Source organism: Eleutherodactylus coqui, chromosome 1, assembly GCF_035609145.1.
Source record: "Eleutherodactylus coqui strain aEleCoq1 chromosome 1, aEleCoq1.hap1, whole genome shotgun sequence".
Taxonomy (NCBI): Eukaryota; Metazoa; Chordata; class Amphibia; order Anura; family Eleutherodactylidae; genus Eleutherodactylus; species Eleutherodactylus coqui.
The window spans coordinates 477716882-477856299 of NC_089837.1; the positions used below are offsets into that span (position 1 = coordinate 477716882).

A 139418-nucleotide genomic window follows, 5' to 3' on the forward strand; every position below is an offset into this window, starting at 1 on the left:
GTACCAACAGTACTAATGTACCTCAGTAAAAATTGGCCATGCCCAACCAAGATGGCAGGTGAAACCCATTAATCGCTTTGGTTAATGTGGCTTAAGTGGTAACTAGGCCTGGAGGCAGCCCAGTTTAACGAAAAATTGGTTCAAGTTAAAGTTTCAACGCTTTTAAGAGCATTGAAACATATAAAAATTGTTTCGAAAAATTAGATGAGTGAGCCTTGTGGCCCTAAGAAAAATTGCCCGTTCAGCGTGATTACGTGAGGTTTCAGGAGGAGGAGCCGGAGGAGGAGGAGGAATATTAGACACAGATTGATGAAGCAGAAATGTCCCCGTTTTGGATGGTGAGAGAGAACGTAGCTTCCATCCGCGGGTGCAGCCTACGTATTGCTTACGTATCGCTGCTGTCCGCTGGTGGAGAAGAGAAGTCTGGGGAAATCCAGGCTTTGTTCATCTTGATGAGTGTAAGCCTGTCGGCACTGTCGGTTGACAGGCGGGTACGCTTATCTGTGATGATTCCCCCAGCCGCACTAAACACCCTCTCCGACAAGACGCTAGCCGCAGGACAAGCAAGCACCTCCAGGGCATACAGCGCTAGTTCAGGCCACGTGTCCAGCTTCGATACCCAGTAGTTGTAGGGGGCAGAGGCGTCACCGAGGATGGTCGTGCGATCGGCTACGTACTCCCTCACCATCCTTTTACAGTGCTCCCGCCGACTCAGCCTTGACTGGGGAGTGGTGACACAGTCTTGCTGGGGAGCCATAAAGCTGGCCAGGCCCTTAAAGACTGTTGCACTGCCTGGGCTGTACATGCTGCTCGATCTACGCACCTCCCCTGCTACCTGGCCCTCGGAACTGCGCCTTCTGCCACTACCGCTGTCGGATGGGAATTTTACCATCAGCTTGTCCGCCAGGGTCCTGTGGTATAGCAACACTCTCGAACCCCTTTCCTCTTCGGGAATGAGAGTGGGAAGGTTCTCCTTATAGCGTGGGTCGAGCAGTGTGTACACCCAGTAATCCGTAGTGGCCAGAATGCGTTGAATGCGAGGGTCACGAGAAAGGCATCCTAACATGAAGTCAGCCATGTGTGCCAGGGTACCTGTACGCAACACATGGCTGTCTTCACTAGGAAGATCACTTTCAGGATCCTCCTCCTCCTCCTCCTCAGGCCATACACGCTGAAATGATGACAGGCAAGCAGCATGGGTACCGTCAGCAGTGGGCCAAGCTGTCTCTTCCCCCTCCTCCTCATCCTCCTCATGCTCCTCCTCCTCCTCCTGAACGCGCTGAGATATAGACAGGAGGGTGCTCTGACTATCCAGCGACATACTGTCTTCCCCCGGCTCGGTTTCCGAGCGCAAAGCGGCTGCATTTATGGTTTGCAGGGAAGTTCTCAAGATGCATAGCAGAGGAATGGTGACGCTAATGATTGCAGCATCGCCGCTCACCACCTGGGTAGACTGCTCAAAGTTTCGAAGGACCTGGCAGATGTCTGCCAACCAGGCCCACTCTTCTGAAAAGAATTGAGGAGGCTGACTCCCACTGCGCCGCCCATGTTGGAGTTGGTATTCCACTATAGCTCTACGCTGCTCATAGAGCCTAGCCAACATGTGGAGCGTAGAGTTCCACCGTGTGGGCACGTCGCAAAGCAGTCGGTGCACTGGCAGATTAAAGCGATGTTGCAGGGTGCGCAGGGTGGCAGCGTCCGTGTGGGACTTGCGGAAATGTGCGCAGAGCCGGCGCACCTTTCCGAGCAGGTCTGACAAGCGTGGGTAGCTTTTCAGAAAGCGCTGAACCACCAAATTAAAGACGTGGGCCAGGCATGGCACGTGCGTGAGGCTGCCGAGCTGCAGAGCCGCCACCAGGTTACGGCCGTTGTCACACACGACCATGCCCGGTTGGAGGCTCAGCGGCGCAAGCCAACGGTCGGTCTGCTCTGTCAGACCCTGCAGCAGTTCGTGGGCCGTGTGCCTCCTATCTCCTAAGCTGAGTAGTTTCAGCACGGCCTGCTGACGCTTGCCCACTACTGTGCTGCCACGGCGCGCGACACCGACTGCTGGCGACGTCCTGCTGCTGCTGACACATCTAGATTGCGAGACAGAGGTTGAGGAGGAGGAGGAGGAGGGTGCTTTAGTGGAAGAAGCATACACCGCCGAACATACCACCACCGAGCTGGGGCCCGCAATTCTGGGGGTGGGTAGGACGTGAGCGGTCCCAGGCTCTGACTCTGTCCCAGCCTCCACTAAATTCACCCAATGTGCCGTCAGGGAGATGTAGTGGCCCTGCCCGCCTGTGCTTGTCCACATGTCCGTAGTTAAGTGGACCTTGCCACTAACCGCATTGGTGAGGGCGCGTACAATGTTGCGGGAGATGTGGTCGTGCAGGGCTGGGACGGCACATCGGGAAAAGTAGTGGCGACTGGGAACTGAGTAGCGCGGGGCCGCCGCCGCCATCATAGCTTTGAAGGACTCCGTTTCCACAACCCTATACGGCAGCATCTCAAGGCTGATAAATTTGGCTATGTGGACGGTTAACAATTGAGCGTGCGGGTGCGTGGCGGCGTACTTGCGCTTGCACTCCAACAGTTGCGCTAGCGACGGCTGGACGGTGCGGTGCGAGGCATTGCTGGATTGGGCCGAGGACAGCGGAGGTGAGGGTGTGGGTGCAGGCCATGAGACGGTCGTGCCTGTGTCCTGAGAGGGGGGTTGGATCTCAGTGGCAGGTTGGGGCACAGGGGGAGAGGCAGCGGTGCAAACCGGAGGCGCTGAACGGCCTTCGTCCCACCTTGTGGGGTGCTTGGCCATCATATGTCTGCGCATGCTGGTGGTGGTGAGGCTGTTGGTGGTGGCTCCCCGGCTGATCTTGGCGCGACAAAGGTTGCACACCACTGTTCGTCGGTCGTCAGGCGTCTCTGTGAAAAACTGCCAGACCTTAGAGCACCTCGGCCTCTGCAGGGTGGCATGGCGCGAGGGGGCGCTTTGGGAAACACTTGGTGGATTATTCGGTCTGGCCCTGCCTCTACCCCTGGCCACCGCACTGCCTCTTGCAACCTGCCCTGCTGCTGCCCGTGCCTCCCCCTCTGAAGACCTGTCCTGTGTAGGCGTTGCACACCAGGTGGGGTCAGTCACCTCATCGTCCTGCTGCTCTTCCTCCGAATCCTCTGTGCGCTGCTCCCTCGGACTTACTGCCCTTACTACTACCTCACTGCAAGACAACTGTGTCTCATCGTCATCGTCCTCCTCACCCACTGAAAGGTCTTGAGACAGTTGCCGGAAGTCCCCAGCCTCATCCCCCGGACCCCGGGAACTTTCCAATGGTTGGGCATCAGTGACGATAAACTCCTCTGGTGGTAGAGGAACCACTGCTGCCCAATCTGAGCAGGGGCCCGAGAAAAGTTCCTGGGAGTGTTCCCGCTCCTGAGCATGTGTCATTGTAGTGGAGTGAGGAGGCTGGGAGGAAGGAGGAGCAGCAGACAGAGGATTCGGATTTGCAGCACTGGACGGCGCAGAACTCTGGGTGGATGATAGCTTGCTCGAAGCACTTTCTGCCATCCACGACAGGACCTGCTCACACTGCTCATTTTCTAATAAAGGTCTACCGCGTGGACCCATTAATTGGGCGATGAATGTGGGGACGCCAGAAACGTGCCTCTCTCCTAATCGCGCAGCAGTCGGCTGCGACACACCTGGATCAGGAGCTCGGCCTGTGCCCACACCCTCACTTGGCCCTCCGCGTCCTCGGCCGCGTCCACGTCCTCTAAGCCTACCCCTACCCCTCAGCATGCTGTATTACCAGTGATTTGATTTCCCAGGCAGGAAATAAATTGGCGCAAGCCTGCAGGCCAAATATAATTTTTTCGCTTTTTTGCAAAGGGAGGTCCCTACTGCGTATATTCAATGAACAATAACTTTTATAACTGTGGTGTGGCCCTGAAAAAGTGTCACACAACTTTAGTGTAGCAGAGTTATTAACTCTGGCAGAGCAGGTATTTGCCAGTCAGGAAAGACAATGGCGCAAGCCTGCAGTAAACCGTAGCTGGTTGCGTTTGATTTTTGTACGTTCTCCACGCAGCACACACGTACACGGAGACCTTAGGACTGACACAGGCAGGCCAAATATAATTTTTTCCCTGCTTTTTTGCAAAGGGAGGTCCCTACTGCGTATATTCAATGAACAATAACTTTTATAACTGTGGTGTGGCCCTGAAAAAGTGTCACACAACTTTAGTGTAGCAGAGTTATTAACTCTGGCAGAGCAGGTATTTGCCAGTCAGGAAAGACAATGGCGCAAGCCTGCAGTAAACCGTAGCTGGTTGCGTTTGATTTTTGTACGTTCTCCACGCAGCACACATGTACACGGAGACCTTAGGACTGACACAGGCAGGCCAAATATAATTTTTTCCCTGCTTTTTTGCAAAGGGAGGGCCCCACTGCGTATATTCAATGAACAATAACTGTGTTGTGGCCCTGCCTACACAATTCTGTCCCTGTTGTATCAATGGAATGTGCAATGCTCTGCACAGACGATTTTTAGAAAAAAAAAAAATGCAACACTGCTAACAGCAGCCAGCACAGTACTGCACACGGTTAAATTTGGCCCTAGAAAGGACCGTTGAGGTTCTTGAAGGCTACACTCACTCCTAACACTCTCCCTGCCTAAGCACCACTTCTGTCCCTAATGCCGGGTGCAATGCTCTGCACTGCCGATTTTGAGGGGAAAAAAAAAAAACCACTGCTAGCAGCAGCCTGCACACAGGTAGATGTGGCCCTAAGAAGGACCTTTGGGGTTCTTGAAGCCTACACTCACTACTAACACTCTCCCTACAGCAGCTCAGGCACCAGCAGCACTGTCCCTCAGCTAACTCACAAGGCATGTGTGGCGAGCCGCGGGAGGGGCCGACTTTTATACTCGGGTGACATCTGATCTTCCCAGCCACTCACAGCAGGGGGGTGGTATAGGGCTTGAACGTCACAGGGGGAAGTTGTAATGCCTTCCCTGTCTTTCAATTGGTCAGAAAAGCGCGCTAACGTCTCAGAGAGGAAACTGAAAGTAACCAGAACATCGCTTGGTACTCGTTACGAGTAACGAGCATCCCGAACACCCTAATATTCGCACGAATATCAAGCTCGGACGAGTACGTTCGCTCATCTCTAATCCTCACCCTGGTACCATCTGCAAAAAGCTCAACATATGCATTATCAACAGAGGTTCCGGTAACTGTTTGCATACCTGCAGTTTCTTACTGTATTAGTACTAAATAATCGTGCTGATGTTCTATTTCACATGGCTCGGAATCTTGTAGCACAAAATCATTTATTTCCTTTTTATCTTATTTCATTTATTTATTTATTTTAATTTTTTTTTAAACCCAATAGCTGATCTACAACACCTAGATCATCTATGACCCAGATCACCTATGCCTCCCCCCTTTTGAACCAGAATACTCAATAAAAAAAGAGTAATCGCATTCAAAACTAGTACAACGTTGAAAAAGGAAACCAAGAGGCACAAAAACAAGCACTTTGTAAGTCAAGGTGACATTGTATGCAGCGAAGTCTGAGCGAAAATATCCTTGAGATTTTTTTTTTCCCTCTTCAGGTCGCAGTTAGCCTTTTTTAACACAAGGGGACGCAACACAAGTAAAATTTTACGTCACCCAGTGTAATAGTATTTCAGGGAATGTCCAGCGTTTAACTTTTACTCTCCTGTCGGAATATAATTATAGCTTCAGTGTAGACTGACACTAGAATATACAAAAGACTTAAGGAAAAACTAAAGAATACGGATGAATTAACATCCTACTCTGGGCAATTCAGTCCCTCTTTCTTCACATAAAAAGTAAAATTACTTCATCAAATTGCGTGAAAAAGTTTGCTGGGTGACTATAGGGAAATTATTCCATCTGTAGGAGCCTTCCATAACATCATCTGTCTGAGCATCCATTGGAGAAGCGGGCAGTGGAAAACAGAGCCCCTGGGAACATGAGAGAGCGTCCCCTGTCATGTATTCCTGGCCTCTGTCCCCCATGCATCAACTCCAATCTTCCATACACTATAAACCAGCTTAGTCATCTACTATGTCCCAAGCTGCATCTTCACAAAGGTTTGTTTCCCTGAACTTATCACACATCCAAAGTGGCCACATCTTGGAGTGCAACAAAGTCCGGTCAAACAAAACCTTACTTCAGACAATCATGATGTTAGCACTGGATACAGTGGCATTGGGGAATATAGGCCTCCCAAGTAACATAGTAACATAGTAACATAGTATGTAAGGCCAAATGAAGACAATGTCCATCTAGTCTAGCCTGTCTATCCTACTGTGTTGATCCAGAGGAAGGCAAAAAACCCCAAGGCCAGAAGCCAATTAGCCCTTTTGGGGGAAAAATTCCTTCCCGACTCCCTAATGGCAATCAGACTGTTCCCTGGATCAACCCCTAATAGTTCCTACCTGCCTATATACCAGGATTGACACTTAACCTAATATTTATATCCTGTAATATCCTTCTTCTCCAGAAAGACATCAAGTCCCCTTTTAAACTCCTCTATGGATTTTGCCATCACCACTTCCTCCGGTAGAGAGTTCCACAGTCTAACTGCTCTTACAGTAAAGAATCCCCTTCTATGTTGGTGATGAAACCTACTTTCCTCTAATCGTAGCGGATGTCCTCTTGTTACCGTCATGGTCCTGGGTGTAAACAGATCGCGGGAGAGATCCATGTGTTGTCCCCTCATGTACTTATACATGGTTATTTGGTCGCCTCTTAACCTTCTTTTTTCTAGAGTAAATAGTCCCAATTTGGATAGCCTCTCTGGGTATTCCAGTCCCGTCATTCCATGTATTAGTTTAGTTGCACTTCTTTGAACCCCTTCAAGCACTGTGACATCTTTCCTGAGCACCGGTGTCCAGAATTGTACGCAGTATTCCATGTGAGGCCTGACAAGTGCCTTATATAATGGAAGGATAACGTTCTCGTCCTTCGCCCCTATACCTCTTTTAATGCACCCCAAGACTTTATTTGCCTTTGCAGCAGCTGACTGGCATTGGTTACTCCAGTTTAGTCTATTATCCACTAATACCCCCAGATCCTTTTCCATATCACTTTTCCCTAGTGGTACCCCATTAAGTGAATATTTGTGACATCCGTTTCTCCTGCCCATGTGCATAGTCTTACATTTTTCATCATTGAACTTCATTTGCCATTTTTCTGCCCAAGCCCCCAGCTTATCCAGGTCTGTTTGTAGCCGCACACTGTCCTCCGTTGCATTAATTATATTGTATAATTTTGTGTCATCTGCAAATATTGATATTTTGCTGTGCAGCCCCTCTATCAGGTCATTGATAAATATGTTGAACAGAGTGGGGCCTAGTACTGAACCCTGTGGCACCCCGCTAGCGACTGTGGTCCAATCAGAGTATGAGCCATTTATTACCACCCTCTGCTTTCTATCATTGAGCCAATTTTTTACCCACTTACACACGTTTTCGCCCAGTCCGAGCTGCCTCATTTTGTATATTAGCCTATTATGTGGCACGGTGTCAAAGGCTTTAGAGAAGTCCAGATATACGAGATCAATAGATTCTCCCTGGTCCAGCTTAGAGCTTACTTCATCGTATAAACTGATCAGATTTGTTTGACATGAGCGACCCTTCATGAATCCATGCTGGTGAGGAGTTATTCCCTTAATCTCCTTGAGGTACTCATCGATGGCGTCTCTCAGAATCCCCTCGAAAATGTTTCCCGTTACTGGAGTGAGACTTACTGGCCTGTAGTTACCAGGCTCACTTTTGCTCCCTTTTTTGTAAATTGGAACCACGTTGGCAATGTGCCAGTCCAATGGTACTACTCCGGTCTTGATAGTGTCTAGAAATATTAGGTATAGCGGCCTAGCTATCTCGTCACTTAGTTCCTTTAGTATCCTTGGGTGTAATCCATCTGGGCCCGGCGATTTATCAATTTTAGTTTTCTTTAGACGCTTCCGCACCTCCTCCTGCGTTAGGTATGAGATATTTTGTGAGGGGTTCGTTTTATTCCCCTGCATCTCGTGTGGCATTTCCTTTTCTTTGGTGAATACACTTGAGAAGAAACTGTTTAGTAGATTTGCTTTCCCTTCGTCATCATCAATGATTTCTCCTGCATTGTTTTTTAAAGGGCCAGAGCTCTCCCTGCAAATCCTTTTGCTATTAATGTAGTTGAAAAATAGCTTCGGGTTGTTTCTGCTCTCTTTAGCGATCCGTCTTTCTGCTTCCTCCTTGGCAGTTTTGATCGTATCTTTGCATATTTTGTTTTTTTCCCTGTATGATTTTAGCGCTTCTTCGCTGCCTTGTTGCTTTAGTAGTTTGAACGCTTTCTTCTTTTCGTTTATTGCCCCTTGTACCGTCTTGTCGAGCCACATTGGTTTCCTTTTAGCTGAGTTTCTTTTATTTTTAAAGGGAATGAACTACTCACATGAGGCGATTAGGATCCTTTTGAACTTTTCCCATTTTTCCTCCGTACTGATATTTTTGAGGATGTTGTCCCAATTAATGTTACCGATAGTAGTTCTAAGCTCATCAAATTTTGCTGTACTAAAGTTTAGTTTCTTTGCCACTCCCTGATAAGGCTTCCTATTGATTGACAGCTGGAAGTTGATTATATTGTGGTCGCTGTTCCCCAAGTGCCCCTCAACCTGCACCCCCTTTATACGTTCCGGTTTGTTGGTTAGTACTAGGTCCAGAATGGCCCTCCCTCTTGTTGGTTCCAGCACAAGTTGGTTCAGGTAATTGTCTTTAATTACTCTCAAGAACTTATCACCCCTGTGAGATTTGCAGGTTTCGTTCTCCCATGTTATATCTGGGTAATTAAAGTCCCCCATGATAATTACTTCGTTTCGCTTTGACACCTCTTCTATCTGCCTTAGTAGTAAGTTTTCAGTTTCTTCTGTTGCTTTTGGTGGTCGATAGAAGACCCCTATCAGGATTTTGTTATTTTTTCCTCCCTGTATTTCTACCCACAGAGATTCCACCTGTTCATCTCCTACCCCTATATCCTCCCGTAGCCTCGGCTTCAAGTTCGATTTAATGTACAGACATACCCCTCCCCCTTTCTGGTTCCTTCGGTCTCTTCTGAAGAGATTGTACCCCTGCAAATTCACCGCCCAATCGCACTTATCATCAAGCCATGTTTCAGGAATTCCGACTATATCATAGTTTTCATCAGTCATTCTCGCTTCAAGCTCAGCTACTTTACCGATCAGACTTCGTGCATTCGTGGTCATACAATTTATATCATTTTTTTTGTTTTTTAAATTTGTTTTGTTGCAGCAAAATGGCCGCCAGAGGCAGAAAGGGGCGGGGCCACGAATCCCCCAGGTGAGGCAAGATGGCTGCCAGAGGAAGGGGCGGGGCCAGGTCCTGTCCAGGATGGGGAGGGACCGGAAGTAACATCACACACCCTGAAAGTGAGCACATGGGGGTAAGTAACTTCAGGGTGGGGGCAGGGCTCACCACATTTGCTGCAGAGTCACACTATGTGGGGTTTTAAACATTGCAAGTGCGGCCGCCATTACAGGGAGGGGCTGTAGTCAACACAAAGGCATTACATTGTTCATAAGCAATACACATCTCCCACTATACTTTCTCATCTTGAATCGCTTTCCTACATTATACCTCCTCCTAGCAATCTAAAAACACCTTTCTTTCTACTTATCTGTCCATAACCCGACATTTCTTTCTGCAACTTTTCCTGATCCTTTTCTTTGTAAGACGTTTCTACATGTTTTACATATTCCAAAACATCCTGTACTGATTCCTCATTCTATTCTGCCTGCTTATTCTATCCTATTTGAACTTTCTAGACACAGTAAAACTCCTTTACTAAATTCCTCCTCTTATATCCCTCGTATATCACAATGCACATTAACGCTACAAAACACAAGACAAAGGGAACAGAAGGGTTAATTGGGAAATGCTTTCAGTGGCTTAACTTCAGTCCACTCTCTTATCAGCAACCCTCCCCCAATAATAAACACTGCACGTTCTTTAAACGTCTGAAACACACAAAGACTGATGATTATTTTCAATGATCAAGAGCTTCTGGAGGCTTCAGCCGTCACACCACGGCTATAATTCCCGCGTATATACCTTTTCACATATGAGAACATAACACGCTCAATCATACAGGTAAATATGCGTATCATAAATTTTCCTAACCTCACACTAGTTACCTAGGAGTAAGTGTCTCTCTCTGGCGTGTTCCCTCAGACTTAAACAGCCAAGTCCGCCCTTCTGACACATTAACCCTCACAGAATTTATCTCAGACATAATATACACAGCATACAAAATACCCCTTAGGCAGGTTAAAACGGTGTTTTTTTCCGAGTAGAAAGAACTATATTACCTGCCTTTCATTGATTTATCACTCTGGATCAGAAACAGGCAGATTAGCAGTTAGAAATCAGATCACATCGGTAGATTTTCATAAAGCAATCTTACCGTGTTCTGTAGATTTTTGGGCCCCTGAGTTCTGCGTGCTATCTGCCGATCTCTGTATTTTTCCAGAATGAAAGAAATCAAAATCTCTACTCGGCTCACCCAGAGACGCCACTGAGCTGGATTATGGTTTTCTCCAGCAGGTTTCGGGGTATTTTGTAGCTTCCAAATTGTATAGTGTGCACACATCATCGACCAGATCAGACACAAATGCTGGTCTAAACCGGGAGAGTCTCTACAATGTGTAGAGGCTCAGGCTTTTTATTATAACACATGACACCTGCCCTTTAATGGGCGTGCAACAGATTACATCAGTAACATATAAGATTCTCATTTGTCAGATCATATACAATCTCCCGCCTCTCTGCCCACCCTTCCTCAAGTCTTGATGTAGCTTGGACTTTGTCCTAGCTAAGGCCTCCTTCCCACGAGCGTGACGGGCTCCGCCGAGTAATATTACGCTGTGAAGCCCGTCACGGCGCCCCCCAGAGCCCCTATACTTACCTGCGGGAGATAGCGTGAAATCGCTTCCCCGCCCACCGCCGCCGCGTCACCGCCCGTCACCGCCCACCGCCGCCGCGTCACGTGCCGCGGCCGGCCGTGTCACCTGCCGCGGCCAGCCGCGTCATATGGCGTCATATGACGCGCGGCGGTGGGCGGGAAAGCGTTTTTTCACGCTATCTCCTGCTGGTTACAGCGGGAGATAGCGTGAACGGACGGCTTCCATTGACTGCAATGGAAGCCGTCAGTGCGTACAGCCCGTCTTTACCCGCAGAAAATAGAGCATGCTGCGGGTGAGGACGGGAGAAATCGCGGTGCGTAATTCCGCGGTGGAATTACGCATCATGAGCATTGTGCTATTAGGTTCAATAGAACCTAATAGCTGCGGGCAACGCAGCGGATTTTCGCCGCGAATTACGCGGCGGAAATCCGTTCGTGGGAAGGAGGCCTAAAGGAATTTCTGTGTACGTGTCAACTCATTGTTTAAGTAACTTCAGTATGGGGGGTGGAGAAGGGCTAGGAAAACACTCAGTATTGAATACAGGTATTACATATAATACTATGACCTTTAACTCTTAGAGGCTGTTTGTGCAACTTATGTACCAAGCTAACATTACACCACACATCTTTCACCATGCCATTGTCTAGCAAATACCATGATGAGATTGTGTGGCCATTAACCTCCACAAAGTCAAAAGTCATTACAATAGCATAATACATTTGGTTTATACAAATCAATAGACATTTTATACTAACTAATCATCATGTCTATCACATTGGTTCTCCTCCTACCTCTCTGACTGCTCTTTCAGCATCTCCTTCGCTGGCTCTACCTCGTCTCCTCTTTCTCTCGCTGTTGGGGTACCCCAGGGCTCGGTCCTTGGTCACCTTCTCTTCTGTATCTACACAGCCCCAATTGGACAAACTATCCTCAAATTTAGCCTCCCATACCATCTCTATGCTCACGACACCTTACTATACACCTCTTCCCATGAGATCTCTGAACCATTCCTCCAAAATATCACTAACTGTCTGTCCGCTGTCTCTAATACGGTACTGGTGTATGCTGTTTCCACCACAACAATGGGTGGAGATGTGCACAGTGACAGGTAATGCCTTGTTACTGCCCATTTAACGCCCCTCAGCTTCCACCTTCTTAGGCGCTCTTGCTCTGGCTGCGGCCGCTGCAACCGTCTACCGTGTCCCTGTCCTCCTCAGTCCGCTAACACCTCCACTCCCGTACTGCTTTGACTCCGCCGCTGGCGACACTCTCCTCCCCGCTGTACCGCAGCTCACCACAGCTTCATGGGATGCGGCAGTTGAGTGCTACTCCGCTCCACCTTGTGTGTCTCTCGAGCTCTCGGCAGCGGCGGCCATAACAGTTGGGGAAAGGAGCACAGGGGGATACGGCCACTGAGGGCTACTCCGCTCCCTTGTGTGTGGCTCTCGGCAGCAGCGCCCGTGACAGCTGGGGAAGGGAGCGCAGGCTGTGAGAGCAGTTCAGAGCAAAGGGGCTGATACAGAGTGGGTCCGGCTTTTGGGGCCTAGGGACGGCATTACATATTGTAGGCACGCCGGCAGTAACGCTCACAGTGGGGGACATTGCTGGGAGGCCGGCAGTGGACAGTCACAGCAGGGGTAGGGAGCACCCCTGCTGTCTTATGGAGCTAAACGGGGAGCTTACATAACTGAAGGATGACAGCGGAGAGAGAGGGGGCCAATCAGCAGCTGTGGGTGTAATGTATACCTCCCCCAGGATAATCCCATGTCTCCACCCATTCTTGTGGTGGAGACAACATACACCAGTACCCTCTAATACTATGTCCTCCCTTTTTCTCAAATTTAACTTCTCTAATACTGACCTTCTTATCTTTCCGCCTTTCAACCGACCTCCCCTCAACATCTCCATTCCAGTGTCTGGCACCATCATAACCCCCATACAGCACGCCCGCTGCTTTGGGGTCACACTGGACTCACACCTCTCCTTTACCTCTCCTTTACCCCCCACATCCAATCTCTGGCACAGACATGCCACCTGCTCCTCTGCACTATGCCAGTCGCTGCATTGGCTGCTCATCCACTGCAGAACGAAATTTAATCTCATCACCCACTAAACTCTCCATGGCGCCATGTCACCATACATTGCCTCCCTCTTGTCCGTACACCACCCAGCCCGCACACTCCAATCCACTAACACACTCAGACTAAACACCCCTCTAATACGAACCTCACATGCTTGCCTCCAGGACTTTACCAGAGCAGCACCCATCCTCTGGTACACTGAACCCAGGGGTGTACCTAAGGGCTCAGGGGCCCGGGTGCAAAAGTTCAGCTCAGGGTCCCACCCTGGGCCTCCACCCCACACTCCCCCGTACCCATACCTAGATCGTGCTGCATACATGATCTGCCGCTTGGCGTAATCTTTCCAAACATGACGCATTTCCTGCACATGAAAATTTGTTTGTAGCCCCGCAGGCCGCTCTCACACACATACACCGCTTTTTACTGCTATTAGCACAGCGCCCCCAGTACCGTACTAACCGTGGTACAACACTCCCATAGATTTTAATGAGCTTACTCAAATCTGCGCTGCAATGCGGTGCCCCTATCGCTGTGATTTTTGAGAGCTGTCTGTTCTATTTTTGCGTTTTCGTGGTTTTTAACACACCTCCTCACCCATCACAATGATGGGGTGCATTAAAAAGCGCTGTCACATGCTGTAACCTGTGTTCGAAAACGCTGCTCAAAATTCCCGTAAAAATGCCACAATTTCAAGCTGCGTTTTCTGAACACGTGTGAGAGCAGCCTTAGGGGGGACTTCGGGTTTTTGTTGTACTTTATAAAGAAAAACACATAAAAAACCTGCATACAGTATTTAAAGACCGTGTACGGTATTAAGAAGCTGCGGACACTATTAAAAACTGCACGTGGTTGAGATGCGTTTTTTTATTGTGTGTAAAGTGTGAATACAGTAAATCCAGGGAGATGTGTAACATATACCAGAGAAAGAGAGAGATAGATGGATAGTTGATAGATAGATAGATAGATAGATAGATAGATAGATAGATAGATAGATAGATAGATAGATAGATAGATAGATTTGAGATAGATGGATAGATAGATATGAGATAGATAGATAGATAGATAGATAGATAGATAGATAGATAGATAGATAGATAGATAGATAGATAGATAGATATGAGATAGATGGATAGATGGATAGATATGAGATAGATGGATAGATGGATAGATAGATAGATAGATAGATAGGAGATAGATAGATAAATAGATAGATAGATATGAGATAGATAGATATGAGATAGATAGATAGATAGATAGATTTGAGATAGATGGATAGATAGATATGAGATAGATAGATAGATAGATAGATAGATAGATAGATAGATAGATAGATAGATAGATAGATAGATATGAGATAGATGGATAGATATGAGATAGATGGATAGATGGATAGATAGATAGATAGATATATAGATAGATAGATAGATAGATAGATAGATAGATAGATAGATAGATAGATAGATAGATAGATAGATAGATAGATAGATAGATATGAGATAGATAGATAGATAGATAGATAGATATGAGATAGATAGATAGATAGATATGAGATAGATAGATGTGAGATAGATAGATAGATATGAGATAGATAGATATGAGATAGATATGAGATAGATAGATAGATAGATATGAGAGATAGATAGATAGATATGAGATAGATAGATATATATGAGAGATAGATGGATAGATAGATATGAGATAGATAGATGTGAGATAGATAGATAGAAGATAGATAGATATGGGATAGATAGATAGATAGATAGATATGTGAAAGATAGATAGATGTGAGATAGATAGATAGAAGATAGATAGATATGGGATAGATAGATAGATAGATAGATATGAGATAGATAGATAGATATGAGATAGATAGATAGATATGAGATAGATAGATAGATAGATAGATAGATAGATAGATATGAGATAGATAGATATGAGATAGATAGATGTGAGATAGATAGATACATATGAGATAGATAGATAGATAGATAGATAGATAGATAGATAGATAGATAGAAAGATAGATAGATAGATAGATAGATATGAGATAGATAGATAGATAGATAGATAGATAGATAGATAGATAGATAGATAGATAGATGTGTAACAGCTGTGTAAAAACGGCCGATAAAAAGTGAAAACAAAACCCATTCAAGTGAACTATGGGAATCTTTGGCGCAGAAGTGTAGAGCACACTGCATTTTGTATTCACAGAAATGTGAACTAACCTATTGAAGCCAATGGGTTCTAGTTTCTGCGTTTTCAGCGCCAGTTTCCTGCTGTGAATACAACCTAACCTTAACTAAATAGAAATAACGTCATTTTCTCAGACTGAATACCAATACACGTCACGCAGTGACGTCACCGGCGCTCAGCTGACAGAACACAAGCCACACCCACGTCGTGATGTAAAACCTGGGAAACGAGAGAGAAAACCTAGCACTGTGTCGGCCTTTTCTCAAGCATCCAATCACAAGCCGTTATGTCCTAGAGGGGCGGAGTTTACTATAACTGACGCTTGGAACCACCAATAGCAGCTGGTGGCCGGTGTAGTGACACGTGGGGAGGACCTCAGCTGGATGTGTGTGTGGGTCTGTTGTGGTCACGTGTCTCACCGGGTGCAGGAGCGCTGTCCGCGTCCAGGTAATGGCTTGTAATAGGGGCTCGTTAGTAAGTGCCGTGAGGTTTGTGTGCGACTTTACCTTCTATAATGTTTGTGTGAGAGGTCACATCAGAATGCCCAGCAGGTCATATAACATGGGCAGCTCTAAGTGTCAGGAGTGACAGCCAAAGTGGCTTCTCTTCCTCTTGTCACTTATGCCTTCACACTGGCCAGAAAATCGTGCGAGCAGACGCCGACTTAGGAAACGCATGCTTTTTCGCTGATTTCCCATCTGTGATGTTGCGAGATTTAAAAATCCCAGCCTGCGCTATTTTTCTGCATTTCGCTTTTTTTTATCGCCCATGTTTCCCTATGGAGCCTCCGGTTTTTTTGCAACGCATGAACGTGCGATGCGGTTTTAATAATTAGAAAGTCCTATTGTCTAACGTCCGAGAAAACGGGGGCAGCAGCGATGCAAGATTACGAAAATGCATCGCTGACGCTAGAACATCGCCAGAACACGTGGGATTTTATTTTATTTATTAATTTTTTTTTATAGATTTTTTTTTTTTCTATTTTTTTTTTTGTGAACAGCATTATCGCGATCACCAGCGCTCCTTTTAGACAAGCCGATTAATCGCTTGAACGAGCGAATGGCGTCATCGCTAGCTTGTCCGCTCCCGCGCAGTCTATTTAAACAGGTAGATGCATCATTCGTGCGTTCCAACAAGGAATCGTTCCGTCTTACGCAGCGAATGCGAAGGACTGAAGGAGCGCAGTTTAATCCAAACGAGCCAACGACGGCTCTTATGCCTGCGTATAACGAATGGCGAGCAAAAAGCGAACAGTTATCGTTCGGTCCTGTTTAGACTGAACGCTTGTTGTTCACTTTCGCTCGTTTTGAATGATTTTTTTTGAACAATAACCGTTTATCTAAATGCGCCTTAAATGAACGCGGTGGAGCGCACGGATTCGCTTCATAATGTAATTGGGACGCGCCATACTTGCCAAATTGTTGCAAATGGAAATCAGGAGGTTCTGAAAAATATTTGAAGCAGCACGTTCCTCCCGCCGCCACACTTTTGTCGCACCTCCAACCCAAGCATCAGACTCACTCAGGGCCCGGGAATCTATACGGAGTAAATAGAACCCAATGGGTTAATTCATGTACGGATTTATCACGCAATATTTGGTAATGTGACACCCCCCCAAAAAAACGGAACCTGTCCTGTTATAGGCCATTACGGTCAGTTAGCTCGCCCTCATGATACATGTGTATTCACTGCATATTTAGGCCCTTTCACATGAGCTTGTGTGATTTGCGCGCACCTCAGTGCAACGTTTTTGCGCACTGCACAAGGCTTCTTTGTGCAATTATTGGCAAATTTTGCTGTGCTTTTTGCGCCTGCAAAACGTATTCAATTGCGCGTTGAAGGCAAAGACGCAACGATTTTAATTAGTTTAACGTTTCCAGAACTGTTCTTTTTCCAGTGGAATTACGCAGCTGGTTACGCATCATAGCGCCCATATTTGCGCCCTCCCTTCCCCCTCACCCCATCCCATTGACTTCTATGGGGACTTTTGATGCACAATTGGAGAGGAAAATAGAGCTTTCTGCCGTTTTTTTTCTGAATGACCAAAATGTGCAGGAAATACGGGAATAAACCCTCTGTGATTAAAGGGCTCTGTTCTCTGCGTATTACACGCATATTTTGTATGCGCAAATACGGGTGCAAATACACCCGTTTGAAGGGGCCTTACGCTGGAAATCAATGGGGCCTATTGCTTTTTTCCCCCATGTTTATAAAAAAAAAACCAAAAACACTATATTCACGTGCGCAAAAAAACCCAAAAAAAGTCATGCATGGGATATATAGTGTTGTGTTCTGTGAATACGCTACGTTTTCACGGACCACAATCTGCACACGCCGGGGTGAATGAGCCCTTCGGGTGAGTTCATACGCTGCGGAATGTGAGCTGTAATTCTGTGGTAATGTACATTCGGTACCCCCGTAATTAGACCCACTGAATAGTTACCGTGCCATCTTTGTCGCAGTGTGTACGCCGTAAGAAACACTCCCCAAAAAGGCACAATTTGTCGTTTTTTTTTTTTTTTCAGTCTCGCCCCACTTAGATATTGTAAACATTTTTCCGTGCATTAACCCCTTGAGTGGCACGCTCGGAAATTTTCCGGGACGAGCTCCACAGCTCATAGCAACATAGCCCGGAAGATTTCCGGGCTATGTATCACTATGGGAGCTGCAGAGCACAATGCCACAAGCTGTGACATTGTGCTCTGCCTGCACAGACCCACAGAGAACAAAGCAAGGGCTTTGAAAAACCAGCAGAAGATATTGCCGATATGCCGGCAATCTCCTGCTTTGTTTACAGGTTGCCATAGAGACCATCGGCTTGTCAGAAGCAAGCCGATGGTCTCTGTTGTAGGGAGAGCTGGTTGTTAGCTGTCAGAGGACAGCTAGGTACCAGCTCTTACAGCAGAGAACAGAGAAAACCTCCGATCTCTGCTGTGTTAACCCTTTACATGCTGCAGTCTATGTGACTGCAGCATGTAAAGGGCTGTCACAGCAGCATGTAAAGGGCTGTCACCATCGGACCCCCAGAATGTGATCAGGGGGTCCTGATGGGTCCCTGTGGAAGTCCCCTAAAGGGACAAAAAAAAAAAAAAAAAGTAAAAAAATAATAAAAACACTTGTCTCCCTTACTTTGTAAAAAATCAAAAATACAATCACACATGTGGTATCAATGCGTCGTAATGACCCAGAGAAGGAAGTTAATACATTATTTAACCCCTTAATGACATGGCCCCTTTTTTTCTTTTTTCCCCATTTCTTTTTTTCCTCCCCCCTGTTTAAAAAATCACAACTTGTCCCGCAAAAAACAAGCCCTCATATGGCCATGTCAATGGAAAAATGAAAAAGTTATGGCTCTTGAGACGCAACTGCAAAATTAGTTGAAATTCAATGATTGGACCATTTTAAAAAACCTGCCCTGGTGGGTCTGACAGGGTGGTAGGAAACCCGCCACTCAAGGGGTTAATCGGTACATTGAAAAATCCAACTCATCCTGCAACAAAACAAACTGCCATATGATTGTCAAGGACAGAATTACGTTATGAGGTTTAACCCCTTAAGGACTCGGCCTTCTTTTTCCCCCATTTTCGGTATTCCCTGCACCTTCTTAAACATCTTAAGTTAACCCTTTTATTTATCCCTCGCTGTATGAGGGCTTGTTTTTTGCAGAACAAGTTGTGTTTTTCAGTGGTGCTTTTTAATGGGCAGAAAAACTTTTAAAAATGTGGGAAAAAAATGAAATTCCGCCATTGTTCGGTGCGTCTTGTTTCTACGGCGCACAAATTGCAACAAAAATGACCTGATAGCTTTATTCTCCGGGTCGGTACGATTACTACAATACCAAATTTATATTATTATGTTTTTTTTTTTGTGGTACTACTTTTATATTGTTTCAGCAATATTTTATTTTTTTAAATTATTTTTGGCCGCCATCTTCTGACCGCCGTAACGTTTTTATTTTTTTTATCGACATAGTTGTGCGCGGGCTCATTTTTTTGTGGGACGTCCTTAGTTTCTATTGGAGTACAGTTTTGATCTCTTTTTAATACATTTTTTTTTTCTTGGAGACGGGATGACCAAAAAAGCGCAATTTTTGTTTTTTGTTGTGACGACATTCACTGTGCGGGGTAAATAATGCATTTCTTTGATGGGTCAGACTTTTGCGCTCACAGCGATACCAAATAGGGTTAACGGCCTCGATGAGAAGCGCGGGTTATCACAGCTGCTGTGGGTTGGTTTCGGCTGTAAGAGACAGCCGGCACCCGCATTGTATGCAGTGGGATTGACCCGTGATCCCACTCCATACATACCCCGAAGCTGCAGGACGTAACTGTACGTCCCGTCATTAAGGGGTTAAAGTAGGGAAACAAAACAAGCAAAAACAACAAAAATAGCTGCGTCTTTAAACGTAGGGAACGTTGGGCACTACATATCTGTTCACAGCAGTAGGGATGATGCGCACCGATACAATGTTGCTTCTTATATATATATCTATGTCTTGATAACTAGGTTACGACTTGCCCTTTGACCTCTCGCTCTGCAGACGCCTTATTTTGTTACATTAATTACAAGTATAATGTATTTTGTTAGCTACCCTGTTTCCCTGAAAATAAGACATAGCATGATTTTCCAGAATTTTTGAGGATGCAAAATGATTTTTCAGGCTTTTTGAGGATGCTTGAAATATAAGCCCTACTCCAAAATTAAGCCCTGCTAACAGTTAATTAAAAAAGTCAATTTAAATAGTGTGCAGGCAGCTATACATGTAAAAAAGTTAAACTTTTTTGAACAAAAATTAATATAAGACACTGTCTTATTTTCGGGGAAACACAGCTTTCGTTCTCCACCCTCCTAGTGTCGACTGCTGACATGAGCCAGTGGGAAGCGATCTTGAGACTGCCTGATGTATTCCAAGAGCACGTCCATGCGCTCTACAACCAAGACCTTCTCCCAGTGGAGGTGCGGCAGTTCCTTGCTCCATGGATTGAATCACAGGACTGGTGAGAACAATGATTAATGGATGTGTAAACATTTTGTACCACATATACTTCCCCCCCCCCCCCCCACTATTTATTTAGTGCCAACATATTGCACAGGTCTAAAAATCGCAGTGCATGTCCATTATCTGTGGCACAACACTCCAATGTCAGGAAAGGATAATTCACTTGATTTTAGCAAAAAGGCCCACGAACCAAATGTAGGAATCCTGGTGGATGCTGGGAAGGTAAAACGGGCAGAAGTCAGGTGCAAAAACGACTCTCCATAAGCTCAGGCGATATTGTTGTATCTTGTCTCCACCGGAAGAATGCGTGGAGACAAGATGCATGCCCACAAGCAGCGCCCCCAATTTGATTGGCTGTGCAGGAGAATGGCTGGCTATGATCTCCTCTCCTTCCTCATTTTACTCACCCCGCGGGCGCTTGGCCTTGGCATCTTCCCTGCTCTCTGGCATGGCGACCCCACTTAACTGCGCTGCTGTGAGTCTCTCCCGCTGGCATCTCCCCTGTCAGTCTGCTACTGTGGCCCTGCACCTGCCTGTAATCCTCACCTGCTAGCCGTGCTCCATGGTCCTGTGGCTGTGCTTCCTGAGCTGCTGTCGGCTGTGCCCTGGCAGCCCCACTGTCAGTGTGTCCCTCTGCGCCATCCCATGTAATGTATGTGCACTCCCTCATGGTTGGCCGCCGCTGTCCTGGCCTCTGTCCTTCTGCCATTCCTCGCCTGCTGTCAGTATATACTGCAGGTGCCGGCGCTCCATTACTGTTCCCCCTGCGCTCTGTGCTCCCGGTTGGCAGGCGCTGGCAGACACTGGGGCCACCTTCTGTGGCACAAGGACGGCATTGCCCATTGCAGGGAGGCTGCCAGCAACAGATTTATGGCCGTGGACGTTGCAGGGAGGCCAGCAAGGAAGCCGCTTGGAACTGAGGGATATGGTGGGGGTATGCCACGGCCCCAGCCAATGAGCAGCTGTGGGTGTACGCTATTTCTCCCACACCACAATCCTTAGCCAATCACAGTCATTCAATGATTTTTTCCCCCCACTGTTTATTTAATGCCAATGAGCAGTTGTGGGTGTACGCTATTACTTCCACACCACAATCCTTAGCCAATCACAGCCATTCAATGATGTCATTGAATGGCTGTGATTGGCTGACGCCGCCTGAGTTAGCCAATTGGAGCATTAGCTTTCTGGAGGTGGGGATTTCAAGCCCCGCCTCCAGAAAGCAATGCTCTGTAGGCAAGGAGTAGGGAGCGACAGCCTGCAGCAGCGCCACAGAATGCCGCCGGAGGTGAGTACTGGTTTTTTTTTTCTACAGCTTATACTCGGCTTATAAGACAATCCCCCACTTAGGAAAAGATTCTGCGGGGTTAAAAGGTCCTCTTATATGCCGGTATTTACGGTAATTTTTAAAAAATATTTTCTGCTGCCATCTTCTGAGCACAATAACTTTTATTTTGCCATCGACATAGTTGTGCGAGGAGTCATTTTTTTGCGGGATGTCCTGTAGTTTGCATTGGTACTGTTTTGGACTATACGACTTTTTGATTGTATTTTATTGCATTTTTCCTTGGAGACAGTGTCCAAAAAAGCACATTTTTGACCTTCCTTATTTTTTTCCGATGACGTTCATCGTGCGGGGTAAATATTACGCTACTTTGACAGATAGGACTTTTACATACGCAACGATTCCAAATATGTAATTTTTTTTTATTTTGCTTCTTTTATTATATGTATGGCAAAAAGTTTTTGTTTTTTTAAACTTGTATTACTTTTTTTTTGTTTTTAATAATTAGTAAAACTTTATTGCGCTTATTTTTACTTTTTTTTTTTAGGTCCCACTAGGGGACAACAACTTGGAATGCTTTAGTTGCATTGATGGCTTGATAGGCATTCTACCATAAAAGCCCTGGGGCCTTTTGGAAGGCCCTTGGCTGCCATGACACCTGCGATCTCTTCGAGGGAGGTGGGGTGCACATTTGGGGGATTTAAATGCCGCTGTTGGAAGTGACAGCGGCATTTAAAGGGTTAATAGTTCCGATCAGCTGCACAGCTAATTGGAGCTGTAGCTGCTGGGTGTTGGCTGTAAGAAACAGCCGCCGCCCGCAATGCATACAGGGAGATTACTATGGATTGCACAATTAAATCACAAAAAGGTTAGGCCCTACCACTAAATGAAGCCCTAACTGCATTCCCTTAAAAAAAAAAAAAGGAATACTTAGCAGACTCGGTCCATGTTGTCCTGCTGCTGTCTGAAGCTCTGCCATGCGTCCTGCAGTCTTCATACGGCCACTGATCACTTCCTGGTTGCTGGATTCATAAATTTTGCCTCCAGGAAGTGATGGCTCTGATTGGTTCATCCAGTGCTACTCAGCCAATCAATGCAGCATTGGATGAACTAATACAATTGCTCCGATTGGCTGAGTAGAACTGCATGAACCAATCAATGCAGCGCTGGAGGAACAAATGCGAAGGCTCTGATTGGTTCATATGGCGTTGCATTGATTGGTTCATCCAGCGCTACTCAGCCAATCAGAGCCATCGCTTCCTGGAGGTGAGATTTATGAAGTCCGCAACCAGTAAGTGATCTCTTGTGGCCGAAGGAAGACTGCAAGATGCATGGCGGAACTCGGGATAGCAGCAGGAGGGAGTGCAGCTAGGGCTTAGTTTAGGATTAGGGAATGTAAAAATGTATCACATCGCACAAAAATTGCTAGTTCGTGCGATAAACAAGAAGGCTCCATAAGGAAACATTGGCTACAAAAAAATCGCTAATCGCTCAAATATAGAGCAAGCCGCGATTTTTTTTTCTCTCTTCCATCAGTGAAAGCATCGCTAATGTGAAGGAACCTGTAGGAAAGCATAGGCTTCACATACATGCATTTGTAGCACTGTCACATCCCCATTACCTACACCGCTGTGGCATATGTTTATCCCTACATTCTTCTATGTCTCCTATATGAATCCAGTAGTGAAATTCCTGTTAAGTTTTACTGACATAGGAAAGTGGGAGAGATACAAAGATATAGCACCCCTGCTTCTTCTGTCCAGCAATGAGCCCTGTCTGACCGAGGCCATCTAGTGGCTGCGTAAATATGGGACCCCACCTACCAAGAAGTGTGCTCTAACAAGAGACCAAAACTTTTTATGCATATGTGTTGCTTTTGATCACTTATGTTTTTTCCCATGACCTCTTATTGAGCACAGTTTTTCCATCTCCGCCCATGTATGCTCTGATCTATCGTGTTGCTGCCTATCACACAGCTATACGACTACATAGTGGGCATTAGATTTATGGCAGTGGGTACTTACCTTGTCCATTCTTTGTCCTCCATCTCACAGGAAGCTGGCAGCCAGGGATCACTCGTTGGCCTGCGTTCTGTTCCAGAATCTCTTTGAACATCTAGACACCCAGTACAGCCGCTTTACGGAGGCTCACGAGGTCGTACAGGCATTTACCATACGCAATTTCAAGTTGAAAATACAGGTAGTTGACTTTTTTCCCTATTTTGGTTTTGTTCTGGGGTTGCCGTAAAAATATTAGTACCACTACAAACTTATAAGCAGAACTTCATAGAATTTATGTTATTTCTTTTCATATCTAACAGCAATAGCATAATGAAGATGTGTGTAGAAAATGCCCAAAAGGTGCGAGATAACATTCTTACCATTCACTTTTACAGAATATTGCTGAGTTTAAAGGGTTGTGTCATCAGGCATCTCCTTTCATCCAGTGCCGTTGCAGTGATCAGTCAGTTATTATGGGTCTGGGGCCTAACACCGCTGGCGTGTAGCTGAGGGGAAGTTGCTGCTGTCTACTCATTTCAGTTGCACTGCCCCCCGCTGGGTAAATGGAGCGCTACTTGTGTCCATCCATGTTTTATATACAGTTAGGTCCAATGTCCACTGATACGCACGGATTCCACTGCTGAATCCCGCAGCTGTATCTGTGCATGCCCACGGACATAGAGAGGAAAAGACATTTGCTTACCTCTCTGGATCCAGCGCAGGTCTTCTCCATCGCGGCCGAATCTTCTTTCTTCAGCATGGCGGATGCGTCCAGGCGCGTTGGACGACGCACATGTGCAGTCCTTTTTCAAATTCCCATGCTGATCCCTGGCCCGTCCACAATGACAGCTGCGGGCGGTCCACCGATCAGACGGTTTCCATTGACTTAAATGGAAGCCGTCTGTACGGGATCCACAGGAAAATGGAGCTGCGATTTCTTGCACCGCGTGTGATCCGCACGCCGGGAAAAAAAAAATCACATCCACATGCTTTTTACTGTCCTGCGCACGCTAATGCATCCCTATGGGCGGCTTGATTTGCAGATCTCCCGCGCGGGTATCGCAAATCAAATCCGCCTGTGGACATTGGGCCTTACAGTACAAATTGTTCAACCCGCATTGTAGATTGGGGTTACTTGCAAAATTTACAAACTTCCAGCTGTTTGCATAAAAAAAATTGCTTAATACAACTAATATAGCAAGTGACTGAATAGGGGGTACATAGAGCTGAATAAAAAGTATCAAACTTTATTTATACATATGAAAATAGAAAAAAAGACAATCCTAGCCAGCACTCGATGAACCAATCACAGCCATTCATCGAGTGCTGTCACGTTTTTTTGCTTCAGCCAGCATAAAAATCTTCGCCGGCTTGGGCAATTATTGGGCAGTTTAACCCCTTAATGACATGGCCTATTTTGGGCATTAAGGTCGCAACGATTTTTGGCGGATTTTCATCTCCATTTTTAAAAAAGCCATAACTTTTTTAATTTTTCTGTCGACACAGACGTATAAGGGCTTGTTTTTTGCGTGATGAACTGTAGTTTTTATTGGTGCCATTTTTGGGTACATAGATTATATCGTAAAACTTTTATAATTTTTTTTTATGAACGCAGGGAGAGAAAATGCATCAATTCTGCCATAGACTTTTTTTCTTTTAAAGCATTAATTATGGAGCATAAATGATCATAGGCAATGGTAATACAGGACTCCTGTAGGTGGCGTCCTGTTACCATGACAACCTGCCGGGCTCGCGAGAGCCTGATAACCACACAGAGTGGGCGCGTTCCCTCTGTGAACCCTTACCATGCTGCGATCTACATAGATCGCGGCAGGAAAGGGGTTAACAGCGGGGGGGGGGGCGCATCTCCGATGCCCCCCAATGTTGCAGCGGGAGGCCGGCTATCGGTGACAGCCGTCTCCTGCCGCTGGATAGTGCTATCCCTATGACGTGAGGGTAAGTCCAGTCGCGGGAAGTACCCCGCAGTGATGACGTACTCTTACGCCATATGGAGGGAAGGGGTTAAGGACACAGCCCCCCTTCCCCCCCCCCCCCATTTTTGTTCCCCCCCCCCCCCCCGCCCCACACCTTTTAAAAAATCATAACTCTTCTTTTCTGGCTGCATGAGGGCTTGTTTTTTGCGTGACGAGTTGTATGTTTCAATAGTACTATTCAATGTACCATATAATGTACTAAAAAAACTACGTGGAGCGATATTTAAAAAAAATGAAATTCTACCATCTTTAGGTGCTTCTTGTTTCTATGGCGTACATACAGCAATAAAAATGACATAACTTTATTCTATGGGTCAGTACGATTACTACGATACAAAATTTATATAGTTATTGTTTTTGTTGTACTGTTATTTTTTTCAAAGATATTTTATTTTTTAAGGCGTTCACATTGCACTTAAAATGACACGCGGCCCCAGTAGTAATGGAGTCCCCCGTAGCGGCCCCTCAGGAGTAATGGCGTCCCCCGTAGTGGCCCCTCAGGAGTAATGGCATCCCCCCGTAGCGGCCCCTCAGGAGTAATGGTGTCCCCCGTAGCGGCCCCTCAGGAGTAATGGCGTCCCCCCGTAGCGGCCCCTCAGGAGTAATGGCGTCCCCCCGTAGCGGCCCCTCAGGAGTAATGGCGCCCCCCCGTAGCGGCCCCTCAGGAGTAATGGCGTCCCCCCGTAGCGGCCCCTCAGGAGTAATGGCGCCCCCCCGTAGCGGCCCCTCAGGAGTAATGGCGCCCCCCCCGTAGCGGCCCCTCAGGAGTAATGGCGTCCCCCCGTAGCGGGCCCTCAGGAGTAATGGCGTCCCCCCGTAGCGGGCCCTCAGGAGTAATGGCGTCCCCCCGTAGCAGGCCATCAGGAGTAATAGCGTCCCCCGTAGGGGGCCCTCAGGAGTAATGGCGTCCCCCGTAGCGGGCCTGATAGGACCCGGCAGCGCGTGCAGCATAACCTCGCTACTCCGCCCCTCGGCTCTAGCGTTCTCTTTCCTCTAAGTGACAGAGCCAGAGGAAGGAGGAGTGAAGAGCTTATGCTGCAAGGCTAGTTTCACACGGGCAAGCAAGATATGGAGATATGAATCCTGACCCATATTGCACTCCCACCATGTGAATTCCCCCGAGGATGGAGGCGTTTTCATGTCCAAGCAGCCCTGCATCACTTCGGGGATGAAGGGAACCTCAGCTGTGGCTGACAGTGGAGTTTCTCCCATTGTTTTCAATGGGAGACATTCAAATCGCATCATGTGCACCTAGAATGTGGCACAATGCCGCCACCGGCCTCATTGAGAACAATGGATGCTGCGATGCGAGAGCTCGCAGCAAGATAGAAGAATTAATACAAAAAGTATATGAGAAGATTGAATGGCTTTTCACTATACAATGAACTGGCTCAGAACATGATAACGTCGCTCTTCTGTTTTATTGAGTCCAATGTGATTGGTAACTTGACTACTTACTAATTGCAGCATGAGTACCAGGAAAATCCACAGCTCTTAGCGGAAATGATCCTTGACCTTCTGCAAAAGGAGAAGCAAATTCTTTTAGAATCCCTAGAAACACAGGTATGTTTTTTTAACCCCTTAAGGACACAGACCTTTAAAAAAAAAAAAGTTTTTGGTTTCTTCTCCTTCTCACTCATTTATTTTTATAATGGCATAGTTGTCTAAAGGTTTGGTGTTTTTTTGTGGGACGAGTTGTATTTTTCAATGGTACTATTTTATTTACCGCATTATATACTGAAAAATGTTAGTATAGTGAAATGAAAATAGAGTCCAATCCCATCCTCTCAGCAAAAATGGCCAGATAACTTTATTCCATGGGTCACTATGATTAGGACTAGAGATGAGCGAGCGTACTCGGAAAAGCACTACTCGCTCGAGTAATTTGCTTTATCCGAGTATCGCTGTGCTCGTCCCTGAAGATTCGGGTGCCGGCACGGAGCGGGGAGCTGCAGGGGAGAGCGGGGAGGAACGGAGGGCAGATCTCTCTCTCCCTCTCTCCCGCCCGCTCTCCCCTGCTCCCCGCTGTGACTCACCTGTCAGCCGCAGCGGCACCCGAATCTTCAGGGACGAGCACAGCGATACTCGGATAAAGCAAATTACTCGAGCGAGTAGTGCTTTTCCGAGTACGCTCGCTCATCTCTAATTAGGACAATACAAAATTTATTTTGTGTGATTTTTTTTTTTTTTCTTTTTTTGGGGGGGGGGGGGGGGGGGGGGTTGTACTACAGTGATTCCCACTTAAGACGGTTTTCAGGGGACCAAGCAAAAAAAACTTGTTAAGAAGGAAAACGTATTACGCAGAATCCCTCATAGAGCTCGTTCTGAACAGCGCTGTGGCTGTGGCTTTTCTATAAAAAGGTTCACATGAACGAATGTTAGGTGCGCAAATTTAGCACGTCTAACAAAGATAGGACAAGTTTTTTAAAATTATAAATACGGGAAAAGTTTTTTTTGATATTTTGTTTTTCTTATTTTTAGAATAAACCTAATAATAAAAAATGTACATTGTAAGTAGTTGAGGGAAACTAAGGTAAAAATTACTTGATCTCAAAAATGTTCTTAATCTAGTGTGTGATTCTAACGATGAATACAAATGATCTTCCCGTTCTGAAGCGCTCATGACTCGCGTTTAATGACACTCTGATACATAAATGTGATACCAATGGAAACGAAGAGTAAAAAAAAAGTTTACTTTAGCAAAACTAATAGTAAAACTGTCCTTGTTGCCCATGGCAACCAGTCACAGCTCTGCCTTCATTTCTCAAGAAGTGAACCTATTCCTTGGCCTCCACGTTCCTCAGATCTTAGGCCTTGTGATTTTTTTTTCTTCTGTACTGCAAAGCATTATCACTTACAATAGCGATCAATCACATGTTGAACCATCGGCCTCCCGCGATTGCTTAGCAAAGGGCCGATACTGTCACAGAAGAAGTGTGCTCCCTCTGTGAACCCTTTACATCTCGTAATCTACATTGATCAGGGCATGTAAGGGCTTGACAGCAGGGATCGGGTATTTTCACTGATCATCGCTGTTGCAGCAGGAGACCAGCTGTCAGTCACAGCCGATCCCACTGTGGGATGGCGCGTTCTCAATTCTGAGCCCGCGACATCCAAAGGATTTAAGTTTGCGTCCTGTTGCGTTAAGTACCATGTGCCAAGGGCGTAAACGTACAACCTGTGTCGGTAAGAGGTGAAGAATCTTCTCATCAGAAGTGCCCTCTTATCAGAGACTGAAACGTCCACCTGTAAGAGAAAAGACCGGTACCTACGTCCTACCAACTGGCACCGTTAACATACCCAATACACAACAGGACTATAAAATCACTGACCGTCTCTTCTGTACCTCCTCTGATGTGGTGAACATGATGCAGTATACAAGGTATCCTGATGGAAGCTATATTGGACTGGATCACAGATTAATGGACTAAAAAGGTTGATACTCAAAGTACTTTTTTTTTAAAAATGATAGAAAAATATGGGGGTTTTCTGGGCACAAAATGAACATTTTGAAAATGCTGAAAACTAAGAGGTACAGCTAAGTCTTATTTTAAAAAAGTGTACAAATGAGTTTAAAATTTTTTTTTATTAATTATTTGAAAAAAATAGGTAGTAAAAGTTTAACCCGCCCCACCCTCTTTTCCCATATTTATAATCTAAAAAATAAAAAGTCGGAAAACCTATTTAGTATCGCTGATCTATCAATGTAACGCATTATCTATTCTGCGCAGGGAACATTGCCAGAAAAAAAATGAACAACAGCAGAATTGTGTTTTTGTTTTATTTTTTTGGCCAACCTATCAGCAAGAAAAATATTAAGAAAAAATTGAATATAAAATGCAACTCGTCCCCCAAAAATATGCGCTCAGACAGCGACACTAATGTATAAGTAAAAGTTATGAAGGACTTAAAAGTGTGTTTGGATGCTCAGTCTAACTAGGTTGGGTTGCAGTGTTGTCTCAGTCTTAGGCCTCGGTCAGACGGGCGTTTTTTCGCGCGATTTGTGCATGCGATCTGCGATCTTTTAGAACCATTGCTTTGCAATTGTATCGGACACATGGGCGCTTTTTATACGCTTGTCTGATAAATTATAGGACACAAGAAATTGCAGATCGCGCCTATCTGCGATCTGCGATTCCTTGTGTTCTATTATATGCGCTCAATGGGGCCGGCGGCAGCAGCGCCGACCCCATTGAGAACATATACTACAGAAATCATTCTCCTCTGCCACAGCTGTAACGGCTGTGGCAGAGAAGAATGATGTTCGCCCATTGAATTCAATGGAGCTGCCAATACAGCCGGCTCCATTGAAAGCAATGGGCTGTGGGCGAGCGCAGGATGAATTTTCGGGAAGGGCTTAAAAATATAAGTCCTTCCCTGAAAAGCATCCAAAAATGTTTAAAAATAAAATATACTCACCTTGTCCATACAGCCGGAGTTCAGCCGCAGCCCGCCGGCAGTTCTCCTGAACTGCTCTGGGTAGTATTCAGCAGCCGGGGATTTAAAATCCCCGCCTGCTGAATGGGCTGCCTCTGATTGGTCACAGCCCTCACCAATCAGAGGCAGCTCTCACTCACACCCATTCAGTAGCTGAGAGCTGCCCCTGATTGGTCCCTGCGCTGAGCCAATCAGAGGCAGCACTCACTCACCCATTCATGAATGGGTGTGAGTGAGAGCTGCCTCTGATTGGTGAAGGCTGTGACCAATCAGAGGCATTGAATTCAATGGGCTGGACAGCGCTCCTGCGATCTGGCCCGTTTCAAGGAAACGCGGCTAGGAGCAGATTTTTCCGGCGATTTTTCTGCCTCGGTCACGCGATTTGCGGATGCGCATCCGTCATGCGATCCGCAAATCGCGGCAAAAAAACGCCCATCTGACCGGGGCCTCATAGCTGATAGCAATCACTCCAAATCTTTAACGACGTATTTGTCTTCATGAATCATTTCCATTTTGTAGTAAACGTACGTTCCCAAATATAGACCTGCCTCTCCCGACCTTTACAGTGTATAGAGCGTATATAGTACTACTTTTGGCTTGGCATAAAATTAAATTTACCAAACACGTTTTATGTTAAAGTACAATATCTGGAGTCTAATAGTAATTATGTAAATGTCTAATGATGGATCACATGAGGAGCTACTTCTATTTACTTTCAATTATCTCTTCAGTCGCAGAGCGGACAGCAAGTGCAACTACCAATGGAGACAGAGCAGCAGTACAAAGTAGAGATGCGTGTGAATGAAGCAAAAGAGAAAGCTGCAGTAAGAAGATGTTGGATATTCCCAATTTTCTTTTTAGTCCTTATTCAGATGTAACAGATTTGCTCATTTTTGCTAAATCCTGCACCAAAAATCTACAACCTAGTACAATAGAATATTCAACACCCGATTCACATGTGAATGAAAAGAAATGCAACAGTCGTTGTTACAAGGCTTGTACAAAAAGTTTAACATTGACTGGCAGGAAGCTGCCTTCCAATAGATGGCGCTGCAGAGGTGTTGTTCCATCTCCCCTATTTGCATATTACCCAGAAGAGCATAGATGGCCCTAAAAGTCTCCTCACTGACCTTCTAGGTGCTCTCTCTAAGGAGACAAGATAGGGTTCCTGAAAGAAATCTGGGCAGATTTGAGGGCACTTGCAGGAAAATCAGTGTTTGTATGTGTAAGGCCTAATGTCCACGGCACACGCTGATTCTGAGTGCGGAATCCCACATAAAATCCGTGCGTGCCCGCAGCCATGGGACATTTTCTGATCTCTCCGGATCCAGCGCAGGTCTCCTCTGTCTCTGCTGGATCTTCTTTCTTTAGCACGGCAGATGTGTCCAGGCACACTGGCCGTCGTGCCCAGCACATGAGAAGTGTTTTTTTTTTCACCTTTTTTTTTTTAACCTCCTGCTTTCCTGCGGGATCGCATGCTGCGACTTACTCCTGCACGCTGGGGAAAAATTGACATCCGCATGCATTGCCAGACTCCAATGCATCCCTATGGGCGGATTGATTTGCGGACCCATGCGTGTTCTGCAAATCGAATCCCCCTGTGGACACTGGGCCTAACATATATTTTGCACAGGCAATACACGGTGCAGTACATGTCATTGCGTACTTCCTGTGTGCCACGTAACTGTCACATGCGGGGGAAGACGCCCTAAACTAGATGAGATTTTCCATTTTTTTTAAAATTCCATTATGTTGGGGGTCACAACACTGGCGCTTGGATCTGCGTATTCCTTCTGTTTGTCAGTAAACGTTGAGGGATATTTATTACCCGCCTGAGCCAGAATTGTTTTTTAAGCTTCTACACTGGCTCTGCCGAATTTTTTTCTAAATGAGTGGAGCTCAGTGGGACGGGGCGGCCTGCGGCCCATCTACTGTAACTTACACCAGCCCCTAAGTTGCATAGATTTCTTGGGCGCATGGTGACGAGAGATGCAATTAATTTAGAAATTGGTTGCTTTGCTCCGGCACAGATAGTATCAAGCGAGGCATAGAAAACTCCTGCCATGATATATATGATGGATTCGGTTTTCTTGTTCCATCATGGGAGCAGGAAAATGGAATCCCTGGCTGAAATGGATCTTCCCTGTGCGGTGCCAAATGGACTGTAGTGACTTTAATGGTGTCTGTCTGAGATTTTGCACATCGTTTTCGACTGCGTTTGACAGCGTTTTGTAACCCACCCCATCATTGTGATGGATGATGAGGTGCGTTTAAAAGCTCTAAAATCGTGATGTTAAAAACGCCACATTCGAGTGCCAGTCTGCAAAGCAACATTAAAATCAATGGTCATTGTACCACTTTTAGCACTGGGTTTGAAACACCTCGCTAATCGCTGTAAAAAGCGGGCCGTAGGAGAGTGGCCTTAGACTTTATGGATTTGTAGAATGTCCGAAAGCTGGCTATATGCATTACATTGTCTGCGGATATTGTAAAAAAAAAAAAAAATCATTGTTTTTAGAGGTCAAAACTAAAATAACTCAATTTTACTGTTTGTCCATTTTATCTCTGATCTGCCCTTTATTTTGTTAACCCTGACAACAGATTTCCTCTGTATTTTTCAGTCTCTTGATCAAGAAGTTAAGTTTTTGGAAGAACAACAGGAAATCTTGAACTTCAGATATCAGGCTTACACTGTGCAATGTAAGGAGTTTTCAGAATTTTTTTTTCCAGATCTTGTAAATAAAGAAATGGAATAGAAATCTTGCTATAAGGTTAAGGCTAAGGCGTAGCTGAATGAGGGCGAATATTTTGTTTCTCTGCACTGGACTACTTCTTAATGAGCAGCTTAGAGGCCGATCCGGAGCTGCCTTAACGTTGATTGCCTGAATACTTCCATCCCTGTGAATTGGTGTTACCTCTACTGCCAAAATATTTCCATTGAGAAACTGACCAGCCCGGTGCCAAATAGGAACTTCTTTATGTTTCGTAATGTAAATCTAAGTATCTGCTGTCTTAATAGTTGTGTGTTATCATTTATAGTGACTGCCCATCCTACAGATCCACGACTCCAGAAGAAGAAACTCGAGCTTCAGACCCACATGAATGAGCTGGACAGAAAACGCAGGGTGAGAACAGGGTGCATGACTGCAACTTTCTTTTTCAACTCCTGCAGGGCATTAGAAATGGTGTTTGTATCTAAAAGGTCTAGAAACGCATAGAACACTCGGCCGCGGCTCTTTATTTTTATTATATTCGCAGTATAAATTACCGATTCGTTTGGATTTTAGCTCTCCTAAAAACTCTGCAACTAGTCATTCCACTACGAATGACTGATAGTTTAATCTGGCATGGAGACTTGCTGCCGCAAGAGATCTCCAGTGTTCTCTGCCTCCATTCCATTAGCGATCATCACTCTGGTGTGAAAGCACAGAAGCAATAATCATTGGGATAGCTGCTGGGCCCTTAAGCGCCTCACAGTGGTCATGTGTAGAGCCACCGTTAGGCCGGTCTCACATGGACAAGTCAGATTTCGCATACCTTTAAATATCTGTATTGCAGATGGCTGTGTTGAGCCGCCGTCGGACATTGCGCAGTACGGATTTTTTCTTTCTTTTCAAAATTCTGTTTTTCATGTGCAGGGCATCGCAGGGGAATGAAGCGGATACCCTCGACCTATCCGCAAATGTCAATTGTAGATGGGCCCACTGGTAAGATGGCTTTCATTGACTTCAATGGAAGCCGTCTCTGCGGAATCCGAATGAAAATAGAAAATGCTGCGACTTAATTTCATGTGAGCGCACATGCAAATGTTCTATTGTCTGAATGTGTGCGGAATGCCGCGGATCGTTCATGCGGGTGACTATCGCGGATTCTGCAATTCAAAACTGGTCGTGTGAGACCGGCCTTAGACAGTTGACTTGGGGATTTGCACATGTGGTAGATTTATTTTGGTAGAGACTAAAAATCTGTTTCATATATCTGAATAGGGATGTTTCTGCAGGCCTCATTCAGAGGTATGGAACAAATCCATCGTGTGTAAACCAAGTTTCATTGTATGCAGCTTCCCAAAGCAATTTCCCCCTCGCCAGATCCTAACAATATTAGAATTTTGTATGTTGGGTTGAAATGAATTCATATTTGTTGCTATAATACTTTTTTTTTTTTTTCTTAACGAAAGGATGTACTTGATCAGGTAAAAGAACTCCTCGGGCTGTGCGAGACCCTTCTTAATTTTCTGCAACAAGAATTGTCTGACTGGCTTCAGAGGCAAAGATTGTCATGCATTGGAGCTAGCACAAACTGCTGTCTCAATAAGCTCGCAAGTTGGCAAGTACAAATATTATAAGGCATTTGTCATTCTTTGAAAATTGCTTGTGAAATTAACATAGTATATAAGGCCGAAAAAAGACATGTCCATCCAGCTCAGCCTATTACCCCCCCCCAATGTTGATCCAGAGGAAGGCAAAAAAAACAGTGAAGTAAAAGCCAATTTCCCCCATTTAAGGGAAAAAATTCCTTCATAACTCCAATCTGGCAATCGGAATAATCCCCAAATCACCGACCCTTTTGAAGTTATGAATGCATATAACCTATAATATTGTATCGCTCAAGAAAGATGTCAGGTCCCTCTTGTACCCTTTTATCGAATTTGGCATCACCACGCCCTCAGGCAGAGAGTTCCACAGTCTCAATGCTCTTACAGTAAAGAACCCCCTTCTATGTCCGTGTAGACACCTTCTTTCCTCTAGACGTAGAGGGCGCCCCCTTGTTCTGGGTATAAATAGATGATGGGAAAGATCTCTGTATTGACTGGCTTAAACCATGATATATTTATACAGTTTCAGTAATAAAATTCTTATTGGTTTTTGTATTGCATTTCTCCATTTTTGGTAGATGTGGTTGATTATGAAAGTCTATCTAGATTGTTAAATTCATGAAGTTCTATGTAAGATGGTTGTTTCAGTAAAGTTTGCCTTTTGTTGGGAAAAAAAGGCAGAATCCCTATTTAGACAGCTGGAAATGTGTATTTATTGTAGGGCAGCCAAAATGTTGTCTAACCTGCATATTCTGGGTTTTTCTCCTCTATTGCTATCTGTAAATGTGCCTTTTCTTCCTGTATATGCGGGGTGAAGTCAGCCATGATGTATGCTCTGAATTACCCAGCTGCTTCCCACTGCTGCTCCCCCTCCCCTCTCACAGCACGACACTTATACACAGACCAAGGCAGAGAGACTATAGGCCCATTTAGACACAACGATTATTATTTGAGCGATAATCGCGTGCATTTACACGACAAGATGAACGCTCAAAATTCGCTCAAACGGCAGTTTGAGTGACAGTTTTGAGCTTCCACTTTGCATAAGTGTGATAGATATCTCATTTTTATTATTTAACCATTTTCTTGACCACTAACTACTTCAGTCTATAATAAATCTGCCCCGCATACCACTGTCCATATAGTATGTGTGCATTTCTTGGTGCCTCTTTACAAATTATTTTAGAATTTTGTAAAATTCTAAAATAAGTTAAAACCGTGTTAGTAAATCTCTCCCTAATGATATTTCAGGGTGACAAGGACAGTGGAGGTTTTTTTCCAGTTGAGGCGTATTCTGCATGAACTTAGTGAGCTTTCCGTGCAATTATCATATGAGGGTGACCCCCTGAAAACTGACCCTCCAGAACTACAAGCAAGATTACTGGAAATGCTGCAGTGTCTTCTACAGAGGTAACTCTAAGCCATCATTGAAGGAATACAGTTTTTTATTATTTTTGGCAATCTCCAACCAATAAGAGTTGAGGGGTCCTTATTAGAGATGAGCGAGCATACTCTCTAAGGCAAACTACTCGAGCGAGTAGTGCCTTATTCGAGTACCTGCCCGCTCGTCTCTAAAGATTCGGCTGCCAGCGCGGGTGAGAGGTGAGTTGCGGCGGTGAGCAGGGGGGAGCGGGGGGGGGGGGAGAGGAAGAGAGAGATCTCCCCTCCGTTCCTCCCCGCTCTCCCCCGCCGCTCCCTGCATCTTTAGAGACGAGCGGGCAGGTACTCGAATAAGGCACTACTCGCTCGAGTAGTTTGCCTTAGTGAGTATGCTCCCTCATCTCTAGTCCTTATATGTGATTTATATGACTGTCCCACACTTTGATCTGCTCCTCTAGGGCAGGGCTTAGCTTTGGTCAGAGACTCACATCTGCATTGTCAAAAGGTAGTGTCAAGTCACGGCAAACAAAGGCAATGCTTATCGGTACAATGGCAGGTCAAGTACTTGTCTAGTCTCTTTACATGAGATGCTTGAATAATATTATAGATATTATTATGAAATACACTGTAGAAATGCAACATGACGTGTCTCATGTAAGGACACTCGAAAAGTGAATTCCTACCTTTTTGCCAACCAGTCCTTTTTGTCCTAAATTCAGTGGCAATTAATTTTTTAACATTTTGTTACAAAAGTCCGAATCTCCTGCACAGACACAGATTAAGGGTGCGTTGACACGTTACGGAAATGCAACAAAAACAACAGTTTGACTTAGGCCTGGCTCACAGGGGTGGGTTTGATTTGCGGAACCCTCGCGGGAGATCCACAAATCAAGCCGCCCACAGGAAGAGATGGGCACCCGCATAGCAGCTTTTTAGCATATGGATGTGAGTTTTAATATTTTTTTTTTCTTTCTTGGCGTGTGGATCGCACAGGAAGAAATCAGAGCATGCTCTATTTTCCTGCGGATCCTGCATAGACGGCTTCCATTGAAGTCAATGGCAGCCGTCCCATCCATGGCACACCTGCAGCTGTCACTGCAGGAAAGCAGAAGATTTAAAAAGAAAATAAAAATAGACAATGCACATGCGCCGGACTCGTTGGTCGGCGTGCCCGCACGCATCCGCCGTGCTGAGGAAAGAAGATCCAGCTGCGACGGAGGAGACCCATGCTGGATCCGGAGAGGTAAGAAACTGTTTTAAATGTCTATCTCTGCAGGTACGCACAGATTCCGCTGCGGGATTTAGCAGCAGAATCCGTGCGTGCCAGTGTGAGTCAGGCTAAATTATAGTACAGTTACAGCAGAAAATCTGCAGGTTTTTTTCCTCTTCGTGAGAACCGGATTTACTTGAATCCCATTCACTTTAATAGTAAACATATTGCTGTTGTTTTTCCGCAGCGTTTCCACAACATGTGAACGCATCCTTAAAGGAAATGTGTCGCCTGAAAATGACCTATTGTTTGAATCAAGTTTTTCTATTAAACATAATTGTTTTTTTTATAAAATTGTTTGTTGTTTTTACCCTAAGTTTCAGTGTGACTTTCTAGATTTAGAAAGATCCTGAAATATTGCACTTTTCACTCTGGCCACTGAGCCTTAGGCCGGCTGCACATGAGCGTGACTGGCTCCGCCGCGGAATATTCTGCGGCGAAGCCCGTCACGGCGCCCCCCAGAGACCCCATACTTACCAACGGATCCGGTGTCTTCGCTCCCGCATGACGCTTCCCCACCCACCGCCGCGTCACATGACACGCCCACCGCGTCACATGACGCAGCCGGCCGCGTCATATGACGCAGCGGCGGTAGGCGGGAAAGCGTTTTCATGAAGGGACGGCTTCCATTGACTGCAATGGAAGCCGTCAGCGCGTACACCCGCGGCAAACTCCCCATTGCAAATAGTGCAGAGGGGCGGGGAGGAGGCAGAGAGGGGGTAGGAGCTCAGTTCCTGCTCCTGGCTCTTCCAAACCCCCCCCGCACACAAGGACAACGTATATCGGCTCAGCGTGAAAACCGAGCCGATATACGTTCGCCTGAATGCAGCCTTACTGACAATATAGTCAGTATGATAGAGATAAAAACAAGTGCAATGAAACATTGGAGCAGATGCCTATAGAGAATAATGAAATACAATTGCCTTTTTATAATATATATTTTTACATACCTCTGCTTGTATATTGCTAAAAGTGTGAATTGTGATATTGCATTGATTAATTAATTTAACCTGTTTTGCTAATTGTTCCTCTCAGATCATTCGTTGTATATAAACAGCCAATCATGACCTCCTATCTATGCAAGAAAGCTTTGGTGCTCAAAACCAGTTCAGAGTTTTCCGTGGCGGCCAGGTGAGTAATTAATGAGTAAGGGCTCTTACCCACTGGCCATAGGTTTGCTAGCGATCTGAGAGTGAGTGAAAGCGCATGATTATGAAACCAATGATTTTCAATGGTTTCATTCTTATTTGCGATGTGTTCACTCAAGCCACGCTGCGATACAAAAAAGGTGCAATATCGCCCATTGTTTTCAATGGGGTCGGGGCCCCATTAAAATCAATGGGAGAAGATCGCGTTACAGCCTTGGAATCCCCCATTGCGAGGAGAGAGAGGGTGGCGGAGCTACAGGGGATTTCTTACATATCTCCCCATATTTGGAGAGGGCTTTCCCAGGGTTCCGCCAGGGAGGGTTGGGGGCTAGCTGGATTCTCATAGCGATACAATCTCTGGCCCCAAGAAGGGGCAGGGCGAGCGGGATCCATCTGCTAGCCCCACCCCCACTCTTTGCAAGAGAAGAATAACTATGGGAATCCATCTAGTCCCACCCCTGCGGAAACCCTGGGAAAGTATGGGTTTCCTGTGCCAGGATGAGCTGCTTCTTTGGCACCAGGAGAGGATGGATGCATTTTATTTTGCTGGTTCTTCGTTTGCTGCGCAAGACCCTGAAGAAGTTTCTGTCCTCAACATAGAAAGTGATTTGCATCTTCCAGTAGTTCTTTCTGACTTGTAAGGGCTTGCTCTAACTTTATTAGTTCCTAGTAGAAAGACAGTCCCAGGATGGCAACTGCGATAGATTAGATAATGTCTATCAATGCTCAGGAAAAATTGGGTGGAATTAGGAACAATAGTTATAATAAAGGCATCAGCTATTTGGAATACATGAAACGCTCAGGACAAACCAACGTGGAGGTCCCTTTGCTGCTGCCTCACTGGCCTTCTTTTGTAGACACTTGGGGAATTTATCAAAAGTCTCCACAGGGTTTTCTTTTATACTTAAATAAAAATAATCTAAATTTAAAAAAAATATCCCAGTAAACAACATCCAGTGACCGTTGTCTTACAGGGTGGGCCACGAAAAATTAACTCAGCACCGCACTCGTATGAAAGCTGACTAACAGAAAATCTGTCTTTGCAGCTTTTATTTTACCTTGGCAGTATAAGAAATGAAAGCTGCGCTGTGATTGGTTGCTATGGGCAACTAAGACAGATTTTCTGTTAGACAACTTTCATAAGAGTGTGGCGCAGGACTGCTTTTCTGTGGCCTACGTTGTAGATGCTATGGTGATGATGAGTGAATGTGAGGCACAACGTGTAGTTACATCAAACATACACATGATGGCACAGCTGTTTTTGATAACAGCCTGACATGGTGCAGTTTATGATGAGTATATAATATATTTATTTTAAGGTGATATTTTTTTGCTTCAGATTGAATTGCTAGTTTTCCATTGGCTTATCTCAATCTACAATGTTTTCCACTTACATTGGTTTTCCCGAAATAGATTAATGCTGTGACTTGAATGAGCGCTGTATTGTAGATTCTGATTGACAGACCCCTTCCTTCAAAATTAAAGGGATTCTACAATAGGATTTATACACTGATAGTTGTGGTTTTGAGTTTTAATATTCTGCTGCCTGGAGGGAGGCTAATTTTAGTAAATTAATTGATAACGGTGTAATATTATGGACCGGCCCGCCCACCTAAATGGGCCAAAATTGTCTGATTAATCACTCTGCTTAGAGTTTTTGTCGCTTGTGGTCTTCCCTCTTGCACCCTCACGGGGGTTGGATATGGCTGCAAGGAGCTTCCTGGTTACATCCCCAAAACGACAGCCCTCCACTAAGTAGCTGGGAAGAGCATGGACCAGAATGATGCCAGAGCACTAGCTGGGGGTCTGAACTAAATAGTTACAGGGAAATGACAAAGTCGGGGATTAGAGGCCCATTTACACGATGATTGCTCAAACAGTTTGAGTGACAGTTTTTAGCGATCACCTTTTTAGCATCTAATTAGCTACTTAAGAGTTATGCAGGCGGAGCGGGATACCTCCTGATAGCTCGGAGAACAATGCAGCTGTTTTGAACATTCAAACAGCTGCATTGTTCTCAGTGCTTTCAGCTAGTGTCCCACTGAGAACTGCCTGCAGGATACCAGCTAAAAGAATGCTATCAGCACCGACTGCTGAGATATCAGTGGGCAGTGCTAATAAGACTCATCGCTCATTTCTAGCTGGCTGAACGAATGGTGCACGATGTCCGTGTGTTTAGACGCAACGATTATCGCTCAAAAGACTGCTTTTGAACGCGTTTTGAGTGATAATCATTGTGGCTACATGGGCCTCAAGGCACAAAGCAGGGCAGAACTGGGAGGTCGACAAGGCACAAAAGATACCTTCATGAGGGAAGGAAATCTGCAATCATAAGCCCAACCGGACCATCAACTTGTGGTCAATGAAACAAATATTCAGTAATAATACGGATTGCTTCTTCGTTTTTCCTTTCAGATTCCTTGTGGACTTACCAGAACTTGGAAACAAAATGAGCGTCTCTTATACCATAGATAAGTATGTCGCTTCCAAAATCACAGACCTCAGAATTCCGTGACTCATTTTATTATTTGGGATTTGTAACCCTTACATTAGTATTTTGCTGAGAAGTTGATTGTGCTTATGTATAATATGTTATCTCTTCCAAATTACCAGTAAACAAAAAAATCCTCAGAAAATAGAAGCGCTTGTGTCATTCTCTTCACTGTCAAAAGCCCCATTTACACACAAAGATGATCGCTCAAATTCATTCAAAAGATAGGAGGATTGACCGTTTGAGCGATCATTTTGCCTAAGCTGCTAATGGGCACTAATGCCCATTAGTAGCTTATTAGCTTCATTTGCGTGTGAATAAGCCTCCCTTTCCTGTATGCAGAGAACAGCAGGTGGTCTGTTATCTGCATTTAGTCCCTTTTGTTTTCTCACGGGACTACCGCTTAATACAATGTTATCAGCGCTCCCCGTAGAAAAACACAGCGTGCGGTCCCTGCTATCAGCTCTCTGGCCGAATGATGGTTTTTTAACTAAAAATCATGGTTCGGCCGAAAAGCAAATGATGGTAGCATTTAGACACAACAATTCTCGCTCAAAAGACATCATTTGAGCAAATTTTGAGTGATAATCATTGCGTGTAAATAGGGCTTTAAGCAAGAGTGGGCAGTGCCACATCGTTTCTGACAGACTTTCTATAATTTATGCCAGAATTTAGCATAAATTATAGTGGAAATCAACACCTGCTTGTAGCAGGCCTATGTTTCATTTTCCAGAGCATGGACAACATCTCACTGCATAGTACGTTGTTTTAAGGCTAGTATATGAGTATATATATATTTTTTTTTTCAATAGGTGTATTTTAATGTGATTTGTCTGTTTTTAACAGGAATCCTCCAGCCATCAAAGGGTAAGACCCTCTTTAAATTACTCAGATCCTTAAGCACTCCACAATGTCATTACATATACGTATCACCAGATTATTGGTTATTGACAAGTTTTTTTGCTATTTCTTTCAGATATCGCAGATTTAATGTGCTTGGTTCACAAGACAAGACCTTGGAATGTACGCAGGGGGAGGGGCTGGTGGTAGAGTATAAGCGTTTGGTGAGTTCTGTATTTTGGCATATTCTTTACCGCTCTCTACAAATTATGGAACAAAAGAATAAAAATAAAATGGCCTTTGGATGTGTCAGAATGACAGAACTTGGTGGTGCCTGATGGAACCCATTGACTAGAATGGGTCCCATTATCTTAAGAAGGGAAAACTTTTATTTTATTTTTTTGTTCTTGCATTTATGATCAAAGCCCTGGACAGAACGAGCTGACGGGAATCTTAACAGAGCCTTACCTATGCTTCCTCTAGATACTAAAACATCAGCGTAGCTTTCTGCGTGTTACAGTAATGATGAACAGTGCAGTGTATCTACAAATATAGTAACAGAACGTTTTTTTAAACACGATATTAGATACTAAACTTTGCTGTATTTTTTATATTTTTCTGTGGAAAAGATAAGTCTTCACCACCTTTTATAGACTATCTAAGAGGAACACCATGTATGTGGTATGAAAGACATTACATAAAACATTAAAGGTGATCTGTCACATTGATAATGCTGTCCATTCTGCAGGAAACCTCTTACAGAGCAGAAGGACCTGACAGATTGATCTATACTGTAGGTGTGTGAGAAAAGATTCAGTAGGATTTGCATTTTATTCATTTAAATCTCTGCTCATTCTGGGCTTAGAGGTCTGGTGGGCGGTACTATCAGCTTTCTGTGTTTGGCTGTATACAGAAGTACCCTGTTTCCTCGAAAATAAGATGCGTCTTATATTAATTTGTGCTCCCAAATATGCGCAACGTCTTATTTTCAGGGGGTGTCTTCTTTTGCAGTGGCCACAGAAACGGAAAAGCGTGCGGCCAGGTCGCTTCAAAACAAGCGGTTAAGTGCTGTGGGTTTTGAAGCAGCGCTTTCCTGGCGGAAATCTCGCTGTTTATCGCTGTGGCCTAACCGCGAGATTTCCGCTGGAAATACGCTCTGAGAGAACCCAGCCTTAAGAATCACACACAGGTTGCCTGACTCACACACAGAGCCATAAAAAAATAAGGGCTGTAAAGTAACGTACCTGTCTGCAGACAGAAGTTCCTGTACCACTTCTAAGCAGGGAGGGTATTGCAGCTTCTGGCCACCAGGGGCAGCTCATCACAGCAGACGTGTACAGCAGGAACAGAACGTACAGTATGGACATTTCCAGCCAGCAAGGGGAGCTCACAACAGCACACTCGTACAGCACAGCAGGGACAGGATAACAGCAGACTGTCTGCAGATCTACCTATACATCTGGAGGTAGGAGACAACGGGGATGGCGGCAGGGGACAGGCCTCTTGACTTTCCTGCACACTTTAGTATGCCTTACTATCGGGGGGTTGCCTTATATTTGGGACTTCTGTAAATTTCTTACTATGTCTTACTTTCAGGGGTGCCTTATTTTCGGGGAAACACGGTAGCTGCCAATCACTGTCGGTTACTGATAGGACCGCCCACTGGACCTCTAAGCCCGGAATGAGCAGAAATTTAAATGAATGTTATATAAGTTATAATTAAATATTTCCTATAAGAGGCTGCTGCTTCTTAATAAACTTTGCACATAACTTCAACATTCTGTCCAGTTGACAGGTTTCCTTTGCAAACTGCTAGAGACCAGGGACTTTAAGTAACTCACCAGATTATATTTATTTATATATATATATGTGTGTGTGTGTGTGTGTGTGTGTGTGTATATGTATGTGTATATATATATATGTGTGTGTGTGTGTGTATATATACCGAGGACAGCCTACCTGACCTGTATGTATATGTTCTGAGGAGAATATACCTCTCCTCTGTGTATATACTGAGGAAAATCTACCTGACCTCTATGTATATGCACTGAGGAGAATCTACCTCACCTCTATGTGTATATACTGAAAGGCTGTAAAGTACATAAGGAAGCGGCCATGGACTGCAGGGATGGAGCATACCTTTAAGGCTAAGAAGGGTCTGCAACCTCCAGTCTGGGGTTAAATTTGAATAAAAAGGGGTGTTACCTTTAAGGGTTAAAAGTGAGGAGAGTGGGAGGGGTGGCACATTGTGCAGAGGGACATCAGTACATGCAGCCTGAAAACAATCTTAACGCTCCTCTATGTGTATACATATTTTATTCCTCGGTTCCCTCTGAAGTAACCATAAAATATTCTGTGCGAACAACACGTAAATGCCTTTACCAAATTAACTCCGGCGAAGCCAGGTATATCAGCTAGTCCTACATAAAACTTGAATAAGGTTCTGTTCATATGCACAGCATACTTTCTTCCCTACTCTTTGCCTCTGTATGAGAGAGGACAGTAAACTAAACTTTTCTGTGCAGTGGAAAAAAGGCTGGCCAGAGCATACTGCGCTGCTGGTGCAGAAGGACAGACTTTATGCATCCATCTGGTGGATATAGGCTCTATGAAAACCTTTAGAGCTTTCCTGGCAAATGTATTTGAACAAAGCCTAATAGTAATTTAGCAGCAATTTAACAGATTTTTTTTTTGTTTAGAAATTGACAGAACAAAAAGCTGGAGGAGGGAAAGGAAGTAAAGGTGCGAACGATGTAAGTAATACCGATTTGGTTAAAACTCCAAATATTTTGTTTTATCTTGATGTATTTCTCATTGTTGAGTGTGTGTGTATATATTAGAGATGAGCGAACGTGTCCGTAACGGACACATCCGCACCCGGACACCGGCTTTAGCGAACACTGGAGTGTTCGCGCGTAAGTGTCCGGGTGCCGCCGGGGGGCGGGGAGATGCGCGGCGGCGCGGGCGGCAGTAGCGGGGAACAGGGGGGAGCCCTCTCTCTCTCCCTCTCCCCCCCACTCCCCGCCGCACCCCCCCGCGCTGCCACGGCGGCCCCCGAACTTTTTCGCCCGAACACCGAGGTGTTCGCAAAGTTCGGTGTTCGGGCGAAAAAGGGGCGGGGCCGAACGTGTTCGCTCATCTCTAGTATATATGTATATGTGTGTGTCTGCGTATATATAGGTATATATAATTTTTAATTTTTTTTTTTTTTTTCTTGAGGGCTCGTTGAGTATCGTGGAAGAGCTTCACATCATTACGCTGAAGACTCAGTTTAACTATAAGGGAGTGAAGTTGGATATAGAGGTAAATTGTTGCTCAATCTTTTGAATTTAGTTAAACCACATTCTGTTCTGTGCTTTGGCTTTATTAAAGCAAGCTTGGAGAGAATGTATGAACATCAAGTCACTTTGTATCTCATGAGTGCCATCACTTCAATAAACATTTAGAAATGGACGGATGAGTTTGTCTCCTGATCGCATCATTTTTTTAAATTGAATTTAGGCCGAATGCACACAACCGGGTTAGATTTTGCATGCAGGATCCCGCAGCAGAATCCGACCCGGTGCCTGGCCGGGGACCCCGTGCGTACCTGTCCGGATGCTTTTTGTCTGTGCCAGCAAGCGCACATGCGCACTACAGATTTGACCAATGACGCGGATCCCGCGGCCTTTTCGCAGTGATGATTGTGGAAGAGCCGCGGGATGGACGCCTTCCATTGACTCCGTCCATGCGGAGCCCGCACAGAATCGCCGCTTGCTGCGACTTCTCATTCGCAAGCGGAAAATCGCTATCTATTTCTGCTCGTGTGTAAGAAATCGCATTTTGCCATAGCATGCTATGGCAGGTATTTGCTGCTGAATCCAGAGGCGGACGCCCACTCCGGATTCCGCAATGCTAATCCGGCCATGTGCATTTGGCCTTACTCCTCAAGTTCGAAGCATGTAGTTAGGTTGGTTCCTGTTGCTTCTATCCTCTCCTGTGGAATAATTCTATAGCAAAGTTAGTAAATCTGTGGCATACTTAGAAGGGCTTACTCCACACTGTGAATCTCCATCTTCACACACCTCTCGATTTTAAAGTATACTAACACTTTCAGATGACTTTTCAGAATAAGCTATCTTGTGTGTACACGACGAATGAGGCCGGCTGCTTGCGACCGGGTCGGATTCCGGATGTGGTATCCCGCAGTGGAATCCGACCCTGTGCCCGGCCGGTGACCCCCGCATACCTGTCTTCTTTTCTTCGAATCTGTGCTGCGTGTGATCTGAACGGCTCGCCGCTGGACATGCGCAGTACAGATTTTCCTGCGCCGATGCTAGGCGTCGCAGTGGAATCCTCCACCTTTCAGCAATGTTAATTGCAGGCGGGCCACGGGTCGGATGGCTTACATTGACTTCAATGGAAGCCGTACATGTGGACACTACACTAAAATAGAGCATTCTGTGATTTATTTATTTTTCCTCTGCGAGCGAAAAATCGCATTTGATTTCCGCTTGTGTGCAGGGAAAAGCGCCTTTCCATAGCTTGCTGTGGGCGGTATTTGCTGCAGAACCCGAAGGTGGACACCCGCTCCGGATTCCGCAATGCAAAAATGTCAATATGCAGCCGGCCTAACACTATTTCTGCCCATTATATGACTAGTTTGTTACATTCTCACCACTTTTTCCCTCTGCAGGCTGTATATTTAGTTTTTAGTCTTCTCTGAGCTGGTGGCTGGAGATTGCAGCTTTTAGGTCTCATGTCCATGGCACACGCGGATTTCCGCAGCAAAAAACCTGCGTGTCAGTGCAGAAATTCTTTTCAAATGCTTGCGGCGATCGGATCATGGATGTGTTTTTTTTATTTTCCACTGCGGATCATCTGCGCGACAAACTCCGCAACCCCACCTCCCAGCCTTTTCTCTACCTCCCTAATTGCTTTTTACCTTCAAATCCGCATTGTAGCCGCAATTGTATTTGCAAATGCACTGCGAATCGTCCATACCCATTGACTTCTATTGAAACCGTCCGCACGGAATCCGTAGTGAAATGGAGCATGCTGCGCTTTGTTTTCCGCACCAATCGGTCCGCAAATCAAATCCGCATACTTAAATTCAGTTGCAGATGCCAGTGCTTACCTATAAGCACTTTGATTTGCGGATCTTCCGAGCGGGTGACCCTTGCTGATTCCGCAAATCAAATCTACCCGTGGACATTGGGTCTTACACTGCACACAGAGAAAACAGCAGATTTTGCTCTATAGTTCTCTGTAGCACAAACAGAAAATTATTTCCTCCATGCTGATGCTAGAGAAATACTGAGCATCTGCTACAGTGTCTGTAGGAGTTTTTTCTTCCTCTCATTCCCCTCACCACTCCATAGATTTCTATCTGCAGCATGAGACCACCTCCACTTCCTATTATCAGTCTCCCCACAAGGGTAAGGCAAGCTATGCATTGCTATTACTGGTTTGTGTCGTTCGGCCCTTTTGCTAGTTATCACATTGAAGCAACCAGTGTTAATACCATAGCCAAAGTAACCATTTATTATCTTTGACCTGTCTGTCTTACAGGCTGCTACTTTGCCTTTTGTTGTGATCTCCAACCTCTCTTGGTTTGTACGAGCATGGGCATCAGTATTGTGGCACAACTTGCTTGGCTCTGACCCCAAGGTAAGAGTGTCTGTGGGTATTAAGTATCATGGAAGAGCGTCACATCATTACTCAATTTAACTAGTAAGGGAGTTCTAGTTATATACCAGCAAAACTAGACACTGTTGTACTTGAACCCAGCAAAACATTGGGTTTAACGCTTGTAGCTGGTGTAGATTTCTCTTCAGGCACTTGGACGGCCAGAGGCTATGCCTCTTCAGATATTAGGCACAATGAAGACTAGCGTGGGAAACGCCAGTCCCCCCTCCCCTCCCCTTAAACATTGACGTTACTTGTTTGATTGGAATTATTACAATATTACTAAAAAATTTACATATCATTGAAAAGATTATTTCATGTGAAATGTGATGCAGAAAATCTTATGAAAGAATTAATAGAGGAACAGCAGTTATAGACAAGAAATGTGAAACGGCAAGAAAAAAACATATTCAAAAGTTCTCCTGATGTTGTGCCCGCTCCTTCTGGTCATTTAGTTATAACTTTGTATAGAATTCAGATAATTGGACAACATTTACTGCATCACATTCTACATTAAATTATCTTTCCAATAATATATCATTTTACACTATTACAAAAATGCTGGTGTTATGAGCCATCAAACATCAAAAATGCACTTTTTTCAAAGGGTTTCCACCATTTTGGCCACTAGCGTATATGTGCAGTAGTTTGGGAGAAACTTAACGTACATTATATTACCACCAAGTAGTATTTGCCCATCCTGCTCTCCAGCCCCTAATTAGTGGAGTTGTGAGGAATTGACCACTGCGGTCAGTTACCCCCACAGATTGCAGACCATTCCAAGGGGTCTCGGCAACAAGGCGCCCTGTTATCTTATTTTAGGCGGAAACTTTTTAGAAAAAGGAATTATACAAAGTAGGCAACCGCTTTAGGCCTTAGTCAGACGGGCGTTTTTTGCCGCGATTTGCGCATGCGCATGCGTCCGGCGATTTTTTTAAACCATTGCTTCGCAATGGTATCGGACACATGAGCGCTTTTTATGCGCTCGTCCGAAAAATTATAGAACAAAAAATCGCAGATCGCACCTATCTGCGATCTGCGATTCCTGTTCGCTTCTGTATATGCGCTCAATGGGGCCGGCGGCAGCAGCGCCGACCCCATTGAGAACATATAGAAGACAAATCATTCTTCTCTGCCACAGCTGTAACAGCTGTGGCAGAGAAGAACGATGTTTGCCCATTGAATTCAATGGAGCGGCAATACAGCCGCTCCATTGAAAGCAATGGGCTGCCGGCGTGCGCGGGGTTAATTGTCAGGAAGGGGTTAAATATATAAACCCTTCCCTGCAATTCATGCTAAAATGTGTTAAAATAAAAAAAAATTGTATACTCACCTTTCCGCTGCAGCCGGAGTCCAGCCGCGGCCGCTGTCAGTTCTCCTGAACTGCTTCTCGGCACTATTCAGCCGGCGGGGCTTTAAAATCCCCGCCTGCTGAATGATCTGCTCTGATTGGTCACAGCCTGACCAATCAGAGGCCGGTTTCACTCACACACCCATTCATGAATTCATGAATGGGTGAGTGACTGCTGCCTCTCAGCGCTGAGCCAATCAGGGGCAGGTCTGACTCACATCCATTCATGAATTCATGAATGGGTGTGAGTGAGGCATGCCTCTGATTGGCTCAGCGCGGAGCCAATCAGGGGGCAGGTCTGACTCACACCCCCTTCACACCCACTGCAGGACGGCTGCCCGGAGCTGCAGGCAGAAGGTGAGAATGCAATTTTTTTTTATTTTAACACATTTTAGGATGGATTGCAGGGAAGGGCTTATATATTTAAGCCCTTACCGACAATTCATCCCGGGCTCGCCCGCAGCGCATTGCTTTCAATGGAGACGGCTGTATTGCCGTCTCCATTGAATGCAATGTGCTGGACAGCTCCGGCCCGTTTCTAATGAAACGCGGCTAGGAGCAGATTTTCGGGCGATTTGCGGGCGACTTGCGCGCACCGGTCACGCGATTTGCGGATGCGCATCCGTCATGCGATCCGCAAATCGCGGCAAAAAACGCCCGTCTGACTAAGGCCTTAAGCAGAAAAATATTGTTAGGTCTTTAGAGATCATTGAACTATTGACTGTATGATAGCTTAAATGTTGGTATTTGAACCCTGATGCAAGAAATCTGTAGTTGCAGATGTATCAAGCCTACTGTAGTCCTCAAAAGCAATTATTAGTGTTTTGTACGGAGCAAACCTGAAATGATGGGCTTCAATGATTTATATACTTGTTTTCTTTCTTTTTTTTTAGGACGTGACTTTCTTCTCCAAACCCCCAAGAGCTCCTTGGAGTCTGTTAGCGAATGCTCTTAGTTGGCAGTTCTCGTGCTGCACAAAACGGGGTCTAAATGCAGACCAGCTGGAAATGCTGAAAAAGAAACTTTGTGGTAAACATTTTTTAGTCATTCTTTTCTTATGTTGATTTATTTTCATTTTACAATTGTGGAGACATTGTGAAGATAGTACTGCTAAATACAATAATAAACAATTAGGAGATACAGAATGCGGTCTCTTTTTATGGCAACTATTTTTCGTAACTTTGCAAAGTGCAAATTTTTTTTAGAGGAGGGGGAATTACTAGGTAGACATGGTATCTGGTTTAGGGCGCCTGCACACGTGCGGAAATTCTGCGGCGGGATTTCCCGTGGAATTTCCGCTGCTGGAAGCCTGCATAGGATTGCGTTAACTCACCCGCCGCCGGCTCTGGTCTGCGCATGCACCGGCTGCCCAGCAAGCCGGCACATCAAGCAGCCGGAGCCGCGGGCGCGGGTGAGTACGCGCTGGTCCCTGCAGGCGCTCGGGTTGGGTCCCAAGGCGAGAATCCTCGCCGCCGGATCCAACCCGCCCGTCTGCAGGCGGCCTTACAGTCTCGTAATCTTAGTCCTCCTCTCTTGCCTGCAAACTTTATATAAATGTCCAGAAATGACCACACTGTCACCAAATGAGCAGTCAGCTCCTCAATCAGACTTTGAATAAAACAGCATGGAGAACAACATTTGGTTGGCTCAGACTGCACTGCACATCTAGTACATCACCCCAGGTGAATTTCATAAATGGAGCAAAAGGAAAAGTCTCCAAATTACCCACGTTCGACTACTTTAAAGGAAACCTGTCCGCTGAAACATGCTGTCCAAACTGCAGGCATGATATTATAGAGCCGGAGGAGCCGAGCAGATGGGTATATAGCTTTATGGGGAAAGATTCAGGATAACTTGTATTTTATTCATTGAACCCTCTGCTTATTCTGAGCTAAACAGTCCAATGGGCGGAGCTATCAGTGATTGGCAGCCGCCCCTGTATGTACAGTCACACTGATAGGACCACCCATTGGACAAACACCAGGAGGAATGCAGTGTTGGGTCACCGAGTCTGAGTTGCACCTAGTTTTAAAATTTGTATTGCAAGCAGACAGCCCCTTTAATGCAGTCAGGAAAGAGCCTCAGGGCTTAGTCAGACGGGCGTTTTTTGCCGCGATTTGCGCATGCGCATGCGTCCGGCGATTTTTTAAAACCATTGCTTCACAATGGTATCGGACACATGAGCGCTTTTTATGCGCTCGTCCGAAAAATTATAGAACAAAAAATCGCAGATCGCACCTATCTGCGATCTGCGATTCCTGTTCGCTTCTGTATATGCGCTCAATGGGGCCGGCGGCAGCAGCGCCGACCCCATTGAGCGCATATAGAAGACAAATCATTCTTCTCTGCCACAGCTGTAACAGCTGTGGCAGAGAAGAACGATGTTTGCCCATTGAATTCAATGGAGCGGCAATACAGCCGCTCCATTGAAAGCAATGGGCTGCCGGCGTGCGCGGGGTTAATTGTCGGGAAGGGGTTAAATATATAAACCCTTCCCTGCAATTCATGCTAAAATGTGTTAAAATAAAAAAAAATTGTATACTCACCTTTCCGCTGCAGCCGGAGTCCAGCCGCGGCCGCTGTCAGTTCTCCTGAACTGCTTCTCGGCACTATTCAGCCGGCGGGGCTTTAAAATCCCCGCCTGCTGAATGATCTGCTCTGATTGGTCACAGCCTGACCAATCAGAGGCCGGTTTCACTCACACACCCATTCATGAATTCATGAATGGGTGAGTGACTGCTGCCTCTCAGCGCTGAGCCAATCAGGGGCAGGTCTGACTCACATCCATTCATGAATTCATGAATGGGTGTGAGTGAGGCATGCCTCTGATTGGCTCAGCGCGGAGCCAATCAGGGGGCAGGTCTGACTCACACCCCCTTCACACCCACTGCAGGACGGCTGCCCGGAGCTGCAGGCAGAAGGTGAGAATGCAATTTTTTTTTATTTTAACACATTTTAGGATGGATTGCAGGGAAGGGCTTATATATTTAAGCCCTTACCGACAATTCATCCCGGGCTCGCCCGCAGCGCATTGCTTTCAATGGAGACGGCTGTATTGCCGTCTCCATTGAATGCAATGCGCTGGACAGCTCCGGCCCGTTTCTAATGAAACGCGGCTAGGAGCAGATTTTCGGGCGATTTGCGGGCGACTTGCGCGCACCGGTCACGCGATTTGCGGATGCGCATCCGTCATGCGATCCGCAAATCGCGGCAAAAAACGCCCGTCTGACTAAGGCCTCAGGCATAGTGTTTCTGGCTGTGCTGATGGATATATTTTTTTCTTTTAATTAAATGTTTTTATTAAACGTTTGCAATTTAAATTTGACATACAAAGGCATACTTGTACAAACTACACATATAAACCCCCCGAATTACCCTCCCCCCCCCTTATAGTCTCTCTCTATATTTTTTTCTGATAATTTAGAGTATACCTATCATCTCCTTTTATAGTGGTATGTGAGTTTATTTTGTGGATTTTATTTATATGAAATATTGTATATAAGGTGAATTTCCAACATATATGTATTTTATTTGCAGTTTTTTATGGCTTCAGATATTTCTCTTTAGAAGTGTTGTTTGCTCTTAGAAACAGATCATTTAATAGACAATGTAATTTATTTTTTAAAGGGTCGGAAGCAAGTGATAAGGATGTGACGTGGAGTAAGTTCTCAAAGGTAAAAATACAAACTGGTGACCGTAGTAACTTTATATTAAATGTAGCATGTGAAATAAAATGAGCACCTAGTTCCAAAAACTATAGCGAAAAGCAGAAAATATAAACTAAGATCAAAAAATTTAAAAAAATTAGGATACCTTTTTATGAAGAAGAATCAAGCAATTAAGGTGAGACTGTGGGGAAGGGTCCAGACAGTGTGCCCTTTTCGCCCCTAAGGTATACTTGCCTAACTCTGTCTTTGACAGTTTACTATTTATGCCCTTTTTTGGCTGACAGGGAACATATTGTCTGAAAGTGACCAAGCTTTTATATTAACCCCATCCACTAAAGGACATACATGTTCATCTTCTGGATGCAGGGTTGTGTGGTGCAGGTTTACAAGCCGATCCTGCTCTATACACAGTGGGTGCCAGCTGTCTTTTGACAGCCGACACCCGTCCGCAACAGCCAGGATCATCATTCATGATGATTGTCTGTTAACCCTTTAAATGCACCAATTGATGATTGGGCATCCGGAATGGCTGCTCACTATAAGATTGGTTGTCATGGCAGCCCAGGGCCTTCTGAAGGGCCCCAGGGTTGTCTGCCATGAATGACTGCCTATGGAGGTGTGCCTGTGGCACGTTTTGATAAGACTGCTTACCATGAGTACAATGGATAAAACAAGTACGTCGATATCAAAATAAGAGTTTTGTGCTTTAGAAAGTTGGGAGAAGAAAGCAATAATTGAAAAAAAAAAGGGATGTTTCCTAACGGGTTTTCAACATACATTTTTTTTTTTTTTACATTTTGATGATTTATTTTCTTGTTTTCCAGTTTTCCATGTCACTATCTACATTTAAACATCATAATGGTTTATTGTAGTTTTCACTCTGGCCACTGAACCCGATAATCTGTAACTTCCTGTTGTGTAGAGAGAACTTTTCAGGAATTATTTCATTATCATAGACAGGATTACAGTGAAAGGTAACTCCTACATAAAGGTCCCACTGGATCCCCGCTGCACGGATCATAGAGCGTGTCCACAACATACTCCCATAGCAGTCAGTGAGTCCTCTCTAGACACCAGTTTCCTGTGTCCATCTGGCTGCTGTGAAGCAAACCTCTGATTGCTGCCCCCCATAATCATGAATATATAAATCTAGAATCAGAAAATCAAAACGGATTATTAAAAGGAAAATGTTTCAGTATCTGGTTATAGTAAAGGAAAAAATCCTATACTCTGCCTTTAAATGTTATGCCCTTTTCCCTGGTATTGCCACAATGTATGGTTGTAAACCTCTAGCATTGATTCCCCACATTCTCATAACAGATGAGACCGTGACCATAACATTAGGCCAACACTCATGCTGCATCGGGAATGGCGGATGCAACATGAATGTTGAGTAAGGAGTCTGTGAAGGGAAACGCCAGTAAGCTATTGGGACACAAGGGGGTAGAGCAAGGAAAAGTATATTAGAAGAAGAGCAGTTGGAATGGTCTAGTCATGGACATACCGCAGAGCTCTGTAGCTCAATACTACTAGTACGGCCTAGTAATGCAAAATGATATTAGACTGGTCCTCTTTAAGATGTCATGTGGCCAGACCTTTCACAACACATGGGTTGAGCTGAAGGTCCTATAGGATATAATTAGGGATGAGCGAGTATACTCGCTAAAGCACTACTTGTTTGAGTAATGTGCTTTAGACGAGTATCTCCCTGCTCGTCCTTAAAGATTCGGGGGCCGCCGTGGAGCGGCGGGGAGGAACGGAGGGGAGATCTCTCTCTTCCTCTCTCCCGCCCGCTCTCCCCTGCTCGCCGCCGCAACTCACCTGTCAGCTGCGGCGGCTCCCGAATCTTCAGGGACGAGCAGGGAGATACTCATCTAAAGCACATTACTCGAGCAAGTAGTGCTTTAGTGAGTATACTCGCTCATCCCTAGATATAATGTAAATGTCATACTGTATGTAAAATGTAGCATACATATAGCAGTTTACACCTTTTTTATATTTACTTTTAAATTTTGTAGGAAACTATGCCTAATGTTGCCTTCAGCTTTTGGGAGTGGTTTGATGCAATTCTGACTCTTGTGAAAGCAAACCTAGAAAAGCTCTGGAATGATGGGTAAGTATACGGAGTAGATGTATCCGATACTTCTTTTGATTGTTCTTGAGCAGAAACAAAAATGTAAAATTCCTTAAGTGACCAGTACTGGCCTACTTCACCCAAAATCATGTAGTTACGGAGGTTTCAACTGTTACTTTTCAGATAAATCTCAGCAATTGCTGTTTTGGGCAGATAAAAATGTTCTGGTTATGTTGTATCTCCAAATCTGTTACATAGACAGAGATATATACCATTCTGACTTCATGAAGTCACCACTAGAGGGAGCTTACTGCATACTTGTTTTACATTGAAGTCCATGATAACACAGTATGCAGCAGTAAGCTCCCTCTGATGGTGGCAGCAGTGGGGTCTATACGGGGTATTTGGAGACATTTGGAATGTTGTTTATAATGTGATAACGTTATAATACAGACCTGTTGAAATTTATCCAATTGGGTATATTTAAAAAAGAAACATAAAACACATTTGCTTCATAAATGTCTATAAAATAATTGTGTGCAATATAATTATTCTCCATTATGTTGAAATAAGTGGTGCTGGTGATGATAATTCTGGACCTCTCACAGTATGAAAAGGCCTATTTTATCTTACACACTTAAAGGTGTTTTCCAGGGAAATACTACTGATAATCTATTATCAGTGACCCCGACCGATCAGCTGAGCAGGCGCATGTTGTCAGCGCCGCAATATCGCAGAGGTTGGAGCGGAAGCCTCCATGCTGACCTCTGTGTAGTGGCTGGCGCTTGTAACTGCAGGCATGGCTTCTATTGATTCCAATGAGAGCCATGCCTGCAGTTACAAGCGCCGGCCACAACACAAAGGTCGGCGCAGAGGCTTCCGCTCCAACCTCTGTGTTATTAAGGTGCTGACAGCATATGCCTGCTCAGCTGATCGGTCGGGGTCCCTGATTGGTCATCAGTTACAACTTGGTGATCTCATTAACACAGTAGTTCTCTCTGTTCAGTGTTTTCTTACTTTTTATGACAGTTACATCATGGGATTTGTAAGTCGCAGTACGGTGAATGCTCTTCTGAAGACTCGGATGCCGGGTACTTTCCTTCTCCGCTTCAGCGAAAGCACCCGTGAAGGAGGAATTACATGTTCTTGGGTAGACTATGAGTATGATGGTATGCTATATTAATATACAGTCTTGTCTGTGATATCAGTTACCATTTTCATTATCTTATGGTGAAATGCATGCGGTTCTATAAAGGTAAAAATGTTACAATTGGATCTAAAGAAAATGTGTGGCATTCCGCTGTATATGATGTAGCAGCGGTATGGTAAAATGATTATCATGTCTCTTCACAGCAAACTACTCGGTCCGATCTGTTGAGCCTTTCACCAAAAAAGATTTAGCCTCTATCCCGCTCACCGAGATCATCCGCAACTACCAACTTGTAGCCGACGAAAACATCCCAGAAAATCCACTGAAATATCTGTATCCTGATATCCCCAAGGATGAAGCTTTTGGACAGTATTACGAAAAGAGAAGTGAAGGTGAATGGAGTACTCCCAACAAGTGCATGTGCACCCGTGTAAATGGAGCATGTCTGGCTCACAGCGGGGCGGCAGGAGGCGATTTCACTCCTCACGCTCCCCCGCCCTTCTCCATTGACCTAACATAGCTGCCATTCAATACTGAACGGCCGCTATTTACACTAAATGCTCATCATTTAGCCCAGTGTTCCCCAACTCCAGTCCTCAGGGACCACCAACAGGTCATGTTTTCTGGATTTCCTCAGTATTACACAGGTGATGTAATTATTGTCGGTGCCTCAGACATTGCCACGGGTGTTTTTACCATAGGATATCCTGAAAACATGACCTGTTGGTGGTCCCTGAGGACTGGAGTTGGGGACCCCTGATTTAGCCCATAAACGATGGACGATGAGCTGATTGTTCAGTGTAAACAGCAGACGATCAGTACTGAACGTCCGTCATGTTAAGTGATTGGAGAGGGGTCGGGGGAGAGCGAGGAGTGAAATCTCCTCCTGCCACCCCACTGCTAGCCAGCGATACTCACTCCTGTGCAGCAGCACGAGAGCCAGTATATGCGGGAACGAGTGTCGGGCGTCGTGTGCCCGACATTCGTCCCGTCTCAATAGGGCTTTAGAGATTTCGGGATTATGTAGGTCCATTTCCAGATTCATTAGTCCATACAATGAGAGAGGTAATTTGCTTATTGTTTTCTAGTATTCATCTAGGGCAAGTCTGAGTTGATAACATTAAAATGTCTCTCTGGGCATGGAGAAACAAAGACGGCCACACCAGCTTCTCTTACTGCCCAATGTACACTGGGAATGCGGAAAAAATAGGAAATGCCGCCACAATTTATTTTGCTCACAGCATCGCTCATTTGTATGACTCCATTCAAAAGAATACTAATAATTAGAGATGAGCGAACCTACTCGGCCACGCTCCCCTTTTTCGCCCGAGCGCCACGATTTTCGAGTACTTCCGTACTCGGGAGAAAAGATTTGGGGGGTGCCGTGGGTGAGTGGGGGGGGGGGAGAGGGAGAGAGAGAGGGCTCCCCCCTGTTCCCCGCTGCTACTCCCCGCGTCGCCGCGCCCCCCCCGAATCTTTTCACCCGAGTACGGAAGTACTCGAAAATCGCGGTGCTCGATCGAGTAATTACTCGAAACGAGTAGGTTCGCTCATCTCTACTAATAATACTAATCATACTCGCGCTAATACTAATCATACTCGCGCTAATACTAATCATACTCGCGCTAATACTAATCATACTTGCGCTAATACTAATCATACTTGCGCTAATACTAATCATACTTGCGCTAATACTAATCATACTTGCGCTAATACTAATCATACTCGCGCTAATACTCTCGCAACGCACAAAACTCATGCGAGATTAGCGCTCGGATGAAACCGGCATTAGCCTAAAACACTACACCTGCTTTGATTAACCAGTGGTGACCACACTGGCCAATCAGAACCACATGTAGTGTTTTAGACTACCTACGCACAATGTGCGTCAGGCAGTCAGAGAAGCGGATCGGCCATCTTTGTTTCTCCAGGCCTGAAAGGTCCAAATTGACAAAACTTGAATTGAGCAAATCAACGTTTTCATCTGTAAGGAGAGGCTGAAGTGGACGTGCTGAGCAACTAGATCTTCATTAGCCTTGTTCCCATACAAGAAGTGTTTGTCGAACCAGATATGTATTTGCTTGTAACGATATGTTTTCTTACAGTAACGATGGAATACCAAAAGTACATGAAGCGCAAACTGATTGTGGTTTCTAAAAGGTGAGGAATGAGAAGAATGACAGACGACTTTGGTTGCGCAATAGATTTTATGTATCAATTGCCTTTATGCCTGGTATCTCCATAATCGGACCTCAGGTTAACACTTTAAAGGGGGTCGCTGGGAAATAGAAAAAAAATGGTAAAGAAAACCAAGTGCGTTCAGTAGCATAAATAGATCCCTGAATATCTTTAGTTATTTCATGGGGAATGAAGATGGCTGCTCAACACTGAACCTGTTCTGCCAGGACGGGTAGCGTCAGGACAGAGAGCTGAGCACCTATCTAAGCTTTCCTGGCTTTTCTGTCTGTCAGTAATGGTTCCCTGCACTAGCAACTCCTCTGACAGTGGGCAAAGGACAGTAGTAGGTATTGTTATCACTTCTAAGATAAGATCTGAGAACTGAGCTTTAGGCTGTCTGCACACGAACGAATCCAACCCTGTGCGCAGTCGGCATCCGCGCATACCCTTCTCTTCCCTTCTCTTCCCTTCTCTTCCCTTCTCTTCCCTTCTCTTCCCTTCTCTTCCCTTCTCTTCCCTTCTCTTCCCTTCTCTTCCCTTCTCTTCCCTTCTCTTCCCTTCTCTTCCCTTCTCTTCCCTTCTCTTCTCTTCCCTTCTCTTCCCTTCGCTTCCCTTCTCTTCTCTTCCCTTTGTTGCAGTGAGCATGTCGGACGTCTTCCATTGACTTCAATGGAAGCCGTCCGTGTGGACACTGTACAAAAATAATTGCATGCTGGGATTAAAAAATTTTTTTTTTGTCTTTCTTCTTCCGCTCGTGGAAACCGCGATTGGTTTCTACAAGTGTGCAGGAAGAAACGTTTTCCCATAACATGCTATGAACCGTATTTGCTGCGAATCCACGGTGCGGACGCCCGTTGCGAATTCCGCAATGCATATCAGTTTGCATGCAGGTGGCCTTAACCTCACATGTGAAGAGGCAGAGAGCACTGGGAAGACAGGCTGCTGTGGTGGAGGGGTGTGCTAGCGGTGTGTGACAGCTGCAGCAGTGCTGGGATTTACAAGCTCTGTGTTCCTCTGGCTCACAGACTCTGATCTTATCTCAGCAGAGATAACAATACATACTACTGTAGTAGGCACACGGGTTACTAGTGCCAGAAAATCATTAGTGAGAAGTGATTGTATATGATATACAAAAAAAAGGGGATTGTAAATTTCTGCTCCATTATATAATGTCTTTTATACACATCCTAATGGTATGTATCCTGGGGGAAGGGGGAATGCCATGTCAAGCAAACTTCTCCCTTCTGCAAAATCTCTGTTGAATGCAAGTGGTGGCTAAGGTAAAGGTAAAGTCTAGAGATGAGCGAACGTACTCGTTTAGAGCGATTTCGCAATCGAGCATCACTTTTTTCGAGTAACTGACTACTCGGGCTAAAAGATTCGGGGGGCGTCGGGGGTTGCAGAGGGGAGGGGGGGGGAGAGAGAGAGAGTTTCCCCCCCTGTTCCCCACTGCTACCCCCGCTCCACCACGCCGCCCCCCGAATCTTTTCGCCCGAGTAGTCAGTTACTCGAAAAAAGCAATGCTTGATTGCAAAATCGCCCTAAACGAGTACGTTCGCTCATCTCTAGTAAAGTCCCCTGGTGCAAGCACCGAGTTATGACGGACTCCTAGGGTGACGTCACATCATGACGCTTTTTTGGCAGACTGTTTTTGCTGGGTGGTTTGTCATTGCCTTCCCCAGTCATCTTTACCCCCCACCAAGCTGGGTACTCACCTTTCCAACCTTTGGAAGGATGGGAAGGCTGAGTCAACCTAGAGCCGGCTAACTGAACCACGTGGGGATTGAACCCGCAACCTTCAGGTCATGAGCGAGAACTGCATTTCTGCTTCCCTAACACTCTGCTCTCCTTAACGCTCTCGCAGGGAATCATTACTGATTGGCAAAAGAGCAAGGAGCTTATATAGGTGCTCGGCTCCCTGACGCTACCCGTCCTTGTACAGGTTCTGTGTTTAGCAGCCATTTTCATTCCCCAATGATGGTCTAAAATGAGCAGCTAAAATAAGTAAAGGTATTCTGCGATCTGTTTATACTACTGAATACTACTTCACTACTTTTTTTCTGTTTCTCAGAAAGCCCCTTTACATGCAGATGTAGCTTTTAAATGGAAATTTATGCTTTCTATGCTGATAATTTTAAGCTTTTTCTTGGCACTTTGAGATATATTTGGGATAAGTTGCAGATCTATAAGCCCATTTCTTGCCAGGAAAGTGGTGTTGGTGGTGGCTGATCAGACTACCTTCTTGAGATTATGCCTATTTCTCAGACTAGGCCTGTTTTGTAACCTCATGGACATGCACAATGCTGTACTGGCACCGCCATCCGTAATCAGAGAAGTTCAGCCTGTGATATGGATATTTGTTCATTTAACTTCCCCCTTTACCTCCAGTCTTCTATCAGTACATAATCCCAGTTTCCCTGCAGCTTTCTTTCCACCAGCTGCCTACCTACCATGTATCTGTTGCTGCCAGAAATTGCACAGCCACCTCGATGGCACCATAGCCCTGGCCCTGTATGTTAATCTAAAGCTACGTATTAAATTGTTGCAACGTTATTGATTCAGTTATTAGTGTGCCCTGTAATACAGAAGTATCTGTTAAAGCGTACCTGAGCTTTCACATGACCTTCCAAAATAAGCTGCTGTGTGTGAGAACGAAGCGTAGCACTCTTTCTGACCGTTCTGTGATTTGTATCCTGCATTTCTCCCCCATTTTTCCCTCTGTAGGCTGTATATCTGATTCTCGGTCCTCTCAGAAGTGGTGGGAGGCCTCCGCTGTGCTGTGTGTCCTATAGACTGTACACAACTACAGAGATCATGTTTAACTGTCTATAACACAGACGTAATTTCATCATGTCCAAATGTACAGCAAGACTTGGCAGTGTACATGTGTATAAACCGCAACAGATTATCTCACCCAGGGGCGCAACTATAGGGGATGCAGGGGATGCGGTTACACCCGGGCCCAGGAGCCTTAGGTAGCCCATAAGGCCTGTCTTCTCCATATAGGGAGCCGAGTACTAGACGTAAAGCATCATAGCTGGGGCCCTGTTGCAGATTTTGCATTGGGACCCAGAAGCTTTAAGTTACGCCTCTAATCTCCCCATTAGCTCTTGCAGCAGGCACGTCTGTGTGTGTCTCTCCCTACAGTTCAGTGAGCAGGATGATGCATTCCCCTGCTTTCCTGTCCTAGCGTCCCCATGTCAATCACGAGAAAGTAGATCATGGATAACAAGGTAGGGGTAAGGCGCACAACACTTTAAAAGAATTTGTAACACAAAATATTACATAAATATCAGTTTTGTTAATTATCACACCAACTATATGTACCCGTTTTAAAAGTTTGTGCCATATTGAGGGCTTTTCAAAAGTAGAAAATTAAATTGACACGGAGTTACTTTCTGAAGTGGTGAGTGGTGGAGGCCCACAGACTTCCATAACGTGTCTAACATCAAAGTGTCACCTTTCATTCTAATTCTGCTTGTGATAATGAGATGACTGCTGAAAAGTTTTCTCTAGAACAGGAAGTGTCAAACTATTCTTAGTCTTAGGGGTCAGCATGATAACTGCAGGGTTTCAGTTTTTTTCTATAGGACATAGAAAATAAAAAAACTAAAATAACATAAAAACATGATTACCAGCACTGACTGCATATAATATTCCATTTTCCCTGGAGCTGCCACTACTAGAGGAAATGGAATAATGTCAGTAATTTCTGGAATATTGTAGCATTTGGATAAACAAATTTTAATTTTTCCTCCTTTTTTTTTTTTTTTTGAGATGAGCATATAGCAGTATTTATAATATGACTTACCTTCTGATTGTAGGAATGTGGATGACACGCAGAGCAGCGTTGCGTCAGGAACACCCCAATATATTTCTGACGCGTCACCATATGTTCAAGAATTGCCTGTAGATGACCAAACGGAATATCGCCTAAATATACCAGACTGGGATGATATTATTGATCGTGAGTTGTACTAAATTGCTTGGCATTTTCTGTGTTCCTATTACAAATCGTGTATTATAAGAGCTCTATTAACCCCTCAATGACTCGGCCCTTTTTTTTCCCCATCTTGGTTTTTTCCTTTCACTTTTTAAAAATATCGTAACTCCTTTATTTATCCATCGACGTCGCTGTATGAGGGCTTGTTTTTTGCGGGACGAGTTGTATTTTTCAATGGTGCTATTTAATGTACCATATAATGTACTAAAAAACTTTTAAAAAAATTATAAGTAGGAGTAAAATGAGAAACAAAATACATTCTGCTATCTTTCAGTGCGTCTTGTTTCTACGGCACACAAACTGCAACAAAAATGACAAGATAACTTTATTCTATGAGTTAGTACGATTTCCACGATACCAAACTTATGTAGCTTTTTTATTTATTTATTTTTTTTGCCGTACTGCTTTTATTTCTTTTCAAAAACATTTTAAAAAATTTTCAAACAGTATTTTCTGTTGCCATATTGCCGCATGCAATAACTTTTTTTATTCTGCAAACATAGTTGTGCAAGGGCTCATTTCTTGCAGGAAGTCCTGTAGTTTGCGTTGGTTCCATTTTGGAATACATAAAGACTTTTTGATCGCTTTTTATTGCATTTTTTCCTGGATACAGGGTGACCAAAGAAGCGCATTTCTAGCGTTCGTTTTTTTCTTTTTGTTTTGTTTTTTCGGACGACGTTCACCGTGCGGGGTAAATAATGCGTTACTTTCATAGATTAAACTTTCACGGATGCAGCGATACCAAAGATGTATTTTTGTTTTATGTGGGTTGTCCAAGTTGTAGCTTCCATGTGAAAAAATCTTCTACATACACTAACATAATAAATAGATATATACTCTCCTCTGCCGCTGTGTCTGGCAGCGCACCTCGGTCCTCCACGCCGGATTTTGTTTACAGGCCGCAGTCCCATCCGGTTTACGGTAAGTCACAGGTGCTGCAGCCAATAGCTCTCACCCGCCATACACATGTACACTCTGCTTGGCCAAGCATGCATGTATTGTGAAGGGAGTAAGCCGCTGCCAGACACCTTTTAGGTGACAGATTTTCTCCCCAAGAACAAAAGGAAACCATCATGTTGAAATCAAACATCCTGATCCTTGTCTCCCGGACGTCTGTCAGCAAAGAAAAGTTGAATGGCTCTCATACACATTAGATGTTTGGCCAATACACCTCTTATATGTATAGATTAAAGAGACCATGCATTTGCACCAGTAAGGCATAAAAGTTACAGTCACGCTGGTTACAGTTATATGTCTGCTGTGTGGGTCTGTGCAGTAGTTTTGGAGAAACTTGCATTTTATCAGTAGCAGCACATGCATAGAGGACTACAGGAAGTAGTCCTGGATATTTATGAGCTGCAGACTAGCTATACCCACTCCCAGTCACTGTTTTACTGCTGTCTGCCTATTACTGTGCATAGCTTCCAATCATTGGCTGGAACGGGGTGGGTGTGGCTAGCCTGCAGCTCATAAATCTGCAAGACTACTCCAGTGTCTGGCTGCTACTAAAATGTAAGTTTCTCCAAAACTACTGCACAGATCTGTATAGCAGACATGTCATTGTAATACGTGTGACTGGCACTACCTCATGGTGCTTAGTGAGGCTGCAAAAACATGGTGACAGATTCCCTTTAAATCCCAACACCTGAAGACATTTGATGTTCCAGCACCTATTCCTTAACATCTGTGTGAGCTTCAGTTATGAGAACTTTTCTCTTTTCATACAACCTTGTTCATTTTTATACTGGGATCTAAGGCCGACTTTGTATTGCGGAATCCATTATCGGCACCTGTGTCGACAATCCGCTGTTCAAGTCACCCATAGGAATTGCGAACGGGCTCCATTGATCTCTATGGAGGTGTTCGATCTGCAATACATACAGCTGTTATACACAACTGGCACTATTTTGTAGTGGTTTTTTTGTTATTTGTCTTTTTTAATAGCGAGAACCCGGAGTTTACATTTATAATGGCTCAATCAGCAACATAGCGATCAGTGTGCACGTTATGGGATTGGTTAGAAGCCAATATTTGCAGTTTTCAAGCAAAAAAAATATGCACATTATCAATGTGAAAACAGTGCCATCTTGTGGTAAAACCGCATGTCATTATTGTGTTTTATGAAGATTAAAAACCTCTTATATTTATTGTTGCATGAAGCCGATGCCGTAATAACACGCCGCTTTTGGAATATTTCTTTGCTATTTTTCAGAGTTGCCAATGGATAATGTTTTGATAGATCCGGACTGCGATCCAATGTTACCAAATCAGCGAACCATTCCTAACGAAATGTCCCTGGAATCTTTTGACAGCTTGCACTGACTACAAGGTCCCAGCTGAAACCTGTTATAATGTAGAGCGTGATGCAAGAAGTGCTTTTTTTATGGGGAAATTCAAAGAAACTGTTCTCAGTGATATGTGCCGCCAGGGAAGAGGTACCAGTATGTACCTATGCCCAGAAACGTACAAGTCACATAGAGCCATCGTTCATTATGAATCATGACCACACTGCTATTTCATAACCGCCAGCTCCATCTTGAAACTTATGTATCAAAGTGGGAGAATAGTGGAAGAAGAATAGATATCATTTTGTCCGTGTCCCTATCTGTATGTAATGGAATGTTCATAAAAGTTACCATTTAGGGGTCCTACTAGTCTTCGTAAGAAGAGATGTTCATTACCATTTACTAAAAAAAGTCTCACATTTGGAAGACCTTGGGAAATTAGTCTGTAATGTTAATTAAATTCAGAGCACACCTTTTTTACATCCATACCCCAGTGTAGCAAGTGGTTTCACCTTCACCTGTAATGCCTTATATTCTCATGGTTAGTTACAGTACACAAAAGCAAAAGTTTTTCCATTTATGCACTAGTTGTCTTGTATGAACTTGCTTAATCTAACTTTATACAGCGAGTGCGATATCGATATCGTGCTCACCAACATGTGATTTCCCTGCTGATGTGAAGTGTTTTTATATCAAGACCGCCTCGCATCACTTCAGGGTAGTAGCAATCCTCTACTGCTGCAGTGGGTTGCAGAGTTTCTCCCATTGTTTTCAATGGGGAAACCTCACATCTGCTGATAGGAATAGAAAATTCACCCAGCCCTCTGTAATAGTAGCTTTCTCTGCTCTCTGTCCTCCTGATCTCCTCCTCATACAATCCTCTGTAATCGCTTAGTAGAAAGGCAGTGAATTCATGTTCAGAATAGCGGAGCAGGCTATAGGAGGAGCTGTCAGTTTACTGTGAATGACAGAATTTGCTACGATTTCAGACCTCCAGTCTGCAGTGCTGTGGAAAAGACAAGCATCATTTTTAATAACCAATTCATTTCCAAAATGCAGTGGTCAAAGGCAAAAACAAAACTGCAATGGTGCACATAGCCTTAAAGAGTTTTTAAAAAGTTTAGTAATACTCTGAATGTGTTCTACTTTTGTTAAGATGTTATTTTAAATAAAGATATGTACGTAAAAATAAGTGATGATGTGTGCAAAAGATTATGGGACTGGGGTGCAGTTATGTGGGGGGTGCAGAGGTGTAAGCCGCAGTTACAGAAGTGCTCTGATGCCTGAGGGGTCCAATTCTGTGCCAGCTCACTTGGTACTCTGGTGTTCCGTGCATATTGAGATCTGTCACAGAGATGCTTGTAGTATAAGTCTATGGGAAAGCTGTCCAGCAGTGAAGGGACTGTTTCTAGCAGCTACTAGTTTGGATTTAGTGTGAAGTGCGTAAGCTGGAGGGTGCAGTGCGAGTTGTTTGAACTTTTAATCTGTCAAATAAAAGTTCCTTTTTGCACTTGGTGATCCCGGTAGTACCAGTAATACCCCAAGTAGATGGGGTCCCATTATTCAATTTTTTTTATTGAGGCTCCAGAGCTTCTAGTTAGAGTTCTGTTTTGGTTGTTTTGTAGTTGGCGTTGATGAAGAAAGAAGTCCAGCATAAATTAAATAAGAAGTACAACGCCTCAGAGATAAAATGATGTATGTTATCGAAAAAAAGGACAGGGGACTCGCCTAGCGCTAGCGATCCAACCGTACTGGTAGATCACCACACCTTGAATCCCCCCCACGTGAAATGGAAGTTGCAGGTAAATCACTCCATCAAAACTACATCTGGTGGGGAAGAGCCTAACAGGAAGGGTCCCAGGGTACTCGGAGGGTCTCGGAGAAGGTATGCAAACAAAAGATAGGTGAAGAACATCTCTGAGGGTCTATCCTGTCATAAACGTAATGATGATATAAACTCCAATGTACTTTGAGGGAGGGTCTATAGTGAATCCAAACCCCCCACCCCCATTGATCCAAGGAGACATGAAACAGAATGCTTGATCTTGGAATCAGTGGGTCTACTTCTAATCAATAATAGCAGTACTGTATATGCAGATATTTATTAAAGTGGACCCATTGATTCCAATGACAGGATAGACCCTTCAAGTACAACATGCATATTTTGGTTTTGTTGTATGTCTGCAAAGAGAGGGAAGGGGAGGGGATCATTCACTTCTATGGTGACCGTGGCAGAATTGTAGCCTTGTAGCTGCTAAAGTGGTTACCTTCATTCAGCATCTTTTCGGGATCTGCTACAAGAAGGAAGAAGTAGCCAGGTGGATAACATTGAGAAGTGCATAGTGATGAAACAAGACTACTTCACAGCACGGCTCAGATAGGATTATTGATCCACTTGTGAGCAAGAAGTCATCGATGTATTCTGCAGCCCACCATCACTGCAGTACCAGCCACATGGCTATCACCTTATGCATCCATTCATTCATCCTGCACAGATAGATTTTACCATTTGGGATAATAACGTTCCTCTTATTTGCCCTGTTTTAGTATTGTGAAGTTTTCTTCATGTGACAAGCAAAGAAGGCCTCTACCCATAAGGTTGGAAAAAAACCTTTTTGTGTTGGACATGCCAGGAAAGAAAACCCTTGTGCAGTAGATGAGCGATATGACCTCATACGGAGGAATAAAATCCTCCTTTGGCTACATTCACAAGGTGAGCGCGATATTGCGCTTGCCAATGTGCGTTTTTCACGCCAATATGAGGCGTTTTTCATTCAAAAATTGCTTTTGTGAAATTGCGATCCTCAGGTGCGTGTATCACACATGTCAGAGGCTCACAAGTGTTTCCCGTTGATTTCAATGCGAAACGTCACATCGCACACACAGGCACATCACACGGCACGCGAGTGCCATGCAATGTCTTTGGAAGGCCCCATTAAAAACAATGGGCAAGGCGTTCCAAGGGAACGCCAAAAGACAGAACGGGCTGCAAGTTTTACCATCACAGCATCACTGTGGAGGGAAAAAAATCACTCATCTGCAAAAGTCCATGCAAAAGAGTCCATAGTCACATGAGTTTTGTGCGTCTCGCAACGCACATAACTCATGTGAGATTCTCACCCGTGTGAATGTAGCCTTAGCTGGGATATTTTGCAATCCAGAAAGTCCGTTGTATCATCATTAGAGATGAGCAAGTATACCCCCTAAGGCACATTACTCGAGCGAGTAGTGCCTTAGCCGAGTATCTTCCTGCTCGTCTCTAAAGATTTGGCTGGCGGCGGGGGAGAGCGGGGAGGAACGGAGGGGAGATCTCTCTCTCCCTTTCCCCCCCCCCCCCCCCCCCCGCTCCAACTCACCTGTCACCCGCGCCGGCCCCCGAATCTTTAGAGACGAGCGGGGAGATACTCGGCTAAGGCACTACTCGCTCGAGTAATGTGCCTTAGCGAGTATACTCGCTCATCTCTAATCATCATACATCTTCTTTTATAAACTTGTAAATGTGGAATACAGTCTGTATCGTGTAATACGTCCCCTTCAGGGTACAGTGTCACGAGTGAATTTTCTGTCCTTATTCAGTCCATATTTTTTACTGACTGAATACACCAATTTGATTCAATGGTCCATATGCAGACTCGTAGATTTTACACGTGTAGAAAAAAATTGCAGCATGTTCTATTTTGGTCCTTATTCATGGACTAAAATCACCCTTGAAAGGCTATGGGCGTGTAAAAAAACGTTGAATACGGATGTTCTTTACATGTGGTGCCAGGAGACAGTGGGGGGGAAAAAAGACTTTAATTTGAGCCTTCGTGCCCTTTTTTTTTTTTTTTTCCCGCACATGTGAAAAACTTAGTGCACATGAATGTAGCATGGGCATAAACCCCAAAAGCACACATACACACGTTCAATGAAAACTATGTACTTTTCTTGGCTCAAACTTCCATATACCCGTGTGAATCAATCCTTATTGTTTAAAAAGTAGTAATTACTTATTCACTACTGGTTCAGTAGTAGGTGGTGGTGCAACACAGGTTCAGGATGGCGCAGCGGTGACAGATGGAGGCCGTATTCAGCACCGCATCACCAAGGGGAGGCAAAACTCATCTTTAGCCTTGTACAGGCTTCACTAGCATGGTCTTACAGGCATTCGCTCCCTCTATAAGACCATCTAAAAGCCGATGTCTTTACTGACAGCAGCATCTAAAATGATTAACGGCTGGAACTGAAGTTATCGGCCGTCAATGATTAAAAAGTCTCCATGTAGTCCAGCCTTATGAAGACTAACCATTTGCTTTCTCCAGCAGACCATTTGTGGGAATTCACAAATACTATATTCCAAGGCGGGATGGAGCCCGTACCCAATCCAACCCTATCCTACCCAATCCAACCCTATCCTACCCAACCCAACCCTATCCTACCCAACACGCACACAGTCCTTGCATAGGAGCCCTCAGTTGGCTGTTCTATAACCCCTTCTCATTTATATATTCTAAAGAATTCAAAAACCATCATCCATACCACACGAGGTTACACATTTATTTTTTTATTATTTATTAGATTCAATAATATAAAGACAAGTTCCACAATTTGAAAAAAAATACATTGCAATAAATACATAAATAATATATTAAATAATAGTGTCTTTAAAAATAATTATAAATAAATATATAATTTATCATGTTATCTGTTACAATGCGAATATTCCGTTAGCACCTAGTTTACACAGATCAGAATGTAACCCGTAAACCAGTAATTAAAGGACCTCGCTAGGCTGGGCACCATAATGGTTAACATCACAAACCGGCTCTGGTTTGAGGATGACAGAGCCACGTTTCCAGTTCTCTGCCCACGGCTTAGAGGTGCCCATACACATTAGAGTTGCTAAAAATGGATAATTTGAACATAAAACAATCATTCGTCAAGTGAAATACAACGATGAATGATCATTTTAGTTGGCCGATCACAGACCATCATTTGTCTGGAAAGAAGTCTGCTGCATTTTCATCCCGACTGTTGGACAAAAGATTTTGCATTTATGAGCAATCGGGTACATTTACTAGTGGAGGTTTGCCAGATTTCAGGCGTAGAAAAGTAATATTTTTGCTACTTCTCCTTACGCTGGCCACTTTTGTGAAAAGTGGGTGGGGCTTGTTGGGAGGGAGCGTGGCCGCACTGGACCGCCAGATTTATTTTTTTAATTTTGCCAGTTTCTGACCTAACCTATAATTCCATTCGGTGTCGAATAGTATAAATGGAAAATTTATACTAAGACTGGCATCAGAAATGCTAATTTTATTGAATTTCCCCAATCTTTTTTTTTTTTTTTAAAGAACGGTCCCAGAAAGCTTGTTAGCCTGAAGTCACTGAAGGTGTATGGCCAGTTTGATCAATTGGAATAGCCACTATGGACTAAAATGTGTATGACCAGTTTATGAACCTAGCCACCAATCTGCCTTAACCCTTTCAGGACTATAATTAATTCAATCGAATTTGAAACTGTTTAAAAGTATGGAAAAAATATGGTCCTCGAAGGGTTAAAGTGATTAACAAGATTTTAAAAAAGTGATTACTTTCTTCTAAAAACAGCACAACTGTCCACGATTGAAGTGAATGGTGCCGTGCCGCAATACCACACACGATGGAATGGAGCTGCAATAACTGACACGACCCATGGTCCATTGTGGCGCTGTTTCTAGAAGGAAGCAGTCATGTTTTTATTGATCCTGTACACCTTCTTTAAGTGACTGAGTTGTTTAGACGTTGGGTGACACTGAGCTGGTAGTATAGTAACAGAGAAGAAGGTTGTCAGACATCAATAATGCCGGTCCTCATCTCAGCCTGCGATTTCTATAAAGATAATTTTAGAGGCTCTTTTTAAAGTTCTATAATTAAAGGGGTTGTCACTTGTAAACTATTGTTGGCCTCTTCTCGGGAGATTGTTAAGCAGTTGACTTTTGCAGGAAGCAGACAGCTTCGTTCTCACTGCAGTGGTGCAGCCTGGTATTGCAGGCACAGTTTCCATTCACTTCAATGGGAACTTGGCATGCAGTACCAAGCCTCACCACTGCACTGGAAACGGAGCTGTCTGCTTCATGAAGAAATCAGCTCCAAGCACAAGCATTCCAGCCCAGAGAACATCTGATCAGTGGCGATCTCTTGCAAATGATCCCTGCAGATCTTCTGTTGATGATCTATCCTGAGGACAGGCCATCAGCAGTTTACAAACTGAACACACCCTTTACGAAATGATAACAGGGGTGCCCTAAAGCATTTGTAGAACAGATACACATGTTTGCACATTACAAAATAATAAATACTTTATAAAATATAAATACTTGGCAGCCTGCATTGGAGGCATACATTCTAATAAATATATGATATTTACGACCAATGGAAGACGAGTGCTAATGCTTGGGGTGTATGATGTGATTTGCTGGGTCCCCAGGTGAAAAGACTCGGGCTATGAGGATGCTGACAGATAAAAGTGGAGATCCAATGTGCCTTCGCAAAAATTCTTCTGTCACCAGTTTGGGTGTTTCTGGATTTATGGCTTTAGCATCACAGGCCTATTGGGGAAAAGGAAAGTTATGACTTCTGTACTGAACAAAGAAATTCCAGGAGAATCAACAGTTTCTAAGCTATGAAATCACCTGATCACATACCACTTATAACTCTACAGTAAAGTACTACAATGATCATGGCACATCAGAAAAGACATGCTCCAGATTTAAAGATCTGCCGCACACCCTTAAAGGGATCTTACATGCAAATATTAATGTCCTATCATCTGAATAGGTCATCAATCTTTATTCGGCTGGGGTCCCGTGCTCAGGATACAGAAAAATCAGCTGTTCGGGGACCTGCTGTCAGTGCCACTACATGCAGGATATGGAGCTGAAGTAGAGTGCTCCAACCCTAGTGTAGTGGCTGGCGCTGGTAATTGCAAGCGCAACTGACATTGATTTTAATGGGAGCTGCTTCTGAAATTACCAGTGCCGGCCACTACACAGGAGTTGGAGCTATCTGCGTTCGCTGCATACCCTCTGTGTTGTTGCCGGAACAAGTTGATTGGTTGGGATAGGTCATCAATAACATTTGCCTGGAAACCCCCTTTAAAAGGGGTAGCTGAAGGTCCCGTTTCCTCACCCCACATGAAAGGCTCCAGCCATAATCATCAGATTCAAGATGTGGATTTTACAACTGGCCAGAAATATACTACTAACCAACAGCACCCATATACTGTTGAGTAGATCCCTGTCTCCGGCAGCAGTTCTAGTCCTGTCTGGCAAACCAATTGGGTACTACTATAGAAGTAAGAGCTACTATGTGCTTCTACTATTCATGTCATTCTGACATTTTCATTATACAGCATTGCTGACGTTTAATTCGCTATTGACTTAAAAGTAATAAAATGGGGCCCATCCATTAATAAGGCTGTAGAAATACCTCCAGGTTACTTACTGAGCTAAATGAGGAAAGTGAGGCAAGTGCAGAAAAACATTATACGGTTTAATGTAAAGTTGTGGGAGGAAGTATTTCCATGTTTTCAATGTCCCTGCTATACTGAGTATAGCCATCAGATGTCATAGTTTGGTTAGGAAGCAAATAGGGGAAGTCTCACGTAGAGCATATGTTATGCCCCTGCCCTCAATCTACGCACTAACCAGACCTCAAGTACTTTGTGGGAACGCAACGCAGGAACTAGAGGTGGTATCCCATGAATCATTTTCATTCTCAAAATCCTGAAGAGCTGTTGAGCACAACTTCAGCCCTTTAACACGGACTATTCTTTCAGCATTTGTAAAGTGAAGGGCATTAGTTTCAAGCTTTCTTGTAGTGTTTTTGATTTTTTTTTTTTATTTCGTACATTTTTAACATCCTTGAGAGAGCCCTATGAGAAATACTGCAAAAAAAAGCCATCCACAGTGTATGTTCCATTTCGGGGGAAAAAAAGCCATAAGAACACTGTGTATAATGTGGACTTCAATACTTTGCTGTAGACGTTAAAGTAACATCAGGCTGCAGCATTTTTAACAAAAAAAACCTTAAAACACCGATGAGAACGATTGATTGGCTATCACTATCAAAGTCCTGGAAAACTGCCTTAAACTAATTTGCCATGTTTCAAGCATAAAAATACCGTTCTCATAATTTTGGGGTTTCCATGCTGCTGTTAATCGTTGCTGCTAGGCAGAGACCCTGGACTGAATCGGTCTCCTTCCTCACTGGCAGCTGACAATGTTATCTAACCTGACTTACTGCAGGGCAGTGAACAGAGGATCGCTATGCTAAGACCTGGTTGTGGGAAGAAGGACTGAGAAAATTTGTCTGCTACAAGTAACACCCGCTTTATTACATAGGTAAAGGTAAGTTAAGTCCCCTGGTGCAAGCACCGAGTCGTGATCGACGCCTAGGGTGACATCGCATCGCGACGTTTTCTTGGCAGACTGTTTTTGCGGGATGGTTTACCATTGCCTTCCCTAAGTCCCAAGCTGGGTACTCATTTTACCGACCTCGGAAAGCTGAGTCAACCTTGAGCCGCTACCTGAACCTGTGGGGATTGACCCCCAACCTTCAGGCCGTGAGCGAGAGCTTAGGACTGCATTCTGCTGCACTTCTTTTTTTTTTTTTTCCATCTGAATGTAAATAGCCATCATTGTTCATTTCTAATAATCTATACAACGAATACCACTTAAAAACTCTAAAACACAAATCTAGTGATGCTATAATCCTGCTTACCTGTAGTAGGCACAAAATATCCGATATAGTCTTTTTCACCATAGTAAAGTCTTTATTTTCCCTGCTGGGTGATAGAGTAGACAGGGCACTTTTATAATACGACAATATATCGAAGATGCGATTAAGACACGTCTGTATGGAAGATAAGATTTGAGAATTAAAACACTGCATGAATGAATCCGATTGTATACTGTATCTCTACTGCCATCATGAGCCGAGTCCATTAGTTAACATTATCTATCATCTTTTTACATTGTGCTTACTACTTCTATATGCTTATCATTAACCACAATAATCACTGTGACAATCGGCACGGCTTCTATAGTTCTCCATATGACTCTAGGAATGGCTGCTAGAATTACTTTATAACCCTGTGAACTATCATCATAGAGCCCAGAAGGAAAAGTTCACTGACAGATTCACTTTTGCTACATTGTATAGATATAGCTTCATCACTAAATCTGCTTTGATTTTTGGTGATTTTGGAGGTTTGTCATGCAGAAGAGTGATTCATGCACAACAGTGGATGCCATATTTTGGATACATCTTCACTAAATCCTATATTCTCGATTTGTTGTCTTCAGACCTTTAGATTACAATAGAGAATTGGAGATGTCTAATATGAGGAGCCCCGGAGTATACACGGTGATCGGGAGAAACTAGTGAACATTCCACAGCAGTTCCCTATGTGTATTTGCATCGACTGCATATCTGCAACAGGTGACTTTCGTAGAATGTCTCTCCTAGATGCCAAGTTCCTGGTTTTTCTGGCATAGGAATGCTACGGGCGATGTAATGCTGGCACTAGTTGAAAGTGAGTAACGCCGTACTGTCACTAGAAGCTAATTGCTGCCAGGAGATTCCACTGGATGGCTGGTGTTTCCTGGAGTCTATTGTGTTACCTGTGGGAAATTCTAGCAAGAAAAGCCTTATGTAATTTCTGATGAGCACATCCCTTAAACTAACATGTGCTTCAGGTGAGGTCACAGGATGCCAGCGCAATCTGCTGTGTCTGCAGAGTGTGCTCAATGGGCACACCTGTATATCCTACACCTTACAAGCCCTCTGCCTCTATTATAAAGAAATGGACATTAGCCGCCATCATGAGGTCAGTCCATCAGTCTATTCCCATTATGGAACTTCACTTACCTGTTTGTGTGAAATCAGATGCTCAGGTGCGCAGTGATCGTTGCACTGAATTCTGGGTACATTATCTAGAACTACATTATCCGTGGACTTCTGCAAAAGACAAGTAAAATTGGTATTATGATCCAAATTTTATATATATATATTGTATAAAAGGTGATATGACAGATTGTGTATTGTAGAGATGACTATGAAATGACATCATAGGCTACAGATGTTTGATATTTTGGTAGTATCCCATGCACTTTTTTATAGTTTGTAGATGAATGGAAAATGCTTCAATTTTTGTAATCATCTCAGGGATAAATTAAAGGGATTTTCCATGCAAAAATAGGCTGGGGTCTCATTATATTCAATGGGAGCTGCACCTGTAGTTACAAGTGCCGGCCACTACACAAAGAAAAGTTAAAAAAATGCTGCAAAAAATGCATATTTTTTCCTAAAAACACTATAAAGTAGATTTACTATTCCAAATAGGGCAGTTTTTGGCGCAAATTGTGCCAGAAAATTATTTTCCATGCTTTGCTCCACTTTATCATGTGTTTTTAGAAACTTTTGGAAAGTTTTTTCCGACTTGTCCAAAAAATAGGGGGGGAAAATTGTGCCAAATTACGCTAAACTTTTGCAGTAAAATAGGCCAACTAATAAGTGGTCTAAACTTAGACTAGACTGTCTTAAAACAGATGCAGCTACTGTGATAAATCTGGCGCATTTTACAGACTTAGACAGTAATAGTAAATAAGCCTCCATACTTGAAACCATCCATTTACATTCATTAGCATCTAGAAGTAAAGTTGCCTCTTACCGTAGAGTTATAGATCTTCAGTGCCTGGGTGTAGAGGGTTTGCGTCAGGTGCTTGAATTCATTCCACTGACAATTTCTAGAGCATGAGCTATGTATCGGACTCGAGACCCCCATGTCCTGGTGTTGGGCCATGAAAATGACCAGTAAAAGCAGCAGGTTTCTGGCAGACATGTCCTCTTGTGTGTTCAGCTCAAGCTCTGGAGGAATCCTCTACTCAGGACCAGTTGTAAATAATAAGCTTCAGCTTCTCTTTATATATGCGTTTCTTCTGACTCAGACCTTGGATAGGGGCATCCCCCTCTGTATGTACCTGTGTTGTGGGGCAGGCCCACGGATTATGCATGGAGGCTTTGGTGACCATATGCCTACTACTCAAAGGCACAGAGAGAGAGGAGGCGGCTGAATCACTCACTTGTGTGATGGGGACACTTTTTGTTGTTATTGAATTGCTCAACATACAAAAATTCCATCCATGTCCCTCTAAATCATGTCTAGTTTCCATCCTATTATTCAGTGATGGGACAAACTTGTGGCCACCTCTTTTGTAGAGTCCCAAATTGACTTCGTTCAAATAACAATTACTAGAAGGAACAATAGAACAAAAAGTCAATGTAACTTGATTTAATGAAATATATCGGGATTGTGTTCAACTGAAACAGACTTTACTGAAGGAACCACAGAAGAATGGGAGAAATCGAATACAGTTTATGGACCATTGAAGATTTAGCTTTAGGGGGATTCCATAACACAGAAATAGTCTAGAATAATCTTAGATGGGGTCTTAGGTTCCTGGCAATGAGGCAGGTTGCCAAGTGTGCACTATTGTTCAACATTACTATGCATTGCAGGTCCGGAGATTTGGACCTGTGAATCCTAGACTGGACCCACTAAGTAAATGCAGACCATGACAAGACCCCTAAAACTAGGGGTGCCTGTTCACGGGCGTTTTTAAATTGCGCTCCCCGTGGCGATAATCCGGCCATGGGGAATGCAATGCGTTGCTATGGAAAGCACCTCCCCCTGTCCACGAGCAAAGAATCATTGCAATTCTCCACGTGCGGTCAGCAATTCGCAGCATGCTGCGACTCTCCGCGGTCAGCCAATCTGTCAGATAGGCTGACAGCGGAGATCCATTTGACGGTTCTTGCTCCCGGGCGGCGGCTCATGCGGCGGAGATCCGCCGCGGAGATCCGCCGCGGAGTATACTGCAATGCCCGTGGACAGGCAGCCTAATAGAGACCCCAGATTACATTGGGGCAGATTTACCATTCAAAATACAACAGTTTTCTGTTACAAATCACAGCAGAAAACTGTCTTACGTGCTCTGCGGCACCTTTACAGCCCATTTTAGATACTTACGGACAGTTTTTCCGACTTGTCCAAAACAAGGGCGCGCACTATAGTGCAACAAAAATTGTGCCAAATTGATGTGAGTTGCACCAAAATGTTGGTGCAATTTTTGGCATAAACTAAGCCAACTGATAGGTGGTCTAAATTTACACTGGACAATCCTAAAATTCAACAGTTACCATTCAGCGGAGGCACTATGATAATTCTGGCTCACTTTAAGACTAGTCTAAGTTTGCACTGTCTAACTCTTAGTATTATTAAATAAGCCCCATTGTCTGTAGTAGCACCTTTTAAGGGGCTTTTCCCCAAAAGTAGTTTTTTCCTATCCACAGGATAGGCTATAACTGTCTGATCCCTGGGGGGTCTGACCTCTGGGAATAAGTGGGTGGCTATCTTCGGCATTTCCAATGAAATGAACGGAGCAGTAGTGTGCACATATGACCACTGATCCATTCATTAGGGGACCTTCGGGACTCACCTTCTACTCGTCGCTGGGGGGGTCCCAGACGTCGGACTCCCACCAGCCAGATAGGTTATTCTCCATCCACAGAATAGGGAATAACTATTTTCATTGGGCAGCCCCTTTGAAAAGTGAAGAGTACAGGAATGATTGGAGGTGAAAATGTAGTCATGCCACAGAGCCTGGGAGACTGAAAAGTTTGTACCGAAGGTCTCCCATTTTGCTTGCAGTTTCCTTGACATTCCAGTAGAATCAGCAAGGATAGTGAACAAGCACTATTAGATTTGACTCAGGACAGAACACGATGACCTGCTCGATTGCTAGGGGCGAGTATTCCACTTCTCCTTTGCACTAGCTTTGATTTAATTCTTTCAGTTTTTCTTGAACAGGGTGTAAACTATGTATATAGTAGCCTTGCACAAAAGGTGGAGGTTTACCTTAAATGCTGATTTAAATGTGTCTTTGAATGGGTGGATAAGCTATGAATGGTCACTTTATATAAGAAACGCATCCCCATAGACTCCCATTGTGCTAAAAAAAATAGAGCATGTCTCGTCTATTTTTGCACAAGCGATAATTGAGCGCAAAAACACAAAATGGGAGGACTCCTATAGAAATCAATGGGTTCTATTGTCTGCAGGTGGTGCAAACGATTTTGCATACACTAAAATGTGCGCAAAAATGCGTGTCTGCAGGAGGCTGTCTTCACACAAGTGGTAATTGCTGTAGAAATCCGCAGCATTTACTATACAGGGCAAGAAGAGGACATTTCAGAAATCTCCCTTACATGGTGCCGAAATGATCTGCAGTGAATCTGCAACATTTATGAAAAACTCTGCGGGTTCTAAATCTGCAGCGCATTTTATGCTGCAGATTTCACCCCTTGACATACAAGATTTAATTTCCGCAGCTGCTACACAATTTAAAGCAGTGTTCCCCAACTCCAGTCCTCAAGGCACCCCAACAGGTCACGTTTTCAGGATATCCTATAGTAAGAACACCTGTGGCAATGTGTGAGGCACCGACAATAATTACATCACCTGTGCAACACTGAGGAAATCCTGAAAACATGACCTGTTGGTGGTCCCTGAGGACTGGAGTTGGGGAACACTGATTTAAAGCGTAGCCAAATCCGCACTATTTGGGTGTGTATTTGCCCTCCGCAGACTTCCAGCACAATTGTCGTTGGCATTTCATTGCAGAATGCCCACTGCGATTTCAGCCTGTGTGAAGCTACCCTTGGAGAAAGGAAAATATACTGATGTAAGCCTAACCAAAGATGAGAACTTCTCATGTGTATAAATGTATCAGTTAAAACGTAACATTTCATTCAATCAATTCAAATATGGCAAGAAGTTAATCCATGGGCGCAGCACTAACGTCTTGCCTCACGGATGGATCACTGTGGACTATTTGGCCCCCATGGCCAACAATGTCCGGATTGGTGAGGCCGTTCCCTTTTCTATTTATATGCATGTGGTCTTGCCTTCAGCCGTATTTTTTAATTGATTGAATTAAATGCTATGTGTTAATTGATACATTTATGCATATGAAAAGTTATCATCTTTGGTTCCAATTGTGTTCTGACTTATTGGATGAGAGACATTGTAGAGCTCTATATCTGTCTTTGGTTTATGGAAACTGAACCCCCATAATCTGCATGATCCCGCCGTATTGTACGAGTCTTGGTACAGTCTTCCAAGAATGTCGTTACACTTGATATCAGCCAAACAGTCCAATTACTAAGGCAAGCCAACTAGCTTTCCATGTCCGTTGGCAATTTAAATAATTATTTATGCAGTAATTAAGGAAATTACATTGCTGGAATTTTCATTACATACTGAGAAGAGAGTGGATTTTCCATGTCATATTACATCTCTGAATGAAATAGTAAAGGCCGTTTAGAACACAAGCCATCTTCAGGAAGACGATGTATGAGGAATGAATGAATGAATGAATGAAATGAAAAAATCCAGAATTTTAAAACAACTGAAAAATCACTATAAACTGGAGTTCCTACGGTTTACACCATGTCATTCTTCTCTCTTTTTTTTCAAAAGAGGTCAATATTTGGAATTGTAGAAATACAGAGAGTACAGCAAACTCTGTCATTGTGATGCAATGCTAAGTTAACTTCGTAGGAAAAGCACCAGAGATATCTCAACTCGGTTATGATGGAAAAGCAACCAGTATAGTTCAGTATGTACTCCCCAATACTGAGTCGGGAGGGGGATTGTGTCTCCTTGAGGAGAGCAGCTAGAGGAGGAGTGAGGGGACCTATAAGGTTTGCAATTCTCAGTTATTGCTCTACAGACCTGTATAAAGAGTCGGACATTGACTTGCAGGAATGCTGCCATCCAGTAGGTGGCGCTGCAGAGGTATTGTTCCATCTTCCTTATTTACTCAATACTGTCACATGTCAGGGACCATTTAAAGGACAGCAAACTATGTAGGAACCCCTCCGCACAACATTTCAGGGCAGTGTAAGGGTCAATTTTATTACCTCATGGTCTATTGCTAGCAAGAGATTACCATAATTTTCATTCTCTGGTTTAGGTCATTATAGTTGCAGATTTCCGCTGCACTTTTAGGGCTCATTCACATGGGTTTATGCAAGTTTGGTCTGTGAAAAACACACAGTTTTCACTGCTTGTATTTGTGCGTCTTGCCTGCATTTTTGATGCATGTGCGCATCTTTTATATCCATATTGCATCCGTATTCACTATGTTGTCATAGGCGCAAATAAAAAATGCAAGAAGACCCAACTGATGTCCCATTTTTCCCACTGCGTCCTGGCAACGTTCAACTGCTTATTTCCTGTGTTTTTATGTGATCCCATAGACTTTAATGGGTGTTTTTTTTTAAATGTCTGTATTGCATCCATATTCAGTGTGTTTTCATGTGCGCAAATAAAAAATGCAAGGAGGTTCAACTGATGTCACGTTTTTCCCCACTGTCTCCTGGCAACATGCGTAAAAAAAAACGCAGTGTATACACATGCAACTGCTTATTTGCTGCGTTTTTATGCGATCCCATAGACATTAATGGGCGATTGTGGTTCGAAAATTGAAAATGCGTATATGAAAAAACTGCTAATCTAAATACACCAATGCAAATCAGTGGTGTTGTATGCTGTCCGCACTATGTTCATAAGATACGGGCAGAAAATACGTCCGTGTGAATGCGCCTTAGAGGTGGAATCCCTGCAGAAAGATCTGCATTGCACCATGTGCACACACCCTATCACAGCTATATGGTCCTCTCTGTATAACGCAAAGTGTAAATTTCCATTGGTGGATCCATTCGGAGCCTCTTTTGGAGACTTTTATACTTTGACAATCAGTGGGGTTCATTGGGGCTGTTGGTGGCATCACATGATGGATCCAGCTCTCGGTCACTATCCATCTCCTATTCTTGTGGTTGAACAGAAAACTGGAAATGTTTAATGCAGATGTGCACCTAGCCCTATCCTTGCAGGCCAGGAAGGAGAAACTATACACAATTGCCCTGTAGGAGATTGATGTCTTATATCTTCTTGTTACAGCAGGGCAATTCTTCTCAACCCTCCACCGCCCTAAACCCAACAGGAATAACCCTGATAACCCTTTCACTTCTCTAGACTTCCTAGAAAATCATGTATTCGACTAGAAACCACCTTCATTGCAATATATCACCAGTGATATATTTACTAACCCCTTCACCACCCTAAACCACCAGGGATGATTCACCTTCTTAGGAAGTGACACTTTGCCTTATATAATCTGACTACCTATGAGTATTTAGTTTATGTGTGCATACATCCATTTGAATATAATTTGTGCCAATTTAAAAAAAAAACACCTGACCGCTGTCCCCATGAACATAAAGGGAGCACTATCTATATATGGGGTCCCTATGGAGGCACTGTATATGGGGGCAGTATTGCTGTAAGGGGGTAATACTTAAGATACTGTAGTTGTATTGTGACATGAGGGCAATGTTCCTCTGAGGACACAAAAGGGAGTACTATTGTGTGGGGCCTAAAGGGGGGCATTATTATCATCTCGAGCACTATGGATGCATACACTGCTTGTGTAGAGGTAGACAAAGTCTGCATGTGCTCAAAAAGTGAGGAGCCAAAGATGTTTGTGTATTAAATTCTGCAGAGATGAGACGTAGCTGACAGAAGTTGTCATGGCAGTATATGTAGACCCTAGCCATGCCACTGGGCCCCATGCATTTGAGCAACAAGCTGAGGGGAGAAGAGGCTTCAAAATTTGCCCTGGGGCCCATTCAACTCTAGTTATCCCTTTTGGGCATCGTAATACCTGTATGGCTGTTCATTTTTTTTTTCTTCCCAAATATTGCATCAAATTTTTGAAAATACCATACCGACAAAAAATACATAGTAAATGATAACAAATATGGATAATGTTAACCATAAATCTATCAGACAAAACCTTCTTAGCCCTCTCTGCACACCATCACTCAGGGATCGCCTCTTGCCGATCCCAGATTATCCATCATTAGTAATAATGCCTTATCTTATTTTACGTTGATGCGTTAAAAAAAAAAAATTAGAAGAAGCAAAACATGATATCAGATCCTTTAATACACCCTCTTTAAGAGATCTGTCAATGGAGGGCCACCAGCATTTGAAAAAGCCTTCTGTTTGCTTACCTTGTGTCTTCTCCGTCCCCAGCTTTCCCAAGTACATGATTGTAGGTGTAGTCTCAGATACAATGACCCTCCTCATCTCTGCAGAACGTAACATTTGTGTCAAAAATAATCTATATTTGCCGTTAGAAAGCTCTGGTTGGAATATTTTCCTCCACTTACTAGCCAATGCCATTACATACTGTATGGTAAAAATAATTGGCGTATTTTTCACTTTATAGGGCGCACCGGATGATAAGACGCACCCCTATTTTAGAGGGGAAAAATGGGGAAAAAATATTTGGAACACGCCCAGTGACAGTGCAAGACATAGTACTGGGCGACTGAGCAGAAGGAGCAGCAGAGCTCTGAAACACCGTGTCACAGCAGTGCTTGTTCGGCAGGAGGAACATAAAAAGCCGATTGGTGGAGGCAGGGAAGCAGCAGCAGTTCCCGCCGATGCTCGCCACCAATCAGCGGCAGGTATGGGCAGCAGTGGGGAGGAGAGAAAACTGGTAAGTGATCGCACATTTAAACTCGTGATCGTGCAAACAAATGCCGATGCGACGAATTTTGGCACATTTGCTTTATAAGACGCAGCGACTTTTCCCCCCCGATTTGGGGGGAAGAAAAGTGCGTCTTATAAAGCGAAAAATACGGTAATTTATCAAAAAGTGATAAACAGCCTCTTGTTAAGAACTAAACTATTAAAATAGAAGATTAATATTATATAATATGCCACATTTTTGGAGATAATATGCAGCGTCCGAGAAATGGGACACGGCCTAGGAGACAGCGGGGTAGAGTTTGGGCCTTGTCACGGTGGCTCTACTGTCTCCCACCCGGAAGGTAACCGGTGACACGTCCAAGGGCTGAGGGCAGGTTAATAAACGGGGAACCTAATGCTGCATTACCTTAGTGCTGTTTTGTATCACGCGTGACGCCACTGTTTCTTCTGCAGCGGGCGATTCCTGGATGGTGGAGTAAATCTTCTCCCGCGCAGCTTCCGTGTGGCACAAAGCACAATCGTTACCAATCCCTAAAAGAAGGAAAAACGGGAAGCATTTAAAGAGACCAGGATGGATGAACACAGAACTTGCTAAAAACATGTTAAAAAGGAAGAAAAATATGTTTATCAAATGGAAAGAGGGGGGAATATCTAAAGAATATAATGCGGTCTGCAGAAACTGTAGGGCAAGTGATAGAAAAGTGATAGAAAAGCTAAAGCTGATAATGAATTGATCCGCACATCGATGAAAAGAGGAAGGTTTAAAGTTTTTTTATGACATACCAAAAGTGCTAAAATACTGAAAGTGCCACTAACACGCTCCACATTTTCATAAGAAGTGCGTAGGCGACCAGTGCTTTTGTGTTTCAATATGCAACCAAGTTCCACAATTTTTCGATGCCGCTTATAAATCAGCTTTTGACAAGGCGGCTGTTTTTGTAATCAACATGTTACACTTGAACAATGGATTCCCGCTCAGCAAACTCCGGCACACAAAACGATTTCTCCTGTGGTGTCACCATTTTCCTATAAACAACCCAAAACAGCGCTGCGGTGTGGCAGAAAATGGAACTTACTGGTATGTCATAAAAAAACTTTAAACCTTCCGCTTTTCAGTGATGTGAGGATTGTGTACCTCTCTTTTGTAGATTGTTAATAATTAAATCCACAAATCTGCTCCTTTTTGAACCCTGTAATTCAGAAATAGCATGTCATTGGCAGATAACCCCAGACAGATCTCTTCCTGTCATACCATAATTCCCAATAAACATTACATCTCCAATAAATATCTAGGCAGGGACTTGAGAGCAAGGATAAAGTGTAGGGTATACCTACCACCAGGGGCGTAGCTAGAGGCTCATTGACCCAGGGGCAAAAGTTTATCTTGGAGCTCCCCAACTTCTCTTAACCCCTTAATGCAGAGGCGTAACTTGAAGCTTTTGGGCCCCAATGCTAAACTTGTAACAGGGCCCCCAACTGTAATGCTTTATTCATAGTACTGGGCTCCCTATAAGGAGAAGAGGCCTTATGGGCCCCCTGAGGCTCCTGGGCCCGGGTGCAACCGTATCCCCTGCATCTCCTATAGTTATGCCAGTGCCTACCATCATTTGGCAAATTATGTGGCTTAATGCAGCCAGATCTTCTCTTTGTACCAATATAAAATACTAATACGATGGTAGTACCAAGCCCTAACACTCACCCATAAATATAATTCCCCGATACCAAATCATTTTTGGACATGCAATACCCATTCAAGGACCATATTTTATATTTTCTTTGACTGCCCATTCAGGACTTTGGGCCACTCAAGAATGTTCTAATTTTACTCCCTTCTTAGATGCTAGATATAGCATTACCCCAAGAAACCTATCGGCATTCAGTTTCTTCCATCTTGGCCGGAGTGGACATTCCATTCCCATTCTATACAATTACAGGAAGGTTTGTCATGTTATACCATACATCATTTAATATTTACAATGCAAGACAGATATTTATACGATAATCTATATGTATGTCACATCTCCTACCTAACACTTCTTCTATTTCTGTATTCTTTCATATATTTTGCTGTCTTATCTACAGATCGGTGAAAGCGGAGTTTGCCACGTAATGCCCGGCTAAGTGTACACACAGTGAGGCACCAAAAATTTAAATGACAAATCAGCACTATGCAACTCTGATTATACTGCAACTTTCATTTAGCCACTAGTGATGAGCGGATGAGTCAGATAGGTTGCAGAAGTGATGACGTATTGTCCAATACTCTGTCACAACACTGTTGATTTTAATCTCTGAAGCCTGCCACACTGCTTATCTACTGACTTCCCCTAAAGTTGAGTAGCGTGATAAAAAGTGTGAATTCCTTTATTCTAAAGAGCAGTCATCCAATTCACACCAACCTAAAAGTGTGACAAATAACATAGCAATCAATGAAGAAAAACTAGTTAGGATGAGAATGCAACATGTGACCAGGGGTCAGGAACGCTATCTTTTCTCCTTAGGGAGAGCACCTAGAAGGTGATTGAGGAGACTCAAAAGGCCATTCCTGCTCCTCTGGGTAATATGCAGATAAGGGAGATGGAACAATACCTCTGCAGTGCCACCTAAGCCTTATAAGTCTCCTCACTCACTCTTAGTTTTCCCCTAAGGAGAAAAGATAGCATTCCTGACCCACATCACAGGACTCTCGCTAGCCAAGCCAGAAACCTACCGCATACTGATGCAAACACCCTGAAACAGCTGTCTGTGAATGGATTGTGGCATGGCTTTTAATTCCCAGTCATTATTACAAGGCTTGTATAAAGAGTCTAACATTGACTTGCAGGAATGCTGCCTTCCAATAGGTGGCGCTGCAGAGGTATTGTTCCATCTCCCTTATTTATATGTGAATAGTACATGTTTGCAGATATAAAGTCTGTCAGATTGTGATTTTATGTAATACTGAAGATAAAGCTAATGTATTGAAATAACATCATACAAATAATGCATCTGCAAAGGGTCAATTAACAAATTTGGCTTTACTGTGTAGTGGCCCAGAGTTAGTGGGTCCCCTCCAGAATGTTCTATGTCTGTCTAATGTCAATGTTTTATCAGTGTTTTTTTTTGGAGTGCATTTGATTTATGTGTATTAGATGGCGGCAGGACTGAAAGAGTTAATGTCTGATATGTTCCGTCCTGTCTGGAAAATGTATTGTTTTGTGTGTCATTTGTGACTACGTGATGTTGTATGATATATGTGTTCGCAAGAATGCAATGAGCGGAGTAGGGAGTCTAGCAGTCAGTGAGTGAGCCACATAGACACTAAAGAGATCGGTCTGTGGGGGGGAGCATGGAGGAGGCCGAGCGACTGCCTGATGCTCAGCCTGGGCCCATTCAACCCAGGAATCCTCGGTACTACTGCTGAGTGCTGAGAGAAGGAAACCGCTCCATTGTGAGAAAATGGTAGAAAGAAAAATGACCCCAGCGCTCGCTGGAGAAAAATTCCAATATGTATGGAAATAACTAGTTTATTTTGCAATGCGTTTCAGCCACTGCACGTGGCCTTTTTCAAGTCTCCTCCTTGGGGCACTCAAGGAACCCTGCAGCTCTCCCAATCTGTGGATGTGGAGGAAGAATTTTCATCAAAAATTTTAAGGCGATCTTGGACCGAGAGGTGCTGGCAGGGCCTGTCTTGGAATAAGACCCTGCGCAGTACCGGGTAAGTCCTCATTAAAAATCTTTTATATCTCACTATATATGACCGCAGGAGCGCTACGCTGACCTCTGTATATTCCATTGTGAGAAAAGGAAGAAAGGGTGAGTGTTTTGCCGGTGGAGGGGGATTGAGTACCGCAAGTAAAGAAACCTGCAGATAACTTGGACTGTGGATTGTACAAAGGCCCTGTAAGCTCCACCGAGATATAATTCTTGTAAGCTGTGATTCATGCAACTGTTCTGCAATTGTTATTGACTTTATTGAAACGTTTAAGTAAATCGACAAGATTGACCGTTCACGGTTTTGTTCCAAAATACACTCTTCTGGTGGTGGACTATTTTATTCATCTGCAAGATCCACCCCTGAAGAAGGAGTGGTGGCGTCACGAGTGACAACTGGACTTACAGGTAACCCCAGGTTACTATCCCTGTGATCTCCCCCAGCAGTAACGTGGTCAGGTCCCAAGCTACCCTCGGGAGGAGATGGTAGAGCCCGTGACAAGGCCTTTCTATACCCCACTGTCTCCTCGGCTGTGGGCCTGCTCCTCGGAAGTTGCAACTGCATTTCAAAAGTTGCAGCGAGCTTTTCTGCAAAATGTTGGCAGCCTGACTGAACAGAATAAGTCTGGTAATCCTGGGTATAGAGTGAACTATTAGGGAACCTTCATACATACTGTAGCCTATTCGCTGCAGCAAATATGCTGGAGATCCTCAGTGGCCAAATCTGTTGGGGATCTCCTGAGGATTTTAAACTTGCATTTAAAGGGTTGAAATCTACATTATAAATTGGCAAAAATGTATGGATTCATTTAAAAACACTTTGGATTCATTGAGTAAATTTTCTGCGCTATGTGCAATAGATTTTAGAAATCTCCTCCACATGTTTTGTACTGTGCGTGAAGCCTGTCTTAAAGGGAGCCTATTAGCAGCTTCATGTTGCAGCACTTTAGAATAAAAACACTTTAAAGTTTGACTCGGAATGGAAGTCTTGAGTAAAAGAGACAGACTGCACCAGCCACTCCCTGCCTGCAAAATGCTGATTGACAGCTTTCTCGCTATACACAAGCAGGGAAAAAGCTGTCAGTCCACATCATCAAGAGGGGGGAAAGAAGCCAGCACGGCCCGCCTCTTTGAGTCAAGCGCTCCATTCCAAGTCTAATTTTAAAGTGTTCATTTCTAAGCACTACAGCGTTTCAGAATAACACACGGCGGCGCAGTGCATACCGGTCCGGGGTTCATGCTGTTTGTGGTGACAGGTTGCCTTTAAACTGCTCAAGTGTGTTAGTGCAGGCAAAGTTGATAGTCATAGTGACAAATTCCTGGAAAGCAGGCTCGGCACACACCCAACCTAGAAGGTTCTAATCTTTTACCTGTTTTCCTTCACTGTTAATGGGTGAAAATTTTTTACTTTGACTCATAAGTTTCTGGATCACTCTTCTATCTTCCAGCATTAGTCATAATTATCATTATCACAACTGAACTTACATAATCATGAAGTTTACAAGGAAGCTGAGGTACTCCTCATTGCACAATGCCAGCTCTGTGCTCAATGCTGCATTCTAATGTTTAAATATGTATCTCTTTGTGTAAACCTGGGACTTGCCAAGTCCACAAAGTATATTTGTAAGGCTGCTTCCACATCCGTGTCAGGAACCTCCGTTCAGAGGTTCCATCGCAGATCCGGCACAGAATGCAGCACTTAATGGACTCCATTGACTATAATGGGGTTTGTTTGGTTTCCGCTCGGCTGTCCGGCACATGAATGGATGAACAAGTCCTGCATTTTCCTAATGGTATTTTGTGCTGGATCTGCAATAGAACCTCTGAACGGAGGTTCCAGTGCAGATGTGAAGGCAGCCGAGAGCTCATGTCCACGGCATTTTCACCGTGTATTATGCATGCATTGCACGGTCGCATGATACGTGGTGAATGGAGTCAATGAAAGTCAATGGACTTTCATTCATCCGTGTAGACGCTGCGTGTGGACACTACAGGAGAAATGGATCGCGGCATGCTCACCACGCAGTTGAGCCCTATATGTTTGTATAGGCAGCATATGCAATGCTGTCCATACACAATACCTTGCCTATGGGCAGTATTTTCATATGCAAACCAGCTATGAAACAGAGAGAGGAATTTAAAGAAAAAAATGTACACTGTGCATGACGGTGTGCGTGTGATACGCGGGCATGTGCAGTACAGTCTCAGCCATACGTGGTCTCTGCCAACAGCCTCTGTATTTACAAGCAATGGTAAAATGCTGCAGAGAGACCCGCAGCGTTTACCAATTCAGCTGTGGAGGTGAGGCTTTAGATATATATTTAAAAAATTGTTTGTAAGGCCTCTTACACACGGGCGGGACGGACCCCGCATGCAGGATTCCCCATCGGAGTTTGTCCCGGTGACTCCAGCTTACCTGTCTGGCGGCTTCTGCACACGCTGCACATGTGCTGGCTAGCACTCTATCGCACATGCACAGTAGCCATCGGCGTTATGGAAACAAATCTATAGACCCAAAATATCGCACAAAAAAACCACATCTGGCAGAAGTATTTTTTTGCCAGATAGCAGGTGTCGAAAAATGCCAAAAATAATGCCTTGTAAAAAACTATGGTGGACATTTAAAAAGGCTTTACTCCAGTTTTCTAAGTTGAAAAATTTTGCACAATGGCTGCTTGTGCTTTTTTTTTTTTTGCAACTTTTCCATCCTCTACGGCCTCAACAATTTTTAGGGAAAGTGAGTATCAGGAGGGGGCATTGCAGCGCCTGAGGAGTATGCCCACAGCCGAGCAGATAGCAGGGTAGATAAGGCCTTGTCATTGGGCTCTACCATCTCCTCCCCTGGGGGTAGTACGGGACCCATCCAAGTCACTGCTGCGAGAGTTTCACAGAGAAAACCCAATCTGCAATTTACCTTGCAGTTCTTGTTGTCACAGGTGACGCCCCCGTTCCTTCCTCTGCGGTGAATCCAGAAGTTGTAATATCGGAGTCCGCTCACACAGGGATAACTTTCTGAGAAAAACCGGGAACAGTAGGTAGAGCTCAATTACTTGTATAAAGTATTGAACAGTCCATAAGCGTTACATCAGCCAGCATAACACCAGTGCCAAACAGAATAGTGGTGTGACAGGGAGGATTCTCAGGATGGCAGAAGAAGCCACAGTCCCAGTTATCTGTGGGGTTCTGCTCCCAGCGACTCTCTATCTCTCTACCGATACACACTCACATTTAGAAGTTGCACTCAGCGTTGTGTGGCTGCTCCTCTCTCACTCTAAGTATGACTTCGTAATGGCAAGGCTTCCTCGGTGAAGTGCGCCCAGGGCAAGTAGTTGGCCATTGCTCAGCCTCTTCTATCTTGGGGTCCTCCTAGCACAAGGCACAATTTCTCTTACTCACCAAAAGTTCCTCCTTTCCCAAGACTCCTGAACCTGCAGACTGACTTCACTCCACACCCTCTTTTGCTAGAAGACCAGAAGACTCTTGCACTACACCTTGCAATATATATATATATATATGTGTGTGTGTATAGCACAATCACATGACACACAACAAGATACATTTCTTAGACATAACCCAGACATTTGATTAACCAATTCAGTGCTGCAGAGGTGCAATACACATCAAATGAATACAACATAGAAGATACTGACAATACGAATGGCACGAGTCAAACACTTAACATTATGGAGGGGCCCCGCTAACTCTGGGTCACTGCAGTATGGCTACGCAGGACCGACAAATTTATGTATAATTTACACCAGAAACTGATGCAAATTATGCCAGAAATGTAAAACTGGTCGGCACCAGGTGTACATTTCTGTGAAGCCTCATGGAGGAGCGGAGGATGTGCTTAATACTTGAAGAGAAGAGTGTGCGCCTCTTCATGTATTAGGTGCACAGCACACTAGGGAAGACTGTACTAAGCCCGACGTACAAAATGCCGTCCTTAGCAAATTTTCGCCTATATGTGAAACCATGTTAACCCCTTACTGATGTCATTGTATGGAGTCCGCACTATATATAGCAGATGTTGGCCATCTTTGACAACTGACATCTGCCCACTACAGCCACAATTGAACATAACTCGGCCAATGGCTATTAACCCTTTAAATACCGCTGTCATTTCTGATACTGGAATCTAACTGTTGCGATTATGTCCTAATGAGATCGGGAGGTGCAATTTGGTAGTTATGGCAGCCTTGGGCATTCTGAAGGCCCCCAGGGCTGCCATGAATAAACTGCCTTTTAAGATGTGCCTTATGCCTGTCAACTTCCACTATAATGCAATACTGTAATATTACATTATACTGAATAAGCAAACAAAGATCACAAGCTCAAATCGCGCCCCTTTTCTCAGCCATCGTATCAAAAATTGAAAAATTGGCATCACGGCGTCCTTAAAAGTCCAATTTATTAAAATATGACATTATCAATTATGCATGATGGACGTCACCCAAAAACGTTTTGTGCAAGAATTGTATTTTTGGTCATCCCGTCACCAAGAAAAACAGTACTGTACCATGAACACTATAAAAACACCCCCACCCCAAAATGGCACAATTGTGTTTTTATTTCCAAATTTATACTTTTTCCAATACATTATGTGGTAATTTACACGGTGCCACTGAAAAAAAATCTGAACCTGGAAAAGGTTAAACAAGCTAAAGTGGTGATTCATGTAATACTTATGCTTGCTTATGTTGAGCTTTCATTGCACACATAACACTGATTGTCTATTATATAAAATCTATACATGGTATAAGGAAATATAACTAAGAAAAGCATAAAAATAAGGATACACCCTTAAAAATGAGTAGAATTCCAGTAACTTTGGGATATTTCATCACTTCATGTTAAAATTGATTTGCATATATCTGTTCCTCCTACAGGCAACTCTGACTGCTGAAACCGAAAATGAGGGAACTGAGAGAATAAACCTGCTAGTCATTGTAGACATTGCCTCATCACAACAAGGAACTGCCGAGAGGGTCACAACCTTTACAAGCTGCTTCCTAGGAAGAAAACTACAGGTAGTCCCCTACTTACCAACAGCTTCCGTTCCAGGAGGCTGTTCATAAGTTAATTTGTTTGTATGCCCGTACTGGGGTTTGTATGGAGGGGGATCGAGGGTCGATCCCGCTCTATACAACGCAGGTGCCGGCTGTTTCATACAGCCCACACCTGCCCACAACAGCTCCAATAAGCCGCTCTGCTCAATTGAGCTGTCAAACCTTTTAATGTCCCCACCAATGTTCAGGGGTCCCGCAATGCCCTCCACGATAAAAAGGTCCCCAGTTGCCATGGCAGCTGGGGACCTTTTAAAAGTCCCCAGGGTTGCCATTGCAGAGTACCTATCAAGCCATGCTTATGATAGAATGCCTGTCACTGTTAGGACTGGCGGCTCTCGGGGTCTCCGTGCCCGCACCACCAGTCCTATCACCCGAGCTAATCGGGTGCGGCGCAGGGGAGCCCCGGTCCTGGTGACCTCTCCTGGCCGTTGGGGTCCCGGACACTGGCTCTGGGCGCATGCTCCTGTGCTCAGGGGGCGGCGCCTGGGTAATGGAGTTGCTGGGGATACGGCGGATGCCGTCCCCGTTGCCATGACAGCATGTTCTGCACTTGCTGCTGGATGTCTGGGTCACCGCATTCGCTGCCTTATGTCTGGGTCTGGTTGCTGGCAGGCCCCCGCCCCAATCAGCTGCTGGGGCAGGAGTTCTGACAGCATTTAAACGTGTCTGTTTCCTTCCAGCATTGCCAGTGTATGTTTGTCTCCAGGCTACACCCGCATATTTGGATTGCGCTCCCGGCTCTTGACCCTCGGACTTCGGACCTGACCTTGCTTTGCCTGACCCCTTGGTACCTCGTACCCTCCAGTTGCCGACTCGGACTGTCTGACTCTCCTCTGTGTTCGTTTGTTTCCAGTGTTTGTCTGTATCGGTCCCTGTGCCCCGCTTCCCTAGTAAGTGTAGGGACCGTCGCCCAGTTGTGGCCCTGTGGCTTAGCCCAGGGGGGCAAGTAGGTAGGGACAGGGGTAGTGGGTTGTTTTCAGGGACACCCGGACCCCAGATCCCTGACAGTCAGATTGCGGACATCTTTGTTCGTATGTGTAAAAGTTCGCAACTCGGACGTTCGCAAGTAGAGGACCATCTGTATTAACTTACTTTTTGTAGGATGAGTTGTCCTTTTTTAATAGAACCATTTTGGGATACATTTAAAAAAATCAACGCTGCCAGGGATTTTGTGTTCTACATATCCGATGCTCACCATAACAAAGGGTGCCTTTACACAGGACAACTATTGGGAAAAACGCTCAAATAAATGATGTTCAGCCATAGTTGATGCGACTGGCTCAATAGATGCCAGTCGTTTAATTTCAGCTCACTGAAGCGACTTGTGCGCAACCTCTCCTCAGTGTAAACAGGCAGCTGTTCATTTTTGAATGAATGCCTGATCACAATGAATGGAGATGGGCGGCCGGAAGAGATCTCTGTCTCCATTCGCTGAACGACTATTACTCCTCTATGAAAACACAAGAGCGATATGTCTTTGGGCAGCTTTCATGTGCTTTTGTGCTTAACATGCCCGTGTAATGCCACCCTTCAGCACTGCTTTTATTTTATGGGGCTGTACAATTGCATTGATAAAAAAAAATATGTATAGACTTTTTATGCTTTACTGCTTCTCATGGAAAAAAGTTTTTCTTTATCTCACCACATTCCAAGACCCATAACCTTTACATTTTCCCATTAATATAGCTATATGTGGGCTCGTCTTTTGGTGGGACCAGTCACATTTTTAATATAACTATCTTGGACGTTCATGTATTTTATAAAATTTTAATTCTGCCGTTGTTTTTTCTTTTTTTTTTTTGCAGCATCTTTCACCATGTCATTTAAATAACGTGTTGACCTTATTAACTAGGTTCCGGCAATCATCATACATTGTATTTTTTAATACTTGTACAAAGCAAAATCACTTATTATGGAAAAAAAATCTATTATTTTTTTTTTTACTGTACATGTTTACTAAATCAACTTTATTGACATTTATTTAGTCCCACTAAGGAGGCATCACAATGCGATCTTAGGATTGTTATTATAATACTTTCAGTAGTAAAATGACTGTTAATCTATAAAGTCATGCTTTTGGCACGGTCTAATTGGAATACAGCCGCCAGAGGCTTGAATGTCTTTTTTTAAGCCAATGGTAACCCACTGGGTATCCTTTGATCACATTCGTGCAAATGCATCAGAGATAGCTCCCTCTCTCTTTCAAATCATTATTAATTGTAGGGGGTTAAGGGCCCTTTCACACAAAATGATAATCATTCAAATAATCATTGTGTGACGCTGAGCATTAAGGCAGCAGAAATGCAGTCCCTAAGCTCTCGCTCACGACCTGAAGGTTGCAAGTTCAATCCCCACGTGGTTCAAGTAGCCGGCTCAAGGTTGACTCTGTCTTCCATCCTTACAAGGTCGGTAAAATGAGCACCCAGCAATTTATTACCCCGGGGGGAAGGGGGGGGGGGGTAATAGATAAATTGCTTGAAAGTGCTATGGAATAAGTGGGCGCTATACAAATATTAGGATTTGTTTTTTTATTTCATTGAATCGTGAAAAATTAATCATGTAATCATGGACAACGATTGAATGATAGTTCATTTGCTTATGTCATTCATTTTAGGCAAGCATGAAAATCATTGTTTTGTGTAAAAGGCAATAGTTCGGTTGTATGCAAATGGTTCCCTGGCATTCCCAGACTCCATTGACAGACCAACAATGGATTGAATGAGCTGTGATGAAAAAAGGCTAAAAAATGTAAATGGTTATGTGCAAATGTCGTCTGAAATCAAATGACTTGGTCATCATTAATTCGTTCCAACAACTTATAGATCCGTGTAAATGGACCCTAAACCTCCAGGACTGGAGTATCAGCTGACATACATGAGCATAACCAGGCTGCAAATGCTCATGAAATGCATACATGATGTCAGTGGAGGCGCACCAATTTTGACAGCAGGATCATGTGATCATACTGTGAAATTGGACATGATTTTAATAGGTGGGCTGCATTCCCACGAACGTATATCGGCTCAGTTTTCACGCCGAGCCGATATACGTCGTCCTCATGTGCAGGGGGGGGGGGAAGGATGGAAGAGCCAGGAGCAGGAACTGAGCTCCCCCCCCCCTCTGCCTCCTCTCCGCCCCTCTGCACTATTTGCAATGGGGAGAGGTGGGGCGAGAGTGGGGCTAATTCTCGGAGTTTATCCCCGCCCTGTCCCGCCTCCTTTCATTGCAAATAGTGCAGAGGGGCGGAGAGGAGGCAGAGAGGGGGTGGGAGCTCAGTTCCTGCTCCTGGCTCTTCCATCCTCCCCCCCTGCAGATGAGGACGACGTATATCGGCTCGGCGTGAAAACCGAGCCGCTATACGTTCGTGGGAATGCAGCCTAAGACTGTTACAAAGATGTAAATGGTAACATAAGTAGATGATTACATCTTGGTCATGGGTCTTGGACAAGCCCTTTAAGGCCAGAATTGGCTGCATCATTAATAGACACTATCAGAATTATGTCAGTGACACAAGAGTGATATTGACATCTCCTGGCCACAGTAGAATTTCTGTAGGGTTGTAGTTTTTTTTTGGGAAGTCGCATAATTATACTGTTTGAAAAGATAAACTCTTACAAATTGTCTGTATGTCATTTTGATTTGGATTTCCTAAGTGTTTGCAGATTTGTGATACTGTTCAATTTTACACAATCTCAGTATCACTGGTAGGAACTTCTCCGTGTTCATCTTGCAAAGTTTTGGAGGAGGTAATGACTTCCTCATAATAGTCTCGCTAATTTGGTAATCATGATGGCCATGGTGTATCTATGGACTAGACTTTCAAAATGTATAGACTATGTGGAAACCGCTGAAGCCTCACTCAGGTCGAAGTAACACGTACAATTAATGACAGAAGCACTTTAAAAGTACATACATAACGCTATTGATATCTAAAGTGTACACACTGTCATAAAAAATCAAGTATCTAGAAGGAGTTGTTGGAGTAGAATGAAACTTCATATGTGTGATTGTAATGTTGATATAAGTAAGTGATTACAATATCAGAGCAAAAGGATAATATATTTCCGATAACTGACCCCTTGAAGGGAGGCTCTAGTACCCTGTTGTACCGCCTATAGCTTGGATACAAGATGTGATACGGGCAGGCATGGAGGCTCTAGTACCCTGTTGTACCACCTATAGCTTGGATACAAGATGTGATACGGGCGTGCATGGAGGCTCTAGTACCCTGTTGTACCGCCTCTAGCTTGGATACAAGATGTGATATTGGGGCTCCAGTACTCTGTTATGCTGCCTCTAGCTTGGATACAATATGTCATACAGGTGGGCATGGAGACTCTAGCACCCCGTTGTACCGCCTCTAACTGGGATACAAGATGTGATATGGGCGGGCATGAAGGCTCTAGTACCCTGTTATACTGTCTCTAGCTTAGATACAAGATGTGATATGGGCGGGCATGAAGGCTCTAGTACCCTGTTATACTGTCTCTAGCTTAGATACAAGATGTGATAGGGGCGGGCATGGAGACTCTAGTACCCTTTTGGGCCGCCTCTAGCTTGGATACAAGATGTGACATAGGCGGGCATGAAGGCACTGTATGCCTCCATGCCCATCCGTGCCACATTTTGCATCCGCATGAAATCCAAATTATTCTCTCCTCTATATTTGCTGCATGACATTGCATGACTGGTTACTAGTGCAGGGAGTCAGCGGGACAGCCTCTGTGTTAAGCAGCTATTTTGTACAATGATTGTCCCCTAAACAAAATGAGTAGTTGGAAATAACTAAAGGCAACTAGGTATCCATTTATACGACTGTATACACTAGGGTTTATTTCTCAAATTTTTTTGGTATTTCTCAGACAAGCCCTTTAAGTTGCCTCTGAGAGATCATGAGCAACGTGGCTCAGCCAATGAACCAATCACAGCCATTCAGTGATGAGCTCGTGATCCAATCACAGCACTTGCTTGCTGGAGGCGGGGTATTCAAAGCCCCATTACCAGGAAGAGAATGCTGTCAGCGCAGAGGAAAGGGATGCCGCCAGCTAGGTGAGTATTGCTGTTTTACTTTTTTTTATCTAGTGTAGCTAGAGCTTATTTTTGGGGGAGGGCTTATATTTCAAGCACCCCCTGAAAATCACGATAGGGCTTATTATCATGGTAGGTCTTATTTTCAGGGGAACACAATAAAGCCACATGACATCCTTCCCTTCTGAGCCCTGCCATGTGCCTGAACAGCAGTTTACCTCCACATATGCTCAGGAGAAATTTGGTAATACATCGTGGGGTACTTTTTCTCCCTTTGGCCTAGGCAAAAATTAAAAATCTACATATTACTGGAAAAATTTGAGTTTTTCGCTTTCAATTCAAAATGCTCCTTCCCTTCTGAGCCCTCCCATGTGCCCAAACAGCAATTTGCGTTCACATATGGGGCATTTCTAAAAACTGAGTTTGGCTCTCTGCCAACTTCTGTTGTGTTATAGAAAAAGTGGTTTTAAATTGAAAATCTGCAAAAAAAAATGAACTTTTTAAATTTCTGTTGCACTTTTCTTTAATTCCTGTGAAACATCTCAAGGGTCAGCAAACTTTGTAAATGCCGTTTTCTGCTATACAGGCTCTTAAAATCCACGTTAGAACTGAATTGGTCCTTTAGAAATAAGGCCAGCTGCACACGACCGGGTCAGATTCCACATGTGGGAGCCCGCAGCAGAATCCGACCCTGTGCCTAGCCGGCATCCGCATGTAGCTGCTTTCTTCTTTGGCCGGCTGTACTGTGGATGGTCTGCATGGCAATGTCATTGCGAAATGGCCGCGAAACAGACAGCTTCTATTGATGTCAACGGAAGCCGTCCATGCGGAATCCGCAGAGAAATAGAGCATGCTGCGATTTCTCCTCCGTGATTGGAAAATCGCAATTGATTTCAGCTAGTGTGCAGGAAAACGCGTTTTGCCATAGCATGCCATGGGCGGTATTTACTGTGAAATCCGGAGGTGAATTAGAATTGTGTCAGCAAGTAAAAGCATTCAAAAGTTACTACCATATAAAGTGACAGTTTCAGGTTTGCAAAATAAGGCTTAGTGCTGAAAGCCAAAATAGACCATGTCCTTAAGGGGTTAAAAGCCCCATGTGCATGAGGCCTTAAAAGGGTTGTCCACTTTGGGCAATCCTACCTGTTATAAGGATCCCTTGTCAATAAGTTGACAATAATGTATCGCCGTTGGTATCCTCAGCAAACCTTGGCAGTAAATGTCCAGAACTCCCCTCCATTGCTGCCTTTCTGGTCCCAGCAGTCACATGCTGTTTATCAATCACATGACCGCTGCTGCTCAGCAGGAAAGGCTGTTCTGATAGAGTGACCTTATATACATAACCCATGGCTTTAGAGTGAGATGTACAGTGAATGTGGTGCGTGTATGCATCTGTTGGCCGAAATAACTGCATTCACACTCATCAATTGGCCTCGGAAATTGCCCCAGGTGTCCTCTCTATAGGAGATTCTCAAATCCTGAGCAGTTGGAGATACTTGAGGACTGGAGTTGTGAAATACTAACCTAGAACAAGGCAGCACAAACTTTTTCTTCTGAGGCCTCGTCATTATTAGTTCATGCCAAAATTAAAACAAATAAAATATTACTGCAGTTTGTTTCAATTTTTCTCTTCAACTGAGGAGAAAGAAAAGGACAAAACAAGTCATGTATATTGCTAAACTACAGATGTGTGCAACCATGGAGGTCTGTGCAGCATATACAGGATATCCACAGAAATACCTATCCAGGGGCAAAAGATATCTCTCCAGCTGTGCTTGAGGGTATGTGTGTGTAGAGAATGCTTGTTCCACTGCTAAAATAACCAAACCATTTCTGACTTTACCCCTTTCCAATCCAACGTCTTAAGACATTATGATTTAAGGCTGTACAGCTCCGATGTTGGAAGACGTCCGTCGGGGTTCTCTTACTATATATTGCCAGCCTCTCTGCTGTCGGAGCCTATCCAAAGTATCACTTCATGCAGTGCTGGCTTTAGCCAGCATATAGCGCCGTTGTATAACGGCAGAAAAAGAGTAAGCCCCCTAGGAAACCAGGATACAAATTGGATTGGAAAGGGTTAAAGGGTAAAAACAAATGCAGAACTTGAAAGACAAAAGTGAGGTAGAATTTGAGGTGAGCAGTTCCTTGGCCCAATTTTCATTGACTGGTGACTGACACCTGAGCATTCCAAAACACAACAAGTGGACAAATGGCTCAATGGATTTGGTACTGGTGCTCTTGGTTTGGAACCTGCTGGATTGGCCAACACATTCCCCAGACTTGACACCTTTGAACATCTTCCTGTGGGGTAACCTTAAGACAGCTGTCTATGACGGATACTCATCATGCACCTTGTATTGTTGGTGACCTGACGAGATAAATATAAGCAGGCTGTCAAACGGTGACCCCAGAAATGTTGTCTATTCTGCCATGCTCAACCATGTACATCTTGAATAGCCATTGACGGCAGTAAACTTTATTATCTTACAGAAACTGTTTAAGGGCGCCTACCCACTGGCGCTGCCGATTTTCGTGCGTGAAAAACGCAGAGTTTTTCGCACATTTTCCACGCCTTTTTCGTTAATTTCCATTGACAATCATGGGTGCATTAAGAGAAAAATAAGGAGACATATGCAACTGACAGTTCCTATGTGAAAATTTGCAATGAAACGAAAAAAAAAACCCAAATGGACAAGAACACATTCTATGCTAATTGCTCTTCAGAAAAAACGCAAAACGCAATTTAGCATCGCAGAAAAAAAAATCGCCAGTGGGTAGGCACCCTAAGTCCTGCATTTCTTTTTATCCTTTACAGATAGAAATTATGTTTATTATGTTAATTCATCTTAAATAGATTCCCTTTTGTTATTTTAGAGCAGAAACAAGCATGCTGCACACACATATGCTCCGGCAACGTTGCGAAGGTTACTTTGTTCCCTGGATAGGTATTTCTGTGGGTATGTAGGGGACTGGGGCAGGCTGGGTGGAACACGCTTCTGGTTCAAATGTAGGGGCCATTTGCAAGGTGAGCTCCGCTAAGGCTGTCTTCAGGTTTTCCGCCATCTGTTCTATCAAGTGGAGGGTATTAACTCCCTAGCTCCTCCTTCGGTCTTTCCCACAGCCTGGTAGTGAGCCCAAACTCGGGCAATGTATCTGACCTGACTCGGAATCATTACACAAGGGTGCTGCATCATTCAAATGTTTACTTCAACCATCAAGAAAAGGTCAGCGTTAGCCAGACACAGTTGGGGAAATACGCAGGGTTCAATCCTGGTCGCCCAGGTACCGGGTGTGATTGGTCATCTCTCTATCTCTCTGTGCAACTTGTGGGATTACCAGTTTTTGCCTCTCTATTGTGGCAGAATCACCTCTTGTACAAAAGCTACATCGTAGTCCTGCGCTCTTTACACTCCGTCTTCTATATCTGCGCTCCTAACCTGCTGCCTAGCGTCTAACGCAACTTGAACCATACACCGCCTTAAAGTAACACGCACTAAATTTTTATATTTTTTGTTAAATTTCCATTTAAGGTGCATCATTTTAAACAGAATGCTGTGAACCTTTAAACCTACAACCACCCCTCTATGGATACCCTCAATGAACCTTCAATTTTGACTTACAAAGAACTGGGGGCGCCCCACCAGGGAGACTCGGTGTAAAAGCAAAAATCATACAAAGCCCATTTGACTGGTGATCAATAATTTTATCTTTAGAACTTTTTTATAAAGGGATTTTTTATTTTTTTTCAAAATATTTTTTTTTTCCTTGACGTTCTTCAGTTTCCGTAACATTTCCTATTTTGTTGTTTTTCATTCATTCGGTTGCTTAAACATATCAGTGACACAAGTTTGCTTACTGCTATCGTTTGCAGTCATGCTTCTTCCAAAATTAATATCATTTTTTCAATGTTTGGCTTTAGAAGGTTTAATATATATTTATGATCACCTCTGCAATATAAGGCTTGTGACCCTAGTTACCCGGCATGGTGATGTGGTGTTATGACACGTGCTATTTGAATGGCTTGGGTATTGGAATCATAGAATCCAGTATGAAATGTCCAGATGTTTGAACCTCTTCCTTTCCGGCCAGATTGAATGATCATTCGCTTTATGCGTGTCTCCGTACATCTGCCAGGCTTGTATGAAGTGTTTGCTCTGTAGGCTTCGTCACTCAATATGTTTGCATGACCAAAGATAGTAATTTGTTTTTTCAGCGATGGGCTGTCAACCAAGTAGCCTGGTGCATGCAACGTGTTACCGTGTTTAGACCTACAGGAAGCCGGTATCAAATTAAGCCTTCACTCAATTTAACAGCTTTTCAGATAAGATTATGATATTTTCCTTTTCAATGTGTGACGCTAATGGGTGCAGAGCAAGTGGGAATGCTCAAGACGTTGGGACGCTTCCTTCTAATACAAACATTCCTTCAAACTGGTACCAGGCACAACCGGGGCTGCATGGTCATTAGTGTTGGGGCTGAACCTCCGGCACCATCTGGGATTTGTGTCGCCAGTTCCTGTTATGAACAAATATACATTTATATATTGAATACTATCTGTGTGATTGCTTGTCCCTCCTTCCTTATAATCAGTCAGATAACCATAAGCTAATGTCATTTGGCGTCACGTCTCCATAACGTCACGGAAGAACATATTTAAAAAGCTGCTAATCCTAACATGGATATTGCCATAAAGCCCATGACACCTGGTATATAAATATGTGCCGGATGAAGATATATCTGAGAACATGACACATTGGAGGAAATTTAATTTATAATGCATCCATAAAGCAGGGATGAGTTATAAAATAAATTCCCTCCATTTATCATGTTCCCAGATATATCTTCATCCGGCACCTGCTGTAATTCAGTCCAACAAGGCACCAAGTTAAAAAGCCTAGATGGGATCTCTATCCAGGCAGGCACTCTTCTCCCATCCTTTGTTTTTGGGGTTGCTATCCACTCTTTACTGTCATCTCCTACTTGTGGCATTAATTAAGCTTAAACATTGCCATACTTTTTAAACTTTCTAAACTACTACCCACTGGCTTCTGACAGCGGGCGGTGCATGTCCTCCCTCTGCAGTGATGGTTTTGGTGTCGCCGCTCTAGAGGGCAGTAAATACCTGACTGTGCTCATAGTTCTGTACTTAGAGCAGCTTCCTGCTCTATTTCTCGGATTAGTGTAACCTCTAATCTTGGCCACTTAACCCTTTGATCGCTGCAGTCAGCAATCAGGGTGGATTCTTCCCTTCAGTTTCCTGATGAGCGGCTTGGAGACCCCTGTTTAGGCCTCCTTCTCACAAAGGCCATTTTAACGAAAAGTAAGCGCGGGAAAAATCGCATCTAAAAGAACCAATGGTTTCTTATGTGTTCCTTTAGACTAATTATTTATTTGACGCGACAAAAAAAAAATGCACGTCGAAAGATGTTTTTTTTAACGCTGATATTTCTCTGCCTCAAAAGATAGGACTTGTCCTATTTTTTGACGGTGCATCTCTGGAGACTCCATAGACTCCTATGGGAGTCTATGTGAAACCAGCCGGCAAAGGGAGGGTGAGGGAGTTTAGCAGCAGCGAGCACTGCTAAACAATGACAGGTGCTTATAGTTAAGGCATTTGAGTCATTTAAAGCCATTCTGCCGACCAAAGGATTTAAAGGGTTGCGGTGTTATTTCACCGCAGCCAGGCATATGAATGGATGATAAAATTATGAAGAATAGCCGCAACGTGGTCGCGGATATTCTTCGGTCATGCGATTATTAAGCTCCGATAGTCACAATTTTTTTTTCCTGCTATCGGAGTGTTATAATGATGTTCATGTGAAGGAGGCCTTTGTCAGCCATGGCTGTCTGTTCAGCATGGGCCATTTTCATGTAATTCTCTGCTTTGTACTTTCTTCTGCACTAACTGCTTCCCGTCCCAAGAGCTGAAGAGAAAAACGGAGCCTTCCCTAGTCAGTCCTACTAAGCAAGCCCCACTTGTAGCGCTGGAATGCCTACAGGTCATATCCAGGATTACTTACCTGTGAATGAACACTTCTGAAGTGCCAGGACAAGGTGATGGTTTTTAGAGACAAAATCCAAAGCAGAACCATATGGCAAACTTTAACTTTTGTTTATCATTCATTTGACAGTAAATTTACATATCCGGAATACCCCTTTCAGCTTGTTAGACTTAATCCTAACAGCCTGTGTCGTGGTGACGGTGTATGATGTATGGGCCTACATGAGTATACTAATACTTATTTTAGAAAAAATGAAAAATAGGTATTTTCACAATTGTAATAACCAGACATTTTTACAAAATGTACAAAAAGAACAATACCATATCTGCTTTATTCTATACTTGTGCCACAAAATAAAGTCCTCCTAGAGCCACAACAGTGAAAAAAAAGAGTTACGTGTGTTGAGATGCAGAAAGCCAAAATGAAAACGATTAGCTCGTTATTAATGCCCAAACAGGCCTGATGATTAATATATACTTTGCTTTGTATTAAAATGTGTCATAGACTGGCATCCCTTTTGCCAAAATTGGCCTAGGTGGCATTCAAGGGAGTTTATTACAGCAGGTTCCCCTCCAAAAGAAAGTCATCCCGGACTTGACACAGATCCTGCCCTGTGTATGGAAGTAAAATCTTCAATTTGTGTGCCATGGTGATCCAGTCTTATTGGGTCAAGTAAAGTGGATGTTCCTGAAACTTGTTAGGGCTCCTGTCCACGGACAGATTTGCATTGCGGAGTCCGGGGCGGGATTCCGCCTCCAGACTCCACAGCAAATCTAGCCCCATAGCATGCAATGTAAAAACCAGATTTCCTGCCAATAAGCGTTAATCGATTGCGATTTTTTTACTTGCAGAGTAGAAATCGCAGCATGTCGCGATTTTGTGTGGGCTACGCACTGACGGCTTCCATTCTGCATCATTGCAGAATGACCATTCTGCAATCATAATTGCAGAATGGCCGCAGGAGCCGCGTCATCGCCACAGCGACGGCGCAGTGTCCTCTGTACTGAACATGCATGCCGGAGCGCAGGCCGGCACATCCACAGCACAGAGAGGAGACCCCGGACAGGTAAGCTGGGGTCATCGGCCGGGAATCCTGCATTCGGGGTCTGACCTGCCCATGGGCAGAAGCCATTATGATGATGAAAAAGGTTCAATAAGTACCAGATCTTTTAAGGAAAAGTTGATTCAGACTAAAACCATTGTTTGTTAAAAGTTTAGCATAAAATCAATATTATGACCACCAAAAAAAGACCAAGGTAAATTGGATATATTTTAATTTGCATTTCCCAGCCTAGTAACAAACAAATTTCTTTCAAAACGAGCATACATGATTTAAAATAGGTGGGGAATTTCCCATCTCTCACTGAGGTAGTCATCTATGGCATGATGGTCATCTTCACTGTTTAGTACAGTCTGGCGCAGAAATGCAGTACTGAGCTCTTGCTCACAACCTGAAGGTTGCAGGTTCAATCCCCGCTTGTTTCAGGTAGACGGCTCAAGGATGACTCAGCCTTTGAACCTTCGTCCAACATGGTGGCCCAACTGCTTACTGATAATCCTAATTATTGGACCACAGGAGACGTGTAATTGTTTGAAATTAAAATTGATTGTTCAGAACATATTTTTCTATCTCCGTGTTGAGCTTTATCTCATTTAGAGCGTTTCCTTGTGGTGTGCTATTTTCTCTGTGAGGCAGCACATTTATTTAAATTGTTTTATATTTTATATGTTTTCATATTAAAATAGTCTTTCACCTTAAAAGTTGTTCACCATTTACCTTCAAAACAGAGTGGATTTCTTGAGGGGCAAGGGTGGTGAGTTTGGGAGTAAAATACTTTGTGCTTTAAGGTACCTTTAAATGGGCTGATAGTCACCTGAATAATCGCTCAAAGGACAATTTTGGGCAATTGTCGGCCCTTGTACACATGGCTCCCAACAGGGCACAGAGCAAGAAGTCGTTCAGTTGTTGCTAGTCGTTCCGTTTCGGCTCACTTCTGTTACTTGCTCAGTGTAAACAGCAGTCACATAATCTATCCCTGGCCCACTCCACCTCCATTCGTTTGAACGACTATCGCTACTGTGAAAAGCACAGGAGTGATCGTCGCTGTTGTGGCAGTCAGGCGCTTATGCGCCCGAGAGTCGTTCCGTGAGAAGCTACCTCCAGTTGTTGTAAGACGCTTTTATTTGGGCATATATTCAAAGTCGATACAATTTGTCAAATGGATGGTTATGTATTCTTTTTACATGCTTACAAAGGAGGGTTACACATATATTTTATTTCAAAATGTTGGAGAGTATGTATCTGACCATGTGCATGGATGATGTCAGCGGAGGTCAGCAGGGAAATTACTAAAACATAGCTTTACAAGGATTTAGTCTGCCATAAATTAAATGCAAACTTCCAACGAAAGCTTCCTTGTTGCACAATGCAACAGGTCAAGCAACATGTCTTAATTCATGCATAAGCCTCTATCTGTGTAACAGAGATGACTCACTTCCTACAATGAACAGCTTGATTTCAGAGGAACGTAATACTAGTAGCTTGTCAGCCGGACTGTGTTTTTGTGACTGAATGGGAAATGCCGGGAGAAGTGCTAGGTACAAAGCTCTCCCACTCCTGAATGGCCACACTGCTGGGGAATGAACTGGGAAAGCAATTATTTCCTTGTTTCCTTACATCACAGGAAGTGACATCACAGTTCCACAATTTGGATTTTAGTTTCAGTTTCTGTTGGAGCATGAAGTAAACTATTGAGGAAACAGTTGGATTACTCTCTTATACCAGCCTCTGACGGTTCAAGGAAAGTATATGAAATGAGGAACAGCCTCTAGCTGACAATGAAATTTACGTTGACCTTCGCCTTAAGTGTAACCAGAAAATCTCCCATATAATTGTTTATTGTCTGGGTGCAGATTTTTCCTGGAGAGAATGAACAGCTGATAACTCGGAGTTTGTAGCTGGTGATGCAATTCTTCTTTCATCAAGAAAACAACAGAGAACTTCCAAAGAACAATCTAATTGTGCCATAAAAACCATGAAGCATACAAAATTTTTACATACTTACTTTGCAGAAACACCAAGACAAATAGTAATTAAAACAGTTGTACAGGATTAGACCAACTTGCCTGCTTTCTTCCAGAAACAGCGCAACACCTGATTATAGGTCATATGTGGTATTGCAGTTCAGTTCCATTCAGTTTAATAGAGTAGAATTGCAATACCATCCGCAACCCATGGAGAGGTGCACTGCTACATTGTCTTTGGCACAGATGTTGAGCATACTGTGCCAATGGACTTTTGTTTGACAGTTGTACACATTCGTCCTACTGTATGTAGATGTTGCTGTGTGTATACAGCAGAAAATATACCGAAAATATAAATGTTCAAGATCAAAATCCATGTGATGTATGTGATTAAATTAGTTTATTTAAAGCACATCATTTCATAGCAAATAAAGCAAGTTGTCACCCAGTGCATTCTTGAATTGCTGCTATTCAATGACCAGTGCATGCTATGTCTGATATGAGAATTCACATGGCGATTCTTCAACTGAATTGCCCAAAGATAGGACATGCTGCAATTTTTCTCCAGCCAGCCAATCACCATCGGTCTTGTGCACATAAATAGCAGCCCCTCTTACTAGAGGGTGTTGGTCAATTATCCAATATTCCTTTCCCACAGATGTTCTGTGTTATATATGCTGTTAGTTTGAGTTGCTTTCCCCACCTTCCCTGAAGATGGTCTGGACACCTGTTCTCCCTGTCTGCATGTTATGCGGGCCCCTTCTCCCTTCCCTTTTATCGGGTGCGGCCTTCAGACATCTGATGAGTATCCAAAAAGAAAGTGGAGAGCAGCAGCTAAGGTACTGGATTTAATCCATACTCCCACAAGGATCATCAAAAAATATTTATTCCAAGCGTAAGCTCCACTGCGTAGCAACGTTTCAACCAGATATCCGGTCTTTGTCAGGCATATAAAGTCCGGATGTCAGGTTGAAACGTTGCTATGCAGTGGAGCTTACGCTTGGAATAAACATTTTTTTTGATGATCCTTGTGTGAGTATGGATTAAATCCAGTACCTTAGCTGCTGCTCTCCACTTTCTTTTGGACTGTTGAATATTTGATCCAGCTGTCCGGATCTTTTGCATTGAGCGCGCAGTTGTATGCAAATTCACTGCTCTCCCGCAAGGGATTTTTGATCGTGGTGCCGCTGTATTTTTGCTTTGAATTGGATCTGATGAGTATACTGTACATTGTCAGATGGGTGATATCTGACAGTATGTTCCTTTTATGTTAGTTTGGTGTCTGATGCTCTTTCCCCTTTCTCAGTGTGTGGACACTTGAACTAGCTCCTGTTTTATTTATGCATGTATGAGGTTCTGAATGGGGTTTGTCTTCTGTCTGTGAGGTGAGCAGACTTCAGGTGTGAACAATGACTTGTTCTGTGTATGTCTGAAGGTGTGGACTACACTAGGTGGGAACAATGACATGTTCTATGTGGTGTCCCCTTTATGTTGCAGTCACTTGGTGTGAACAGGGTTGTGTTCTGTGTATGTCTGTAGGTGTATGTCTGCCTGTTGCCATATAGGGTGAGCCAGGCCCCTAGGTTCCGCTTAGAGTAGGCCCCTAGGTTCTGCTTACTGTATTGTTAGAGTAGGGACTAACATGACTACGAGAACTCCTGATGTGGGCTTGTGAACTTACAAATACAAACCAATACCTAATACTTACTTATTAGCAATTCCATCTGCCTATGTGTATTAGTTCATTGGTAAGGATTTGGCCGCCTGGTGTTGGTTTGCAAGTTCGGCTTATGTTTGTTGTTTGTGTCCATTCTAATGCATATACCTTCCTTTTTATTCCAGCCTTTTTTGGGTTGCGTTCGTGTAGGTCTTTGTTCCCACGGCCTGCAGGGACGCAACATGGGGGATCTCCGTCCCTGTATTGAAAAGCCCTTCTCACCTCTCCTAGGAGTGGATCAACGGGTCTAAACCCTGATCCTGAAAAGGTACTTTAGTATAATTTCTTTTGGTTCTTCTTTTCTCTACCTCCTCTGTCCATCTAAAGAGGTTATAATCCTCAGTAACTGGACTCCTTACCCCCTGTATATTTTTTTAACACGTTTCCTCACTGACCTGCTATAAATGAAAATATAGCTCTTTTATCTACCTTTCCATGACCACTTTGCCCCACCAGTTGTGGAAAATTCTTCCCTTAGATTGCTAAATCATCTGCCTTGGTATATTTCCCATTCAAGATTGATGATTTTTACCCACCGTTATGATCCTTGGCGGTAAATAAATGGAGCTGCAAACAGAAGTAACGTACCTCAGGTCCCTGGGAATGGTCAGGGCCTGGCAAAAACTTTACTGGAACAACTTATATACAAGGCACAAATGACAATGATTTGCAGGGCAGATATTAGACAGATTTGAGAGTACCTCCACCCGGTGATTCCAGACTTCAAGATGGCTGGATGTGACAAGTAAATGGGTGTACCTCTACGCGGTGATCCCAGACTTCAGGATGGCCGCATAGGAAAAATGAATAAAGAGTACCTCTGCACTAGGCCTTGGAAGTGGCCCTTGCTTCTTGCTCATGCTTTCTCTCTCTTCTTTAATTGGGGCTCACTCCTCTCTCATCTGTGGAAAATACACTCTCAGGGAACCTCTCTTCTTCTTCCATTCTTCACCACATGAGGGTTGAAGGTACCCCCTTGTGGCTGGCACTCTCTCACAGGAACCCAGAAGGACAGAACTCCTTTCCCGCTCTCAAACACTCTTATTTATATCCTAACTCATACTACGTGACAAGACGAATTGATACATTGTAAGTATCTCCCAGGCTCATGCAAACAGTTAACTCCTCACTTTCTGCAATACACATAACAGAATGACAAGACACTTTTGCACAGCGCACCAACACAAGACATTACATGTATGACATTTATGAAGGGGGCCAGGAATAGATGTACTGGGCCACTACACAGATGTTATTTGTTTATAAGAAACTCACTTTGAGTGACTGAACTGTCCCAAATTCTCCCATCCTAGATTCCCGAAGATATTTCTGGGAAGAAATATTTCTGCAGAGAAGGAAAAAGCAGGAGTTCTCATGGCAATCAAGAACATCAAGATTTTCAACTTCTGGACTCTGAGATAGATGAGGGTAGAAGTTATCTTGTCCTGGTATAGAAAATTAATGGGTCCCCCTTTAACAGATCTCTACGCATCAAATTGTTCCCAGATACAGTTCCTTAATAAAGTTATGAGGAAAACAAGAAAGAATCAAAGGGGACATTTGATAATATGTGGAGATTGTAATATCATTCCTGATTGTGGAATATACACCAGCAGCCAGGTCAGGATATCTGTGCCCACTCTATCTACCTGGCTGATTAGAGAGGAACTCTTCAACTCTTTTATGTTTTAAATGTATTTATTGAATTTTGAATAAAAAATATGGCAATAAACTCTCTTAACCCCTTAGTGACAAAGCCTGTTTGTGCCTTAACCCCTTGAGTGGCAGGTTTCCTACCACCCTGTCGTGCCCACCAGGGCAGGTTTTTTAAAATGGTCTAATCATTGAATTTCAACAAGTTTTGCAGTTGCGTTTCAAGAGCCATAACTTTTTCATTTTTCCATTGACATGGCCATATGAGGGCTTGTTTTTTGCGGGACAAGTTGTGATTTTTTAAACAGGGGGGAGGAAAAAAAGAAATGGGGAAAAAAGAAAAAAAGGGGCCATGTCATTAAGGGGTTAAATAATGTATTAACTTCCTTCTCTGGGTCATTACGACGCACATGGATACCACATGTGTGATTGTATTTTTGATTTTTTACAAAGTAAAGGGAGACAAGTGTTTTTTTTATTTTTTTAATTATTTTTTTCCTTTTTTTTTTTAAATTTTTTAAATTTTTTTTATTTTTTTTTGTCCCTTTAGGGGACTTCCACAGGGACCCATCAGGACCCCTGATCACATTCCAGGGGTCCGATGGTGACAGCCCTTTACATGCTGCAGTGACAGCCCTTTACATGCTGCAGTCACATAGACTGCAGCATGTAAGGGGTTAACACAGCAGAGATCGGAGGTTTTCTCTGATCTCTGCTGTAAGAGCTGGTACCTAGCTGTCCTCTGACAGCTAACAACCAGCTCTCCCTGCCACAGAGACCATCGGCTTGCTTCTGACAAGCCGATGGTCTCTATGGCAACCTGTAAACAAAGCAGGACATTGCCGACATGTCGGCAATATCTTCTGCTGGTTTTTCAAAGCCCTTACTTTGTTCTCTGTGGGACTGTGCAGGCAGAGCACAATGTCACAGCTTGTGGCATTGTGCTCTGCAGCTCCCATAGTGATACATAGCCCGGAAATCTTCCGGGCTATGTTGCTATGAGCAGTGGAGCTCGTCACGGAACTTTTCCGGGCGTGCCACTCAAGGGGTTAATGACCAAGTCAAATTTTGGAAATCTTGCATGTGTCATTTTAACATACAATCACTCTGTAAAGGTTTTGCATATCCAAGTAGTTCTGGCATTGTTTTTTCGACACATTGTACTTCACTTAGGTGGTAAAAATAGACTGATATGATTTCTGTATATACACGACAAAATTGGAAAAATTTCTAAAACATTGTCACTTTTTCACATTTTCAACTGCAACTTGTCAAATATGTGCAAATATACGTATTGTACACATTTTTGATGATATATATTTCTATATGTTTACTTTATTCTGGAAGCACATTTGAAAAACATTTGTTTTTTAACCATTTAGAAGACGTACAAATTTAACATTAATTTAAATAAGTTTAAATGAGTGCATAGGCTCATAGGTGTCAAAATAATACCCCCACAAATACACCCCTTAATGTATTCGCTGAGGGTCGTCATGAGTATTTTGACCCAACAGGTTTTTTTCAGTAGTTACAATACAATTTAGAAGAAAAAAAATAAAATTTCATATTTTTGCAAATACATCATTTTAAAGACAGTTTTTTTCCCTATAGTGCACATTAAAATTGGGGCATTTTAAAAACAGTTTTTCTTATACTGCATACAAATGAATGAAGTCTTGCATTCTAAAATGGATACCCCTGTTTGTCCTGTGTTCAGAAACATACCCATTGTGGCCCTAATCTGCTTACTGGACACATGCTTAGGCCTGTAATGGAGGGAACATCCATTGGATTTCCAGGGAACAACTGGATAAATTCCAGGCCCCATTGTTCACTTAAAAATTATAGATGGCCCCCCACACGTGACCCCATTTTGAAATCTAGACCCCTTAGCCCATTTATCTGGTATGGACTGTGTATTCTGACCTCACAGTTTTTTGCAAAAATTATTATAAAGCATGTGAAAAATAAATAAAATTTTTTTTTCACAATTCTGTCACTTTCAGGACAGTTTTCTTTGTTTTAAGCAGGGTAAATGCACCCCAAATTTTATAGCACTAGTTCTTCAGCGTTCAGCAATACCCCATTTGTATCCCCAATCTACTTATAGGACACATGGCTACGCCTATAATGGAGGAAACACCCATTGGATTTCAGGGCACTGAATAAATTCCAGGTCCAGTAAAAAAACGGACTCCCCAAAAAGCACCCCTCCCACCTTCTTTTTGGCATTTTCATCTAAATCTTAGATAAAAGCAATACAGTAAAACAGTATAGTATGTCTCAAAACTGGTAATTACAGGGGCCTGGTTGGGATGGTCAATAAAACCAGGTATCCCTGCTCCTCCCATGCTTGCTGCAAACACGCCACTTTTTGGGGGAGTGTGTTTTAAAAAGTGGCACTCTGTGAACCTTCACACCTCCTAAGACTCAAAAGCTTGCTCAGGTGCAGCGGTCTCACACAGAAAGCGCTCAACAAGCTGCTCCTGGAATTGCAGGAAGGAAAGTGTTCCCGGGGCTTCTTGTAAATTACGTATTACAAGTAGCGGTCTGAATAAGCTGGACCCACACGGCCATATGTGGAATCCGCTTGTGGAGGCCTGCAGTGGATCCCAGCTGTGAGGCCGGCCATGACCCTGTGTGTGGCCGCATAATGTACTGTGCATAAATGCATACTTACATAGGAGGTCATGCGTAGTACACCTTTTTTGTTTGTTTATATTTCCCACACCGTCCCGTGGCGAGGACGCGGGTGCCCGCAGCCCGTACATAATTGCATATGGGCTGTGGGTATATCCATGACCATAGGCGTAGCATCAGGGGTTGCTGGGGTTGCCATGGTGACCCGGCCCCTGCACTCAGGGGGCCCCGAGGCCGCCCTCCGCCATACCCATCTGCACATTCAGTGCATTAATGGCTGGCTGTTCTGTGTGCAGCAAGATTCCAATCAGGCTGCATGCAGAAGGGCCAGCCTGAGTGAGAGCCCAGCAGAGAAGGGGAGAGGAGGAGGAGGGAGGAAGTCACATGGGCCGGCATGGCACAGTGATCATGTGCTGCCCCCCTCCTTCCTGCTGAACGTGGAGCTGCAGTGTCTGCCTCTCCTGCTGCTGTGACATGGAGAAGTCATCTGGGCCCCGGGGTAAGTGTATAGATGTGTATATGTGTATGTGTGTGTGTGTATCTGTCTGTCTCCTCTATCTATCTATCTATCTATCTATCTATCTATCTATCTATCTCTCTATCTCTCTATCTCTCTCTCTCTCTCTCTCTCTGGTATAAGTTACACATCTCCCTGGATTTACTGTATTCACACTTTACACACAATAAAAAAAAACGCATCTAAATCACATGCAATTATTAATAGTGTCTGCAGCTCCTTAATAACTTACATGGTCTTTAAATTCTGCATTCAGGTTTTTTATGTGTTTTTCTTTATTGTGGTTCTAAAGTACAACAAAAACACGACACCCCCCCCCCCCGAGAAAACGCGGCTTGTAATCATGGCATTTTTACCGGAATTTTGAGCAGCGTTTTCAAACACAGGTTACAGCGTGTGACAGCACTTTTTAATGCACCCCATCATTGTGATGGGTGACGAGTAGAGATGAGCAAGCGTACTCGGAAAAGCACTACTCGCTCGAGTAATTTGCTTTATCCGAGTATCGCTGTGCTCCTCCCTGAAGATTCGGGTGCCGGCACGGAGCAGGGAGCTGCAGGGGAGAGCGGGGAGGAACGGAGGGGAGATCTTTCTCTCCCTCTCTCCCGCCCGCTCTCCCCGCTGCGACTCACCTGTCAGCCGCAGCGGCACCCGAATCTTCAGGGACGAGCACAGCAATACTCGGATAAAGCAAATTACTCTAGCGAGTAGTGCTTTTCGGAGTACGCTCGCTCATCTCTAGTGACGAGGTGTGTTAAAAACCACGAAAACGTAAAAATAGAACAGACAGCTCTCGAAAAATACAGTGATAGGGACACCGCGTTCCAGCGCAGATTTGAGTAAGCTCATTAAAATCAATGGGAGTGTTGTACTGTGGTTAGTACGGCACTCGGGGCGCTGTGCTAATAGCGGTAAAAAGCGGTGTGTGTGAGAGTGGCCTGCGGGGCTACAAACAAATTTTCATGTGCAGGAAATTTGTCATGTTTGGAAAGATTACGCCAAGGGGCAGATCATGTATGCAGCACGAACTAGGTATGGGTACGGGGGAGTGTGGGGTGGAGGCCCAGGGGGGAGCCCCCGAGCTGAACTTTTGCACCCAGGCCCCTGAGCCCTTAGGTACGCCCCTGTCCATGACCATAGAGCACAATGGGCTCTATGTCACATATATTCACTGTAAAATAGAACATGCTGCGTTCTATTTCCAGCAAGTGAATTACGTAATCCCGACCCACTAATGTGAGTGGAATTTTGTAATCCAAAGCATTTGAAGACCCTTGTATTACTGCAGATCAAATGCTTGTGGAATCCACAATTGCTATCCGGTCATGTGAGACCGGCCCAAGGCAGATCGCTACCTTTTTATACCATTGGATAATAGCGATCACGTGACTGTGGACCGCACAATGAAGCCTCCAGTTACTACTCCAGGCTCTCGGCTACCTTTGGTAGCCGGGAGCCAGGAGATTTTAAATTTCCCGGGTCCTCCCAGCTTCTGTGCATGTGTCCACCACTTTTCTGCCAGTGGGCACATGTGCAGAAGCCATGGAAGGTCTGTGGAGGATGATCATATCGGGGTTCAAATGTGGCTATAGTGATATATTGTAGGAGTTTAAAAGGAGAGTTGTGAATTACAGTAGATTTACTACCCAGCAACAGAATAAAGGGGTTTAGTCCTGGGGAGGTGCCCACTACCGAAGCAGTGAGATGAGATACTTATTTTCCAAAATCTTTGTGCTACTGGGCAGGAAAACCAAATGTTAAGTTGTGATCCAACACTTTTTTACAACCTCTGAAACAAAATTAGAGATGAGCGAGCATACTCGATAAGGCAAACTACTCGATCGAGTAGTTCCTTATTCGAGTACCTACCCGCTCGTCTCTAAAGATTCGGCTGCCGGCGCGGGTGACAGGTGAGTTGCGGCGGTGAGCAGGGGGGAGAGAGGGAGAGAGAGATCTCCCCTCCGTTCCTCCCCGCCCCCCGCCGGCAGCTGAATCTTTAGAGACAATTGGGCAGGTACTCGAATAAGGCACTACTCGCTCGAGTAGTTTGCCTTATCGAGTATGCTCGTTCATCTCTATTCAGGATGCGTGGCATGGATTCGGCTTTGGACAAGGTATGCTCTATGCAATACTTTCAGTGTGGATTCCATTAGGGTAACTTGCCAACTATTCTTGCTTAATGTTTCACAACAATGATGCCATCTCCCCAGCATCATAGTGGAGTTCAGGTCTTTTCCCCATTGGATCATATATGGTAATTTATTATTTTGGAACACTTTGTTCCAGATGCTATAAAGTTGTGAAAGAATACCAGGATACATGGGGGGAATATTTACATATGGCTTCTATAGGATTCACTTCTATTTTGGTTGAGGAGGGAATGAGGGATGACCAAAAGTGGAAGATTTCAATTTTCCTTCACCATTTCTCTAGGAGGTTGAAATTAGTTATTAAAATAGGACAGTGATATTAGCTTATCCCTTATAAAAAGTCATTTAGAGTAGTAAGTTTGTTAGTTTGCCACAACACAAACCGCGGGCATCTAAGCCTGAGAGAAACGCTGGATTAGAATGATGGGGGATAAGTGGAGATGGGCCTGAGCACGTGAATATTTTGAATCGCACTTGACGCCAGAGTAGGAAAGAGTAGAATGAGAGAGTGGAAGTGGCCCGAAAATTAGTTGGAAAGGGTGTACTAGTACAAAGAAGGGAGGACCATGTATGAGGATGTAATTGGGTGGCTTCTATGGAGATCCATAAGGGGGATTGAGAACTTACATATATGGGGGATATTTGGGCGGGATGTGTGATCTTATAGTATTTAAGAAGATTAGGCACAGAGAGACCTCCAAATTTTTCATGTAAATATAAGGTGTTCTTATTTATGCGGGGATATTGTTCAGGGATTGGTATAGGAATACTTACTTAATAACTAGATCCCAGGAATGAACCCTTGTGTAATCAGCAGTGCTCACAAATTGGCTATAACAGGGGGGCATGATTCAACATGGATCTACTGTATTCATAAAAAGCAGGGAACAAAAATCTTAGGCACCCATTAATTGCAGATTAAGGATCTAGAAACCAAAATACATAGAGATCCCTCAGACGCAACTCATGCAGCTTAATTAAAGGGGAGACACCGTTGAAGGCCTCCTGTCCACAGGCGATATTTCACTGCGTTACCGCACACGGGTAACGCAATGAACACTTTCCATAGGATAACTATGGAAAGTGCAGGCTGATGTACACGAGCAGAAAATTAGCAACCCCCAATATATAGCAGAGGCCTTTTGTAAATGTTATGCTAAATTCTATAATTAAAAAAGGGAACCTAGTACAATTCAAACCACCAATACCATAATAGAGGACTTCCTCAATGATATTAGTCTCCCCTCTCTAAACTCTTCATTTTATGAAAGGCAGGACTTAGATGTGACTAGGCATACCAACGACTAGATTTCCAGGTCTGGAGGCCTTACCATGTTCCTTACCATGAATCTGGAGAAGGCGATCGACAGGATCCATTGGGGATATACCTTCTCTACAATGGAAAAGTTGGATTTGGTGGCAATATTTTGAGAGCGATTCAAGCCCTTTACTCCTTTAGCCTTCTGCTAGGGTACTAGTTAATGGGGTTTTATCTAGCCCTTTTGACATCAATAATTAAAAACTCGCCAGGGATGCCCCTCTCTCCTCTCCTATTTGTTCTGGTTATTGAGCCATTTGCTGAGTCTATCTGCTCTAATACCAACATAAGAAGGATCCCATTACCTTTACGTCAGCATAAACGGAGACTTTTTGCCAATGATGTTATTCATGATGTGAGGACACTAACTGACCCTTTAAATTCTCTCTGTGCTGTATCTCGTATTGTGGAAAGATTTGGACAAGCTTCATATTATAAAGTAAATGTCAATAAATCACACTCCCCTTACCCTCTTGTCCTATGATTAAAGCTTCTGGAACAGCATGGATACAACTTCAACAACACTCCAATTCCACCTCCGCCCCCCAAATGTTCCCCTTCTAATAAAGATTCTGGAATTCCGTATCCCTAACCTCTCCATCAAAAGCTGGAGGGAGAGAAGGCTGTCTTTTATGGTTCAAACATTTTTTATTTGGTCCGCCATGAATAAACATTGATTACAACCTTGTGGAGAAACGTTATGAATCAGCATAGTTATAATTATCATGTACTCAATCTGTCTTCATTGTCCATCCACGTTCTCTGTCTCTGTGGCGGTTTTTGTTTTTCTGTATAAACAAGACTATTATAACAATTATGTCCCTTGATGGGCCAAAAGTTAGATATTTAACAACAAGCAAAAGGCAACAGAAATAAGACAGGAGAGAATGAGAGGAAGGAGGGGAAGCTTTGGACGGGTAGAGAGGAGTGGGAACAGGTGGAAGGTGGACGGGGGTGGGGAGTAGGTGACCCTGATTTTCGAGTAGACAATGGTAGGATCATGGTTTATTAGTTGGTGGGGTTGGCTGTGGGGGTGGCTGCGGGTGCGGGTAGGGCACCATTGTCAAGCCACGCATTTAAGTCAGGGGAGAGTCGGAATTGGTTCCAGATCAGCCACGTTGAGATATATTTGTTGTGTCTCAGTTCGTCTTTCGCGCAGAGTTCCTCCATATATCTTATGTGGTCCAGCGCTTCCAGCCACATCAGTCTGGAAGGGGTTGTCGCGGATTTCCAGTTTCTGGGGATTATCTGACGCATGGCCAGAACAAAGAATCTAAGTAGGGAACCTTTGGCGCGAGCTATTGAACCAGGGAACATGGAAAGCAGGGCCATTTCTGGTGTAAAGGTAGTTTTGTATCTACATACACGGGAATACAAGGCATTGACTTCCTGCCAGAGGGGGCGGATCAGGGGGCAAGACCACCATATGTGAACTAAGGTACCGGTTTCTCTTTGGCATCTCCAGCAGGTATCCGGGTACTGGGGGAATATCTTGGCTAGTCTCGCTGGGGTTCGGTACCATCTTGTTAGGATTTTGTAGTTTAGTTCTTGTAATTTGCTGGATACATTTATTTTGTGGGTTAGAGTGTATGACTTCCTCCACGACTCCTCTGGGGGTGTGATTCCGAGGTCCCTCTCCCACTCCCGCTCCAGATCTTTGTTACTATTACAGCTGTCTTCCTCCACTAACATCCTGTATAGTGATGATATTTTTTGTTGAGCCGTAGGGGTTGAGAGGCACATTTTCTCAAAGGTGGTCAAAGGCCGTCTTATCTGATGTGCATCACCTAGGGCCCCTGCGTAATGACGTAGCTGCAGGTATTGAAACCACGCTCCGGGTGGGGGTCTTTGTCCCTCCAATAGTTCCTGTAGGGTTTTGAATCCTTCCCCTAGCGTTATGTCTCTGACCCTGAGAATCGTATTTGTGATAGCATTCGTCAGGGGGGTGCCTTTTAAGAAGTTAGGGATATCTATGTTACCGACCAAGGGGGTAAGAGGGCCTGGTCTAAGGATCATGCCCGTTTTAGTCGCTTGTCTAAGCCAGGACGAGACTAGGTCTTCTATAAATGGGGACCAACCCAGGCCTTTATGTTTCCCATTGCCTGGGACCCAAATGAGTCCTCCGCTTTGGAAGGGGACTGAGTCCTGTTCCATCTCCACCCAGAGTTTCTGGCCTCTGCTGTGAAGTAGGTCCAGGACCCGTTTAGTCAGTGTCGCTTTGTGATATAAGGCAATGTTTGGGATACCCATGCCTCCCCGGTCCTTGGGACCGGCGAGGGCCCTGCAGTTACGTCTGGGCCTGCCATCCCCCCAGATAAAAGCCATGATGGTTTTCCTAATTTGAGTTAGGAATGGCCCGGGTATGTGAATCGGTACTGTTTGGAGCAGATAGAGAAATCGCGGTAGAGCATTCATTTTTATTGCACTTATTCTGCCGAACCAGGACATGGGGACCAGTTTCCATCTTTTAAAGTCTACTTCTAGTGTGGTGAGTAGGGGTTTATAGTTTTTAATAAAGAGCTTGTCTGGGTCTTTTGTGATTATGACACCTAGGTATTTGAGATCATCCTGTTTCCATTTAAATGGGAGCGTGGGTTTCAGGGCCTCCACTTCCGAGTCCGTTAGAGTGACATTAAGAATTGTTGACTTGCTGAGATTCACTTTAAAGTTGGAAAGTTTCCCAAACCTTTTAAATTCTGCCAGAATGCTAGGTAAAGCGATTCTGGGGTTTGTTACATATATCAGCAGGTCGTCCGCATATAAGGCTATTTTGTTTTCCTTGTTCAAGTCAAGTAAGTAATTATCTCTGTCCTGTAGCAGAGCTTCATCTTGGTCGCCAGGCCCGTCCGGCAGATTATACAGATCCTGGTAATATTTATGGAAGCCGTTTATTATTTTGGTGTTAGAGTTCACTAGACCCTCATCTGGCGTGTTGATTGCGAAGATGTAGGTCTGTGGGGATTGTGGGTTTAATGCTTTAGCTAATCCTTTACCACATTTATTCCCGTATTCATAAAAGTGTCCTCTAGCTCTATCCCGTTGGCACAGAGAGGCCTGATCTAGCAGTTGCAGGACCCGGCCGCGTATTTCCGATATTTCCGACGCCCTCGTATTTGACGGATCTTTCTTGTTTGTATTCTCAAGGTCAGTCAATTGAGACAACAGACCCCTCAAGGTGGTAGCTCTTTCTTTTTTCAGGCGCGCCCCGTGGGAAATAAAAATTCCCCGGAGTACACATTTGAGAGCTTCCCATTTTGTAGGGTCTGGTGTGCTATCTGCTGAATGGTCTATGTTGAAATTTTCGATGGCCTGTCGTATTGCCTGCATGCAAGCTGAATCCATCAGCAAGTTGTCGTTTAGACGCCAGCTGATGTTAGTAGTGTCTCGTGTGGCATATCTGATCGATCCCCATACCGGAGCGTGGTCCGACCAGATGATGGGGCCTATAGTACTTTGGGGGTCGCGGTCTAGAAGTTTGTGCGAGATGAACAGATAATCTAGGCGTTGGTACGAGTTATGGGAAGGGGAGAAGAAGCTGTAGTCTCTCTCTTTGGGGTGTAGGGTCCTCCATAGGTCAACGATTCTAAGGCTAGCTAACTCCCTGCGTAGTCTGCGCAGTGATGTGTGTGTAATTGCGGACTTACCCCCAGAGGAGTCGAGTGAGGGTTCCATGCAGAGGTTGAAGTCCCCACCTAGCAGTATGTTGGAGCCGTCTGCGAAGGTCTTCAAGGCCCCCAGTACCCGGATTCCGAAGCGTACCTGTGCTTGGTTTGGGAAATATATATTAGCGATGGTAACAATCTCATTACATATTTGGATTTTCAGAAAAATATATCTTCCGTCTTCATCAATTGACGAGGAAATGAATTTGTGGGAGAGCCATTTGTGAATGGCTATAGAGGTTCCTCCCGCTTTTTTATTAGGGTGCGGGCTGTGGTGCCAAGTTGTATAATTGCGGTTCCTGCATTTGGGGATTTTATTCGTTTGGAAATGAGTTTACTGCAAGAGCGCAATCATAATTTTATGTCTGTGCAGGTGATCCAGTATCTGCCCCCTCTTGGCAGGTTTGTTCAACCCTCTCACGTTATAAGTGCCAAATGTAATGCTAGCCATGGTCCATATTCAGATAGCAGGCTTGTTTAGTAACCAGGGTGTAGAAAGGTAGGGGGACAGAGGGAGGGTAGAGGGGGGAGGGAAGGAAAGAGAGGTTTACAAGAAAAAACCTTCTACGGCATTTAGCGGCCGCATGCGCTATCATGGTGAGAAATGTTGTGTTCGCAGTTTTGTGCGACATTTCACCCTAGGCGGGGAGTGGTAGGTTGCCAGGCAGAGCAAGCCTGGCCCCCGCCCCCACCCCCCCGGAATAATTATTGTAACGTTTGGGGTACCCGAGAGGGACCCTGCAAATAACCTCCAAACGACGGTAAATCAGAGCAGATAATGCAATTTACAACAGCGACTTAAAGAAGTTGTGAACGACGGATGTTCCAGCAGTGAGAGAGGGTACTGCCAACTGGGCAGTCAAGTCAGGTGTCGATTTCAGATCCTCTGCGGCGCTCACGGCGCTGTTTGGGTTGAGCGGTCTGCCAGTGTTCCCGGGCCGTTGGACCCAGCAGGGTTAGTGCGTTTGGCCAATCGGGGAGTGCTGTCATTGGGAGTTGGAGAGTCCCCAAGAATTTCGGCAGGTCCCCCAACATGCGAAATGTGGCTGACCTGCCGTCTCTCCCGGCGGTCAATGAGAATGGGTAACCCCAGCGGTATGGAATGTCGTTTTCTCTGAGCAATGTTAGTAGCGGCCTCAGTGCGCCCCTGAGGCGGAGAGTGTGGCGCGCCAGATCTTGAAGTAAAATAAGTGGTTTGCCATTATGCACAAGGTCCCCCTTTTCTCTAGCGGCACGCATGATGGATTCTTTTTCTCTAAAGAAATGAACCCTGCATATTATGTCCCTTGGTCTGTTTGGATCGGACGTTCTGGGCCCCAGCGCCCTATGTATCCTGTCAATTATGATCGGGTTGTCTGGCGCGCGATCAAGTAATTGTTGAAAAAATGTTTGTGCCCAGGTTTCTAGTTGGGGGCCATCTACTTCTTCAGCTAAACCTCGGATGCGGACATTATTTCGTCGATTCCTGTTCTCGAGGTCATCTATGTGCATAGTCAGGCTGGCTATTTGATCCGTTTGAAATTGTATGGCTTGCCTGTGCGATTCTAAGATGGCTGCCGTGTCCTCTTGCGCCTCTTCTACCTGCAGCAATCTGTGTCCCATCTGGTGTATGTCAGAATGGATACGGTCAAGGGCTTGTCTATTAGATGTTTCAAATTTTGTGAACAATGCTTGGAGCTCACTTTTTGTGGGGATTGACATTATGTGAGTTTTCCACTGTTCAGTGTCCTTCTCTAGGAGTTCCCCTTTATGTGTGCTGCCAGCCGGGTTGCTAGGTGTGCTGCTCTCTGGGGACACCGACCACCCCAGGGGGTCATTGCCCCTTTTAGCGTTGGGAGAGGTGAAGTGTGCAGCAGGTGAGGCTTCTGTGGATGTGGCTGTATGTGCTGAGGGGGAGTCCATGTTTGTGCCACTCACTGTTTTGTTGCAGCTTCCTGGCTCCATATGTGTCTCAGATGCGGGAGCCTCTCGTGCAGGGAGCCCCTGGCGTGTGGGGGCTGTCTCCTTCTCACTCTGTGAGGTGCCCAGTGATGGTGACCGCTGCGGCTGCAGAGCCGGATCGTTCGGCGCTGTGCTCGGCGGGGAGGTCTGGGACCCACGTGGTTTGATGGGAACGGGTGCCGGCGCCATCTTTGCCGGCTTCCCGCCGCTCTGACTGGGGGCGCCGAGGAACCGTTCCATTGCCCCTCTTCTGCCGCTCGGAGCCGCCGCCCGCACTTCGGGGACGTTCTTCCTGCCCATCCTGTCCTGAATGGGCGAAATTTGCCGTTCTTATGGAGGTTTCTGTCCGGGGATAGGTGAGCACAGCGGGAGCCCGACTCACACACGTCCTATCGCGGCATTCGCAGGCCACGCCCCCCCCAAGGCTGTCTTTTATCTCATATTTATTAACTGGGAACATTTTGAAAACATTTGAGGAACTAGCTTATGATTATTGCTTCTCTACTTAAGATTTTACTAAGTACCTTCAGATTAAGAGCTGCATATCAGTCCATACCCCTCTAGAACTCCTCCTCCCCCTATATTTATATAAATTATTATTTACCGTATTTTCTGCTCTATTAGACGCACCATGATAAGACGCACCCACATATTAGAGGCGGAAAAAATATTTTGAACTCACCCGGGGGACAGTGCAGGGAATCGTACCGGGCGATGGAGCAGAAGGCGCAGCAGAGGTCTGAAACACTGGAGCTCCGTGACAGCAGGACTCGTGTACGGGCCAAGGAAGGGAAGAATTCGATTGGTGGAGGTGGGGGAGCAGCAGCAGTTCCCGCCGGCACACATCACCAATCAGCGGTACGTAGGGGGCGGCAATGCAGAGGTGAGAGAACTAGTAAATGATTGTGCATTTGTTCACATGATCACAAATTTGTTTGCGTGACCTCGTGATTGTTAAACCCGTGATCATACCGGCAACCTTGAATTTCAGTACGTTTGCTCTATAAGAGAACCTTAAAAAAGCACACCTAAATTGTGAAAAAGATTTAAATACTACATTCACTTTATTACAATGGAGTACAGCTATTTCTTGGGCTCATAGAGGATGCTCTTACGCTAGTTTGCTAGAAGTACATTACAAGGTAACTCCCCGTTGGTATTATTGTCCTACAAGATTGACTAGACTTCTTCCGGTGACCTCCAATTTTCGCTGGAGAACATGTGGAGATATTGGCTCTTTTCTTCATGTTTTCTGAGGATGCCCCTACGTATTTCCCTCATGTCTAGCAGTGTTTTCACTGATACAAAAGTTTAGGGGGTTGAAACTTACCCCCAATCCGCAACGGGCGATATTATTGATAGGGATCAAGACTATCCCTATTATTTGCAGGAAAATCATCTCCTATATTCTTCTATCAAATTCCTAATAGCAAAAAATTGTAGGTCTCCTGACCCACCTATGTTACAGAATGTGATTGATATGATATGAGAAGATTGTTCTTATGAAAAGTTATTTGCTCTGAGAAGGAACACAATTTCCTTATTCAACGCAACCTGGAAATACTGGCTAAGCTATTTTCATACCTGATGTACCATTATTAGCACTACTATGATGTAATGTTATGGATTTCTTGTCTATATCTCTAGTTGTAAAATCTTCCAGTGCGCTCTTTATATCCCCCCTTACCCTACCTTGTTCTCTCTTCCCCATTGTTATTTATAACAGAAAATGAGATGTGTCGTTCAATGTGCTTTTTAATAAAACATCTATTTAGTAACTTGTACACTGACCAATTTCAATAAAAAACATTGTTACAAAAAAAGTCCTATGCAACCCGAAATGATTTCAATAAAAAGTCCAGCTCATCCAGCAATGCATTCTCTCACACAACTCCATCAACAGAAGAATAGAAAAGTTATGGGTCTCAGAAGGTGGTGACAAAAAGCTAATTTTTTTTTAAAGTTTCAAACTATTTTAAGGAAGCAACATTACAAAAACAACATAATTTGGTATTAACTTTATTCTCCTAGTCAGTACGATACTGTTAACAGGTATTTTCTACTGTATAGTGAATGCTGTAAAAATAAATCCTGAAAAAGTGTCACAATTGCATTTTTTTCCCATTTCACCCCACTTACTAATTTGTGAAATCATATTAAATAGTACCATTAAATAAAATACAATTGGTCTCACAAAAAAGCATGGTCTGATATAGCTATGTGGATGGAAAAATAAAAAAAAAGCTCTGGCTCCTTGAATGGGAACATGACAAAGAAAGGAAAGATACTATGCCAGGATGTTCTTAAAGTAGTTGTCCCGCGCCGAAACGGGTTTTTTTTTTTAACCCCCCCCCCCCCCCCCCCGTTCGGCGCGAGACAACCCCAATGCAGGGGTTAAAAAAACAAACCGCTCAGCGCTTACCTGAATCCCGGCGGTCCGGCGTCTTCATACTTACCTGCTGAAGATGGCCGCCGGGGTCTGCTCCCTCCGTGGACCGCAGCTCTTCTGTGCGGTCCATTGCCGATTCCAGCCTCCTGATTGGCTGGAATCGGCACGTGACGGGGCGGAGCTACACGGAGCCTGCATTCTGCACGAGCGGCTCCATTGAAGAGAGCAGAAGACCCGGACTGCGCAAGCGCGGCTAATTTGGCCATCGGAGGCCGAAAATTAGTCCGCACCATGGAGACGAGGACGCCAGCAACAGAGCAGGTAAGTATAAAACTTTTTATAACTTCTGTATGGCTCATAATTAATGTACAATGTACATTACAAAGTGCATTATTATGGCCATACAGAAGTGTATAACCCCACTTGCTGCCGCGGGACAACCCCTTTAAGGATAGGATGGGAAATTTTGTAAAATGAGATTCTCAAAGCACAATCGTTAACAATCCCTAAAAGAAGGAAGAATTGAAGCATTTAAAGAGACCAGGATGGATGAACACAGAACTTGCACACATGTTACAAAGGAAGAAAAACATGTTTAACAAATGGAAAGAGGGAGAATATCTAAAGAAGAATAAAATGCAGTCTGCAGAACCTGTAGGGCAAGTGTCAGAAAAGCTAAAGCTAATAATGAATTGAGGCTTGCAAGAAAAGCCAAAAGCGATAAAAAAAGAATTTTGGTGGTATGTTATAAGCAAAAGAAAAGTGAAAGATGGTATAGGATGTTTATAGTATGAAAATGATGAACTGGTTAAAAATAATATTGAGAAAGCCGAACTTTTAAATTCCTATTTAGTATCTGTTTTCTCTCAGAAAGTACATGTAACATCAACCGATCTTCCCTGTGCTATTGGAGGAATAAAAGAATGCAGGCTATCTATAAGCAGAGAGATGGTGAGGGAACACTTAGCTAACTTAAATGGTCCAGGTTCAGATGAATTACATCCTAGGATACTGAAGGAAGCAGCAGAGGTAATTGCTGAACCACTTGCCATAATCTTTGAAATTTCCTGGATCCAGGAAACTACAGGCCTGTGAGCCTGACTTCTATACCGGGAAAGATCTTTGAACAAATTATTAAACAGCATGTATGCAAGTACTTGGATGAGAATGGGGTAATAAACCAGAGCCAGCATGGGTTTGTAACAAACAAGTCATGCTAGACAAATCTAATTTCTTTCTATGACAGAATCACCGGCTGTGTTGATCAGGGAAATGCAGTAGATATAGTATAACTTGACTTTAGTAAAGCATTTGACAAAGTATCTCATGCCGTCCTTATAGACAAAATGACCAAATATGAGATTGACAAAACAACTGTTATGGTTGGTTTAGACACAACGATTATCGCTCAAAAAATCGTTTGAGCAATTTTTAAGCGATTTTAATAATTTTTTTTTTTTTTACAGCGCAAGGTGATCGCTTGAACGTTGAGCGATCACCTTGCGCTCCGAGCGGAGGATGCAGAAGACAAGCGCAGTGTCCGCTTGGAGAACACAGCTGGACCGCTCTGTTCTTCATACCCAGCCTGTCATCAGGGAGCAGGATACAGCGGAAACAATAGTATCAGCTGCATCCCGCTGTGAATTCATGATAACTGATCACTGATCTTTCAGCATGTTGAAAGATCAGCAATCAGCGTCGGCCTTACGAAAACTGCATAGTGTAAGTGCAGTTAGACACGATTATCACTCAAAAGGTTGCTTTGAGCGATTTTTGAGCGAAAATTGTTGTGTCTAAGGCCTCATGTCCACGGGGAAAATCAGGCCCGCTACGGGTTCTCCATGGAGAATCCGTAACAGGTCCCTCCTACCCCGCGGACATGAGGCATTAAAATAACAATTACTCACCTCTCCACACGCTCCGGATCTTCCCTTCTTCGCAGCTTGATCTTCTCTCCATCGCGGCCGGATCTTCTTTCTTCGGCCCGGCGGATGTGCCCGGCACGCCGGCTGCGTGCGGCGCGCATGCGCCGTGCACATCTGCCCGGCCGAAGAAAGAAGATCTGACCGCGAAGACGGAAGATCAGGCCGCGAAGGAAGGAAAATCTGCATCGCCCGGAGCAGGTAAGTGTAATTCAGGCGCAGGTCTCCCGCGGACCCGGACAGCTTCCATAGGATTCAATAGAAGCCTGTGGGAGCCGTCCCCGCGGGAGACCCGCACGAAAATGGAGCATGTCCATTTTTTTTCATGCTCCATGATTTTTTTATTTCACTTTTATTGACCATCCGCGGGTATTTATCTACCCGCGGGTGGTCAATGCATCCCTATGGGGTGCGGATCCGCGTGCGGGTGAAGAGTTAAAATCCACTGCGGATTTTAATTCTTCTTTTCCCCATGGACATGAGGCCTTAAAGGGCCTTCAGGTGGATTCCCAACTGGCTGAGTAATTGTATTCAAAGTGTGGTCATAAATGGCTGCACATCCAATAGGAAAAATGTCTCAAGTGGGGTACCAAAAAGCTCTGTCCTGGGCCGATTTTTGTTTAATAGTTTTATAAATGATCTAGATGAGAGGAGGAAACTGATCAAATTTGCAAATGACACAAAGCTAGGAGGGATAGATGACACTAGATAACAGAGAATATTCAAAAAGTTCTAGACATGCTTGAATAGTGGAGGAAGTTCAGAAAAGAGCTGCCAAGATGGTGAGCGGTCTGCAAATCATGTCCTATGAGGAACGGTTAAAGGATCTGGGAATGTTTAGCTTGCAGAAGAGAAGGCTGAGAGGAGACTTAATAGCTATCCACAAATATCTGAAGGGCTGTCACAATGTAGAGGGATCAGCCCTATTCTCATTTACACAAGGAAAGACTAGAAGCAATGGGAAGAAACTGAGAGGGAGGAGACACAGATTAGATATTAGAAAAAACTTTTTTGTTCAAACAGTTTTTATTGGGAAAGAGTAAACATACAATGTGGAGCAAACCACTCTTTAGAGCTAATGCAAACTGGCCTTCTGTAGGGCCATAACATTTACAATCTTTATTCACGCCATCAGCGGACCTACATCTAGGCAATCTCTATCCAGAGTTTTCATTTAGTACAATACAAACTAACCAGACATGAATAAAAACAGGGATAGAGTGCAAGGAAAGGAAAGAGGGAAAGTAAACGCACTAGAGATGAGCGAACGTACTCGTTACGAGTACTTACGCACCCGAGCACCGCCATTTTCGAGTACAGCAGTACTCGCGCGTAAAGATTCGGGGGGCGCCGTGGCGGCACGGGGGTAGCAGTGGGGAGTGGGGGGGAGAGGGAGAGAGAGAGGGCTCCCCCCTGTTCCCCGCTGCTCCCCCCCGCACCGCCGCGCCTCTCCCAGCCCCCCGGCGCCCCCCGAATCTTTACGCCCGAGTACTGAAGTACTCGAAAATGGCGGTACTCGGGTGCGTAAGTACTCGTTACAAGTACGTTCGCTCATCTCTAAAACCCACTCTAAAATTGTGGGTGGGAATGGTATACAGGAGGGCAAAGGGATAAAAGTAAAATAAGAGGGAGGGGCTTAAGAGGGGTGAGGGGTGAGTCTTAGAAATGCCTCGAAGATGATCTTGGATCTACACACAATGTATTCGCTATGAGCTAAGCTTTTAAGAACGAGGGCCTAATCCCGAAGCGCCAGACGATTCAGGAGCCGCCCGATCCCCAGAATCCAGGACAAACAAAGATGAGTGAAATACATATGTCACGGCTAGCCCCTGGGCCACCCACTCCAAAACACCAGGGGTTATCCTGAAGTCCAGCCAGGGCTGCCAGATTGCATGGAACCCCTCAGTAGTCAAATCCTCCTCTGCTCTCATCTCGTCAAATCTTGCCAGCATGTTGATCGCCTCTACCCAGTGACTCCTGGAAGGGTGAGAGGTGGACCGCCAGTACCTTGGGATGATTTGTCTGACCGCCAGGACAAAGAAGCACAGCAGACCCTTCTAAGTCTTAGAAACGGACCCTGGGAACATGGACAACACTGTTATCTCTAAGGTGAGCATTATGTCACCGCCACACAAACTGTTATATAAGCTTGATACATCTGCCCACAAAGCAGCCACCGCAGGGCACTCCCACCATATGTGAGTCATGTTGCCCCCTACGCCCGGGCACCTCCAGCTCTCGGGGGAGGATTGAGGAAACATTTTGTGAAGCCGCACTGGGGTTCTGTACCACCGAGACAGTATCTTAAAATTTTATTCCTGTAGTCTGGAAAAGACTGACCCTTTATGTGTCAGAACAAAAGCTTTTTGCCAGACCACTATAGGGAAACATCTTCCTAGTTCCTCCTCCCAAGCCCCCACGTACCCCAGAGGATCATCCCCCATCTCCCAATCCAGCAGCATCTCGTAAAGTAGTGAAATTAAATGTCTGGGAGGGTCAGAGAACATGCAGATTTTCTCGAAAGGAGTGAGATCTTTTGGTATATTCGAACCAGGTGTCAGGGAGTCCAGTGACCCTCTCAACTGTAAGAGTTCCAGCCATGCCCCCGGCGGCGTATGGGCCTCCACAAAGAACTCGGACAGGGGTCTCAACCCCGACTGACCCAACACATCCCTCTGGCGCGACATGGGATTTGTGGGAATAATCATAAAGCATTTTCACTGCTTGAAGGCCTTGAATTGAGGATTAGCCAGTAGTGGGGTGAGGGGGCCCAGGACCAAGACCAACGCGCTCTTTACAGAAAAAATGTTTTAATGGTGAGGGCGATCAATAATTAGAATAGGTTGCCATGGTAGGTGGTTAGTTCTCTTTCAATGGAAGTCTTCAAACAAAGGCTGGACAGACATCTGTCTGGGATGATTTAGTGAATCCTGCATTCAGCAGGGAGCTTGACCCAATGACCTTGGAGCTCCCTACCAACTCTACCATTCTACGAGCTATCCTCAGAATAAGTCATCAATAGCTAATCACAAGGGACCCCCCACTCAGGACCCCGGCGATTTGCTGATCGTCTGGCCTGCCATCAATGCAGGGGGGCCAGACATTGTCACTGGTGTTGAAGCGTTATAGATGGCTTCACTCTCATTGAAATCAATGGAAGTGCTGCTCCTATTACACTTCGACGTCAGATCCAGAAGTGCCAGAAATGTAATAGGTGGTTTTGGCTTCCTTGGATTTCAATGGGAATAAAGCCCTCTATGACGCTTCCACTTCCAGGGCGATGACGATGTCTAGCCCTGCTACACTAACAGAGAGCCAGACGATCAGCTGATCCACAGAGATTAACTATTGATGAACTATCCTGAGGACAAGTCAGCAATAGAATTTGCCCAGAAAACTCTTTTAAAGAGTAAAAAAAAAAAAGCTGTAGACATTCTAATTTTTCCTTTTAAATTCTGTCCTGTGTTTATTAGTAAATTCAAGTTGAAGTATATGTAGTTAGGTAATTTTGGTTCCTGCAGTCCTGCTTAAACCTGACTGCAGAGGCAAGATTTGTCATTAAAAGCGTATTCCAGCCATTTAATATTAATGACCTATCCTCGGGATAGGTCATCAATATTGATCAATGGGGGTCAACCACTTGGGATCCATGCCGATCAGCTGATCCTCCGGACTGCCTGTCAGTGCAGAGGAGCTGGACATCCACATCCGTGATCAGGGCTATAAGTGTAATAGAAAACTCTGTTCTCATAGAAATGGGAATGCTACCTTCATACCTTCCAGCTCCCAGCGAAATGAGGAGGAGGAAGTGTAATAGAAGGCATCTAGCCTTACACTTCTGGCTTTGACCACCAGTGATGACGTCTGACCCCACTGCATTGACAATAAGCTAGAGCATCAGCTGATCGGCAGAGGGGTCTACTGCTTGGAATCCCCTCTGATCAACCATTGATGGCCTATCCTGAGGAGAGATCATTAATAGTAAATACCCCAAATACCCCTTTTTTACCCCGCAAATAATGTGTCAGCTCAATCCTACTGAAGTGACAGGGAGCTGAAATGTCAAAAAGTGGTAATCACTGTTCAATAAGCACCATATTTAGCACCAAGAATCGAATGAGTAAATACATTTCCACATTTTGGTGGTTGCAATGAAAATTCATGATGTTGAAATGACATCCATCTGTCACATGCATCAGGCGGGAACTTGGAGGCTATCGTAATCTACGTTTAGAGGCCCGCATGCTCCCTGCATGTCTCTATATGTAGATTACTAATCACCCCTTGCCACCATAGCCACTTTTAGCCTTTATGATACTGCATTTTTTTTGCTTGTTCATCCCTGCCTTTCAAGAACCATAACGTCTTTTTCCATCGATGCAGCATGAATTGTTTTTTTGGATACATATAATGTATTAAAAAATGTTTTGTTTTTTTTTAGAGATGATGGAAAAAAAATTTAATTTCCACAAATTTTTTCCACTGTCCTCTATAAAGGACATGATAACGTTATTCTGCCTGTCAATAGGATTATGAGGATACTGAATTTATAGAGTTATTTTTATTTTTTTTACTACTTTTGCCCAATTCATCATTTGGTTTTGTGCCGTCACATTCTTAGAGCCATAGCGTTTTATCTTTCCGTTGGAGCTGCGTGAGGGCTTGTTTGGCGCAGGACAAGCTGTAGTTTTCATTGGTTCCATTTTGGGATAAATAAACATTTTGATAACTTTTAGGCCTCCTTCCCACGAACGGATTTACGCCGCGTAAATTCGCGGCAAAAATCCGCTGCGTGGCCCCCTGCTATTAGGTTCTATTGAACCTAATAGCACAATGCTCACGATGTGTAATTCCACTGCGGAATTACGCACCACGATTTCTCCCGTCCTCACCCGCAGCATGCTCTATTTGCTGCGGGTGAGGACGGGCTGTACGCGCTGACGGCTTCCATTGCAGTCAATGGAAGCCGTCCGTTCACGCTATCTCCCGCTGTAACCAGCGGGAGATAGCGTGAAAAAACGCTTCCCCATCTACCGCCGCAGCGTCATTTGACGCGGCCGGCCGCGTCACGTGACGCGGTGGGCGTGTCACACGACGCGACGGCGGTGGGCGGGGAAGCGTTTTCACGCTATCTCCCGCAGGTAAGTATAGGGGCTCTGGGGGGCGCCGTGACGGGCTTCACTGCGTAATATTACGCGGCGGAGCCCGTCACGCTCGTGGGAAGGAGGCCTTAGGGCACCCACCCACTGGCGTTTTTTTTTCCCTGCGAAATTCGCAGCATTTTTTTTCTGCAGGGGTCTATGGGACTTGTAATGTTAAAATCGCAATCGCGCAAAATCGTTTGCGCGATCGCGATTTTAACATTACAAGTCCCATAGACCCCAGGAGAAAGAAAATGCTGCGAATTTCGCAGGGAAAAAAAAACGCCAGTGGGTGGGCGCCCTTAATTCTATTTTTTGGGAACCAAAACAAACAACAAAGAGAAATTCTGGCATTGTTTATGTAGTTTTTATTTACAGCGTTACTGGGCAGTATAAATGGCATAACTGTATTCTGCAGAACAGTCTGATTTTTTCACTAATTTGATTAAAACAACTGCATTATATTATTAAGGCCACTATTAAATGGGCAAGGAAATTGCGCATGATTTATGCGTTGCGAGATGCACAAATCTCGCACGAATATTATTATTTCCGAATATGAATATGATTATTTCCCCCATCGAATCACGGTATTGGAAAAAATCGTGGCATGTCCTATCTTTGGGTGTTCCCTTGCATCGCCCGTTGTTTTAAATGGGGTCGGCAAAGCATCACTTTTTTAACACCTCATTAGGTTAGTGCTTATAGAAAGTCATAGAATTATAGAGATGGAAGGGACCTCCAGGGTTATCGGGTCCAACCCCCTGCTCAAAGCAGGATGCACTAAATCATCCCGGACAAATATGTGTCCAGCCTTTGTTAGAACACTTCCATTGAAGGAGAACTCACCACCTCCAGTGGTAACCTGTCCCACTCATTGATCACCCTCGCTGTCAGAAAGTTTTTTCTAATATCTAATCCGTGTCTCCTCCCTTTCAGTTTCATCCCATTGCTTCTAGTCTCTCCTTGTACAAATGAGAATAAGGCTGATCCCTCTGCAGTGTGACAGCCCTTCAGATATTTGTAGACAGCTATTAAAGGGGTTGTCCCGCGGCAGCAAGTGGGTCTATACACTTCTGTATGGCCATAATAATGCACTTTGTAATATACATTGTGCATTAATTATGAGCCATACAGAAGTTATAAAAAGTTTTTTACTTACCTGCTCCGTTGCTGGCGTCCTCGTCTCCATGGTGCCGACTAATTTTCGCCCTCCGATGGCCAAATTAGCCGCGCTTGCGCAGTCCTGGTCTTCTGCTCTCTTCAATGGAGCCGCTCGTGCAGAATGCAGGCTCCGTGTAGCTCCGCCCCGTCACGTGCCGATTCCAGCCAATCAGGAGGCTGGAATCGGCAATGGACCGCACAGAAGAGCTGCGGTCCACGGAGGAAGAGGATTCCGGCGGCCATCTTCACAGGTAAGTATAGAAGTCACCGGAGCGCGGGGATTAAGGTAAGCGCTCCGGTAAGCTTTCTGTACGTCCCTGCATCGGGGTTGTCTCGCGCCGAACGGGGGGGGGGGGGGTTGAAAAAAAAAAACCCCGTTTCGGCGCGGGACAACCCCTTTAAGTCTCCTCTCTGTCTTCTATTTTGCAAGCTAAACATTCCCAGATCCTTTAACCGTTCCTCATAGGACATGATTTGCAGACCGCTCACCATCTTGGTAACTCTTCTCTGAACTTGCTCCAGTTTGTCTATGTATTTTTTAAAGTTGGGTGCCCAGAACTGGACACAGTATTCCAGATGAGGTCTGACTGAGGAAGAGCAGAGGAGGATAATTACCTCACGTGATCTAGACTCTATGCTTCTCTTAATACATCCCAGAATTGTGTTTGCCTTTTTGGCTGCTGCATCACATTGTTGACTCATGTTCAGTCTATGATCTATTAGTATACCCAAGTCTTTTTCACAAAGTGTAATATGGAAAAATATAAAATAATACTAGTAAGGGATTCTACTATTAAACAGAATGAAGGTTTCTAGTGACACAGAACAATTAAAACAATTTTAAGACTAGTTTCACATGGGCAATCGCAATTTTGCCGTGAGAAATTTGCGGCTAAATCGCATCTTTGTTCACTGCGATTTTTGCGCAACAGCGATGCTCTGTTTAGAGAATAATCTCACATTACATCACTGCCGCCTGTGATAAAATCGTGTCATTTTTTATCAGAAAAGTCAATGGGACTTTCAAAAGTTACAATCGCATCACATGTTTGTTGCTTTGCGATGAGATAAAACGCGGGCTCTATAGGGATATATGGGAGCAAAAAAAATCGCACATTGCAGAAAGATAGAGCATTCCACAATTTTTTAATCGCTTGACATCGCTTGACAGCGATAAAAAAGGGCTAGTGGAAAGACACCCTTAGGGTGACTACCCACTACAGTTTTTTTTTCACTGCGAAATTCGCAGCGTTTTTTTTCTGCAGGGGTCTATGGAACTTGTAATGTTAAAATCGCGATCACGCAAAATCACAATTTACCGCAAAATCGTGTGAGATTTGTGTATTGCAAGACACTCAAATCTCGCATAAATATGAACCCCATTCTTTTGAAAATCGCAGCATGTCCTATCTTTGGGTGTTCCCTCGCATCACCCATTGGGGCCAGCAAAGCATCGCACTGCGTGCGATGCTTCCTGTTGAAAACAATGGGAAACACTCCGCGATCCTGCGCCACAGCTAAAATATACTTGCATTTTAGTCTGTAATTTTTTTTGTATCTTTTTTTGTAGCTTGTTTAGCATCTATGTAAGACCTCTGGGAACAGTCACATTGTCATTTTGTTTTTAAATTTTGCAGTTTTCCACTGTAATTGGGGCATCCAGAGGAGCGGCATCCATGGGAGTCCCAGTTACAGGGGAAAAGATCGCCCTCACTGTGAGAGCTGGGCTGGGGTCTGTTAAGCCACATGTATTAGCACTGACATACCCACAATGCAGCCACAAAACATGGCGGCATGCAGTCAGTCTGGTTTTTAAGATAATTGTTAAAGGGGTTGTCCAGTAGCCAACTGTTAATGGGCCTAGCGCAGGATAGGCCATTAAAAGTCAGTTGGTGGGACTCCACTGCCCAGGACACCTGCCAATCAGCTGTTTTCTGAGCCGTTGCACTCATGCACAGAGTTGATTTCTGCAGTAAGCAGACGGCTCCGTTCCCACTGCAATGGCCAGACTTGGTATTACAATCAAAGTTCCTATTCACTGCAAAGGCAACTGGCTTGCAATACCAATCCTAGCCACTGCAGTGGGAACAGAGCTGCCTGCTCGCTGCAGAAATCAGCTCAGTGCATGACCATACCAGCCCAGAAGACAGCTGACCAGGAGGGATTCCAGGTGGCGGACCCCCATTAATGGTCTATCCTGTAGGCCCATCAGTAGTTTACAACCCCTTTAAGTGGTAGTATGATTTTGCCAAAAAACTGCTGTTTCACTTGCTGATCATAATGACCGCACAGTTTTGTGGGAGGAATAGCTGTTTTCATGCATTCATATTTCTATGCTTCTGAACAGTTTTCCCCGCTCAGACCAGAAATGATGCAGACCTGTTATTATTCATTTACTTAGGATCAGCATTTCCAGAGGGCTGCTATCTACATCAATACAATCATGATGATCATCCTGGAAAGGGAAATAACTGCAAGTGATACAAGACTAAATTTAAAACCAGCACAAGCATATAGCTGTAAAAAGGGAAGTGCCATCTAATCAGCTTTTTAAAGAGCATTTGACGTACTTCAAGTGGGTTACACAGTTCAATAGGGGTCTGGATGCCTGTGACTATAAGATGCAGCAATGTTACATCTTGTAGTCACTGATTACTTCAGAAGGGTCGGTGATCCGGGGATTATTCTAATGGCCAGACTTGGAATCAGGAAGGAGTTTTTTTTCCCCTAAAATGAGGAAAATTTCACCTCACTGTTTTTTTTTGTCTTCCTCTGGATCAACATTGCAGGGAAACAGACTGAACTGGATGGAAACAAGTCTTTTTTTCAGTCCAGAATACCGTTACTATGTTACTTCTATCAGCATACCACAAATAAGAAAGGAGTGCGTTGATAAATAACATTTTGCATAATGTGTAATATGGATATATATAAAATACTACTACTAAGGAATTCTACTATGAAGCAGAATGAAGGTTTCTAGATATGACCCAGAACAATTAGAAACAATTTTAAGACTAATCGTGCGAGGTTTGTGTGTTGCGAAACGCCCAAATCTTACACGATTATAAACCCCATTTTTTTGAATGGGGTCATACACACGAGCGATGCGGAAAAACAAATCGCGGCACGTCTTATCTTTGTGCATGCTCTCACATCGCATCTTCCATTGTTTTCAATGGGGCCGGCGTCAGAACACGTGTTAGGCTTAAAAACAATGGGAGAAACTCTGCAATCCTCCACTGCGGCTGTCAGCTGTCAGGATTGCTACTTCCCTAAAGTGTTGCGAGGCGGTTTTGATATAAAAATGCCTTGCGTTCGTGGAGAAATCGCATGTTGGCGAGCCCGATATCGCACCCGTCCATGTGAAGTTACACTAAGGGTATGTTTACATGCAGCGAAAATACTGCGGATGTTTTACAGTGATACATTTTACCACAAAGTCCGCAGGATTTCCTCAAAAGACACAAAATCCGCACCATCTGCAGGTGATTTCAGAAGATACCGCGCTCCCCCTCTCCTCCAAAGTCTTTGCACTCTCAATGCTTCCATCACCAGGAACCCGGCGGCCTCCAGTCAGCGCCGATGATCAGGTGATGCAGAAGTGACCAACAACGCTCGTGCAATCTCCCCGCGTGTTTGTGCCCAAAATGCCTTGCATCACTTCAGGAAGGTAGCGATCCTCTGGCGCACCTTTCAGCCGCGTCGGAGGATCGGCAAGTGTTTCCCATTGTTTTCCATAGGAAACCTGGCATCGCATCGCGTGCACCTTGCACACCGTGCAGTGTTTTTTCCGGCCCCATTGAAAACAATGGGCGAGGCGTTCTTCTGAGGGAACACCCAAGACATGCCGCAATTTTTTTCATTTTTTTGTGTTTAAGCCGCCTTGCATCACTTAAAGGAAGTAACGATCCTCAGATCTTAGGATCTTGGAGTGTTTTCCATTGTTTTCAATGGGTAAACCTTGCATCGCATTGCACTCTTGTGCATCTCGCATGCCATGCAATGCTGTGTCGGGCCCATTGAAAGCAATGGACAATGCAAGGCATTCTGAGGGAACGCTCAAAGATCAGACAAGCAAAATTGCTCATATGTATAGGGGTTCATATTCGTGCGAGATTTGTGTGTCTCACAAAGCACAATTCTCACGCGATTTTCTTGGTCTTGTGAAAGCAGCTTAAGGGAGCATTCTCACAGGAGCGAGTATCGTTGGCTCACAGTGGGCGGCTGGAGGGGATTTCTCTCCTCCTCCGCCCCTCTCCATTCACTTTACACAGCGGCTGTTCAGTACTGAATGGCTGCTGTTTACACTGAACGATCATCGTTCATTGTTTATGCAGCTTAAAATCCTGAACAATGATCTTCAGTGTAAGGCCCCCAGTCCACGGGTGATGCGGTTACCCGCGGCAGAGCCGCCGCCCGGGAGTAGGAGCCGGCAGACAAATCTCTGCCGGCCAGCCTATCTAACAGAATTGCGATGCTATGGAAAACTTCAGAGGTTTACCGCTGGTGAAATCACGTCCCTGGACAGGCACCCTAAACAGCAGCCGCTGTGTTAAGTAAAAAGAAAGCGGCGGGGAGAGTGAAGAATGAAATCTCCTCCATCCACCCCAGCGCCCTGCTGGCGGCTCTTTTAGAGAGCCAGCGATACTCGCTCAGTTCACTGCTCCCTGCCCAATCTGCCTCCTTCCCCTGCAGAGAGGGACAGCGTATATATCGGCCGGGCATGAAAACCCGGCCGATATACGCACGTCGGCATAAGCTCTTAATGAAACTGATTTGGATGGGGTATGTGTATATATACATACACAAATGCAGAGACGACACCACTGACACCGATTGCATATTCACCAGGCCGGTGCATCACATGGGAGCGTATATTGGCCCGGCCATGAAAACGCTGGCCATTATACATTCATGTGAATAAGCCCTTAGGGTCTAGTTTTAAAACAGGGTTACTTCTCGAGGTTTCCACTGTATGGAAAGGTCAAGTGCCTGAATACCATTCTAGCAAAATCTGCACTCCTTACCTTTTGAGCCCTGCCATGTGCCAAAACTGCAGTTTATGATCACATATGTCATGCTGCCATAATTGGGACAAATTGCATAAGAATTATGGGTGTTTTTGATCCAAATACCCATGGAGCAAATAAAAACTTTTCAGCTAAATCTATATGTTATTGGGGGAAAAAATTATTTTCATTTTCACTGCCCAATACTAAAAGATTCTATAAAATACTTCTCACTACACCCCTAGATTAATTATTTGAGGGGCTTAGTCTCCACAATTAGGTACTTTGGTGCAGTGGCGTAACAAGGTGGGTGCAGGAGGTGCAGAACGCCCTGGGTGCTATCAGTGAGGGGGGTGACAGCTCAGCCAGTCAGCTGTGGTCCTGGTACGCAACTACTTGGCAGTGGCGGGTGGAGTCTTCCAGAAGCCACTCACAGAGCCTGCACTGCCCCCTAGCGCCGGTTTGCCCTCCCCCGGCAGTCCTGACATGAGGGGACACACAGACCTGCAGAGTCGGCAGCTTCCAGGACCTCTGATGATGTCACGTCATGTGATACCCTGTGTGGGAGGGGTCAGGGTTTACATGACCACGGGGGAGATCAGTAAATGTAGGACTTCTCTGTTCACTGTGTTAGAGTTGTGGGGTCAGGATGGATGGATGGAGTGAATGGGGCTGTGGGGATCAGGATGGATGTAGCGGAGCTGTGTGTGTGATGTCTGGAGATCAGAATGGATGTAGAGGAGCTGTGTGCTATGTCTAGAGATCAGGATGGATGTAGCGGAGTTGTGTGTGTGATGTGTGGGGGTCAGGATGGATGTCCGGCCGGCCCTGCAGTGACAGTGTTGGGATCGGAGGATGAGAGCAGAGGAGCAGCAAATGTGGTACAACAAGGTTTGCACCATGCATGTAATCTTGTATGTTTAGGTGGCATACGTTATACCAGCTGTACATATAATTATGTACAGCACATATCCATGCTACATCAGCATCAGTATATACAGGGGATGTGTATCTCCTGTATATTGTGATATGGACCATGCTGGGGTAACCTGGGTGTCACCTGTATATAATTCTATATGTACTACTGGTATAAGCTAGACATCTCCTGTATATAGTGATATAGAGCATGCTGGTATAACCTGGGTATCTCCTGTATATAATTATATATGTACTATTGGTATGAGCTAGACATCTCCTGTATATAGTGATATTGAGCATGCTTGGGTAACCTTGTAAATCACTATAAACATCAGTTGTACATACATAATAATATACCGGAGATTTCCAGGTTAGAGCTCCTTCACAAGGGCGTGCGTGATATGTGAATCACGGCTCAATATCACTCTCCCCACCATAAGAAAGCCCCGTGGATGCGAGGAGTTTCATGTGAAAACAGCCTCGCATCACTGCAGGGATGGAGGGAATCCCCGCCATGACTGTCACAGCCACGGCAGAGGATCGCGAGCTTAGATGCAAGTCAGCAGGGAAACATTAAACATGATACAGATAGCGCATTTTTCACTTGCATTTTTTGGGTCAGTTTCTATTTTTTGGCTTTTTTTTTAGATGTTTTTGCTTAGACCTCTCCCCGAATAATGGCAGAAAAAAATGCATGCTAAACATAAGTAAACAAATAATCACCACCCAAAAAAGACCTGTGAAAAGCTCTTGTGTCTATTAAATGGATTTAAAAAATATCAACATTTTTTTTCTTTTTTTGGGGGGGGGGGGGATCACCCAAAAATTGATGGTTTAGGGAGGCCTTAAAGGAAGTACATCATCTCTATTCAAGCGATATTCCGCCGCTCAGGAGCAGGGGAGTGAACTGTCAGTTCTCCGCAGTGAGCCTATCTGACAGATAGGCTCACCGCAGAGAATCATGGCATGCCGCAATTTGCCGCCCGTGAGCGGAGAATCGCTATGATTCTTTGCTCGTGGACAGGGGGGCTGTGGATTATCGACATGGGGAACGCACTGCACAATTGCCCGTGGACAGGAGCCCCTAGGAAAACCAGATAGTGAAACATATTCCATTTATCACTTTTCTTTTTTTCTATTTTTATTTTCTCATTATAGATTTTTTTTATTCTATTGTCTGTACACGACTACGGGGCGGCCATCTTGTCTTTACTGCAGTTCACAGCATTTAGAGAGATACTTTACTGCAGAACTGCAGAACTCATGGGCCTTTCACACAGTGGACAGAAGCGGACCTATTAATTTCTACAGGAGACTATTCCAGCATGCAATGTGACCTGTGCAGTAAGGGGGAGGAGGTAAGCTGTGACTATCACTTTAGCCTTAATATTCTTGTTAACGTTATGTGTTTCAGTAGCATCGTGTGAGAGGAGTTTTTCAAAACTAAAATTAATCAAGAGCTCTTAGGTCCACTGTAGTCAGAAAATTACACTTGCAACTGTAAGTATCTTGTCTTTCCTTGTATTAATAATTTCAAAATTGGGGGTGCGGGGGTAAAAAAAAAATTCAGCACCAGGTACCACCTGAATTTGCTATGCCACTGCTTTGGAGACTGTTTCTTATGTTTTGGCATCTTAAGGCCCTTGCAAACAAGAAATGGTGCCTACAAACCATCCCAGTAGGCAAGAAAATCCGCAAGTGCTTTTCCATTTCTAAGTCCTGCGTTTGAGTCACTAGGACTATATAGGGGATATTTCTAAAAACTACAGAATCATGGCAATAAATCTTGAGTCCGGCTTCTTTGTTAGTAACTGCTGTGCTACAGATAATAATGGATTCATATTAAATACCTGCAAAAACATTAAGATTTTTAAATTTCAATTCTACTTTGCTTTAGTTTCTATGAAACACCTAAAGGGTTAACAAAATTATGAAATGCCCTTTACTTTGAGGGGTTCAGTTCTGAAAATGGCCAGATTATGGTTTATTCCTAATATATTAGCCCCTCAAAGCCACTTCACAAGTGCAATTAGTTGCTTAAAAAGTCTTGCAAATTGTCTAGGTCATTTGTAAAATTGCTTTTAAACTTAGAAGCCTTCAGATGTTTTATAAAAATACATTTACGATATTGGCTACATATAAAAGACATGTTAAATGGGATTTATTTTATTCATTTTATGGTATCGTTAATCATTTTTAGAAGCAGAGAATTTCACATTTTAAAAATGACAAGTATTTTCCACGATTTCTGTAAACTTTGGATTTTTTTCTATACATAAAATGACCAACATGTACCACAATAAGGTAAAATACTGTGTGGGAATATATGCTACAAGGTAAGATTTTTTTCCAAAGAAAGACGGCATCTGATTGACTCCAAATGTATTTTGCAGCAGGACAACACCCCAAAGACAATCCACAGGGGAGAAAAACGGCTGTCCGCGCTCCTAGGGATATCAGACTCTGATCCAGGATAATCAATTCCTTCTTTTTATTGGGAACACATACAGGGATCTTCGAGCAACGCGTTTCAGTAGGTACAACTACCTTTCTCAAGCTCTACACAACTCTGACTGACACACAACATAAATAGGCATTAGTATAGTCACGAGGTGAACACAGCTAATTAACACATAGCTGCTTAATTAGACAGGGGCGTGACAGTCGGAGTTGTGTAGAGCTTGAGAAAGGTAGTTGTACCTACTGAAACGCGTTGCTCGAAGATCCCTGTATGTGTTCCCAATAAAAAGAAGGAATTGATTATCCTGGATCAGAGTCTGATATCCCTAGGAGCGCGGACAGCCGTTTTTCTCCCCTGTGGTTTGCCGTAATTAAGCCCCGGTTACCCGGTGTAGCTTACCTGGATTGTCCGGCTGCTCTCCGACGGAGGTTGGATGGATTAAAGACCTATCTTACAAGTGGACTTGGATTGCGGTGTCAGCGAGATACCTTTTGCAAGGTATTCTCGCTAGACACCAGGTGAGTTTAACACTCTACCTTGTTTTTCATTTCATGTTAAGATAATATAACATGATT

At 44.3% G+C, this 139418-nt stretch overlaps 2 protein-coding genes across 2 annotated transcripts; one reads left to right on the plus strand and one right to left on the minus strand.

The window, feature by feature from the left end:
• The first annotated feature begins 15605 nt into the window (after positions 1–15605).
• On the plus strand, positions 15606–64958 carry STAT2 (signal transducer and activator of transcription 2). The gene is made up of 24 exons (XM_066584842.1): positions 15606–15690; positions 20096–20240; positions 23579–23723; positions 26986–27081; positions 30687–30779; positions 32577–32655; positions 32995–33080; positions 34133–34281; positions 35522–35680; positions 37956–38051; positions 40484–40543; positions 41406–41426; positions 41536–41623; positions 44099–44152; positions 44619–44702; positions 46950–47048; positions 49311–49446; positions 52045–52091; positions 54104–54198; positions 55189–55328; positions 55513–55701; positions 57415–57469; positions 61312–61454; positions 63703–64958. The coding sequence occupies exons 1-24, from the start codon at positions 15627–15629 to the stop codon at positions 63810–63812; spliced, it is 2433 nt and encodes an 810-aa protein (XP_066440939.1). The 5' UTR covers positions 15606–15626; the 3' UTR covers positions 63813–64958.
• A 5221-nt stretch (positions 64959–70179) lies between these two features.
• Positions 70180–74636, minus strand: IL23A (interleukin 23 subunit alpha). Its single transcript, XM_066589003.1, has 4 exons — positions 74466–74636; positions 73664–73753; positions 72515–72646; positions 70180–70341 (listed from the first exon to the last, which is right to left on the minus strand). Exons 1-4 carry the CDS (start codon positions 74634–74636, stop codon positions 70180–70182), a joined length of 555 nt encoding a protein of 184 aa, XP_066445100.1.
• Between the last annotated feature and the right edge of the window lie 64782 nt (positions 74637–139418).

What these genes read in the sequence shown, in the direction of transcription:
- STAT2 (XM_066584842.1), top strand. Translation starts at nt 15,627, where the DNA reads ATGTGTGTGTGGGTCTGTTGTGGTCACGTGTCTCACCGGGTGCAGGAG. An exon ending in ATTTCAAGTTGAAAATACAG is followed by an intron (nt 23,724 to 26,985) that starts GTAGTTGACTTT and finishes TACTAATTGCAG; the next exon opens with CATGAGTACCAGGAAAATCC. An exon ending in GGTAGACTATGAGTATGATG is followed by an intron (nt 55,329 to 55,512) that starts GTATGCTATATT and finishes GTCTCTTCACAG; the next exon opens with CAAACTACTCGGTCCGATCT.
- IL23A (XM_066589003.1), bottom strand. Translation starts at nt 74,636, where the DNA reads ATGTCTGCCAGAAACCTGCTGCTTTTACTGGTCATTTTCATGGCCCAA. An exon ending in ATCTGATTTCACACAAACAG is followed by an intron (nt 72,647 to 73,663) that starts GTAAGTGAAGTT and finishes TCTTCCATACAG; the next exon opens with ACGTGTCTTAATCGCATCTT. An exon ending in ATATTTTGTGCCTACTACAG is followed by an intron (nt 70,342 to 72,514) that starts GTAAGCAGGATT and finishes TTTCCCCAATAG; the next exon opens with GCCTGTGATGCTAAAGCCAT.